This window comes from Oncorhynchus masou, chromosome 28, assembly GCF_036934945.1.
Source record: "Oncorhynchus masou masou isolate Uvic2021 chromosome 28, UVic_Omas_1.1, whole genome shotgun sequence".
NCBI classification, from domain to species: domain Eukaryota; kingdom Metazoa; phylum Chordata; class Actinopteri; order Salmoniformes; family Salmonidae; genus Oncorhynchus; species Oncorhynchus masou.
Genome location: NC_088239.1, coordinates 12,724,412 through 12,867,729, shown reverse-complemented (window position 1 = coordinate 12,867,729; position 143,318 = coordinate 12,724,412). Strand labels below are relative to the sequence as shown.

At 43.4% G+C, this 143,318-nt stretch overlaps 5 protein-coding genes, 2 long non-coding RNA genes and 1 pseudogene across 10 annotated transcripts; 6 read left to right on the top strand and 2 right to left on the bottom strand.

Moving 5' to 3' along the window:
* Positions 1 to 4,867: 4,867 nt before the first annotated feature.
* On the top strand, positions 4,868 to 9,671 carry LOC135517168 (COMM domain-containing protein 3-like). 2 transcript variants are annotated; one of them, XM_064941228.1, is made up of 8 exons: positions 4,868 to 5,035; positions 5,715 to 5,826; positions 6,157 to 6,220; positions 6,337 to 6,371; positions 7,798 to 7,858; positions 7,956 to 8,012; positions 8,100 to 8,162; positions 9,372 to 9,671. In XM_064941228.1, the coding sequence occupies exons 1-8, from the start codon at positions 4,897 to 4,899 to the stop codon at positions 9,429 to 9,431; spliced, it is 591 nt and encodes a 196-aa protein (XP_064797300.1). In that variant the 5' UTR covers positions 4,868 to 4,896; the 3' UTR covers positions 9,432 to 9,671. The 2 variants fall into 2 exon arrangements, with proteins under 2 accessions (XP_064797300.1, XP_064797299.1); XM_064941227.1 differs by having other exon boundaries at positions 8,085 to 8,162.
* An 824-nt stretch (positions 9,672 to 10,495) lies between these two features.
* LOC135517167 (polycomb complex protein BMI-1-A-like) lies at positions 10,496 to 19,708 on the top strand. 3 transcript variants are annotated; one of them, XM_064941226.1, is made up of 10 exons: positions 10,496 to 10,855; positions 14,767 to 14,897; positions 15,234 to 15,330; positions 15,570 to 15,625; positions 15,858 to 15,908; positions 16,243 to 16,351; positions 16,654 to 16,699; positions 17,008 to 17,106; positions 17,355 to 17,435; positions 18,171 to 19,708. In XM_064941226.1, the coding sequence occupies exons 2-10, from the start codon at positions 14,780 to 14,782 to the stop codon at positions 18,498 to 18,500; spliced, it is 987 nt and encodes a 328-aa protein (XP_064797298.1). In that variant the 5' UTR covers positions 10,496 to 10,855; positions 14,767 to 14,779; the 3' UTR covers positions 18,501 to 19,708. The 3 variants fall into 3 exon arrangements, with proteins under 3 accessions (XP_064797298.1, XP_064797295.1, XP_064797296.1); XM_064941223.1 differs by having other exon boundaries at positions 16,243 to 16,420; XM_064941224.1 differs by lacking the exon at positions 10,496 to 10,855 and adding an exon at positions 13,658 to 14,048 and having other exon boundaries at positions 16,243 to 16,420.
* A 4,721-nt stretch (positions 19,709 to 24,429) lies between these two features.
* Positions 24,430 to 43,057, top strand: LOC135518515 (sperm-associated antigen 6-like). Its single transcript, XM_064943686.1, has 11 exons — positions 24,430 to 24,570; positions 24,722 to 24,817; positions 24,968 to 25,134; positions 38,464 to 38,647; positions 39,927 to 40,132; positions 40,362 to 40,535; positions 40,707 to 40,859; positions 41,844 to 42,035; positions 42,206 to 42,322; positions 42,650 to 42,795; positions 42,994 to 43,057. The coding sequence occupies exons 1-11, from the start codon at positions 24,546 to 24,548 to the stop codon at positions 43,055 to 43,057; spliced, it is 1,524 nt and encodes a 507-aa protein (XP_064799758.1). The 5' UTR covers positions 24,430 to 24,545.
* Positions 43,058 to 47,861: 4,804 nt separating this feature from the next.
* LOC135518514 (uncharacterized) lies at positions 47,862 to 48,730 on the top strand. Its single transcript, XR_010452165.1, has 3 exons — positions 47,862 to 47,932; positions 48,344 to 48,489; positions 48,663 to 48,730. It is a non-coding gene; the product is annotated as an uncharacterized LOC135518514 (long non-coding RNA).
* Positions 48,731 to 55,766: 7,036 nt separating this feature from the next.
* Positions 55,767 to 62,484, top strand: LOC135517166 (protein disulfide-isomerase A4-like). The gene is made up of 10 exons (XM_064941222.1): positions 55,767 to 56,057; positions 56,503 to 56,665; positions 56,857 to 57,062; positions 57,280 to 57,418; positions 59,327 to 59,532; positions 59,682 to 59,840; positions 60,019 to 60,170; positions 60,826 to 60,982; positions 61,197 to 61,430; positions 61,668 to 62,484. Exons 1-10 carry the CDS (start codon positions 55,979 to 55,981, stop codon positions 62,081 to 62,083), a joined length of 1,911 nt encoding a protein of 636 aa, XP_064797294.1. The 5' UTR covers positions 55,767 to 55,978; the 3' UTR covers positions 62,084 to 62,484.
* A 9,082-nt stretch (positions 62,485 to 71,566) lies between these two features.
* Positions 71,567 to 74,387, top strand: LOC135517165 (uncharacterized). The gene is made up of 3 exons (XR_010452002.1): positions 71,567 to 71,920; positions 73,829 to 74,134; positions 74,369 to 74,387. It is a non-coding gene; the product is annotated as an uncharacterized LOC135517165 (long non-coding RNA).
* Positions 74,388 to 86,962: 12,575 nt separating this feature from the next.
* On the bottom strand, positions 86,963 to 92,099 carry LOC135517164 (zinc-binding protein A33-like). The gene is made up of 6 exons (XM_064941221.1): positions 91,647 to 92,099; positions 89,161 to 89,256; positions 88,807 to 89,037; positions 88,692 to 88,714; positions 88,488 to 88,606; positions 86,963 to 88,273 (listed from the first exon to the last, which is right to left on the bottom strand). The coding sequence occupies exons 1-6, from the start codon at positions 92,076 to 92,078 to the stop codon at positions 87,738 to 87,740; spliced, it is 1,437 nt and encodes a 478-aa protein (XP_064797293.1). The 5' UTR covers positions 92,079 to 92,099; the 3' UTR covers positions 86,963 to 87,737.
* Positions 92,100 to 132,129: 40,030 nt separating this feature from the next.
* Positions 132,130 to 143,318, bottom strand: part of LOC135516944 (contactin-associated protein-like 2) — a 173,485-nt pseudogene continuing 162,296 nt past the window's right edge.

Sequence of the window (143,318 nt, the reverse complement as noted above, 5' to 3'; positions counted from 1 at the left end):
GCTCCGGTACCGCTTGCCATGCAGTATCAGAGAGAACAGTCTATGACTAGGGTGGCAGGAGTCTTTGGCAAGTTTTAGGTCCTTCCTCTCACACCGCCTGGTTTAGAGGTCCTGGATGGCAGGAACCTTGGCCCCAGTGATGTACTGGGCCGTATGCATTACCCTCTGCAGTGCCTTGTGGACTGAGGCTGAGTAGTTGCCATACCAGGCGGTGATGCAACCAGTCAGGATGCTCTTGATGGTGTAGCTGTAGAACCTTTTGAGAATCTGAGGACCCATGCCAAATCTTTTCCGTCTCCTGAGGGGGAATAGGCATTGTCGTGCCCTCTTCACAACTGTCTTGGTGTGTTTGGACCATGTTAGTTCGTTGGTGATATAGACACCAAGGAACTTGAAGCTCTCAACCTGCTCCACTACAGCGCCGTTGATGAGAATGGGGGTGTGCTCAGCCCTCCTTTTCCTGTAGTCCACGATCATGTCCTTGGTCTTGATCACGTTGAGTGAGAGGTTGTTATCCTGGCACCACACTGCCAGGTCTCTGACCTCCTCCCTATAGGCTGTCTCATCGTTGTCGGTGATCAGGCCTACCACTGTTGTGTTGCGCATGCTCTGGGTACACATCCTGGTAATCCGTCTGGCCGTGACCTGGTGAATGTTCTTAGGGGGCATTGCGGGATTTCTTGGTTAGAATCCTGCTCCTTGGAAGCAGCAGCTATAGATGTATTTCTGTGCTGATTCTAATAATGCATGCCTTATTTGTGTCTACTAAAAATTGGAGGATGACCTGACTTTCTTTGGTCATAACTACCCGTGTTATGGTGTTATGGATGCGTTATATAGGTTGGTAACGTTATAGCTTCAATGCAATGAGAATATGATTAGGGCAGGTCGCCAACCCGGGGGCACGACACGCCCCCTCTCTCTGTCTGTTTCCTCGAGCCTCACAGAATGCGCAGTGCACTCAGAAATTAGAGCTTTGAATCTATCTCATTGTCGAACAAGTATATCTTATTAACAGTGTTTTCTCAACACAAATCACTTTTTGATGATATGTTCTTTGTTACAAATCTCTGTTCTTTCTAACAATCACGTGGCATTAATAGGCCTGACTTGCCTGGTTAAATAAAGGTAAAATTAAAAAAATTAAACAATTAAAATTGGCCTGGCCTGCAACCTCATAATAGTATGTCGTTGGACAGCGTTTTCACTTTTCAGAAGACATTTAAAAAAATAAAATACAAAGGCTCACTGTCACTGATTCTTCGACGTGAGCACATACTTTGAATGATAAGGGCATCTGTGGTCCTTCAATAACACATTTAAAACAGAAAATAACAAGAGGAATTCTCCCATCAAAACTTTTTACTTTAATCCAAAACTCAATTAACAATTATAAGATATTCGCATAAAGACACAATTAATCAATTTGATCATTAACAGTTAATTGACACATCCTTGTGTGTAGGTCGTAATTAAAGGCAATTTATATGAATATAAATAAATCATATTTGATTTATTGTAAAGCCATCCACCAATGTCACATGTCAATTCACATGGGTGACTAAGATTGAAATTTAGACCTATACTTTTAATCAACTCTAAGGATCCTTTGGTGAAAGTATTCCAAGACCATATCTAGTCCAATCTGCAATGAACACGTTTTGAGTTGGTTCAGTCACATGGCATGTATTTGGATTAGAGGTCTAATTGAAATGTAATTGATTTTAATTTATTCACCTATTTACTTAGGCTGCTTAGACTAGTCCTGTTTAGAGCCATTTCAGGCCCAGATGTATGTGTTTAATCTGCGTCCGTGCTCTGCAGTTATTGACAAAACCGACACAGTCTCATATTATTTCAGGCTTTTAAGCGTCACTGGCTCTGTTATTATAGTTACAATTTGCTATACGTCATAATAAAAATAAAACAATACGTATTTGAAAACTAAAATTGAGCTAAGGAAATAAAATATTTAACCTCGTAGGTCCGGCCCCTTGCACGTTTCCACTAGTTGACACTTCCGTTTTTTATTTTTCTAACGCCTGCTTGTACAACCATATCTATTTTATTTTGTACATGTCGTTGAGTTTATAATATGCGGACCCGCAGTGTACAGGCTATTTTTATTCGGCATAATGTGAGTCATTCAACTAAAATATTCGGTGACCCCCCCCCCCCATGGGCTTTTTTTTTAGTTGAAGAATTAATGCGTAAGAAACCATCTACAAAATACTGAATCCATGGAGGCGACGAGATGAGTAGAACTCATTGACGTGAGAAAAACATTTTATATAATATTTTATTTAAACTAATGTAAAATATCTTGACAAATGCAACATGGCCAAACATCAAGATCTCTTTCTCTGTTCCAGACATGTTGAGTGAGGCAGGCCTGTCCAAAGTCTTATGTTTGTTTCCTGAGTAAAACGGTTCAAGTAAATATATTCAAGAGCTTCGTTATACATTCACGATTATTACAGAAAAATACTAACATCATGTTTTGGAAAGCTCTACTTTTAAAAAACCAGACTGAGTTTGACAGTTGGCATCCATGCGTTTTTATATCCTCGCATGGACGCAAAACCGATGGCTGACATCTAGTTATGATACATTCAGATTTAGACAAAACACATTTCATCGTTAAATTACAATGATTTAAAGGAACATTTGAAATGTATTAACTTTTTAACAAGAGTTTCTAAACAGAAGCTTTCGAGTTTGATATTAAGACTTCATGCTTACCTTGATATATAAATCCAATCGATATTGGTTTGTCCAGAAATAGGAAAATTAGAATAGGTTATAAAGGCCTCTTCCGTTTGGGGAATTATCAGTGAAACTATCAGGCAAGATGTCACCGAACAGCTAACAGCTGAAAGTCATATATCAAGTAAAAGGATATGAATGGATTGTTTTGAAATCGTCGCTGTTTGGGTGTGGACAGCATAGCCTACACCCAACAACATTTTTGGGCTATAGGCTATGTTATTCTGGCTGTTTCTAATCATGGGAAATCGGTTTGGCATCAAACGACAGTCAGTGGTTATAATGCAGATTTATGCATATTTTATTATTGACCGTCGGCTATTGACTGTCGGGCCAAATTTAGATTTATCTATGAACTCGCGGATGATTAATGGTCAGCGGAATCCCACGGACAAATGTGGGCTAGTTAGAAAGAGCATAAGGCGCCGGACGGAGCCAGCTAGATGACAAAGTAAAAAAGTAACGAAAGATGTCCAGTGTCAAAAACGTTTTTTTTCTGAGGTGTGTGACGAGCCTCCAGAGACAAAAAATAAAAGGGTTAACTGAGTTAAAAATAAAATAAAGCAATTTCTCATAGCAATCGATTATATTGTCATAAAGAACAAAAATAGCAATTTGCAATATTCAATGTTTAGCTTGACATTTGGATATTGGCAAATATAATGAAGAAAAAAGTTGGGAGCCCTTGCACTGTCTGGGGTGACCCATGAGAGCCAGCCAGATGAGAGGTCATGATCTTTGACCTTTACCAGCTCCAGGTTGCACGCATTGCAAACTAACTTGGTTTATCGTACAGGAGACTGGGTCTCCAACCCGGATCTAGCAACTGTCAAGCCAACACCTTAACCGTTACGTCAAGAGGTCCGAACCTCTTGATGAGGTAGACATCGCTAGATGTTGGGTTAAGGTTGCTACATTTACCCCCCTTCCTTCTGGAGAGCATGTCCCCACATCTCTCAGACTCTCTGATGGCCTCGCGGCTGGCATCCTACTTCTGAGGATAGGTCCGAACCTCTTGATGAGGTCGCTAGGTCTTGGGTTAAGGTCAATACAATATGTTGTGTTTGGGACAAGGTTCTGAATATTGTTATGTTGTCTTTGGGACAAGGTTCTGAATATTGTTATGTTGTCTTTGGGACAAGGTTCTGAATATTGTTATATTGTCTTTGGATCAAGGTTCTGAATATTGTTATGTTGTCTTTGGGACAAGGTTCTGAATATTATGTTGTCTTTGGGAAAAGGTTTGGAATATTGTTTTACTACCAAACTACAATGCAACTGTCTCTTTTTCATGATCTATTCAGATAGTAGGTCTAATTAGTCCAAACATGATGGGCCTTCCGCAGGGGTGAAAAACTGATTTTCATTGAAGGGAAATAATATGCCCTGTCTTGAGAAATGGGCTATAAGGTCCAGACCAAAGTAAAAGTAAGCCCAGGACTAAAGTAAACCCAGGACTAAAGTAAGCCCAGGACTAAAGTAAACCCAGGACTAAAGTAAACCCAGGACTAAAGTAAGCCCAGGACTAAAGTAAGCCCAGGACTAAAGTAAGCCCAGGACTAAAGTAAACCCAGGACTAAAGTAAACCCAGGACTAAAGTAAGCCCAGGACTAAAGTAAGCCCAGGACTAAAGTAAGCCCAGGACTAAAGTAAACCCAGGACTAAAGTAAGCCTAGGACTAAAGTAAGCCTAGGACTAAAGTAAGCCTAGGACTAAAGTAAGCCCAGGACTAAAGTAAGCCTGGGACTAACGTAAACATAAGATTACTTCGTTAGGTTACCCTCCAACTTCTTCTGGGTGCAATGACGTCACGTCGATCAGTTCACCACCTCGAAAAGACCTTTGGAAATGGGGCAACAAAAGATGTAGCGCTCTGTCCTGTAGCCTCACATGGTCAATCATGATTTAGACCTACTCGAGAATAAACTATGCCAATATATTTTTTCTGAATGAAAGATAGGACTACTGTAGCCTAAATGAAACGTAAATAGGTTGTGAAACTATAGATGTTTTCACTTCTGTACACGCAGTGAATGAACGCCGTGTGACTGTCTTATTTTATCGGTTCTGCATGCAGTGTCAGCTGATCGCGTCACGTGATCCGGTGTCGTGGGTCATTCCTCTCTCAAAATGGAGTTGTCTGAGTCCGTGCAGAAAGGGCTGCAGTCTCTAGCAGACGCGACGTTTTTCGACATGAAAACCTTCTCAGTGTTCATAGAAGTGGCTTTTCGCAGTTTGCTATCAGCTCATGCAGATCGTAGTGTTCTCGGTAAGACCGCTCTGCCTTCCCTTTTTCGTGTCGCCGTTTGTTTCTGCTCCTTCCAGAGCTTCCGGTTTATTCCCAGTTTGATTTGAAGGCTAGCATCATCAGCTTGAAAGCTAGCTTTATCAGAAAATCTCAATCTTGGAATATACGATACAGTGTAACACCCATCGATCTGAAACGTATCAAATGTAACAGTGTTCGTATCCTTCATGTTTTAAGTGGTAGCGTAATCGGATACTTTGTAGCTAGTTATGGCCAGGAAATGTGACAATAGGCCTACTGATAAGGCTAGTGAGGGTGCAGGCTTGGCTACCGTTCTAAAATGAGGATTTTAGGTAGAAATCTGGAACCAAAAACGTGCAAATGGCATTACTCCCAATTACGAAATTTTAGATTTTTATGAAGTTGTATGTTTCTAGTTGTAGCCGAAAAGAGTGAATTAATTGGGCTATAGAATTTAGTGTGTGTGTGTGTGTGTGTGTGTGTGCGCTACAGAATGTTGCATGTTGTTAATTTGCATGACCAATTTGATCCCTTTTGGTTAAGTTTAGGTTACTGGATCTGGAGAATATACACTCTAAAGATTAGGCTCACTATAAAACGATACAACAGTTCACAGAGATTAGGATACAGTTATTATAGATGTGATGTATAACTGGTAATTGATTTCCTCTGATCATAGATCAGCCTGAATTTAAACGTCTTGACCAGAAGTTGCTGAAACATTGTCATACTGCTGCCACGACCTGCATACTGGAGGGGGTCAAACAAAATGCTGACAAATCCACTATAAGGTAATGCTTGGTCTGTTCTGTTATATTATTGCAAATGGAGGTTGACCTCTCTGAAGTTGGTGAATAATTAATCTTGACGGTCCCCCAGAGCCTGGGGACAATGTTGGAGGAGAATAGACCTAGACCATATTTTACTGTCCACACAATGTTGAGGGCTTGCCTTTGGCTTGATAAGATGATGCATGACAAAATGTGGAGCACTCTGCCATCGAGATTATTCTACTTCACCGCCTACAAATCAAATCAGCTGGTCTTGATCAGGAAAAAGACAGTGTGAGTTCATTATGATTACTGTATTGATAAAGAATGGAGCTGATTTTGTCATTGCAGTGCGTGCCTGGAGGATGTTGGTTTTGATGCGGAGAGAACAGAAGTTTTCTACACTACGTACCAGGTGATAAGTAACTTTATTATGTTAATAGCATGTTAATACCTTCTCATTGCAAAGAAGTTAATTTTAAATCCATTCCAGATCTCAACCCCAAACTGTCTTTTTTTTGTGTTCTCCAGAAATGTAGAAGTGATCTAGAAACTCTATTGTCAAGGTGAGATGATTGTCTGTATTTCCTCTAGGCCAATTTGAAATGCCATAACAATTGATGACTGGAATTATTGCAGCTGAAGCTTTGAGTGGACAAATCTACTTGATTTAAAAAAAAAAAATAGATTTAAAAATAAAATACTATATTGTCTGTTTGTACAAAAATACTTCTGGGTCACCACAGTACAGATACGTTTGTTCACTGTGGGCCCACATTCTAACACATCTCAGCAATGCAGACACAGTGGTATAGAAAATACTTTATCAGAGTTTGATTTGTGTTCTGTTTCTTATATGGCTCATGGAACATCACTTTAGTGACATGACATCACTTTAGTGATGATGCAGTTTACACTTCATTGACACCCCTGTAGTCCTACAAATGGTATTGATCTCTTCCATTGACATTTTCCAGTAATATTATATATATTTTCCCAGTACACATTCCCATCCCCATTGAAACATCACGTACAGCCTAAAGTAGAGGAGTGGACATTAAAACCATATAGAGGTTTTCATTGGATACAAATGTGTTTGTTTAATGTTTGAGTCATAGAAGTTTTGGGGTTTATTTCAAATGTATTGAACAGTTACATTTAGACACTGTGACATCAGAAAATATATATTCTTCATTTTCATAAACCCAGATGAGTGAACTGAATAAGCTTGATTAGCATCATTGCAATTAATGTGATTATTTTACACAATTTTTAGCTCAATTAAAAATAAAAGTTTATAGCTACTGAGCTGTCAGGACATTGACCATATCGCTTCAATATTTTTATGCTTCACTCTCCTAGAGAGCAGCAAACTAGGCTATGGAACTAGCCTAAATCAGTTCACATTTTATTTGTATGCTTCACTCTCCTAGAGAGCAGTAAACTAGGCTATGGAACTAGCCTAAATCAGTTCACATTTATTTGTCACTTATATTTTCACATGATGCATGATCTCTTGATCGTTTAAGATTATTGAATTGCCATGCAAATGTGACATGACATTTTGGTTCAAACAAATACTTTGAATCGGTTTATTTTCCTTGGAGAAAGTGCAGTTATTTTACGAGGGGTGTTGAAATACGCTGCATTGATATACGCTGCTCTTAAGCGGTAACTAATCAAAACGAGTGGCCCCTTTGTCTTCATCCTGACAAACTTCAGAAATCTGAAAACTGTTTCTCTGGGCCTGTTCCCCATAGGGCTCCAGCAGTGATAAGACGTTTTTGATTTTTACACGTAATATCACTAACACTTGGAATGACTCTGGTTTAAATAAAGTTTTTTTTTCATTTAATAAGGCTACGGTTGAACAGCCTATAGATACATCTCTATTCATGGGATCATGAATGCATGCTCTTTGTCTTGTGAATATAATATTTTAATACTATATGTATCTGGTAGCCTAATTCAGTATTTTGGTTATCGTTTTAGTTTAGGGAGATGCCCACCTCATATCAATGACGTGTCCTGGCGCCTGGAGTACTGTATCAAGGTATTGGTTGGTGATAAAACGGCAATACGATCATATAATAATCGTTTCTAAATCACATCTATATATATATATATCTCCAACTTTGTTTCCATGACAGAACGGGCATGTGCATAAGGTCAACGAGCCGTCCTATCTGATTTCATTAAACGTTGAGGTATGTTCCTTTCCAGAACCCAATGATCTAAAACTGTTTGGTATTTAAACGTGTCATCATAACCTATGTTAGCCTATACTTTTACAGAATGCCAATGATGGAGGATCGTCAGAAGATCTACATTTTACCTGCACGATGGAGCAACTTCAGGTAGCTAATGTGTTGTTGCAGCCTATATGGAATGTGGGTCGATCCATTTAGTGGTTAAGGTCATTTCACAGAAAGGCTGTGATAGTGTTTGACATACAATTCTGAATGTGCTATTGATTTGAATAGACACTATTTTCCAATTCCGCATTGGGCTCCTTTACAGATCTGTAGGCCTATATCATGAGCGTGTAGGTCCACGTGAATGAGCACAAAGACAATCACACGGAGAAAAAAACACGTTTCGTTTGCAGCCTGCAATTCAAATTATTATTACACTTTTTCTTGAATAAGATGTCTTTCAACAATGTGTATATCTACTAAATTTAGCAGAGATGTAAATCTTATCCTACAAAATAGCTGTATTTTAGTCAATGTGTAGTAATCTCATTTCAATATCGTTCTGGAGACGGTTCGATCCATCGGGTTTGACATTTTTTCCCCCTCCAATTTATTCTAAATATGCATATATTTAACAGAAAAACAATGGTGATTTCAGTTCACATTTTTCAGTAATATCTCAAATTGTCGGTTGCCAAATCATCCATTTTCGGTGTGGATATTGATGGAAAGACTAGGCGGTTCAGCTTTTTTTGACAGGGCATGCAGTAGTCTCAGGATTTAAAAGTTTAGCCTAAAAACTTATTCTTATCCTAAAACAAAAAGTCTCAATTGCGGCATGTTCTTTAAACTTTTGCTTAATTGAGTTCGATGTAAGCCAAATCCCTTATATTTTCAATGTCTTCACTGCGACCTGAGGTTGTCTGGTTCAACATGTCAACATCTCATGCTTTGGCTTCTTCACTATATTTTAACCATGTAGCTAAAGCTTCTATCCTTCTATCCAGTTAATCGCATTGAAACAGCCCCATAATGTATTTTGAAGAGTTGGGGAGTTTGTTAATGTTTTCGGAACACTGTTTTGACCCTTTTGGGTGAGGTGAACCTGAACGGTTGCATTCCTTTTTTGTTGACGAACATTGTTATAATAACAAAATCCGTTATGAATTGAAAAGGAATCGACTCCCATCCCGCCAGGATTTAGCAGAACATTTCTTGGTAATCTGATTTACATGGAGTGACTGAGGCAAGGCTATAATTTATATTCAACATAGTTTCTGCAGTCAGCGAGAGAAACCATTAAATGGTTTGTGATTCAAACTCTCCTTCATTCACTGTTTTGTAGAGGACTGACTGTGACTTTGTTTTCAGGATTTGGTGGGAAAGATGAAAGACGCTGCCAAGAGTCTCGAGAAGGCTACGCAGTTGTAAACTTGCGTTGTGCTCGAAGAGCCCTGCAAGAACTGTGGAATCCGGTTTCTCACGTGACCTCTCTTCTCATCTGCTCCACTCTTCTCGCTTCTCAAAGCAATGAAGTTCAGCGATTTCAAGCGGTGTTGATATTATTTGTGTCCGCATTGTATTTTATACTAATTTCTTTCGTAAGTATATATACTGTTGGTTGTCCGTTCTGCAAAGATGTATTGTTATCAATAAATACGTTCAATGAAATGCATGTTTTTTTCTGGGAACTTGCAGGCTGAAGAGGAGAGGAGCCATATGATATTAAAGTAGGTTATATAGTCCAAGGCACATCCTTCATATCATCTCTCGATATGTAGTCTATGTAGAGAACACTTTCTGCCTGATATGAGCTTGTAGGGATTTTTGCCAAATGACAACGAGAGCTGAAGGCGACAGGTATTTGTATCAAACAAATAATCCAAATTGGAGAGAACCAGTTTATAAACTGGTGTCAATGCACTGTGGCAGTCATAATGGCTCGCCAAAGCGAACTGCACAGTTTACGGTTCAGAGCCTCGTCCTATAGCCGAGCTATTGTAGCCTACAATACTTAAAATTCTTAAACATTGGAAGATGCCCCTCTTTTCAGGTCGATCCTAAATTAGAACGCTATGGGGTCATCGGTTATGGAATATAAACACCGTAGCTAAAGATTTCCATCGGCTCTGGTATGGTATGTTGGCAAAGGTATCCAAAGCATTTATGACAAAGACGCATTTTGCCAAGCTCATTATTTTGGAAATAGACGGGGGGAGGCACAGAATAGAAACGGGAGTTGGAAAAACGCACGCTGAATATTGTTTAGAAAACATCGGTGCTGTATTATGTTGTCGCTTTAAGTGCCACTAAAACGTTCAAAGTAAATGACCCAATCAGTCAACATGATGGACTTTTGATAACCTAGATATATTATGTGTGTCATTTTCCAAAGCATCATGAATTGGTGAGCCTTCCGAATACACCGACACAAATTTCCAGGCCACCCTTAAGGAATGATAGCACGTGACCAGAGCGGGGCGGTCGAACTACAAGCCATTTTGGGGACGGTGTCAGTTTCTACGGAGCCACACTGCTGCATTTTTCAAAGAGACGATTTTGGAGGCAAAGTAATCAGGAACGCAAACACACCATTCGGAACGCACAGCCAAAAGTCTGAAATCTTCGACAACGGAGGACACTTTACGCACCTAAAGTGCACAGCAGGAGAAAAATACGAATTTTACGCATCTGAAATGAGCCCAGGGTTGCCTTGCACTCTCCGCAATTGACAGCGTCTGCAGCTCGTTCGTTTCAAGATGGCGGCTGAGCTCGAATTAATTTACTGCTGATCGCCTCCTAACTTTCATTGTCTCTCCGTCTCCAGTCTCGCAGATCGCCAGCCGAGTCTCTAGGTATGTATTATTCGATATATATTCTTACCAACGGACGAATAACGAGTGTGTTTTCGGCGTTTAATTGTGTTTTTCTGCGGGTTTAAATGGGGTTCCAGGAGGTGGTGGATGTGAGGATTTGACGGTGTCTCGCGCTCACGGACGTGGAGCTCTGTCCTGGCACTGCTTTTTAAATTTGGTTCCCTTCACGTGTATGTCTTGGTTTTGTGTTCAATAAACCAGCGCACCACATGACGTAGTATTTCATGTAACGATCTGTTATGCGTGTCCACGGAGAGTGTTTCTGTGACATTTGTTAGATTTCCACAAAGTCTGTGATCTCAATCGAACAGGACGGAGATGGGTGAGGTGTTAACGGCAGCACACGGTTCAATGGTTCTCCTGGTTGGTTTGGTTCCATATACTGTCCCCATTTTATAGAAATATGATCCTTTGGATGTTGGGGACAGATCAGTGTGGTTGCATTACGCCCACGTCGCCAATTGTTGTTTTTATTAACTTAACTTCCCTCTTGATGAACGGTTCCTCAGTAGCCTATATGGTGGAGGGTAAACAATTTCAATTATTAATGAAAATATCGTCACCAACAGTTGTAAAATATGGATTTGAACGTACACACACGCAAGCTGAGTGCATAACGATGTTGACGCCCATGAATCATGCATGAAACCAATTTTAGGATTTTTCTTACGTTGGCTACAAAAGTCCATTGATTGTTTGAGTACAAGGGTCTTGTCAAGTAGCTTACCATCTTGAAATTATCTGTAAAATTCAGATAGGCCTATTTACTATTGAGTTTTACCATCCGTAGCCTCCTTGATGTTGAATCGGGCCTTCATCAGCCAACATGAGTTTAGAGGATGCTTGTTTTTTCCTCTTTTGAAACCAACACTCTGGACGCTTTATGTTAACTCACAGTAGAGCATAACACGTTTTATAAAGTGGGAACGTTCATAATAAATTAACCCTGCAAAGATCTTGCTGGATTGGTTTGATACATGGATCGATGGCGTCTGCTACGTGTATGCCTTGCTTCGTAATAACATAGTTATGATCAGGTTATCAACCTGCACATGCTGAGTGGGAGATGATCTGTCATGTGGAAAGGTGCTGTTTGGTACTGAATATATATATCCTAACGTTGTTTGACAGTTGACAACCTACCAGTAGAGGATTTATGTGGGAGTGAGGTTGCCAACGTCGGTGCTTGTATACTGTTGTTGTGGCTTGATTTATGTTGATACAATGTTTCTGTTTGTGATACTTGTTGAAGTACAACTTTGACGCCCAGGCAAAAAAAATGAGATTTCAAAGTTGACTTATTGATCAATTCTATCAAGTGAGGCCTCGTCTTTCCCAAAGCGAAATTAATATCCGAAAATGGTGACGCAAATCCAGCTGCTGATGAATATAGATTAGGGTTCCATCCAAAAAATGTCGAGAATGGTGCAGGGTATTATATATAGACCAAACTAGTCGGCACTCGAGGACGAGGAGATAGGTGCTATACTGTATTATCTGTATTCATATTGTATTACCAGATAAGAAATAGTGTATATTGTGTTTAGATTATACATGGTTGATGCTCCACTTTTCCTTAATTCTTTTGGGGGGGAGACAAAAACCTGCCTGTCTTACATACCATTTTCAGCCATTCCTTTTATACCTAGAGAGAAATCCAGAGTTGCGCCATGCAACACACAGTTCATGCATGACCCAATGTGCTAGAGTACATACAGTACGCTAGAATGCAATTGGGATCCAATCTTACCAACATTGTTATTGATAATACCGCTGTTTTATGAGTCTCAACTAAAATGTATCTGGAAATACATTTTAGGATACTTTTTCCTCTAGTGCTTTGTTGATGTTTTAGAGTTGTGTCCTGGGTAATATATACATGTGTTGTTCCATAGTGATGCTTGCAGAGGAAGTTACAATAGGCATGTTACTGCGTGGCAGCATTTACTTTACAAAGGCTCTGCTATGACCAGTGCCAGTTGTGCAAACATCAGCTAGTTAATCGATTGATGGCGTTAACAGGCTGTTTGCGTTGCACACGATGCGTGACAGCCACTGTAATGACAGCCACTGTGATGGCAATGCGGGATCCTTCACTGCGTTTCATTCAAATATATGTTTTTAATGACACGAAGAGCTGGGGTATTCCACACCAGTGGAGTCCATATCGGTATTTTTATTCATCTATTTTTCTCAATCTATTTGACATAAGTTGCATCCTTATAAAATGACGAGCCCGGTAGTTTTTCTTTCACCATACACGCAGAATCGTTCCAATTTATATAGCGCGAGTGTGCTGTTACGCATGACCAGCAGTGCCCATGTGACTATGTTTCTTGTTTGTTCGTGAGTTTTATTCCTTGTGCCAGGAAGCCAAAAGCTTCTGCCACACAGAATCAGTCCATTTCCCCCATGTTTTGACTGAAGGCTCAGACGGACGCAGACCCATAGTCGTTAAATTGGCACCGCAGTCACCATGTTGCAGAAAAAAAGCTAGTAGCCTATTAACGCCCCCCAAAAATGTATACAAAACATATTGTGGAACTTATTTAAAAAATGTCCCTCCCTCCAGACAGTGTTTTCGAAAACTTTTCCTACACTACATTGCTGTTACCTGCTGGCTTTTTGAATCTGGCCGTTATATGTCACTTAATTCGTGATCTATGTTGTGTTGGCTGATCAGTGGCGAGGTTTCTCTGGGGCTTCAACTTCATACGGGCAGAGAAAATACTTGGTCAATGTAATCTTAAGGTCGAGCCATGTTGTTATTGCATTGTGCCGCGCGCCCAGGCAGACTGCAGGATGCACACGGAAACGGCACAAGCAACGGAAAATATGTTTATCCAAACTAATGCGTAAGGCATGGGGATACGATTGGCTACCAGGAATTGGGAACCGAATGTAACTTGCGTCCGTGTGGAAATTGTTCCCGGTTGTCGGGAATCGCACTAATATATTCTAGCGAGGCGTTCTTTACAAAATGGCAGCCATAGTGTGGGGACTGACTGTACTCGCTTCGCGAGGGAAGGACTGATATTTATTTTCATAGCCTATTATTCGTCGTCACATTAGCATCAACGCGAGCGGTGATCGGTCTCCGAGCGAAGCAAGTCTCTCGGTATTGGTCACTGGCAAGATGCCAAGTAGTGCAACCTAAGTTGCCATAGAAACGGTAAGAATTTCCATGTGTGGTTACACCTGACACGGAGTGAATTACGGTCTGCCGCATCCTCAAATGTTAAAGGATTCATTGAAGAATATCGTATTCAATATTGCAACTGGCCTGAATGATGTTGTCCATTATCATCGGGTTCCAATAGGCTAATAGAACGTTAGAACCCCTGTGCTTTGGCTCTTCTATACGGAATCGTTAGAATAGACGAGCTGGTGTAGGTTGGCTACGTGAGTCTATACAGCGTTTCTTCGTGTGTAGGATTATATGAGGTCCGTTGAGCGAGGACCGCCGTTCTCCCATATCTATCTATAGAGGAGCGCTGGGATGTACAGTATATATGAACAATCCCAATGAAAGGATGGATTTATGATAACGCAGTGCCCTCAACAAATCCACACGGATCGACTCCCACCAATTGCTACCTATCAATCAAGCTCTAGGTCAGCGTCTCAAAAACGCCCAGCCTCTTCCCAGTTTATTATAGGCTACTATTAGCATAACGTATGGTGTTTTTCTACCAGTAGAACAACAAAACATCCTTCCAAATGGTTTAATGAACGACCGCTTGATCAAGCTGTGAAAGAACTGCAGACCCGATCGATAGGCATTTATTGTTGCCGTCTGTTAAAAAAAAGTATCCTCAATTTATAAAATCTTAATTATAGATATAGGATACCCGTTCGTGTTAGATTGTGACTCTTCCTCTCCCTCGCAGGTCTCTTCCTTCCATGACGATGCATCGAACGACCAGAATTAAGATAACTGAGCTGAACCCCCACCTCATGTGTGTGCTGTGCGGTGGATACTTCATCGATGCCACCACAATTATAGAATGTCTTCATTCATGTGAGTGACACAGGCTGAAAATACAGACACGGGAATTGGACCAGTCATGAAATGATGGTTGTAAATTCACACTATAATTTATTAGTATTTATATTTCACTCTTACTTTCTCTTCTCATGAATGCATTGGTTCTGTACTATTCATGTCAGATTCACTAGATGCAGCAAAGTACAAATCTAAAAAATTAAAACGTGTGTGGCAATGAACAACTCTTCAATCTGAGATCCTAAGTGTCAGTTGCATTATTCATACCATGTTTGAACTGTGGTGCGTTAGTGTAACAGAGTGTTATCCACTGAGAAACGAATCCATCGGTTTTTTAAACTTGTGTTTCAGTCTGCAAGATGTGCATTGTACGCTATCTGGAGACCAGCAAGTATTGTCCCATCTGTGATGTGCCAGTACACAAAACCAAACCTCTGCTCAATATAAGGTAATGCATCACTTTGTTTTTTGGGAAAAACATTTTTATATTTAGCCGTACATTGTTTTGTCACATTTCTGCTGTTTGTTGCTATTATCCACCCAATGCAGTTAGATGTCATCAAAAGGATTGGTCTATTTCCATTAACTTTGGTAGGCTACTTTCTCGACATCTTTCAATTTATTAAAACCTCATAGCATGCAATGAGTTCTGGGTCAATATGACTGAGTATGAACACTCTTTTCAAGGTCTGACAAAACTCTACAAGACATTGTCTACAAGCTGGTCCCTGGTCTCTTCAAAAGTAAGTGAAATCCCTCATATCAGTGATGGCATTGTCTTGTTCTCAGTGATGTCATCTGTATGTATTATCCTGTTTAAAATCGGAGCTGCTGTCTCCCCTTGCTTGTCTCCTGTGGAAAATGGATTAAAACCCATCTACGGACACATGCTGAAATGGGTGCTTTTAAATGGGTGCTTTTAATCCCTATTCAAATAAACATTTGTGACAGAGTTTTTTTTTCCTCTTCCATGAGATGAGATGAAGAGAAGGAGAGACTTTTACGCAGCACACCCTTCTGTAGATGGTGAGTCTATTGGAAAGGTCAGCCAGGGTGCAAGTCCACTGGAGTTGTACCAAGTTAATTAATGTGTGTGTGTATATTTGTATATATATATATATATATATGTGTGTGTGTGTTATTCTCATGAAGTAGTTTTATTTCTAACCAAAACGGTTAAATAGGCTGTATTTATTTCCTGCTCCAGTAAGATTGTCTTGATTTTCGCCTCAAACTTCAATATATTATTAGCTGATATTGACTAGGATTTCTGAGATCTCACTTTCACGGTTTTTAGTTTCTGAGGCAACTCTTGCAACTTGTTGATTTTGTTTGTGTGTGTGTCTGTGTGTGTGTGTAGCGACGACAAGGTCTAATGAAGATCGAGGGGAGGTGGCGGACGAGGACAAGAGAATCATCACAGACGATGAGATCATCAGCCTCTCCATTGAGTTCTTCGACCACAATAAGTACGTCAACAACATGTCTCTTACAGTCAGGCTTTTTGGAAATCATCCCATCTACTTGAAAATGTCTAGGTGAATACTTATGGTTATTATAGTTCAGTGTGCTAAACTGATTAGCTCAGTTGTGTTAGTGTGTCTATTATTTAGTGTCCATGAACGACTTCCTTTCTAGAATACTTTTAATCTTGACTTTGGTTTTAGCAGTGTATTGTCATTTTTTTTTTAAAGTTACATTTCTGACCATGAAGATCTTGAGGTCATTATCAAGATGTTTTTTAACACAAGTGTGCCATTGTTTTTCTCAGGGCTAAAAAGACAAGCGTGGCTGAGGACAAACAGTCTAAAGAACAGGTAGGCTGCCTACTGCTGAAGCTCAGGAGCTTTCCTCTGTCAGATAGTTCTGGATAGTTCTGACACTCTGTTGTTGCACAGAGCCTATTGATTGGTTTCTGATATAGAGTTTTTCTTAAATCTGGGCCTTTAAAGAACTTATCTTCAAATCCAACTGCATGTCTCATGTCTATTTTCTATGATGGAACTGGACATTATTAATACTTTAAAGTAGAAAACAAAATATAGTGTGTAGTGAAGTCTCCCTCAAATCCAATTGTCTTTAGAAACTATCTACATTCTCAGGAAACCTGTGTGTCCTCCTCCAGGTCAATAATAAGAGGTATCTGCAGTGTCCTGCAGCCATGACCATCATGCACCTGAGGAAGTTCCTCCGCAGTAAGATGGACATTCCTTGTACCTATCAGGTAAAGATTTATCCATTTTATTTTTAATTTGTTTGGCTTTTTAAAATAACACAGCCATATCTCTTGCATCACTTTTTTATTTTATTAAAACATTTTTTTTTATAAATAAGATGAATTTAGAAACATTAGTACAAATCACTGCAAGATGATTTGAAAATATATTATATCGGAGGACAATGGAAGTTGAATAGAAAAAAAATACTGCTTAGCCTATTTAATAAAATAATTGTGTAATTTCTACAATATAGGTTGAAGTGATGTATGAAGATGAACCCCTGAAAGATTACTACACATTAATGGACGTAGCCTACATCTACACTTGGAGAAGGGTAAGAAGCACAACATTAAAGGATGTAGCCTACATTTACACTTGGAGAAGGGTAAGAAGCACAACATTAATGGACGTAGCCTACATCTACACTTGGAGAAGGGTAAGAAACACAACATTAAAGGACGTAGCCTACATCTACACTTGGAGAAGGGTAAGAAACACAACATTAAAGGATGTAGCCTACATCTACACTTGGAGAAGGGTAAGAAACATAACATTAAAGGGAACATTTATAAAAACATTTGAAAAAGGTTTTGACTTTGAGCATAAAGTTATTTACAATTTAACAATGGTAATTGTGAACTCACAGGCAAGGAAGTTATGCCAACCTAACCCCCCGCCCCCACACACACACACACACACACACACACACACACACACACACACACACACACACACACAGTTCAGTGGGGACATTTATTATTTAAGAGGTGTATTGAATTCAAATATCAAAGATTTCTTTGCTGTTTGTATTTAAAGGCTATGTACATTTTACCAAGCTGGATGATTTTAGTTTTTTGTAAAATAATTATGTAGACAAATTGTTATTTCAACATTTTGCTCTGTGATATTTACATGGCCTATAGGTCTACAGTGGAATGCATGGAAGTTCACTATTCAATGTTCAAATGATTTATTTCCCGTGAAAGGAAACATTTGAGAATTGCATGAATGCCCTGCAAGCATTAATTTTAGAGACAAATTATGTCTAAAAATTACAAATATTTTTCAGAATGGCCCTTTGCCGTTGAAGTACCGCGTCAGACCGAGCTGTAAGAAGCTGAAGATGAGTCATCCGCAGCAGGAGGGCCAGAACAGCACTGGTCGGTCCGCTGAGAGCGACTCTGCCAGCGACAAAGCCTGCAGCCCTGCCGGCGTCCCCTCCACCTCCTCCTTGCCCAGCCCTGGTACCCCGGTGCCGTCCCCACACTTCCCCCACATCTCCAAACCCGTCAACGGCGCCTCCACCTCGGCCCCTGCCCCTGCCAGACCCTTCCCCTTCGGGAACAAACCGCGGAAGACCTCGCTGAATGGTTCTTCTTTGTCCTCGGGACTGGCCTGAAAACCGGGCCAACAGCCAATGCCAGACCGCTCTGCTAATATCTTCATGCCAATGTCGTTCCATTGTTGTAGACGCTCTCTTTTTGTTATCGTTGTTATAAATATATGATATATGTTTAATGTAGTGGAAGTGAAGCATTTCTATAGGAACATAGCAGGGTGGGACATTAAAGGAAAAATCTACTCTAACAATATTTTTGTATTTTTTTCCGTTAGTACACTTGATTCAATTCAAAAATATTTTGCATGTTTGCAGTCAAGTTTTCAAGATAGGATGTTCAAGAAGTGAATTGTCACTTGCCACATCAACATCATGATGATGTGACATTTTGCTTCTTGAAAATCATATCTAGAAGTTGACTACTGACATGCTAAATAATTTGAGACTATTAACAGTGGAATAGTGATGACAAAAATACATTTTTTTGGTTTTTTTTTGTGGATTTTTCCTTTAAGTTAGTGAAAGGGATGTTGGCCACCGTGAAAATGTTAGACTGGTGGTGAATGGCAAATTAATGACCCCCAAAAGCTGCATTTTATTCCACAGATGTGACTGAAGATGGCCTTTATATTATTTTCTTTAAAGTTTTTTTTTTTCAAATCAGAATGTGTGTTGATCCTATTTTAAGTGTGTATTTCGGCATGATGATGAAACCTTGTAGGCTTTACTAATATTTGAAATGGTTGCCTCTACATTGTTCTTTCGATTGGCTTTTGGAAAGCATTTCACAAAGAAATATTAATCTATATAATGTGTAAACAACTATTGTAGCGTTAGGCCCACGATTTTAGGGGAAAACATACGAAATATCTACGTAAATGTAGCCTGCAATGCTTTTATTAGGCTATACTCAAAATTGGAATCGAATTGCTTATAGCCTCAAACACCCTGAAGCCTTGCAGTCATCAAGCAGTTCAGAAAGTCAACACACACACACACACACACACACACACACACACACACACACACACACACACACACACACACACACACACACACACATGTATATAGCGAAGTATATGCATATTTAATCAGCGATTGTCAAATACTTTGACCTGAACAGCCCCCCCCCTTCATTTCATGCTCGATGACAAATGTTTTGATGTCTCCGGTGTTCTTTGTATCTATCGCTCGATTATATGGACAACTATTGTATTGTTACTGTTGCACAGCATAAAAACATCTGAATAAATCATTTTACACTTAAAGACGCTGGGCTGTTTTTATTTTGGGATATCTGGTGGTGTCTGTATGTGCTTCTGTATTCATTTTTAAAATATCTGTCAAGGGCCTATTTGGACAAATTTCCCTAGATTTTAGTCTCTTTGAATGTTTTCATTTTGGTTTCATTCATGCATTGTTAAGTTAAATATCCGTTGTTTTGTTGTTCAAATAATACGAATTGGCAGACAAAGCAGACCACCAAGGACATTTTGAAAAGATGGACAGATGTCTCTTACTGGCGCAGCACTGATTTAATTGCATTCAAAAGAGACCACTACTCTCAAATATTCAGGTTTTGTTTGTTTTGAATAGGCCCAGAATATCATTGACTAAGATATTTTCCATCGCATTCAATATATGTAGCATAAAAAGGATTATAAAATTAATGGGTGAAAAAAATTGCTGCGAGAAAGTTCCAGGTTTTCAGTGAAGGACACATTTATTTAGGTGCATTTGAAACCGAAGTCATCTTTCTTTGTCAATTGCTTGTCGACCATCATGGAATAGAATATATATTTCAGTATTTGAATTCAAATATGTTCCAATCTTTGTTTGACTTTCATATAATTTAAAGTTTTGCAATATACGATTTTATGTCGAGGTCATTTTCGTTAGCGGCACGGAGGCTATAAGAACGTGGAATTCATTAGACTGACACCGGTGTGTCTTCAAACCAGATTAGTCTATCCCCCAAAATAAACACGTTTTTAGTAGGTTACATGTAACAAAATAAAAGTATTACATTAAAATATAAATATTAAAGAAGTTCAAATTGGATCGTATTTTGCGGATGGAAGAGAGACACAGTTAAAGTTCGGGATCAAGAGGACCAAGTCGTAGTTTACGCAGCCTGTAGTCTGAAGCCGAAATCAAACGACTGTCCTATTCAATCACTTTTTTGATGGGTTTATAGTATTAATAAATGCGAGTCGTTAAGTTTTATATGCCCAGATACATTTATCTCATATTGTTACTGAGCTCGGGGATATTCAGGGGTCTGTCCACAGTTTATTCAGTGGTGAGCTGAAGGCCATGCATGGTATTAGGTTTGGGGGCGTTGATGTGCCTCATGTTGACTCGCAGATGCCATGATGTTACTTAATCTTACAATTCGAGCGATAGACAACTTTTGAGTGTGTGCAGGTTTTTACTTTGTGTAGCCTACATTAGGCGACTGGTGAGTTGTTTTATCTAGCCCATACAGCAGGTCTACTGGCGTGACAGGCAAGTGGAGGGCATTAATAATACATGGTGCACCCAACAACCCTTCACTAGAGGGGCCAAGGTTTCTGGGGAGCTTGTTGCTTTAGCCTTTAAAATGTGACATGGTGGTGATGTGTTAGGATATGTTTTTATTCAAGGCCGTTTGTTTTATGAAATGTACATTACATTTGAATAGTAATCTTGGTTGTGGTTGTGGTGACAGATAATATGGACATTGACATTTTTTAAAGGTACAATGCAGCCGTTTTTACATCATTATCAAATCATTTCTGGGTAACTATAAGTACATGACTGTGATTGTTTTACATTAAATAGGCCAAAAAAGAAACAACAATTGCTTCTAAGCAAAGAAGCAATTTCTCAAGCAAAACATTTTCTAGGACTATCTGGGTGGTGTGAGTGAGGGACATCACTGGAGGAGCCTTGTGAAAGGGATATGTAACCTGAAAACTAGCTGTTATTGGCAGAGATGTTTGAATCTGTCTTTGTTGGTCTATTTAAGTGATAATGACGAGGAGCCGGTGTTTGAATGATATATCTGCACAGGTGTTGTTAGACCCGAGACAAGGTCAATATATCCTCCAATCACCGGCTTCGAGGACAGTATCACTTTTATACAACATGCTCAAATAATGACTGACATATTTTCATTAAAAACGTTATTCAGATTAATTTATTCATACTATTTCTATCCAAGCCGACTGGTCGTTCGTTCTATTGGTTCAGTTGCCAGAGACACCACCCAGTCGTTCAGGCTTTTTGTTCTGTATCTATGGACACAACCCAGTCGTTCAACCTAAATGTTCTATTGCCATACTGGCTGGCAACTTTATTTTCCCTTGCTGGCTAGCTAGCCAACTACGGCTAATTTACAGTCACATCAAGCAGTGCAGCCAGAATAACAGCAAAGTAGCCTCATTTGAATTTGTTTAAGCTGTTATCTAGTGACATTTCTTTGGATACATTCATAAGAATGAGCTAATGATGCCCGACTTCACCTGGCATAGAAAATGTGCTCTCTCGTCAGAACACTGTTGTTCAGAGGAGCTAGCCAACAACACAGCTAACACAATCACTTCAAACTGAAGCAGCAAAGACGACAGGCTAGCTGCATTTTGTTTCGTTTTGCCTGTTTCTATTGACATGTCCATAAAAATTATGATGATTCATGGTTTCGACTGGCTGAGAAAAGCTGCCTGCTTGTCTGTCTCATCCCGACTCCCGACCCTGACACTTTAATTACAATGGGACAGCTGGAGATCGAATTTCAATATTGAAACAATGTTGCAAATGTCAGAGAGACAGACTGCAAGTTTTCTTCCAATCTCCGCTTTTGAAAACACATTGCTAGTCTTAAAGAAATGGGAGATGATGTATAGATGCTTTTTACAGTGGAGATCAAGATTATAAATGGTCTGTCTGGGTTGATGAGACAGTGGATTACACAGAACAGAGTAAATAGGCATTTCAACTTTATTGCTTTAGCCGGTGGAAACTTGTGGAATAGGCACCGGCTGGAATGCGGTTTTAACCAATCAGCGTCCAGGACTAGACCCACCCATTGCACAACAATTTATAACTCAGGCCAAAACTCCACCCATGCAAAACGAGCTGAAATGTCAGGCGGTCTTTTCAAAAAGCTCTTACACTAAAAGGGTATCAGCATTTTCACAATTTCACAGTATTTTTCCAACCTCAAAGTGTGAAAATATAAAACACAGAAAAATCCCGTTTTTGACAGCACAGCCACTTTAAGCACTTTTCATAATTTTCTCTTGGTCATCCACAACGAAAAAAAATATAATGTTCTTTGGCCTCAGATATGTTATCCTGAGGTAAATTATACTTCCCTTCAACCGGCGTCTTCCATCAAATATCATTCCATTTAAATCGGACAAATATTATAGCCTTTTGTACGATGTTTGCAATATGCTTAAATATATAAGCCTATTTTATAAATCTACAGGCCTACATATTGAGCTACTGAATGTAATGTATGTTGTTGTAAGTATAGGCCTAATGACTCAGCTATAGGCATATAGCTATGGTAACTGCAGATTGTCTACTTTGTCAAATAATTAGATACAGACCCTACTTTGAAATTGCCTAAATTGCCACGAGTTAGTTACATCTAATTAGCATCAATGCATTCCATGTAAACACAATGTATCTGTCAAATTTTAAAACAGTGTCTGTGAAGATTGCATAGAAGGGTTTGAGTGCACAATCACAAGATATTTTGCAATTGCCTGCTGCTTTTGTAGTGTTTTGTTTTTATGAATTAATTGTTTGATTGCGGGTCTAATTTTCTAGAACCTCTTTCCCAACTCATTCCTTCTCTGATCAATATTTGGATTTACTGATTTACTCAAAATAAATGTACAGTAATTTAATTTAATTCATGCTGAATTTCCCAAGTGGACATAAATTAGGCCCATTTATTAGCCTAATATTGTTAATTTTTACATTCTGCTGAAATATTTCGTCATGAAACGACTTTGCTTTTTCATCTGTTGTTTTTAATTAAAACATTTCAACATGGCCTACATATATCAAATGTTTTTCATTCCTAGTAGAATAAAATACATTTGAACACGTTTCTAATGTATGGTTTCTCTTGTAGCCGAGAGTATAGAATATTGTCTTCATTAATTTGTCTAATAATATGTGAGAAACTTTGGAGGTGTGGACATTGGTCTGACAGGTCTGAAATAATGTAGGCTTCGCACACCATCAATGTGCTTTAGTGTTCCCCTTATCTTATCTATTATCCATTAAGTTCATTACCATTAGCATAACGCTTAATTTCAGCATAACATATTTTACAAATGTAGCTAGGTCTAATGTTTGATGTAGGTTGCCGCATAGCCTTTTTCTGTCATCATATAGGCCTATAGGCTACGTGTATTTTTATTTTATTTTATAGTCAATCTATCTATGACTGCGTAAATGTATAGCCGGCTTATTTGTTCAATGCAGAAATCAGGGCCACAATGTTGCTCTAAGACCTGATAGGCTATCCCACCACGGTGGCAACATTGTTACAACCGTCTTAGTGTAACCATTCGAATCTTCAAAGTATCGTTCTAATTATGCTGTGATTAGCTTTTTTATGTGCATATGTGCACATGTGAGCTATCACTATGTTGCATCTTTCAACATGTAGAATGAAAGATGTATTCTTGTCTCACTTGGCAATATATTTTTGCGGGAGCGACACCAGAACTGTCATCACTAGCATCTATAGAGTCATTGTTCTATACCCACGAAGTCATAAACCTCTCCCATTTCAACAATTTCTCTTCTTAAAAATGTGATTTTAAACCTAACTCTATCATTAACCCTAACCTTAACCATACGGCTAACTCATTTTTGAGCAGCACGAGCGATGAGAAAGCCCTGTTAATGCTTCCGGTTTGTTGCTACGGCAACGGTAACACGCTAACCAGAACTTGAGGCTGTAAGAGCGAGGCAGATGCTGCACTGTACTGTTTACAGCTGCTGTTTTAGGCAAAACGAACAAGCAACAATATAGTTGTTGCAGTTACATATTCATAAGAAAAGTGGAGTTTATTTTTTTCAATTAAATTTGTAATCATGAGTCAACGACAGGTTTTACAAGGTACGATCATTTGTAGTTGCAATTTTTCAAGACTGTTTTCAAAGCTGTTTTGAATGAACCTCAAGAGTAAAGATAGTGCCTGCAAAACGTAGCTAAAGAACAGCTGACATTTTTTAATACTAATGGATCGTTAATTATTTTTGCCTTTTAGTGTTTGAGCAGTATCAGAAATCAAGGACACAGTTTGTGCAGACTATTGCTGAGCTTGCGACAAGACCGCAAAACATTGAAACGTTACAAAATGCTGGTAAATTGGGACTTGGGTACCCATTTCTGTATATATGTATTTTTTCAAACCAATATTCTATTTCAGCTGACTTTCATTTATGTGCTGATCACAGTTCTATCGATAACTTATAACAAGACAGAATTCCTTTCCTACACGTCCCCCCTCTAGGTGTGATGTCCCTGCTGAGGCCTTTACTGCTAGATGTGGTTCCTACCATCCAGCAGACAGCTGCTCTGGCTCTGGGAAGACTGGCCAGCTACAATGAAGATCTGGCAGAGGCCGTCGTCAAGGGAGACATCCTCCCACAACTCATCTACTCCCTGGCCGAGCAGAACGTATGTCTGTGTGTGTCTGTGTCTGTGTCTGTGAGTGTGTGTGTGTGTGTGTGTGTATACCAACCGTCGTCAAGGGAGACATCTTCCCACAGCTCGTCTACTCTCTGGCAGAGCAGAACGTATGTCTGTGTGTGTCTGTGAGTGTGAAAGTGTGTGTATGTGTGTGTGTGTGTGTGTGTGTGTGTGTGTGTGTGTGTGTATATATATATACACCAACATACACTCCCTCATTCACCCTGCTGAATGGTGTCCCTGACCCTGAGAGTGTGTTGGCATTGTACCCTGGGCAGGGGGCCACTCCAAAGGCTAAAGCACCCTTCACACCACATCAGGGCCTCTCTCTCTCAATCTGCCTTCTCACAGGGGTCTGCATGCATAGTTAATGCTCTGAATGTAAACTCTCGCTTAGAGATTCAATATGTTGAAATCGCTCCGCCATTTTCTGATTGCTAAAATTCCAATAGTTCGCCTAATTTCAGTTTATGTGACAAAACAAGCAATGTGTACAGATAATCATTGTACCATATAAACTCGCTGAGAAATATATTTTCAATAACCACAAGTATTGTATTTTCAGCTGTTTGAAGCTGGAGTGTGAAAGCAGAACTTAAAGCTGCAATCTGTAACTTTTCGGCCGTCCCGACCAAATTCACATAGAAATATGAGTTATAGATCTGTCATTGTTATTGAAAGAAAGTCTAAGAAGTAGTAGATCGGTTCTATGTGCCCTATTTCTATGCATCCGGTTCTTATGTTTAGTTTTTGCATCTTTTACTTTTGGTTTCAGCTTCAAACAGCTGAAAATACAATATATTCGGTTATGGAAAATATGTTTCAATGCGGTTTAGATGGTACAATGATTCTCAACACGATACTTGCTAATTTTGTCACATAATCTGAAATTAAGCGAACTATTCGAATTTTAGCAACCAGGAAATGCCACAGTGATTTCTGCATAGTGCATCTCTAAGAACAAGAAGCATAGAAATAGTGCACATAGAGAAGCTCTATCGCTTCTTAGACCTGCTTTCAATGCGTGACAAATGTACAACTCACATTTCTATGTGAATTTAGTCAGTTCACCCAAAAAGTTACATTTTGCAGCTTTAAAGAGCATCTGCTAAATGTGTATTAAATGTTTTCTCCTTCCATCTGCTAAATGTGTATTAAATGTTTTCTCCTTCCATCTGCATTTGTGTGTATTTAATGTTTTCTCCCTCCACCTGCTGAATGTGTATAAAATGTTTTCTCCCTCCATCTGCTGAATGTGTATAAAATGTTTTCTCCTTCCATCTGCGTGTGTGTGTATTAAATGTTTTCTCCCTCCATCTGCTAAATGTGTATTAAATGTTTTCTCCCTCCATCTGCTAAATGTGTATTAAATGTTTTCTCCTTCCATCTGCATTTGTGTGTATTTAATGTTTTCTCACTCCACCTGCTGAATGTGTATAAAATGTTTTCTCCCTCCATCTGCTGAATGTGTAAAAAATGTTTTCTCCTTCCATCTGCGTGTGTGTGTATTAAATGTTTTCTCCCTCCATCTGCTAAATGTGTATTAAATGTTTCCTCCTTCCATCTGCTAAATGTGTATTAAATGTTTTCTCCTTGCATCTGCGTGTGTGTATTAAATGTTTTCTCCTTCCATCTGCTAAATGTGTATTAAATATTTTCTCCTTCCATCTGTTAAATGTGTATTACATGTTTTCTCCTTCCATCTGCTAAATGTGTATTAAATGTTTTCTCCTTCCATCTGCGTGTGTGTATTAAATGTTTTCTCCTTCGATCTGCTAAATGTGTATTAAATGTTTTCTCCTTCCATCTGTTAAATGTGTATTAAATGTTTTCTCCTTCCATCAGCTAAATGTGTATTAAATGTTTTCTCAGTCCATCCGCTAAATGTGTATTCAATGTTTTCTCAGTCCATTTGCTAAATGTGTATTAAATGTTTTCTCCTTCCATCTGCGTGTGTGTGTATTAAATGTTTTCTCCATCCATCTGCATGTGTGTGTATTACATGTTTTCTCCTTCCATCTGCTAAATGTGTATCAAATGTTTTCTCCTTCCATCTGCGTGTGTGTGTATGAAATGTATTCTCCGTCCATCTGCGTGTGTTTGTAATAAATGTTTTCTCCCTCCATCTGCTAAATGTGTATTAAATGTTTTCTCCTTCCATATGCGTGTGTGTGTATTAAATGTTTTCTTCTTCCATCTGCGTGTGTCTATTAAATGTTTTCTCCTTCCATCTGCGTGTGTGTGTATCAAATGTTTTCTCCTTCCATCGTGTGTGTGTGTATTAAATGTTTTCTCCGTCCATCTGCGTGTGTGAGTATTAAATGTTTTCTTCTTCCATCTGCGTGTGTGTATTAAATGTTTTCTCCTTCCATCTGCGTGTGTGTCTATTAAATGTTTTCTCCTTCCACCTGCGTGTGTGTGTATTAAATGTTTTCTCCTTCCATCTGCTAAATGTGTATTAAATGTTTTCTCCTTCCATCTGCTAAATGTGTATTAAATGTTTTCTCCTTCCATCTGCGTGTGTGTGTATTAAATGTTTCTCCATCCATCTGCGTGTGTGTATTACATGTTTTCCCCTTCCATCTGCTAAATGTGTATTAAATGTTTTCTCCTTCCATCTGCGTGTGTGTGTGTATGAAATGCTTTCTCCTTCCATCTGCGTGTGTATGTATCAAATGTTTTCTCCCTCCATCTGCTAAATGTGTATTAAATGTTTTCTCCTTCCATCTGCGTGTGTGTATTAAATGTTTTCTTCTTCCATCTGCGTGTGTCTATTAAATGTTTTCTCCTTCCATCTGCGTGTGTGTATTAAATGTTTTCTCCTTCCATCGCGTGTATGTGTATTAAATGTTTTATCCTACCATCTGCGTGTGTATTAAATGTTTTATCCTACCATCTGCGTGTGTGTGTATTACATTTTTCTCCTTCCATCTGCTAAATGTTTTTGTTTATTTAACTAGGCAAGTCAGTTAAGAATAAATTCTTATTTTCAATGTGGGCCTCGGAACAGTGGGTTAACTGCCTGTTAAGGGGCAGAACGACAGATTTGTACCTTGTCAGCTCGAGGATTTGAACTTGCAACCTTTCTGTTACTAGTCCACTAGGCTACCCTGCCGCCCCACATCTGCTAAATGTGTATTAAATGTTTTCTCCTTCCATCTGCGTGTGTGTGTATTAAATGTTTTCTCCTTCCATCTGCGTGTGTGTGTATTTAATGTTTTCTCCTTCCATCTGCTAAATGTGTATTAAATGTTTTCTCCTTCCATCTGTTAAATGTGTATTAAATGTTTTATCCTACCATCTGCGTGTGTGTGTATTACATTTTTCTCCTTCCATCTGCTAAATGTGTATTAAATGTTTTCTCCTTCCATCTGTGTGTGTGTGTATTAAATGTTTTCTCCTTCCATCTGCGTGTGTGTGTATTAAATATTTTCTCCTTCCATCTGCGTGTGTGTATTAAATGTTTTCTCCTTCCATCTGTTAAATGTGTATTAAATGTTTTCTCCTTCCATCTGCGTGTGTGTGTATTAAATATTTTCTCCTTCCATCTGCGTGTGTGTATTAAATGTTTTCTCCTTCCATCTGTTAAATGTGTATTAAATGTTTTCTCCTTCCATCTGCGTGTGTGTGTATTAAATGTTTTCTCCTTCCATCTGCTAAATGTGTATTAAATATTTTCTCCTTCCATCTGTTAAATGTGTATTACATGTTTTCTCCTTCCATCTGCTAAATGTGTATTAAATGTTTTCTCCTTCCATCTGCGTGTGTGTATTAAATGTTTTCTCCTTCGATCTGCTAAATGTGTATTAAATGTTTTCTCCTTCCATCTGTTAAATGTGTATTAAATGTTTTCTCCTTCCATCAGCTAAATGTGTATTAAATGTTTTCTCAGTCCATCCGCTAAATGTGTATTCAATGTTTTCTCAGTCCATTTGCTAAATGTGTATTAAATGTTTTCTCCTTCCATCTGCGTGTGTGTATTAAATGTTTTCTCCTTCCATCTGCTATGTGTGTATTAAATGTTTTCTCCTTCCATCTGCTAAATGTGTATCAAATGTTTTCTCCTTCCATCTGCGTGTGTGTGTATGAAATGTATTCTCCGTCCATCTGCGTGTGTTTGTAATAAATGTTTTCTCCCTCCATCTGCTAAATGTGTATTAAATGTTTTCTCCTTCCATATGCGTGTGTGTGTATTAAATGTTTTCTTCTTCCATCTGCGTGTGTCTATTAAATGTTTTCTCCTTCCATCTGCGTGTGTGTGTATCAAATGTTTTCTCCTTCCATCGTGTGTGTGTGTATTAAATGTTTTCTCCGTCCATCTGCGTGTGTGAGTATTAAATGTTTTCTTCTTCCATCTGCGTGTGTGTATTAAATGTTTTCTCCTTCCATCTGCGTGTGTGTCTATTAAATGTTTTCTCCTTCCACCTGCGTGTGTGTGTATTAAATGTTTTCTCCTTCCATCTGCTAAATGTGTATTAAATGTTTTCTCCTTCCATCTGCTAAATGTTTATTAAATGTTTTCTCCTTCCATCTGCATGTGTGTGTATTAAATGTTTCTCCATCCATCTGCGTGTGTGTATTACATGTTTTCCCCTTCCATCTGCTAAATGTGTATTAAATGTTTTCTCCTTCCATCTGCGTGTGTGTGTGTATGAAATGCTTTCTCCTTCCATCTGCGTGTGTATGTATCAAATGTTTTCTCCCTCCATCTGCTAAATGTGTATTAAATGTTTTCTCCTTCCATCTGCGTGTGTGTATTAAATGTTTTCTTCTTCCATCTGCGTGTGTCTATTAAATGTTTTCTCCTTCCATCTGCGTGTGTGTATTAAATGTTTTCTCCTTCCATCGCGTGTATGTGTATTAAATGTTTTATCCTACCATCTGCGTGTGTATTAAATGTTTTATCCTACCATCTGCGTGTGTGTGTATTACATTTTTCTCCTTCCATCTGCTAAATGTTTTTGTTTATTTAACTAGGCAAGTCAATTAAGAATAAATTCTTATTTTCAATGTGGGCCTCGGAACAGTGGGTTAACTGCCTGTTAAGGGGCAGAACGACAGATTTGTACCTTGTCAGCTCGAGGATTTGAACTTGCAACCTTTCTGTTACTAGTCCACTAGGCTACCCTGCCGCCCCACATCTGCTAAATGTGTATTAAATGTTTTCTCCTTCCATCTGCGTGTGTGTGTATTAAATGTTTTCTCCTTCCATCTGCGTGTGTGTGTATTTAATGTTTTCTCCTTCCATCTGCTAAATGTGTATTAAATGTTTTCTCCTTCCATCTGTTAAATGTGTATTAAATGTTTTCTCCTTCCATCTGCGTGTGTGTGTATTAAATGTTTTCTCCTTCCATCTGCTAAATGTGTATTAAATGTTTTCTCCTTCCATCTGTGTGTGTGTGTATTAAATGTTTTCTCCTTCCATCTGCGTGTGTGTGTATTAAATATTTTCTCCTTCCATCTGCGTGTGTGTATTAAATGTTTTCTCCTTCCATCTGTTAAATGTGTATTAAATGTTTTCTCCTTCCATCTGCGTGTGTGTGTATTAAATATTTTCTCCTTCCATCTGCGTGTGTGTATTAAATGTTTTCTCCTTCCATCTGTTAAATGTGTATTAAATGTTTTCTCCTTCCATCTGCGTGTGTGTGTATTAAATGTTTTCTCCTTCCATCTGCTAAATGTGTATTAAATGTTTTCTCCTTCCATCTGCGTGTGTGTGTATTAAATGTTTTCTCCTTCCATCTGCGTGTGTGTGTATTAAATGTTTTCTCCTTCCATCTGCTAAATGTGTATTAAATGTTTTCTCCTTCCATCTGCGTGTGTGTGTATTAAATGTTTTCTCCTTCCATCTGCGTGTGTGTGTATTAAATATTTTCTCCTTCCATCTGCGTGTGTGTATTAAATGTTTTCTCCTTCCACCTGCGTGTGTGTGTATTAAATGTTTTCTCCTTCCATCGGCGTGTGTGTGTATTAAATGTTTTCTCCGTCCATCTGCTAAATGTGTATTAAATGTTTTGTCCTTCCATCTGCGTGTGTGGGTATTAAATGTTTTCTTCTTCCATCAGCGTGTGTGTTTTAAATGTTTTCTACTTCCATCTGTGTGTGTATTACATGTTTTCTCCTTCCATCTGCTAAATGTGTATTAAATATTTTCTCCTTCCATCTGCGTGTGTGTGTATTAAATGTTTTCTCCTTCCATCTGCGTGTGTGTATTAAATGTTTTCTCCTTCCATCTGTGTGTGTGTATTGCATTTTTTCTCCTTCCATCTGCGTGTGTGTGTATTAAATGTTTTCTTCTTCCAGCTGTGTGTGTGTATTAAATGTTTTCTCCTTTCATCTGCGTGTGTGTGTATTGAATGTTTTCTTCGTCCATCTGCGTGTGTGTGTATTAAATGTTTTCTTCTTCCATCTGCGTGTGTGTATTAAATGTTTTTCCTTCCATCTGCTAAATGTGTATTCAATGTTTTCTCAGTCCATCTGTTAAATGTGTATTAAATGTTTTCTCCTTCCATCTGTGTGTATGTGTAGTAAATGTTTTCTCCTTTCATCTGCGTGTATGTGTATTAAATGTTTTCTACTTCCACCTGCGTGTATGTGTATTGAATGTTTTCTCCTTACATCTGCGTGTGTGTGTATTAAATGTTTTCTCCTTCCATCTGCGTGTGTGTGTATTAAATGTTTCTCCTTCCATCTGCTTGTGTGTGTATTAAATGTTTTCTCCTTGCATCTGCGTGTGTGTATTAAATGTTTTCTCCTTCCATCTGCTAAATGTGTATTAAATATTTTCTCCTTCCATCTGTTAAATGTGTATGAAATGTTTTCTCCTTCCATCTGCTAAATGTGTATTAAATGTTTTCTCCTTCCATCTGCGTGTGTGTGTATTAAATGTTTTCTCCTTCCATCTGCGTGTGTGTGTATTAAATGTTTTCTCCTTCCATCTGCTAAATGTGTATTAAATGTTTTCTCCTTCCATCTGCGTGTGTGTGTATTAAATGTTTTCTCCTTCCATCTGCGTGTGTGTGTATTAAATATTTTCTCCTTCCATCTGCGTGTGTGTATTAAATGTTTTCTCCTTCCACCTGCGTGTGTGTGTATTAAATGTTTTCTCCTTCCATCGGCGTGTGTGTGTATTAAATGTTTTCTCCGTCCATCTGCTAAATGTGTATTAAATGTTTTGTCCTTCCATCTGCGTGTGTGGGTATTAAATGTTTTCTTCTTCCATCAGCGTGTGTGTTTTAAATGTTTTCTACTTCCATCTGTGTGTGTATTACATGTTTTCTCCTTCCATCTGTTAAATGTGTATTAAATATTTTCTCCTTCCATCTGCGTGTGTGTGTATTAAATGTTTTCTTCTTCCATCTGCGTGTGTGTATTAAATGTTTTCTCCTTCCATCTGTGTGTGTGTATTGCAGTTTTCTCCTTCCATCTGCGTGTGTGTGTATTAAATGTTTTCTTCTTCCAGCTGTGTGTGTGTATTAAATGTTTTCTCCTTTCATCTGCGTGTGTGTGTATTGAATGTTTTCTTCGTCCATCTGCGTGTGTGTGTATTAAATGTTTTCTTCTTCCATCTGCGTGTGTGTGTATTAAATGTTTTTCCTTCCATCTGCTAAATGTGTATTCAATGTTTTCTCAGTCCATCTGTTTAATGTGTATTAAATGTTTTCTCCTTCCATCTGTGTGTATGTGTAGTAAATGTTTTCTCCTTTCATCTGAGTGTATGTGTATTAAATGTTTTCTACTTCCACCTGCGTGTATGTGTATTAAATGTTTTCTCCTTACATCTGCGTGTGTGTGTATTAAATGTTTTCTCCTTCCATCTGCGTGTGTGTGTATTAAATGTTTCTCCTTCTATCTGCTTGTGTGTGTATTAAATGTTTTCTCCTTGCATCTGCGTGTGTGTATTAAATGTTTTCTCCTTCCATCTGCTAAATGTGTATTAAATATTTTCTCCTTCCATCTGTTAAATGTGTATGAAATGTTTTCTCCTTCCATCTGCTAAATGTGTATTAAATGTTTTCTCCTTCCATCTGCGTGTGTGTGTATTAAATGTTTTCTCCTTCCATCTGCTAAATGTGTATTAAATGTTTTCTCCTTCCATCTGTTAAATGTGTATTAAATGTTTTCTCCTTCCATCAGCTAAATGTGTATTAAATGTTTTCTCAGTCCATCCGCTAAATGTGTATTCAATGTTTTCTCAGTCCATTTGCTAAATGTGTATTAAATGTTTTCTCCTTCCATCTGCGTGTGTGTGTATTAAATGTTTTCTCCATCCATCTGCGTGTGTGTGTATTACATGTTTTCTCCTTCCATCTGCTAAATGTGTATCAAATGTTTTCTCCTTCCATCTGCGTGTGTGTGTATGAAATGTATTCTCCGTCCATCTGCGTGTGTATGTATTAAATGTTTTCTCCCTCCATCTGCTAAATGTGTATTAAATGTTTTCTCCTTCCATCTGCGTGTGTGTGTATTAAATGTTTTCTTCTTCCATCTGCGTGTGTCTATTAAATGTTTTCTCCTTCCATCTGCGTGTGTGTGTATCAAATGTTTTCTCCTTCCATCGTGTGTGTGTGTATTAAAAGTTTTCTCCGTCCATCTGCGTGTGTGAGTATTAAATGTTTTCTTCTTCCATCTGCGTGTGTGTATTAAATGTTTTCTACTTCCATCTGCGTGTGTGTCTATTAAATGTTTTCTCCTTCCACCTGCGTGTGTGTGTATTAAATGTTTTCTCCTTCCATCTGCTAAATGTGTATTCAATGTTTTCTCAGTCCATTTGCTAAATGTGTATTAAATGTTTTCTCCTTCCATCTGCTAAATGTGTATTAAATGTTTTCTCCTTCCATCTGCGTGTGTGTGTATTAAATGTTTCTCCATCCATCTGCGTGTGTGTATTACATGTTTTCCCCTTCCATCTGCTAAATGTGTATTAAATGTTTTCTCCTTCCATCTGCGTGTGTGTGTGTATGAAATGCTTTCTCCTTCCATCTGCGTGTGTATGTATCAAATGTTTTCTCCCACCATCTGCTAAATGTGTATTAAATGTTTTCTCCTTCCATCTGCGTGTGTGTATTAAATGTTTTCTTCTTCCATCTGCGTGTGTCTATTAAATGTTTTCTCCTTCCATCTGCGTGTGTGTGTATTAAATGTTTTCTCCTTCCATCGCGTGTATGTGTATTAAATGTTTTATCCTACCATCTGCGTGTGTATTAAATGTTTTATCCTACCATCTGCGTGTGTGTGTATTACATTTTTCTCCTTCCATCTGCTAAATGTTTTTGTTTATTTAACTAGGCAAGTCAGTTAAGAACAAATTCTTATTTTCAATGTGGGCCTCGGAACAGTGGGTTAACTGCCTGTTAAGGGGCAGAACGACAGATTTGTACCTTGTCAGCTCGAGGATTTGAACTTGCAACCTTTCTGTTACTAGTCCACTAGGCTACCCTGCCGCCCCACATCTGCTAAATGTGTATTAAATGTTTTCTCCTTCCATCTGCGTGTGTGTGTATTAAATGTTTTCTCCTTCCATCTGCGTGTGTGTGTATTTAATGTTTTCTCCTTCCATCTGCTAAATGTGTATTAAATGTTTTCTCCTTCCATCTGTTAATTGTGTATTAAATGTTTTCTCCTTCCATCTGCGTGTGTGTGTATTAAATGTTTTCTCCTACCATCTGCTAAATGTGTATTAAATGTTTTCTCCTTCCATCTGCGTGTGTGTGTATTAAATGTTTTCTCCTTCCATCTGCGTGTGTGTGTATTAAATATTTTCTCCTTCCATCTGCGTGTGTGTATTAAATGTTTTCTCCTTCCATCTGTTAAATGTGTATTAAATGTTTTCTCCTTCCATCTGCGTGTGTGTGTATTAAATATTTTCTCCTTCCATCTGCGTGTGTGTATTAAATGTTTTCTCCTTCCATCTGTTAAATGTGTATTAAATGTTTTCTCCTTCCATCTGCGTGTGTGTGTATTAAATGTTTTCTCCTTCCATCTGCTAAATGTGTATTAAATGTTTTCTCCTTCCATCTGCGTGTGTGTGTATTAAATGTTTTCTCCTTCCATCTGCGTGTGTGTGTATTAAATATTTTCTCCTTCCATCTGCGTGTGTGTATTAAATGTTTTCTCCTTCCACCTGCGTGTGTGTGTATTAAATGTTTTCTCCTTCCATCTGTTAAATGTGTATTAAATGTTTTCTCCTTCCATCTGCGTGTGTATGTATTAAATGTTTTCTCCTTCCATCTGCTAAATGTGTATTAAATGTTTTCTCCTTCCATCTGCGTGTGTGTGTATTAAATGTTTTCTCCTTCCATCTGCGTGTGTGTGTATTAAATATTTTCTCCTTCCATCTGCGTGTGTGTATTAAATGTTTTCTCCTTCCATCTGATAAATGTGTATTAAATGTTTTCTCCTTCCATCTGCGTGTGTGTGTATTAAATATTTTCTCCTTCCATCTGCGTGTGAGTATTAAATGTTTTCTCCTTCCATCTGTTAAATGTGTATTAAATGTTTTCTCCTTCCATCTGCGTGTGTGTGTATTAAATGTTTTCTCCTTCCATCTGCTAAATGTGTATTAAATGTTTTCTCCTTCCATCTGCGTGTGTGTGTATTAAATGTTTTCTCCTTCCATCTGCGTGTGTGTGTATTAAATATTTTCTCCTTCCATCTGCGTGTGTGTATTAAATGTTTTCTCCTTCCACCTGCGTGTGTGTGTATTAAATGTTTTCTCCTTCCATCGGCGTGTGTGTGTATTAAATGTTTTCTCCGTCCATCTGCTAAATGTGTATTAAATGTTTTGTCCTTCCATCTGCGTGTGTGGGTATTAAATGTTTTCTTCTTCCATCAGCGCGTGTGTTTTAAATGTTTTCTACTTCCATCTGTGTGTGTATTACATGTTTTCTCCTTCCATCTGCTAAATGTGTATTAAATATTTTCTCCTTCCATCTGCGTGTGTGTGTATTAAATGTTTTCTTCTTCCATCTGCGTGTGTGTATTAAATGTTTTCTCCTTCCATCTGTGTGTGTGTATTGCATTTTTCTCCTTCCATCTGCGTGTGTGTGTATTAAATGTTTTCTTCTTCCAGCTGTGTGTGTGTATTAAATGTTTTCTCCTTTCATCTGCGTGTGTGTGTATTGAATGTTTTCTTCGTCCATCTGCGTGTGTGTGTATTAAATGTTTTCTTCTTCCATCTGCGTGTGTGTGTATTAAATGTTTTTCCTTCCATCTGCTAAATATGTATTCAATGTTTTCTCAGTCCATCTGTTAAATGTGTATTAAATGTTTTCTCCTTCCATCTGTGTGTATGTGTAGTAAATGTTTTCTCCTTTCATCTGCGTGTATGTGTATTAAATGTTTTCTACTTCCACCTGCGTGTATGTGTATTAAATGTTTTCTCCTTACATCTGCGTGTGTGTGTATTAAATGTTTTCTCCTTCCATCTGCGTGTGTGTGTATTAAATGTTTCTCCTTCCATCTGCTTGTGTGTGTATTAAATGTTTTCTCCTTCCATCTGCGTGTGTGTATTAAATGTTTTCTCCTTCCATCTGTGTGTGTGTCTACTGCATTTTTTCTCCTTCCATCTGCGTGTGTGTGTATTAAATGTTTTATCCTTCCATCTGCGTGTGTGTATTAAATGTTTTTCCTTCCATCTGCGTGTGTGTGTATTAAATGTTTCCTCCTTCCATCTGCGTGTGTGTGTATTAAATGTTTTCTCCTTCCATCTGTGTGTGTGTGTGTATTGCATGTTTTTTCCTTCCATCTGCGCATGTGTATTAAATGTTTTCTCCTTCCATCTGTGTTTGTGTATTGCATTTTTTCTCCTTCCATCTGCGTGTGTGTGTATTAAATGTTTTCTCCTTCCATCTGTGTGTGTGTCTACTGCATTTTTTCTCCTTCCATCTGCGTGTGTGTGTATTGCATGTTTTTTCCTTCCATCTGCGCATGTGTGTTAAATGTTTTCTCCTTCCATCTGTGTGTGTGTATTGCATTTTGTCTCCTTCCATCTGCGTGTGTGTGTATTAAATGTTTTCTCCTTCCGTCTGCGTGTGTGTGTATTAAATGTTTTCTCCTTCCATCTGCGTGTGTGTGTATTAAATGTTTTCTCCTTCCATCTGCGTGTGTGTGTATTAAATGTTTTCTCCTTCCCTCTGCATGTGTGTATTAAATGTTTTCTCCTTCCACCTGCGTGTGTGTGTATTAAATGTTTTCTCCTTCCATCTGCTCTGTGTGTGTATTAAATGTTTTCTCCGTCCATCTGCTAAATGTGTATTAAATGTTTTGTCCTTCCATCTGCGTGTGTGTGTATTAAATGTTTTCTTCTTCCATCTGCGTATGTGTATTAAATGTTTTCTCCTTCCATCTGTGTGTGTGTATTAAATGTTTTCTCCGTCCATCTGCTAAATGTGTATTAAATGTTTTGTCCTTCCATCTGCGTGTGTGTGTATTAAATGTTTTCTTCTTCCATCTGCACATGTGTATTAAATGTTTTCTCCTTCCATCTGCTCTGTGTGTGTATTAAATGTTTTCTCCGTCCATCTGCTAAATGTGTATTAAATGTTTTGTCCTTCCATCTGCGTGTGTGTGTATTAAATGTTTTCTTCTTCCATCTGCGTATGTGTATTAAATGTTTTCTCCTTCCATCTGTGTGTGTGTGTATTGCATTTTTTCTCCTTCCATCTGCGTGTGTGTGTATTACATGTTTTCTCCTTCCATCTGTGTGTGTGTATTAAATGTTTTCTCCTTCCATCTGTGTGTGTGTGTATTAAATGTTTTCTACTTCCATCTGTGTGTATGTGTAGTAAATGTTTTCTCCTTTCATCTGCGTGTATGTGTATTAAATGTTTTCTCCTTCCATCTGCGTGTATGTGTATTAAATGTTTTCTACTTCCATCTGCGTGTATGTGTATTAAATGTTTTCTCCTTCCATCTGCGTGTGTGTGTATTAAATGTTTTCTCCTTCCATCTGTGTGTGTGTGTATTGCATTTTTTCTCCTTCCATCTGTGTGTGTGTGTATTAAATGTTTTCTCCTTCCATCTGCGTGTGTGTGTATTAAATGTTTTTCCTTCCATCTGCGTGTGTGTATTAAATGTTTTCTCCTTCCATCTGCGTGTGTATGTATTAAATGTTTTCTCCTTCCATCTGCGTGTGTGTATTAAATGTTTTTCCTTCCATCTGCTAAATGTGTATTAAATGTTTTCTCAGTCCATCTGTTAAATGTGTATTAAAAGTTTTCTCCTTCCATCTGCTAAATGTGTATTAAATGTTTTCTCAGTCCATCTGCTAAATGTGTATTAAATGTTTTCTCCTTCCATCTGCGTGTGTGTGTGCAGCGTTTCTATAAGAAGGCAGCAGCATTTGTCCTGCGTGCAGTGGCCAAGCACAGCCCTGCTTTGGCCCAGGCCGTGGTGGACTGTGGGGCGCTGGACGCTCTGGTCATCTCTCTGGAGGAGTTTGACCCTGACGTCAAGGAGGCTGCCGCCTGGGCTCTAGGGTACATTGCACGCCACAATGCAAGTAAGGACATAGTATACACATACCAGGGGTTAGAACCGATTCAGGGAACAGAACCAAGAAATGGAAAATAACAACACTTTTCAAGGAAGAGAAACGTAACTGAGAATGAAAGTGATCCATACTGTTCCAGAACAATACCATTAGTTTAAAGGCATGGGAATCAGTTAATAACATTATTTTAAGTTCTAGGCCTTTTTCTCTAGTCCCTCAAAAAACAATGCAACAAAGCACTGATGCAAAGCCTTCACTCTGTCACTCAGAAACGTTTTCCGTACTGATGTTACCATAGACTTCCTTACTGATGTTACCATAGTCTACTGTACTGATGTTACCATAGGCTAACGTACTGATGTTACCATAGGCTAACGTACTGATGTTACCATAGTCTACTGTACTGATGTTACCATAGGCTACTGTACTGATGTTACCATAGGCTACTGTACTGATTTTACCATAGGCTACTGTACTGATGTTACCATAGACTTCTGTACTGATGTTACCATAGACTTCTGGACTGATGTTACCACAGGCTAATGTACTGGCGTTACAATCGTGATTCTGAAGATCAGGAGAGAGATTTTTATTTGCTAGAGAAAAATGTATTAACTTTTCATTGCCAGTTAATATACTATAGGCTTTGTTATCACATTTAATGTTGTATTTATTAACTACAAAAAGGTAAGACGTGTTGTTCATTCTGGTGAAGCTCTGCAAACACAGGCTTGTTATCAAGCTAGCTCAAGCTTGTTAGCTACTGTAGCTAGCTCAAAGGACATTCAAAGTTCCTTCATAGAAGCTGCTCCTCCATAGGTATAATTCTGTGGACCTAATTCAGATAATACATGTCATAACAAGATGTCCAGCACTTCAAGTCTCCTCCTCAACCCTCTCTTGCTCTCTCTCCACCCACAAAATGTCAGTCACATCTTGGGCCATAGGTTACACTCGTCTTTCCGTCGCGCATGTAAACAACTAGCTTACCTGCTCTATCTGCACTGATTGGTGAAGTCATTGAGTGAGCTCAACATTTTTATTTTTGATTTTACAGGTTAAAAAAGGAACAGAAAGGAACAATATAAACCAATACTTTTTCGGGTTCGACCCAATATAGAACTTTATTTTGCTGGTCGGAACAGTTGAACGGAACAAAAAAAATGTTGGTTCTGTTCAGAACGAAACGATTAGAAAATCCTGACACACACATACACACAAGTAACTCGCGTACGGACACACACACACCACACACACACACTAACACCCCTCTATTCTCTGTATGTAGACCTGTCTCAGGAGGTAGTGGATGCGGGGGCCGTTCCTCTGCTGGTGCTGTGTATCCAGGAACCAGAGGTGGCCCTGAAACGCATCGCTGCCTCGGCCCTCAGCGACATCACCAAGCACTCCCCTGAGCTGGCTCAGACTGTGGTCGACACCGGCGCCATCGCACACCTGGCCCAGATGATTCTCAACCCCGACACCAAGCTGAAGGTGAGGCGGCAGGAACGCTGAGACAAAATAAGGCTTCCTTAAGTCTGACAGGTTGACACAGTCATTATGTTGTCAATGTAAACAGACATAGATGAGGTTAGAATATACATTACAGTCCACTCTTAAATCCTGTATGTCACTTTTGTTCTTTCCTCCATCCCTTTCTTCACTTCCTCTCCTTCTCCCCTGTCTTTTTCTCTTCCCCCTCCTCCGCTCTCCTTCCATTCAGAGGCAGGTGTTCTCTGCCCTGAGTCAGATCAGTAAGCACTCAGTGGACCTGGCTGAGATGGTGGTGGAGGCAGAGATCTTCCCTGCTGTCCTGGCCTGCCTCCGAGACCCCGACGAGTATGTCAGGAAGAACGTCACCACGCTGATGAGAGAGATCACCAAACACACACCTGAGGTACACCCACACACACCAAACATCAGAGGTACACAGACACTACACACACCAGACATCAGAACACACACTCATTGACACCAAACACACACTAGGAGTACCAAACTCCCTAACACACTACCAAATTCTCACATGTGCTCCTACCCTCGCCCGAATGTGTGTGTATGTGTACAGCTGTCTCAGATGATTGTGAACACGGGTGGTGTGGCGGCGGTGATTGACTACCTGGGTGATAGCCATGGTAACGTGCGGTTGTCAGGGATCATGATGCTTGGATACGTGGCTGCTCACTCTGAAAACCTTGCCATGGCCGTCATCGTCTCTAAGGTATGTGTGTGCCAGGGTTGTGGCCAATTCAGTATTTCAGAAATTAATTCAATTGAAACAATGAATTTGAATTTAATTTGAATTGGCCACACCCCACAGAAAGCAGAAATGTAATCGAATTTATCTTGAAAATATGTATAATTTAATAAAAGCAATTCAAAGCAATTTAACTGAGATGTGAAACATGAAAGTCTTTTTAATTTGACAAATATTTTATCAAAAGGATATGCCACTCATTAACGCCAAGAATGCATATATATATATATATTAGTTTGATTATAACTCAAAGATGTCAAACAGTGTTTATCTTTGTCATGAGATGTTAGATTGGGAACTCCCTAAAAACACACCACTTCGATACAGCTACGACTGGAAGTTACTTTTTGTAGCAGGATAGGAGAGCATTTCCGCTAACCTTAACTCTTTTCCTAACCTTAACCTAATTCTACTAACCTGCTACGTTAATTCTCCTAACCTGCTACGAAAAAGGCACTTCCGGGCATAGCTGTATCGAAGTTACGTGTTTTAGAGAATCTTGTTAGATTGTTCCTTTCCATACGGCAGTGTTTGATCTAATGCATTCTGGGTAGAATAAAAAAATATGATGATGTTTATAAATTATGGGAATGATGAATTATTATAGACAACCCACAACATGATCTTAGCATATTTAAATACCCCTGTAATTATTTTAAATAGTTTTAGGAGAACTAGCTTTAAAAACGAAATGTTTCAACCTCAGGCTACATGGTAGTTGTGATCATACATGATAAACAAAATAAACATGACTATTGTGATGTGCAAAATAAATAAGCCATTTGAATTGCTTCCGGTGGCGAATTCACAACTCAATTCAGATATGACCCCAATCCTGGTGTGTGCACTGTGCATCGCCTGCAAGCTCTGTGCTCTCTCTTCCTCCCTCTCTCCTTCATAACCTCTCTCCTGTCCTCCCTGCTTGTTGTTGCTCCTCCGGCCCTGTAGGGGGTGCCCCAGCTGGCCATCTGTCTGTCTGAGGAGCCAGAGGAACATATCAAGGCAGCAACAGCGTGGGCGTTTGGCCAGATCGGCCGCCACACCCCGGAGCACGCCAGGGCCGTTGCCACGGCTAACGTCCTGCCCAGCCTGCTGGCTCTCTACATGGACACAGACAGCTCAGAGGACCTGCAGGTCAAGGTAGGGTCATAGGTCAATGTTGTCACAGGTTACCAGAAGCTTGTGTAGTAGACACAGGGTGCTACTGAAGCTCTACACTGAACATTTCTGAGGGTCATAAGAGCAACAAACAATAAACGGACCATAGCGTATCCTGTATCATCCTGAGTCCTGACCCCCCCTCCACCCAGGCTAAGAAGGCTCTTAAGAGCATCCTACCAAAGTGCAACTACCTGCCTGCTCTGGAGCCCCTGCTCTACGAAGCTCCCAGCAACATCCTCAAACACGTTGTCTGCCAGTTCAGCAAGGTGGGGGCGTGTTTATCAACTTTTATTTACATAAGCCTCTTCACACTACTAGGTTTTGCAGAATGGACCCACACGGCCCCGCACTGCCTAATAATGTTTTAGTTCTAAAAATCAGACTGTGTAAATCCAGTCTGACTATTTTGAACCATGTTTGGGAAATTATATTTTCATTAGTTCATTTTAAAAGTGCAATTAAATCCAAGATTAGGCTTGATCTCTGTTCGGAAAACCTAACCGAAGGTTTGATTCAGACAGTACAGGAGGTTCAGACAGTCCAGAAAGTCCAATGCTTTGTAATCCCTATATCCCCTCCCCTCCCCTCCCCAGGTGCTGCCCCATGACAGCAAGGCTCGTCGTCTGTTTGTGACCAGTGGAGGCTTGAAGAAGGTTCAGGAGATTAAGGCTGATCCTGGATCTGTCCTGCAGGAGTACATCAACTCTATCAACAACTGTTACCCTGAGGAGATAGTCAGGTACACACTCACACTCACACTCACACACTCACACTCACACTCACACACACACACACACACACACACACACACACACACACACACACACCATGCAATTGACTAATTTACTGGCTATAACATCAGTTGAATCTAGTGTGTTTCTACTAGCAGACATTCTCTCAGCCCCAAGTGAACCTTTGTTATGTTCTCCTGCTGTAGATACTACTCCCCCGGCTACTCAGAGACTCTGCTGGAGCGGGTAGAGAAGTACCAGCCTGTCTGAGGGTCTGGGGCTCACATCCCCTCCTTACTGACACTGAATGGGATATTATCGTTTTACTGTTTCACCCTCATCCATGAATATGAGAACAGAAGACTCTATAAAAGATGATTTTATTATTGCACTGATTCTGTTGTCTGTCTTTGTATGTGCATTATCATAGCTGAGTTGGCCTATGTGAGCATTTGAAGAGGAATGACAAACTACCTCATTAATTTGCTGAACAAGTCATTTACTAGTACCTTTGAAACATTGTATATGCACCTAGTTTTTCAACCTTTATTTAACTAGGCAAGTCAGTTAAGAACAAATTCTTATTGACAATGACAGCCTAGGAACAGTGGGTTAACTGCTTTGTTCAGGGGCAGAATGACAGATTTGTACCTTGTCAGCTCAGGGATTCAATCTAGCAACCTTTCGGTTACTGGCCCAACGCCCTAACCACTAGACTACCTGTTAATATTCAGAGGGTTTTATATTTAAGCAATAAGGCCAGAGAGGGTGTGGTAAACGGCCAATATACCACGGCTAAAGGCTGTTCTTAACGTGGAGTACCACAAACCCGAGGTGCCTTATTGCTATAATAAACTGTTTACCAACGTAATTAGAACAGTAAAAATAAATGTTTTGTCATAGCCATGGTATATGGTCTGATATACCAAGGCTGTCAGGCAATCAGCATTCAGGGCTCGAACCACCCAGGTTATATTTAAAGGATATATGACGATTTTGGTGATAGAAACCCAATCATCCAGCATGCAGGTATTAAAACAAGAAGGATAGAAATGTAATGTAACAAGCCTAATACCATCCAAAAAATCGTTAAAACAGGTCAGTGAAAAAAAATATTAACCCAATATTAGATACGAACTATGCTGTTTTATTTCCATATTTCCACCTTAAAAGAATGTTTCCTAGAGGGCTAACGATGACCTGTATGTAGATACATCTTCTTCGTTCATAGAAGGTCTTCCGTTCGATGAATTTACGGGATATCATCTTATAACCTTGAAGGTCTAAACAGTTGGATGTTAACAAATTAATTCTGATTATTATTAAGAAATGTACTTTCCATTTTCGATTGTACAGACGGAATGTTGTTGAGAGCTGTCTTTAGGTGTATTTTGTGCGGTTGTTGTAGACTACCGCACAGACCCCTATCAGTTGTAACCAGCACTCTGCTACCCCCTGGCGGCCGCTTTCTCCTCCCAGCTCACATTTCCTTTCTCCAACAGCCGGTCCGCACATGGCGACCCTCCCCTCTTTGTTTACTGGCCCCGGCTTGCTTTAACTAGAGATTGCATTGACGGTAAAAAAATATATACGATTGGTTGTGTGCGAGGGTTTCTAACCACTGTATCAGCCTATGTGACGCTATTGACACATATGGGCGAAGAGCCCTTTATTGAATTGTTTTATTTAACCTTTATTTCAACAAGGCAAGTAAGTTAAGAACAAATTCTTATTTACAATGACGGCCTACCAAAAGGCAAAAGGCCTCCTGCGGGGTCCGGGGCTGGGATTAAAATAAAAAATGAATGAAATAAGAATATAGGTCAAAATACACATCACGACAAGAGAGACAACACAGCACTACATAAAGAGAGACCTAAGACAACAACATAGTATGTTTCATTAGCATATAAACCACAGGACTGGGCATGACCACCAGAATATTTTCCCTTCTTAAAAAAAATAATTCGCTTGGATATAGAATAGAATGAAGAGAGCTCAGCTGTGTTGGATGCCATGTAAATTTGGACAAACACGTGCAGAAATGAAATGGCCCGTGGGGTGCAACAAGGCTGCATAATCAGGAATGGTTTAGAGGTTCACTGTCGTCATGACCCCCAGACAAGAGAGAGAACTCAATGCGAGCTCTCTGGAGCACACGTCAGAATTAATAAAGTATGAACAGCAAAATATTTATTTTTTCTTTTACAATCTCACTAAATAATGTAAGATAATTAATAATATAATATTAATATACAGAACAACTGGAAACAAACTATTTTTGTAATGGGAGTTTTGTTTTTGATAGGCTAATGTTAATTAACATAATGGTCGCATTTTAAATAACATTTATTGGAGAGATTTTTTGTTGTTGCAAAAATAACCAAGGCCCTGATGCACACTGGATTAATTATAATAAAAATAATATATGCCATTTATCCAAAGCATTTACGATCTTCCGTACATAGATTTCACGTATGGGTAATCCCGGGAATTGAACCCACCTTCCTGGCGTTGCAAACAATCTACCAACAGAGGACTACATTCTGCGGGTGAAACGTGGCTCTCGTGTTATTCATGGTCTCTTTTTAGATGTATATGCTGGTTGTCTACTAATTTAGAAATCTGAACTTTTATTTAAGCTACAAAACAAGTCTTTGCATTTCATTATTTTCAAGGGATTTTTGGAACGATTGTTCACATCGAAGGACAATTAGTTTATTATACATTTTGTTCAAACATTCGCTACAGGGCGTGTGAGTACATGTATTCTTGGTTAATTAATGTGTATAATTAGTGCGTGCTATGCAATCTGCTCTGCTCCCGGTTGAAGATAATTTGTTTACTTTTACAACGCGATGCTTTCTCTCTTCCTCTTGAAATGGTTTAGTTTCAGTTTTTCACGGTTGTTTCTCACGCATGGCTTGGTTGAACCTGCTACCGGTCTTCATCGGTTGTTGGTTTGAAAACCCTCCAACCTTTCACTTGATCTACACAGCCTCTGCAATCCTTCATCTCCAGACATCTGTATTTCTTTAACTGCATTCCGTCCGCCTGACTTATTAACCCCATGAAAGCAGAGAGATGGAAAATGCACTTCATTCCGTTTTTGTTAACGGAGCTATCGAAACAATTTCAGGAAAAGGTAGAAGTTTATTAAGACAATTAATAAAAAAAATCCCAACTGAACTGTTGTATAGGCCAGTGTTTCCCAACTCGTACCCCCAACAGTTCACTTTTTTTTACCATTATTTAACTAGGTAAGTCAGTTAAAAGAACAAATTCTTAATTTCTATGATGACCTAGGAACAGTGGGATAACTGCCTTGTTCAGGGCAGAACGAAAGATTTTTACCTTGTCAGCTCAGGGATTTGATTTTACAGCCTTTCAATTACTAGTCCAATGCTCTAGCCACCTGCCTCTAACCCCTAGCCTACCCGCCTCCAACCTTCAGCCTACCCGCCCCCAACCCCCAGCCTACCCGCCCCCAACCCCCAGCCTACCCGCCCCCAACCCCCAGCCTACCCGCCCCCAACCCCCATCCTACCCGCCCCCAACCCCCAGCCTACCCGCCCCCAACCCCCAGCCTACCCGCCCCCAACCCCCAGCCTACCCGCCCCCAACCCCCAGCCTACCCGCCCCCAACCCTCAGCCTACCCGCCTCTAACCCCCAGCCTACCCGCCCCCAACCCTCAGCCTACCCGCCTCTAACCCTCAGCCTACCCGCCCCCAACCCTCAGCCTACCCGCCCCCAACCCCCAGCCTACCCGCCCCCAACCCCCAGCCTACCCGCCCCCAACCCTCAGCCTACCCGCCTCTAACCCCCAGCCTACCCGCCCCCAACCCTCAGCCTACCCGCCTCCAACCCTCAGCCTACCCGCCCCAACCCCCAGCCTACCCGCCCCCAACCCCCAGCCTACCCGCCCCCAACCCCCAGCCTACCCGCCCCCAACCCCCAGCCTACCCGCCTCTAACCCCTAGCCTACCCGCCCCCAACCCCCAGCCTACCCGCCCCCAACCCTCAGCCTACCCGCCTCCAACCCCCAGCCTACCCGCCTCCAACCCCCAGCCTACCCGCCTCCAACCCCCAGTCTACCCGCCTCCAACCCCCAGCCTACCCGCCTCCAACCCCCAGCCTACCCGCCCCCAACCCTCAGCCTACCCGCCTCTAACCCCCAGCCTACCCGCCTCTAACCCCCAGCCTACCCGCCTCTAACCCCCAGCCTACCCGCCTCTAACCCCCAGCCTACCCGCCTCTAACCCCCAGCCTACCTGCCTCTAACCCCCAGCCTACCCGCCGCCCCCCACATTCTCCTTATAGCCCTGGATAAACAACTCATTCAACTCTGAGGGCTTTCTGATTAGTTGATTCTGGGGTGCTTGTCCACGGTTACAATAGGAATGTGTACTGTTGTTGGTACTTGAGGACCAGGGTTGGGAACCCCTTGTATATAGAGGCTATAATTCATATACATTACAGGTTACTACACAGGGGAAAAGTAGCTTCATTAATTCAAATAGATCATTTATTATTAACTGTGTTTTTCTAAACTGAACTGTCAACCTATGAGTGACCAGTTGTTACAGGCCTTGGTTGTTTTAAATTACATCAGTTTATGTAAAACATGTTAGTATAATTGACTAGGTTACGCAACTGCTTAAATTAAAGTAAGCCAATTTTATCAAACACAATGTTATGTGGTTTATTCTACAGCGTCACAGGTGTAACATCAACAGCAGTTCTGCCAGTGGTCTGTCAAAAGCCCCGGATGGTCGAGGCGTCGTTACCTGCTTACAGGACTGTCTGGATTGCCGGGAGTCGACCCTTCTTTTTAAATCACCACAGAAAATTAAACAATTTTTTTATGTTTTTATTCAAAACCCTCTCTTACCTTAACCCCAACTGTATACTGTTTGATATAAATATAACAAATACTAAGAGGATTTGACCCCATGACAAAACGTGTAGAATTGTATGAAATAAGCTTTAAACCTGTAAAATGTTCTCTGCACCTGCAAGAGGGGTGTGAACAGTTTGTGTCATGAACAGTGCTTGTGCCCATAGAAATAGATGGGGCGTGAGATGTTTCCAAATGCTGGAAGTGGGGCCTGAGTGAAAGAGTTTGGGAACCCCTGCTCTAATGAGTAAGATTTGTATTACATTATGTCAATTTACCCAGGAGTTTACAGGTGTTGGATCTTAATTTGACCTGTATTGGCACATTAAAATAATCCTGCAGCAACAACATTTGAATGTTTAGTCCATAATGTTGCTTGATCGGTGGTAAGAGTATTAGCTGGACAAAAGTAGGTTACATGAAAAGTACAGTACTCTTAATATAGCTGTCTGTTAGTGCACGTTCTCAGTGAATTTATGTAAAACACGAAGCTCATCTGCATTCTCAGCAACAAAATAGTGATCAAATTAAGATCCTACATCTGTAGATGCATTTTCTCCTATTTTTACATACTGTAGAAAATAATTGAGTAGACTGCTGGGTATGTTAATTCAAACATCTCTCATACCTGCTGTACGTGTACTGTATCTGTCTGCAGGTGTTGTGCCTCTGTGTGTCTGCCGTGTGGAGATGGGAAGGACCTCTTGGCTGTGTACAGAACTCTGGGGCCTTACATCTGTAACATCAGCCTGGCTGTGCTGACTGACACATTGCATGCTGGGCTTTCCTCCTGGAGGTTTCTGGGTACCTAGCAGCTCCTTCCACTCAGCCAACAGATTAGTTAAACTTTATATCCAGCCACCATTTACCTGGTTTTATAGAAGTAAGAGTGTAAAATGGTAATTATCTACAGTATTAATAACCTCATAATTGACTGATTGATTGATGTGGTGATTGGACTGTTGTGTGGTTCTCAGGGATACAAGGCCTGGGAGGAGAGAACCTATCATCCATGGACGTTCAGTTCAGTGGGAGGGGCCATGAAGGTCAAAAATCACACAGTGTCATCGTCCAGGACGACATCTTTTTGATTGGACAGTGCAAAACCCAGGGCCGTAAAGATATACTCAAATATTTACAAAAATGTGAGGGGTGTACTCACTTTTATGATATACTGAAATCATGTGACAGATCATCTGACACATACTGCACACAGGTGGACTTGAACTAATTATGTGACTTCTGAAGGTAGTTGGTTGCACCAGATCTTATTTAAGGGCTTCATAGCAAAGGGGGGAACACATATGCACCCACCACTTTTCAGTTGTTTATTTTTTTAAACATTTTTTGAAGCAAGTTATATTTTTCATATCACTTCACCAATTTAGACTATTTTGTGTTTGTCCACTACATGACATCCAAATAAATATCCACTTAAGTTACAGGTTGTAATGCAACAAAATAGGAAAAATGCCAAGGGGGTGAATACTTTTGCAAGGCACTGTGTCTGGTCATGGTCAAAGCCTTCAACCCAGTCAGCTGGGCTGGCCTCCACACACACCTCCTGGTCCAAGATCTCTCAATGACCGGTCGACCGTCCGAACGCAGTGTCGTTCACCATCACAACAGGGTCGAACATGTCTGTGGTGGTCTTAGCGAACGTATTCGTGCTGTACCCGGAACCCCAGCTACACCGCAGAGGAGAAGGTGACCGTTGGTTTGTTGTTTGTCCGTACTGTGTCTGCTGAGGTTGTGGTCAGAGATGAGAACCTGGTGTCCTCTGAGAACAGGACTGTGAACGTGTGTGTCACTGTTAGGATATAGACAAACACACTAGCCAGAATACACTTCTACACTCCATCCCCCAGGGGGCAGCAGCAACTTTGTCCAAGTGCTGAGCCTGGTTGATGAGCACATCAGGTGCTGCCAATTAAGGTGATGGTCAGTCAGAGTTCCAGCTTGGAGAGCTGCTGGTTTGTTTGTTTTTGAGTCTAGTTTGGGCTTTTTGTATTTTTCCTTTTTGTACATATTTATTTCGTCACCATCTGAACCAACAATAATCTGCTTGGACTGGCTGACCAAGAGGTCAAGAGAGAAAGAGCTGGCAATGGACCAAGGAAAGGTTGCTGTCTCCCTGGGCACGTGTACATGTTCAACACCTTAGCACTGATTTCTCACATAGATGCATCTTAAATCTGGTTACAGACCAGTTAACTAGTCCTATGACTCCTAGACTTAGTGACTTCAACAATATTAGCAGGCTAGTTATTGGTTTCACAACACCAGCTGGTCAGAGACACCAGTGATCACTCACGGTCACTATGGATATAACTCTACCACCGGTCACTGGGCCGAGCCTAGCTCTCAGTACCAAGGTCAATGGTAAGGAATATGTAATTCTCATGTGCTTTAGCCTAGTCTGATTCAACCGAATATGTCTAGGTTTTTGTGAATGTTGAAAGCCTTTAAATTGTAGCATGTGCCTGAACAGAAGGACGATGCTAACTGCCAAGATGGGCAGAGTAACAATACAAAGTTGATTATGTGGCTTTCACCCTCTACTGATACCTGTGTTCTTGATTGCAGTCCAACAAAACCTGTATTTCAACATAGTCATTTTATTAGGTTGTAGAGGGACCTCTCTCAAGCACAGTCTAATAACATGTACCTCGCTCCTCCTCACTCCTGAACAAAGCAAATGTTCAACCCTCTCTCTCTCTCTCTCTTACCCTCTCTCTCTCTTCTCTCTCTACCCCCTCTCTCTCACCCTCTCTCTCCCCTCCTCTCCCTGTCTCCCCCTTCTCTCGCTCCCCCTCTTTCACTCTCTCTGTCCCTCTCCCCCTCTCTCTCTCTCCCCCTCTCTGTTCTTTCTCTCTCCCCCTCTGCCTCTCACCCTCTAGCTCTGTCTCTCCCCCTCTTTCTCTCTCTCTCTCACACACACACTCTCTCTCTCCCCCTCCTTCTATCTAGGAGGGTGTCAGTGTATTGTTACCAGGCCAAGGGAACTCAGTGAACTGCCCCCAGAACCATCAGGTACACCTGAACTCTCGACCTGGTCAACTCCTCCAGTAAGGTGGATGCAGACGATAAGACATTGATCGCTCACCAAGCTGACTACAGCTCAGGATAGATCCATAGACCAATCCTCGTGTTGTGTAGATCCAGCTATGTGTATAATAAGAAATCAATTCCAAATGAATGGGAGAGATACAAGATCTTCGGCTCCTAGTGTTATACAGTAGTATGTTAGGATGCTCTCGATGGTGCAGCTGTAGAACGTTTTGAGGATCTGAGGACCCATGACAAATCTTTTCTGTCTCTTGAGGGGGGAAATGTGTTGTCGTGCCCTCTTCACAACTGTCTTGGTGTGTTTGGACCATGATAGTTTGTTGGTGATGTGGACACCAAGGAACTTGAAACTCTCGACCCGCTCCACTTCAGCCCGGTTGATGTGAATGTGGGCATGTTTGGCCCTCCTTTTCCTGTAGTCCACAATTAACTCCTTTGTCTTTCTCACATTGAGGGAGAGGTTGTTGTCCTGGGACCACACTGTCAAGTCTCTGACCTCCTCTCTACAGGCTGTCTCATCATTGTCGGTGATCAGGCCTACCACTGTTGCCTCGTCAGAAAAATTAATGGTGGTGTTGGAGGCGTTCTTGGCCACACAGTCGTGGGTGAACAGGGAGTACAGGGGGGGACTAAGCACGCACCTCTGAGGGGCCCCGTGTTGAGGATCAGAGTGACAGATGTGTTGCTGCCTACCCTTACCACCTGGGGGCTGCCCATCAGGAAGTCCAGGATCTATTTGCAGAGGGAGGTGTTTAGTCCAAGGGTCCTTGGCTTAGTAATGCGCTTTGTGGGCACTGATGTTGAATGCTGAGCTGTAGTCAATAAACAGCATTCTCACATAGGTGTTCCTTTTGTCCAAGTGGGAAAGGCAGTTTTGAGTGCAATTGAGAGAGCTTCATCTGTGGATCTATTGGGGTGGTATGTGAATTGGAGAGGGTCTGGGGATCCTGGGTAATGGTGTTGATTTGAGCCATGACCAGCCATTCAAAGCACTTCATGGCTACCGACGTGAGTGCTACGGTGCGGTAATCATTTAGGCAGGTTACCTTCGCTTTCTTGGGCAAAATATAATAAGAAACCTTAGGTGCTGATTTAAGGCCGGTAGCAACCACTTCATAATGTCTGGTCAGAACAAGAATGAGGCAGAAAGGAAAGGGGAGAATGAAAACTTAGGCTATGGTGCTGCTATAGTATGAATGACATGGCTGTATAAGATTGCACAGGTAATATATAACAGCAAGGGCTATACACTACAGCAGGCATAAGGCCAAGTCACATGGCAATAGACTAAACAGCCTGTTGGACATCAACTCACGAAACACAGGCAAATGTGCTCAAATAAAAATTACAGTAATGTTGAAATGTATACAGAATATTATTACAATGAGCATGAGGGATATACAGTGGGGCAAAAAAGTATTTAGTCAGCCACCAATTGTGCAAGTTCTCCACCTTAAAAAGATGAGAGGCCTGTAATTTTCATCATAGGTACACTTCAACTATGACAGACAAAATGAGAAAAAAAAATCCAGAATATCACATTGTAGGATTTATTTGCATATTATGGTGGAAAATAAGTGTTTGGTCAATAACAAAAGTTTCTCAAAATACCCTTTGTTGGCAATGACAGAGGTCAAATGTTTTCTGTAAGTCTTCACAAGGTTTTCACACACTGTTGCTGGTATTTTGGCCCATTACAAACATGCAGATCTCCTCTAGAGCAGTGATGTTTTGGGGCTGTTGCTGGGCAACACAGACTTTCAACTCCCTCCAAAGATTTTCTATGGGGTTGAGATCTGGAGACTGGCTAGGCCACTCCAGGACCTTGAAATGCTCCTTACGAAGCCACTCCTTCGTTGCCCGGGCGGTGTGTTTGGGATCATTGTCATTCTGAAAGACCCAGCCACGTTTCATCTTCAATGCCCTTGCTGATGGAAGGAGGTTTCACTCAAAATCTCACGATACATGGGCCCATTCATTCTTTCCTTTACACGGATCAGTCGTCCTGGTCCCTTTGCAGAAAAACAGCCCCAAAGCATGATGTTTCCACCCCCATGCTTCACAGTAGGTATGGTGTTCTTTGGATGCAACTCAGCATTCTTTGTCCTCCAAACACGACAAGTTGAGTTTTTACCAAAAAGTTGTATTTTGGTTTCATCTGACCATATGACATTCTCCCAATCTTCTTCTGGATCATCCAAATGCTCTCTAGCAAACTTCAGACGGGCCTGGACATGTACTGGCTTAAGCATGTCTGGCACTGCAGGATTTGATTGACTGGCGGGCTAGTGTGTTACTGATGGTAGGCTTTGTTACTTTGGTCCCAGCTCTCTGCAGGTCATTCACTAGGTCTCCCCGTGTGGTCCTGGGATTTTTGCTCACCGTTCTTGTGATCATTTTGACCCCACGGGGTGAGATATTGCGTGGAGCCCCAGATCGAGGGAGATTATCAGTGGTCTTGTATGTCTTCCATTTCCTAATAATTGCTCCCACAGTTGATTTCTTCAAACCAAGCTGCTTACCTATTGCAGATTCAGTCTTCCCAGCCTGGTGCAGGTCTACAATTTTATTTCTGATGTCCTTTGACAGCTCTTTGGTCTTGGCCATAGTGGAGTTTGGAGTGTGACTGTTTGAGGTTGTGGACAGGTGTCTTTTATACTGATAATAAGTTCAAACAGGTGCCATTAATACAGGTAACGAGTGGAGGACAGAGGAGCCTCTTAAAGAAGAAATTACAGGTCTGTGAGAGCCAAATCTCACTTGTTTGTTAGGTGACCAAATACTTATTTTCCACCATAATTTGAAAATAAATTCATTAAAAATCCTACAATGTGATTTTCTGGATTTTTTTCTCTAATTTTTTCTGTCATAATTGAAGTGTACCTATGATGAAAATTACTTGCCTCTCTCATATTTTTAAGTGGGAGAACTTGCACAATTGGTGGCTGACTAAATACTTTTTTGCCCCAGTGTATCAATGATGTCACTCTTGCTGCTGGTGATTCTCTGATCCACCTCTACGCAGACGATGCCATTCTGTATACATCTGGCCCTTCTTTGGACGCTGTGCTAACAAACCTCCAAACGAGCTTCAATGCCATACAACACTCCTTCCGTGGCCTCCAACTGCTTTTAAATGCAAGTAAAACTAAGTGCATGCTCCTCAACCGATTGCTGCCCGCGCCCTCCCGCCCGAATAGCATCACTACTCTGGGAATTTCTGACTTAGAATATGTAGACAACTATAAATACCTAGGTGTCTGGTTAGACTGTAAACTCTCCTTCCAGATTCACATTAAGCATCTCCAATCCAAAATTAAATATTGAATCAGCTTCGTATTTCGCAACAAAGCCTCCTTCACTCATGCTGCCAAACATACCCCCGTAAAGCTGACCATCCTCCTGATCCTTGACTTCGGCGACGTCACTGACAAAAAGGTAAATAATAGGCCTATAGCAAATGCAGCATATTGCATTAATTTTTCACATGTAAATAGCACTGTTCAGTAGTGCTCAAAGCATGCCATTCCATGAGCGCAGAATTTATTTTCACCTTGAATCAATGAGCCCAATCAGTCCTCCATGACAACAAAATCATAAACAAGTAGGGCTGGCTAATCAGTCCTTAGTTTTGGGGTTATGCTCAGGTAAAACAATTTGGCTAATCTATACTTCCATATTTCCAAGTCCTATTCTTGAAGATCAAGGGGTATAACATATATTGGAATGACTGGAAGTCTGATAGTGTCACACCCTACCCATAGAGAGGCTTTTATTCTGTCTTTTGGTTAGGCCAGTGTGTGAATAGGGTGGGCATTCTATGTTCATTTCCTATGTTTTGTATTTCTTTGTTGTTTGGTCGGGTGTGGTTCTCAATCAGAGGTTCTCAATCGTTGTCTCTGATTGAGAACTATACTTAGGTAGCTTTTTCCCACTGGGTTTTTGTGGGTAGTTGCTTTCTGTTTTTGTGTCTGCACCAGACAGAACTGTTTTGGTTGTTCTCTCTGTTGTTTTGCTATTCGTTGTTTTGCTATTCAGTGTCTTGCTATTCGTTGTTTTGCTATTCAGTGTCTTGCTATTCGTTGTTTTGCTATTCGTTGTTTTGCTATTCGTTGTTTTGCTATTCAGTGTTTAACTAATAACGGATGAACACGTACCACGCTGCACCTTGGTCCTCACCTTCTTCCACCAACAGCCTTTACAGATAGACGTAAGGATATAATTGAATCGTATTATTATATGTAGTGGAAAGCGATGGGTTAGAAGAAGCCTACTACATAACCAACCCATAACGTAAAATGTAACATCCATATATGGCCAGCTATATAAACTTTAACATTGATTTATCCTGCAATAGATGTCGTTCAATTTGTAACATGCATTTTTCGCTTCTTCTCATGACGCTTAAGTGGAAAGTAATCTAAAAGTAACAATGTAATCAGATTTTATTTGGGTAATCCAAAATATAATATGTAGTTTTGGTAATCCAAAAATTACATTACTGATTACAATTTTGGACAGGTAACTGTAACGGATTACATAATAAAGTAACCTACCCAAGCCTACTATTCAAGAGGGACATTTGTTGTATGTTCAAATACTCTGTGTGGAGTGAATCAGGCTTAATTATGAGTATTCTGTAGGTTACTGTATATTTACACAAAAATTTAAACAAATGTTCCCTGGTTATAAAAGATGTTCAAACGGCTCAAATAAATGGTGTGCAGGTTAAGGTGAGGGGGGAACTCTGGAATAATGAAAACAGGGCTCGCTAATGTTTACACGACAGTTACATTGTTGAAATCTAGAGACAGACGTCCTTGACATCAAAAGTACGCGTTAAACTTTTGCTTGTTCTATGTTCACTGTTGAAAATACAGTAGACCATTCAGTCATTACAACATTACAACAACTGGTTGACTATCCAATGGCTCTCTCGAACGTCCTGGATCCAGGAATTAAGTGGCGGTACGCAATTGGAGGAAAGCCGATGATGACAGCCAATTAGAATGTGGCAAGTCAGTGTATTCGCCTGATTTCCGAAGTCTTTAGCTAGAATCCACAAACCAAAGATCAGTTTGTAACCCCACTTCAGGATTAAAAAAATATCTACAGAGATTTCTATTAATACACCATTTTGGTGACTTTCATCAGCTAACGTTACTAGTTAAAAAGGAGAAGTCTCACTCGTTGCACGGATAGCATTCCATTGGAAAAGCGGACAATGAGAAAGATAGCGCTGCTACTGATTGTGGGACTTGGCGTTGTCCACTTTGCCACTGTCATCCGATGTGAAGCTGATGGTAAGTAGCTAGCTGGCTACTTTGGGATGAATTAAATTAGCCAGGAATGTTTACTAAGCTAGTTAGGTAGTTGGCGTCTCCTCTAATTATAACAGCCAGACAGCTCTTATTAACTAGCGAGCTAGTTGGCTGGCTAGCTAGCTGCTAACTTGACTGCTGGCTAGTTTATTTTTTATGTTGTGCGTACGTGCGTGTATTCTGTTATGTTGTAGCGTGTATTCTGTTTTGTTGTAGCGTGTATTCTGTTTTGTTGTAGCGTGTATTCTGTTTTGTTGTAGCGTGTATTCTGTTTATGTTGTAGCGTGTATTCTGTTTTGTTGTAGCGTGTATTCTGTTTATGTTGTAGCGTGGTTTTGTTACAATGCAATCCCAACTTTGTTGTCCAGTCAGACTATCGTTGCTACACGTTGTTTATTTCACCGTTTTGTTTTCCATGGTGTTGCAGATGTCGAGGAGGAGGAGGAGGGTGGTGATGATAATGATGAAGAGGATAAAGATGACGTAACAGAGGTGAAGGATGAGAACGGAGTGTTGGTCTTGAACGACGACAACTTCGACATGTTCATGGAGGGGAAGGACACCGTGCTGGTTGAGTTCTATGCACCATGGTAAGTTTGCATAAAGGGATAGTTAAGAAAGTCAATATTTGGCAGTCATTGGAGACGTGTCCATCCGCTTTCGTCTATTGTGCAATTCCTGGTAGCCGAACTTTAATCTCAAATATGCATGGGATATTTGCACAATTTTTTGTTAATATTCCATCAATTGACACATCTAATCAGTTTTCTTCCCCTCCCAGGTGTGGTCACTGTAAGCAGTTTGCTTCAGAGTATGAGAAGATTGCCCTGACTCTGAAGGAGAATGACCCCCCTATCCCTGTGGCCAAGGTGGACGCGACCAAGTCCACTTCCTTAGGGAGCAGGTTCCAGGTGTCTGGATATCCCACCTTCAAGATCATGAAGAAGGGGGAGCCTGTGGAGTATGATGGCGCCAGGAATGAGCAGGGTGAGATGTCTACTAAGGAGACTGATCCAGTCACTACCTGAGTCTCTTTTTCAGCCTTTGACAACTCTACATTGTCTGCTTGTTTAGCTAAAGCAGGAACAGACTATTAAACAGGCTACTATAATGTTGTAACTGTGGTTTGTCTTGTGGCTCGAGTGGTTTGTAACCCACTTTCAGTTTCACCACAGTAACATTAGTAACTGTGGTTGTGTTTAAGACATTGTGGCTCGAGTGATGGAAGTGGCCCAGCTGGACTGGAAGCCCCCCCCAGAGGCCACCCTGGTGCTGACCAAGGACAACTTTGACGAGGTGGTCAACAGCGCTGACATCATCCTGGTGGAGTTCTATGCCCCATGGTCAGTCAGTCCCCCACAATGTTTGGGATGCATCACAATAGTCTAGAGTCACATCCTCATCTCCTCTGCGTCACCTGCACTGAGTTAGAAAACACAAAGGCCATAATAGATTGAATTTCATATCTGGTGAAGGAGCGGAGGAGATGAAGTTGAAACAATTTTACTGTGAAGCTTCATGAATGTTATTCTTGCCTTCTGAAGCTTCATAGTGCTGTTATAACCTTCCCTCCCATATTTCACTATTCTAATATGACATTTTTGCAGATATTTGGATAGTTGATACCCCCCAAAAAAGTTGCTCTTGGGTCAAATGTCGGTACCACAACAGCTGACAGTGTGCGTCTGATGTTCCCTATGATGGAACTGATTTTGTTTCAAGAACTTTTCTGTTGAGTGTTTTGCATTGACCTGTGTCATGTCTTGTGGAATCTCCCGAAGGTGCTCGCCTGTTATCACTAGGCTATTGAAAGGGGGGAAATAAAATACAGAGTTACCATTGTCAGGGCTGGCTGCTCTTTGAAAATAAAATGCCCTTTCATGTAAAACGCAACACGAGTTATTCATGTACTTAAAAATAAAATAATGACTTTGTACATCCTCAGAACTGTAGGCTAGTACTTGGGATGTACACAGTTAACCGTTAATCGGTTAGCTGCTGCATTTTGACTGGTCAAGCTTATCGGAAACCTGCTTTTGTAAGCCCAGTCATTACGCAACAAATAACGATTATATTTAGAATTGTGTTAACTTTGGTGGCCACTATTTAAAAATAAGCTAATTTTATTTCTCAACTCGTAAGGCGCCTCCCATTCGGCTGCAAAGACTATAGCCTGCCTACCGTTGACTATCAATGCTTCACCCACCACTGCAATGTCGGCTTCAGGCAGTATAATTGTTTTAAACCTGAATGTTTCACTTTACTTTAAATAATGAGACGTCCTACCTTGCTTCAAATAAGACTTGTGAAAATCCATCTGTAGAAACGTGAAGATAATTTTATAAAGACCTCCTGATGCCATGAACCAGCATTTCTTTCCAGTTCTATTGGTTTTCATATCCACTTTCTTTCGTGGTCCAGAAGCCAAAGGCACAATTCTAATCATGTTAGCAAACCATCATAGTTGTTGCTATTAGATTCCCCTTCTTTCTAAGTTTCTAACAGAGATTTTCATCTCTGTTACATATGGACCTGCTTGCCTTCGGTTCTCTGTTTTAGAACGGTGTGTTCCGCTAATTGTATTTGGGCAAATGTTTGAAAATGACTTATTAGCTGTTTCTTTACAGGAGTTGCATGTTCTATAATAGGCTTTATCCTTGTCACTGTGAGACGATAGGCTTGCTATTGTTGCATGTTTCCGCTAACCTCTTAATGACAAATGTCTGGTCCTTGTAAGCATGCATAGTATCGAAAAAGCAAAGTGTGAGGTTTTCACTTTTGACAAAATCAGTCCAATGCTTTTCTATGTGCTTATTTTGGTCTTGAGCTTGTCACCTGCCTTCCCGCCCTGGGATGACTCCCATTGTTAGGGCAGAAACATAAGCATCTCACTATACAGATCTCTGATAGTATTTTCTGTTGGTCACATCATTTGAATGTTTGGAAAAAAAATGTAACCAGTTAATATGGGTCAGTTAGTCGGCAGAAAGATTGACATACATTTACATCCCTGGCTAGTACATTTACAGTGCACAACAAATCTTTAAAAGTGATTACTAATGTCCGTTTGGGTATAATTTAACCTTTTAACAAGGCAAGTCAATTATGCACAAATTCTTATTTACAATGATGGCCTACCCGAGCCAAACCTGGACGACACTGGGCCAATTGTGCGCCGCCCTATGGGACTCCCAATAACGGCCGGATGTGATACAGCCTATTTGAATAACCACGCCCGATCCCTACTCCAGGTGTGGCCACTGTAAGCAGCTGGCTCCAGAGTATGAGAAGGCAGCCAAGGCCCTGAGCCAGCGCTCTCCTCCCATCTCCCTGGCCAAGGTAGATGCCACCCAGGAGAATGACATCGCCAACCGCTTCGGGGTGTCTGGGTACCCCACCCTCAAGATCTTCAGGAAGGGGAAGGCCTTCGACTACAACGGACCCAGAGAGAAGATTGGTATGTCCACACTTCAGACTGTTTCAGTCACGACCCCATGACTAAATGTATCTGCTAACATTATGGATTTTAGGACGCGTCCCTTGTTAATGATATTGCCGACGGTACAAACTATTGTGTGTGTGTGTGTGTGTGTGTGCTCTCTGTAGGTATCGTTGACTATATGAGTGAGCAGGCGGGGTCACCCTCCAAGCAGGTGCAGACGGTGAAACAGGTGCAGGAGTTAATCAAAGATGGTGATGATGCTGTCATAGTGGGCGTGTTCTCCTCAGAGCAGGATATGACCTATGACCTCTACCTAGAGGCATGTGAGTGCTCAATCATTTACATTGACTTTGAGAATGTATTTGTCAGTGTTCATGATACATAGAATATTGCATATGATGTGTAGTGTACAGAGGATATATGTAATCCATACCCCTGTCCTCCCAGTGCAGCATTCTAATGGAGATAGTCGTTGTTTCCCCCTCTTTTCTTTCCTCCCAGGCAACATTCTTAGAGAGGACTTCAAGTTCCTCCACACCTTCAGTTCAGACGTGGCCAAGCTCCTCAAGGCTTCCCCCGGCCAGGTCGTCATGGTGCATCCTGAGAAGTTCAGGTCCAAATACGAGAGAGACTCCTATACACTCACCATCAAAGTAAGTCTGCCAACTGGTGTGTGTTTACGTGCGTTACACTAGTCAGCTTCTTACACTCTCGGTGAAAGTAAGCTTTGTGATGGGGGGGGGGGGTCTATACAGTTACAAATCGCAATACTATTTTGGGAAATATTAAATCGATACTTTGACTTCCAACTTCCAAATATCGATTTGTAAAAAAATGACATTATAAATGTTTTGCTAGGTAGTTAGCTAGCGCTAGACGGCTTTATCTGCGCCAAAGCATTTTTCATCCTAAAGCTTGGGATCCATCATTTTTAATAGTGAGCCACCATGTTTAGCACTTATTTACATGAGTGATCAAAACTCGTTTTTTCATGCTCTGTTGTCTCTCTGCAGCCGATATGGTGAGCAATATATGTACAACATCAAATCGCAATAAAATCACAATATCGAATCACAATACATATAGTGAAACATACCAAATTGGCATCTAAGTATCTTTATGATATAGTATTGTGAGGTCATAGCAATTCCCAGCCTGATTCACTGGATGGATGCCATTTATTCAGATCACTGCAACATGCAGGAATATCTGAATCTAGCAGAATTCAATGAAGCATGCTTTCCTAACCCAAATAGAATTCTGCAATTATTAATGTATAATGTTCTGTCTCCCCCCCCCCCCCCCCAGGACTCCACAGAGATGTCGGAGGTGCAGGACTTCTTTAAGAAACACATCCTGCCACTGGTGGGTCACAGGAAACAAAGCAATGACGCTAAACGTTACACCAAGAGACCACTGGTTGTCGTTTACTACGGAGTGGACTTCAGCTTTGACTACAGGAAAGGTGTCCTCAACCCCTTATTTCCAATATTATGTGAATATTGTGGATCTTCTCAAAATATTAAGCTACGTAGCTTCCATAATACTTTGTTAGGCAGAAGGGCTAGAACAAAATACTGCACTTCCAGTAGATCTCCCCGACCGGGGTTTGGACAACCTTGGCTTAGTTCATTGGAGCCTTTAGCTCAGGTCTGATTACCCCCCCCCCTCTGTTCCAGCGACCCAGTTCTGGAGGAGCAAGGTTTTGGAGGTGGCCAAGGATTTCCCAGAATACACCTTTGCCATCGCTGACGAGGAGGACTACTCAGACGAGTTGAAGAGCTTGGGGCTCAGTGACAGCGGGGAGGAAGTCAACGTGGGGATCCTGGGAGATGGCGGCAAGAAGTTTGCCATGGAGCCTGAGGAGTTTGACTCTGAGGTGCTGAGGGACTTCATCATGGCCTTCAAGAAAGGTGAGCTTGACAGCAATTGCCAATTGAAAGTATGTCAGAGGACTTTACACCACATGTTGTATTGAGTTACAGATTAACCTGAGTTGAATGCCTTGTCTGCTGTCAGCCAAACATCAATATGTGACAGGTCTTCATGGTCCTATTGAGTTAACAGGGTTGACCCAGAATTGCCAAGATTGTGTAATAGACTATACATTAGTGGTCAGCATGTCTGATCTTGTCTGTCCCTTTCTACAGGTAAACTGAAGCCCATCGTCAAATCTCAGCCAGTGCCCAAGAACAACCAAGGCCCTGTGACGGTAGTGGTTGGGAAAACTTTTGACGACATCGTGATGGATATCAAGAAAGACGTTCTGATAGAGTTCTACGCCCCGTGGTGTGGCCACTGTAAGAAGCTGGAACCCGACTACACAGCCCTGGGGAAGAAATACAAGAGTGAGAAGAACCTGGTCATTGCCAAAATGGACGCCACTGCCAACGATGTGCCTCATGACAGCTACAAAACGGAGGGCTTCCCCACTATCTACTTTGCGCCTAGCAACAGCAAGCAGAGCCCAATCAAATTTGAGGGCGGAGACAGAACCATAGAAGGATTTAGTAAGTTCTTGGAACAGCACGCCACAAAGTTATCACAGAGCAGAGATGAACTTTGAGAATCGCTCTTGAGTACCTAAACTCGCAACTGTGCAGAGTATGCAGTCCCAGGTGCCCTGGGGGAGCCGAGGGCAGAGACTGTCAAACTCAAATGAACCCCCCCTACACCCTAGCCACTTATGCATAGACCTGAGAGGGTTGGATCAGAGAGCAAGATGGAGCTACCACCATATTGTTTTAGATGTATTCAACCTTCTCAGATCTCCTCTAGGGCCTAGTGTTTAGGACCTAGGGGAAGTGCCTGGTGGTTAGGGCCTAGGAGTTAGTGTCCCCAAAGAGGGCTATTAGTGAGTTGCTGTGATCCACAGATTCAGCTTATGTTTTTTTCCATGTCCAAAAGCATGTAAGCACTGTGTTCCAGATTTCTAAGTCTTTCTAAATAAAATGTTGTGAAAACTGATGTGGTGTTAGTTGTGTATACAGTTATGTACTGATTGGTAGCTGCATAATTCCTCTTCCCAGCTCCTTTGAGCTGTTCCCTTACGAAAAAAGATTGCAGTCATAGTGCAATTTAACTGCAGTACAATATTCTAACTGCACTATGCTGCATCCAAAAGAACACATTTTTACTACAGTAATATTGTAGTCAAACTCATTGGAGGTTCCTCGGGAGGACTATCATCCTTAGTGAATTTCATAAATTATAATTTTTAGTTAACTATACCAAATTATTGTAGGGTAGCACCCTGGTGTAGCCGGAGGACTGCTAGGTTCCGTCCTGAGTTCATGGACTTCAAGACAAAACCTAGGAGGTGCATGCTTCTCACCCTCTTCAATAGACTTACACAGTAATTATGACAGCTTCCGGAGGACGTCCTCCAACCTATCACAGCTCTTGCAGCGTGAACTGACATGTTGTCTACCCAATCAAAGGATCAGAGAATTAGTCTAGTACTGAAAGCATACACTACAGATAGCTAGCACTGCAGTGCATAAAATGTGGTGAATAGTTGACTCCAAGAGAAAGGAAATAGTGTAACAGTTCTGAACAAAATTTCTTAAATGAGAAATGGTGTCTTTTTTTTCAGTGTCACTTACTTAGCATCTGCAGCTAGCTAGTTTAGCTTACTGAAACACCCTGCTCAGAGGGATGCTATGTTAGTGAGCTGGCTATGATTATCCAACACAACACAAACTCTTCCAAGTAAAGGTAAGCTTTTGGTTTTACTAATTTATTGACAATGGGGCCTGCCAGTGTAACTGCTTAATGACGACACTAACGTTACTGCATGATTAGCGGGTGTACTAACGGGTTAGTTCTATTAGCTATGACGTTACTTCAGCAAATATGGTGACAACGATGTAGGCTGTTTAGTGGTTTGGCTTGTTCAAGGTTTTTTCGCAAGGTCACATAGAGCTGATGTGTTGTGCATTGGAGTCCACAAGTGAAAGGAAGAGGTGAAAGGAACGCATAAAGTAGATGCAAGAAGGAATACAACGTGGCTGCTATGAAACTGGACTGTGTTTACGTGTGATCAGAGGTGTATTCATTCTGCTGATTCTGTTAAACATTTGCTTAAACAGAAGCAAATGGGGATAAACCTACATGAATTTGTCCAATAAACTCTTGCTTGCAACTGTTGGACTAATCATTAGTCCAACTAATGAAACATTTCTAAGAAACTAGCACCCTGGTACACAGAAAATACCCGAGCTCTGAAGCAAGCTTCCAGAAAATTGGAACGGAAATGGTGCCACATCAAACTGGAAGTCTTCCGACTAGCTTGGAAAGACAGTGCCGTGCGGTACCGAAGAGCCCTTACTGCTACTCGATCATCCTATTTTTCTAACTTAATTGAGGAAAATAAGAACAATCCGAAATTCCTTTTTGATACTGTCGCAAAGCTAACTAAAAAGCAGCATTCCCCAAGAGAGGATGACTTTCACTTTAGCAGTGATAAATTCATGAACTTCTTTGAGGAAAAGATCATGATTATTAGAAAGCAAATTACGGACTCCTCTTTAAATCTGCGTATTCCTTCAAAGGTCAGTTGTCCTGAGTCTGCACAACTCTACCAGGACCTAGGATCAAGAGAGACGCTCAAGTGTTTTAGTACTATATCTCTTGACACAATGATGAAAATAATCATGGCCTCTAAACCTTCAAGCTGCATACTGGACCCTATTCCAACTAAACTACTGAAAGAGCTGCTTCCTGTGCTTGGCCCTCCTATGTTGAACATAATAAACGGCTCTCTATCCACCGGATGTGTACCAAACTCACTAAAAGTGGCAGTAATAAAGCCTCTCTTGAAATGCCAAACCTTGACCCAGAAAATAGTTTTTTATATCGGCCCATATTGAATCTTCTATTCCTCTCAAAAGTTTTAGAAAAGGCTGTTGCGCAGAAACTCACTGCCTTCCTGAAGACGAACAATGTATACGAATTGCTTCAGTCTGGTTTTAGACCCCATCATAGCACTGAGACGGCACTTGTGAAGGTGGTAAATTACATTTTAATGGCATTGGACCGAGGCTCTGCATCTGTCCTCGTGCTTCTAGACCTTAGTGCTGCTTTTGATACCATCGATCACCACATTCTTTTGGAGAGATTGGAAACCCAAATTGGTCTACACGGACAAGTTCTGGCCTGGTTTAGATCTTATCTGTCGGAAAGATATCAGTTTGTCTCTGTGAATGGTTTGTCCTCTGACAAATCAACTGTAAATTTCAGTGTTCCTCAAGGTTCCGTTTTAGGACCACTATTGTTTTCACTATATATTCTACCTCTTGGGGATGTCATTCGAAAACATAATGTTAACTTTCACTGCTATGCGGATGACACACAGCTGTACATTTCAATGAAACATGGTGAAGCCCCAAAATTGCCCTCTCTAGAAGGATGTGTTTCAGACATAAGGAAGTGGATGGCTGCAAACTTTCTACTTTTAAACTCGGAAAAAACAGAGATGCTTGTTCTAGGTCACAAGAAACAAAGAGATCTTCTGTTGAATCTGACAATTAATCTTAATGGTTGTACAGTCGTCTAAAATAAAACTGTGAATGACCTCGGCGTTACTCTGGACCCTGATCTCTCTTTTGAAGAACATATCAAGACCATAACAAGGACAGCTTTTTTCCATGTACGTAACATTGCAAAAATATGAAATCTTCTGTCCAAAAATGATGCAGAAAAATTAATCCATGCTTTTGTCACTTCTAGGTTAGACTTCTGCAATGCTCTACTTTCCGGCTACCCGGATAAAGCACTAAATAAACTACAGTTAGTGCTAAATATGGCTGCTAGAATCCTGACTAGAACCAAAAAATGTGATCATATTACTCCAGTGCTGGCCTCTCTACACTGGCATCCTGTCAAAGCAAGGGCTGATTTCAAGGTTTTACTGCTAACCTACAAAGCATTACATGGGCTTGCTCCTACCGATCTCTCTGATTTGGTCCTGCCGTACATACCTACACGTACGCTACGGTCACAAGACGCAGGCCTCCTAATTGTCCCTAGAATTTCTAAGCAAACAGCTGGAGGCAGGGCTTTCTCCTATAGAGCTCTATTTTTATGGAACGGTCTGCCTACCCATGTCAGAGACGCAAACTCAGTCTCAGCCTTTAAGTCCTTACTGAAGACTCATCTCTTCAGTGGATCATATGATTGAGTGTAGTCTGGCCCAGGAGTGGGAAGGTGAACGGAAAGGCTCTGGAACAACGAACCACCCTTGCTGTCTCTGCCTGGCCGGTTCCCCTCTTTCCACTGGGATTCTCTGCCTCTAACCCTATTACTGGGGCTCTCTCATACTGTCCCTGGAGGGGGTGCGTCACCTGAGTGGGTTGATTCACTGATGTGGTCATCCTGTCTGGGTTGGCGCCCCCCTCTTGGGTTGTGCCGTGGCGGAGATCTTTGTGGGCTATACTCAGCCTTGTCTCAGGATGGTAAATTGTTGGTTGAAGATATCCCTCTCGTGGTGTGGGGGCTGTGCTTTGGCAAAGTGGGTGGGGTTATATCCTTCCTGTTTGGCCCTGTCCGGGGGTGTCCTCGGATGGGGCCACAGTGTCTCCTGACCCCTCCTGTCTCAGCCTCCAGTATTTATGCTGCAGTAGTTTGTGTCGCGGGCTAGGGTCAGTTTGTTATATCTGGAGTACTTCTCCTGTCCTATTCGGTGTCCTGTGTGAATCTAAGTGTGCGTTCTCTAATTCTCTCTTTCTTTCTCTCTCGGAGGACCTGAGCCCTAGGACCATGCCCCAGGACTACCTGACATGATGACTCCTTGCTGTCCCCAGTCCACCTGGCCGTGCTGCTGCTCCAGTTTCAACTGTTCTGCCTTATTATTATTTGACCATGCTGGTCATTTATGAACATTTGAACATCTTGGCCATGTTCTGTTATAATCTCCACCCGGCACAGCCAGAAGAGGACTGGCCACCCCACATAGCCTGGTTTCTTCCTAGGTTTTGGCCTTTCTAGGGAGTTTGTCCTAGCTACCGTGCTTCTACACCTGCATTGCTTGCTGTTTGGGGTTTTCAGCTGGGTTTCTGTACAGCACTTTGAGATAACAGCAGATGTACGAAGGGCTATATAAGTAAATTTGATTTGATTACACCCACTGTCAGCTAGATGCAGGCAATAGTGTGCAAGGCTGTATTGAATGTCACTGTCCATGTCACATCGAATTTGTCTTTCGACATGTGTGCACTTACGTTGTAAACTTTCATTCATAGTCTAGGTTGTAGCAACATCATGATGGGTATAGGGAAGATTTGAGTATCATGTAGTAGCCTAAACCTATTGCTGTTATATTTAACTGGGTGAATGGAATATGAATGACAGTCATCCAATATGCTGAAATAGAAATAAGGCCATGTTTAAAAACAAAAAAACCCGTCCTCATCTGAAACGGCGCTGACTGCCACTGACTATTTCATTCATGTTGTAGAGCGTGTCCCTCTGCAATTACTGCCTCCAAAATAACAGTCAACTACAGTTATGGCACTTTCAAAACTGCAATATATATGTTTGAAAGGGTCATTAAAACTCTGCCCTTTGTGAAATAGTTACAATCTTTCTGATTGTGTTGTAATTGTTAAGTCATTTTGTGAATTTTCTCTTGAGTGAAAATGTTCCCAGTTCAATAACTCCATGTGCGTCTCTTTATGTGGATGGCTGTCTGATCTCGTCTGATGTATTACACCTCCACCCTGGATTTAGCTTGGTAGCATAACTGACTGTGTCAGCTGGTCGAGATGGCTTGTTCTCAGAGGAGGGTAATTTTAGCTTGTTTGTATAGCTAAATAAACGAAAATAAAAGCTAGGTTTTAGCCAAAGTATAAACAACTATTTCACATTTCCAATAGTTACTTTGACATTATTTAAATGTTATTTCGATAACCTGCGCTAGCTATCTACCATTCCGTACATCACGTGATACGCTAACAACACTAACTTGTTTCAACAACTAGCTACGATGGTTTATAACTTTACCCTCCGTCTCTCACATTACCCAAAGCCAACAGAACCGTAGTAACCTCTGCTGGAGCAATCCTTGAATAGAAAGTACATAACAGAACTGCTAAGAAATGCAATGCTAATTTGTGGTAAAGCCAAATCAACTATCAACACTTCTACCAAAGAGTTATTTTTATAACTAACCCATGGTACTGCAATAAAACCAAAATCATCAATTTTTTGCTGTTAGTTGAGGGACCTCTACTGTCGTAATGTGGCACTGAAGACTACTGGAGTGCGAGTGTCTTCTACAACACAGTATATTGTAGTGACCTGGCCAGATCGTAAAGGAACAATTGTCCAGACAGTTAACTGAGTTTACGACTATTCCACTCCAGCCATTACCACGAGCCCGTCCTCCCCAATTAAGGTGCCGCCAACCTCCTGTGATGCTGACCAACATAAAGCAATATATTCTGCATATTTCCAACCACTTAGGGCACCCGTGTCAAACTCATTCCACAGAGGGCAGAGTGTCTGCAGGTTTTTGCTTCACACTTGTCCTTGATTGATGAATTAAGGTCAGTAATTAGTAAGGAACTCCCCTCAACTGGTTGTCTAGGTCTTAATTGAAAGGGGAAAAAACAAACAAAAAACAGACACGGGAAAAATCTGAATGTATTTTTTAAATATTATATTAATAAAATAATATTTTTTTCCCCCTAAAAATAGTGCACTGGGCGTTTACTAGTATTAGCGGCCTGATATAGATGTATGTAGCTCAGGGGAAAAAAAATCAGCATCTCTGCTTTGGCGTAAAAGGTAGTTGTATAAAGTTGAGCTGACAGCCGTTTTTATTTTTATTTTATTTTTATTGTGAATGAATAAGCCTTTTCATACTTTATTTGTATTTATTTTATTTATTTCACCTTTATTTAACCAGGTAGGCAAGTTGAGAACAAGTTCACATTTACAATTGCAACCTGGCCAAGATAAAGCAAAGCAGTTCGTCATATACAACAACACAGAGTTACACATGGAGTAAAACAAATATACAGTAGAAAAATAAGTCTATATACAATGTGCGCAAGTGAGGTGAGATAAGGGAGGTAAAGGCAAAAAAAGGCCATGGTGGTGAAGTAAATACAATATAGCAAGTAAAACACTGGAATGGTTGATTTGCAGTGGAAGAACGTGCAAAGTAGAGATAGAAATAATGGGGTGCAAAGGAGCAAAATAAATAAGTAGGGAAAGAGGTAGTTGTTTGGGCTAAATTATAGATGGGCTATGTACAGGTGCAGTAATCTGTGAGCTGCTCTGACAGCTGGTGCTTAAAGCTAGTGAGGGAGATAAGTGTTTCCAGTTTCAGAGATGTTTGTAGTTTGTTCCAGTCATTGGCAGCAGAGAACTGGAAGGAGAGGCAGCCAAAGGAAGAATTGGTTTTGGGGGTGACCAGAGAGATATACCTGCTGGAGCGCGTGCTACAGGTGGGTGCTGCTATGGTGACCAGCGAGATGAGATAAGGGGGGACTTTACCTAGCAGGGTCTTGTAAATGACCTGGAGCCAGTGGGTTTGGCGACGAGTATGAAGCGAGGGCCAGCCAACGAGAGCGTACAGGTCACAGTGGTGGGTAGTATATGGGGCTTTGGTGAAAAAATGGATGGCACTGTGATTTATATGTCCATATATAATTTTAAATCTGTTTTAGGAACATCTACCCCAAATATTTCACCTTCTTTATTACTTTACCAAACATATCATGACATCAGTGATAGTCAAGATCTGTTAAATTTGTCAATGTCTCAATCAACATTTGGGCCATTTAGACAGTGTGTGTCCCTTCTATAGACAAGGGGAGAAGGGCTATGCAAAGGGCTCGTGTTTGTCGTCCTGAGCATATGCAATGTATGCCTCGGACGTAATGACATCTTTACTTATTTTAGGTTTAATGAAGTGTGTAGGTAGCATTCTTTATTGCAGAGTAATGAAAGTTGTGTATTTAGAACCACCTGCTCATGTCAAATTCAGCGTTTGCTTTGCCATGTCTGTGCCTTGAAGCAGTCAAGCTGGATATATGTTTTTCTAAGGACTTTTATGCAATGTTGCAGTGAAGTGATATAACTGGGTGTAATGATGCAGCCGACCACCAGAGGGAGGCAAATACATGTTTATTCGACAGAGGACGTTGACATGGTCCTAGGAAAGTCTGGATGGCTGTCTTATAAAATGGTGGGAAATCAATAAAATAAGTAATGTAGACATACATATATTTTAAAGTAATTATAGTGCCTGATTTCAGGGACTGTCACCTTAATAAGAGGTTTTAATAATTAAAAACAGTATCTTGCAGGATGTAATTGTTGTAATTGTAAGCGTTGTTGCTCTGTCCCTTTCTCTGCAATTTGTTATTCTAATGGAATCTCGAAAGAACAACCATGTCCTCAAACAGTTACATCAAAAGGTGCAAAGTTTATGGTCAAAGACACCAAACATCCACATCATATTAAATATTTTTCTAACATGGAAAACATGGAAAACAACCACTTTTTGAGCAGTATTAATTTACTATCCTTACAAATTACTTAATGTAAATGTACATTACTGTATTGTACATAGGCTTGTCATCTAGTTTAGTACCTGTAGACTTTCCATCACCATGAAGAAAAACAATACAGTAATTGAGACATCAAATGGTTTGTGATAATGTGATGTTGCTAAGTTGGTAAAGCTTAGCGCTTGCAATGCTAGGGTTGTCGATTTCCATGGGGAAATTGTAAGTTCGATTCCCACGGGGACCCACCCACCCACCCCTGGGGACCCACCCACCCACGCCTGACAATGGATTTGACAATGTGATTGGTTGACGATATGACGCTGGCTTGTTTTGTTGTTGTTGTATATTAGTGGTGTGAATTTGTTGATAAAGTGAGGGACATGATTGTTTGGTTGTAGGATGCGGGACAAAATGCGGCTGTCCCGCACAATTCGGGACATGCGGTCACCTATAAGGACAGGGAAGCTAATGAATGTGTGTATAACTTGATCATCATGGCAAAATATTTCATTCACAAATGTTTTTTTTTTTTACAAACTACTGTTTATTGTCTTAAATGAGGAAAAGTGATTATATACACCTTTGAAATTGGTTAAATCCAAATAAGCCCTTGATCTCATATCAAGAGCTAGGAACTCAAGCATCCCGCTACACCTGCAATAACATCTACTAAATATGTGTGACAAATAAAATTATTCCTGAATAGACCACCCTGTGATTTGTTTTATGACATTTGTTAGATTTTTTTTTTTACACGTGTTCTGTCTATTGAAATACATGTTATTTATATATGTGAATTATGCCTGTTTGATTTTTGAAAATGTCTGAATAAAAAAAAACATCCGCTTGTTCCGGACTCGGCAGAGGCTACTCCTTAGTATACCTTAGTGGGCTACTCTCCTTGTAAGCTTCCCAGTCTGGCGGGAAATTATGACCGGAGGATGTTTTTACCAGTCTAGTTCGCAGCCGTCAGTGCAGATAGAGGAACGGGGATGAGGAGAGGAAGTGAATTCAGACTGTTGCGACTACACTCTACAATTGCAAGGTTTACAGGCCGTGGCCAAAATAGAAATACAGCGTATATTTACGATATAAACGGTTGTCTACATTATAAAACACATCAACCGTTGAGTAAATTGCTTTGATTTGTGTATAACGGTTTAGCTACCAATATTTAGGCTACTCATGTCTACTGAAATTATACATGGCTAATTGTCTCAATGATGATTAAATATGGTATTATTACCTGAATCTATTGGGGAGTCGTAACTGTAAATAGTTGCACGTAAACACCTCGCATATACACATTTGTATCATTGAAAACACAATGCTATAAAAGAAAACCGAGAGAACAAAAGGAACTTGTATACATGTCCCCCAATCCGGGCCCCCCAACGTAGCGCTGTCTATTATTGACCAGCTCCCGGATTCAATCAGACTTATCGTGATGCTTCGCAGTGAGAAGCCTGAATACCCGCTGCTGTGATTGGCCCATATGTTTGGCGCGCGTTGACGCTACTGTGGTTGAATTGGGCGGCGAATGGTGAGCCAGGTCGTTAAGCGGAAAAACATTGCAATTGTGAAAAACTGTTCAATAAAATTGTAAATTTACAATAAATCCGTGTTATTTCCACTGGGAAGTGCAGACCAAAGAGAAGCGCCCGGTTTTGTGTAGCGAGCCGGTGTTGTTGTTTCGCTAGCTAGGAGCTGGAAGTCGACTCCGCGGATGCGCGATGTCAGTTTATCACCACCAGCCGCTTCTCTCTCTGCTAACGAGCAAGCCAACAAAACAGTAGTAATTCCGATCAACGAAAGATTATTTCTCGGTGTGTGTCCAGTTGATCCCGAGTCACTACATTGAATGAGGACCGACTCCTCTGCAGGTAGGATACGCTGTCAAAATATACAATTATTTCCTCATTGAAAAACAAATAATACTAAAAACAAGTCACAACGTTAGTTTCCTCCGTCTTGGTCGCTAGTTTGCTTGCTGGCCAACCAGCTCGGTAGGGAAGGATACGACTGTTCGTTGACACCTCTCTGGACTTGCCTGATCTCGCAGTTATCAGACATAAAGCAAAACGGTTAGCCAGCCAATGTGTAAATATGATAGTTGTGCCAATTAACTCGGGTGTTTTTGTCTGCTGTAGATGAGTTTTCCTTCAATGTTTCCGCATTGACTCATGCCTGGCAACGTTTAACTTTATTGAACTTTGTAGCCATTCAAGCCTTAAGGTTACTCAGTTTCCGTCATGTCAAAGCATACATTCACAAGAATCAGAATTATTTGGTAGGATGGGTTGAAATACACTTAGCTAGCTTCATATGAATTGGCAAGTTTGCTTGATACTAGCTACGTTGAACATTACTGTTAGCTACAATTCTGTCAAATTGTCACATTTGACATGACAGCGATTGATTTGGTGATGGCAATGACATCAAAGCGGATTGATGAACAAAAAACCCCCCAACTCGAGACAGTTGAGAGGGTTTTGACTCGATGTTAACTACGACCGGAAGTTACTTTTTCGTAGCAGGTTAGGAGAATTTACGCAGCGGGTTACTAGTATGAGATTTAGTGGTCGTGCATTAGTGTAGTACAGCATTACCTTATACGATTGTTAATTGTACCCTCCGTCTTCGTCTTAATATTGAGACCCTCATCGAACATCTGAACGTGTTTGTATCGAACTGTTAAACACCGAAAGATTCGAGTAGCGCCGCAGCCCAGCGGCTTAAAAAGTTTGACCTATAGCCTAAAGGTCGCCTGTTCGAATCTGGACCTGGTGTTTGGGAAATTGATCTGTCAACTGTAGGGCTGCTGGGTTCACTTCCTCCTCACAACAATCCCCGTTGCTCTCCATCCAGGGGTGCTGCACTGCAGCTAGACCCTGTGTTCCTCTCAACCGCATGTCTGTATGAGGTGTGCTGTCTGTGTTGAGAAATGACAGCAGAATACGTTGTTCGTGTTTCCTGTAACTATGGTTAAAGTGATATTGTGTAAATGTACTGCGAGTCATTCTCTGCTTAGAGAATCCCTAGACATCAGTATCCAGTGTGGCGCCTGGTGTGTGATGACAGGTTTCCATGGCAGCCTGTAGAGTGTATGTGTCCTCAAGGAAGAATACCTGATTGGATTAGACCAGGCCCAACCAGGCTGGTCAGATATGACAATGTCAGGGCAGATAAACAAAAGGAGAGACTAGTTCCTCTACCCAGAGCAAAAGGCAGTATTCTTTCTAGTAGTGTGTCATCAGTACGTGGTTTTGACCAATCAGACAGCAGTCTTGAAGCAGACACTTGATTTCTGCAGCTTGTGAATTTGGGCCATCTTCAACATCCATTTCTCCAGGACTTCTCTACTAAAGTAATGTTATTATCGAGGCTGCTGTACTGTGTTTGGCACTGAGCCTGTGATGGAAGCCAAAGACTGATTTTGTGATTTCTGTTTTACCCCAAGTGAAGGCACAATAAATCTTTTGAATGTGAATTAGAGACATGAAACAAGAAGTTAGTTTGGGGTGTTTCCCCAACTTTGAACTGGCCTGGCGTTGAATTTCTCAGTGCATCTGTAGAACAGGTGTAGAGAGATGGGAATGGAAACTAGAATGACTGTTCATGACTCTGGAAATAGACTCTGCCCCTTATCAACATGTACAATGACAAACAATGGTGTCCAAAGTTCTGTTGTGTTAAAAAAATAAGAATGAAAATCTCAGCCCTTAATGCGGAAGCATAGGTCTTTGCCTTTTCTCCTGTACTGTGCATGATTGTAAAGGCCTGTGTTCCAGGCTGACCATGGTGCTGACAGGGAAGCGGTCTGTGAAGGGACCAGTGTGTTGGGGGAGGAGGGTCAAGCGTGAGTATATGAGGCTACGCTACAGACGGGCCGACGAGGTCAAGACACACACACACAGACACAGACACACACAGAGAGAGAGGTTTCTGACAGTACGTTTTCTCCTCAGAGTATGTTTAACTCTAACCGTCATAGGATCTTGGAGCGTACAGACATCCTGAATACTGAGTGGAAGTCCAGGAGGATCCAGCCCCTTCACATCATGACATCTGTTAGCTCCTTACGAGGGACCAGAGAGGTCAGCGTGCACTTCACACACGCACCAAGCCAACGATATTGTAAATCCATGTTTTACATGCTAACAGATGTCCATTTTTTAAACATCCGTTTATTGTTTTTCACCATGTTTCACCTTTTATAGTTCTTCACCAGTGTGATGTGTCTGAGTTCTCTAATGTGTATATTGTCTCCTACAGTGCACGGTGGTCAGTGGTTTCTCTGAGTTCTCTAATGTGTATATTGTCTCCTACAGTGCACGGTGGACAGTGGTTTCTCTGAGTTCTCTAATGTGTATATTGTCTCCTACAGTGCACGGTGGACAGTGGTTTCTCTGAGTTCTCTGTGTATATTGTCTCCTACAGTGCACGGTGGACAGTGGTTTCTCTGAGTTCTCTGTGTATATTGTCTCCTACAGTGCACGGTGGACAGTGGTTTCTCTGAGTTCTCTGTGTATATTGTCTCCTACAGTGCACGGTGGACAGTGGTTTCTCTGAGTTCTCTGTGTATATTGTCTCCTACAGTGCACGGTGGACAGTGGTTTCTCTGAGTTCTCTGTGTATATTGTCTCCTACAGTGCACGGTGGACAGTGGTTTCTCTGAGTTCTCTAATGTGTATATTGTCTCCTACAGTGCACGGTGGACAGTGGTTTCTCTGTGTATATTGTCTCCTACAGTGCACGGTGGACAGTGGTTTCTCTGAGTTCTCTGTGTATATTGTCTCCTACAGTGCACGGTGGACAGTGGTTTCTCTGAGTTCTCTAATGTGTATATTGTCTCCTACAGTGCACGGTGGACAGTGGTTTCTCTGAGTTCTCTAATGTGTATATTGTCTCCTACAGTGCACGGTGGACAGTGGTTTCTCTGTGTATATTGTCTCCTACAGTGCACATGGGACAGTGGTTTCTCTGAGTTCTCTAATGTGTATATTGTCTCCTACAGTGCACGGTGGACAGTGGTTTCTCTGAGTTCTCTAATGTGTATATTGTCTCCTACAGTGCACATGGGACAGTGGTTTCTCTGAGTTCTCTAATGTGTATATTGTCTCCTACAGTGCACATGGGACAGTGGTTTCTCTGAGTTCTCTAATGTGTATATTGTCTCCTACAGTGCACGGTGGACAGTGGTTTCTCTGAGTTCTCTAATGTGTATATTGTCTCCTACAGTGCACGGTGGACAGTGGTTTCTCTGAGTTCTCTAATGTGTATATTGTCTCCTACAGTGCACGGTGGACAGTGGTTTCTCTGAGTTCTCTAATGTGTATATTGTCTCCTACAGTGCACGGTGGACAGTGGTTTCTCTGAGTTCTCTAATGTGTATATTGTCTCCTACAGTGCACGGTGGACAGTGGTTTCTCTGAGTTCTCTAATGTGTATATTGTCTCCTACAGTGCACGGTGGACAGTGGTTTCTCTGAGTTCTCTGTGTATATTGTCTCCTACAGTGCACGGTGGACAGTGGTTTCTCTGAGTTCTCTGTGTATATTGTCTCCTACAGTGCACATGGGACAGTGGTTTCTCTGAGTTCTCTGTGTATATTGTCTCCTACAGTGCACATGGGACAGTGGTTTCTCTGAGTTCTCTGTGTATATTGTCTCCTACAGTGCACGGTGGACAGTGGTTTCTCTGAGTTCTCTGTGTATATTGTCTCCTACAGTGCACGGTGGACAGTGGTTTCTCTGAGTTCTCTGTGTATATTGTCTCCTACAGTGCACATGGGACAGTGGTTTCTCTGAGTTCTCTAATGTGTATATTGTCTCCTACAGTGCACGGTGGACAGTGGTTTCTCTGAGTTCTCCAAACAGGTGATCCCTCTGAAGACGCTCAGCGCTGTAGCCTCTGTACCTGTCATGTACTCCTGGTCCCCGCTACAGCAGAACTTCATGGTTAACACGCTGCTACAGCAGAACTTCATGGTTAACACGCTGCTACAGCAGAACTTCATGGTAAACACACTGCTACAGCAGAACTTCATGGTAAACACGCTGCTACAGCAGAACTTCATGGTAAACACGCTGCTACAGCAGAACTTCATGGTAAACACGCTGCTACAGCAGAACTTCATGGTAAACACGCTGCTACAGCAGAACTTCATGGTAAACACGCTGCTACAGCAGAACTTCATGGTAAACACGCTGCTACAGCAGAACTTCATGGTAAACACGCTGCTACAGCAGAACTTCATGGTAAACACGCTGCTACAGCAGAACTTCATGGTAAACACGCTGCTACAGCAGAACTTCATGGTAAACACGCTGCTACAGCAGAACTTCATGGTAAACACGCTGCTACAGCAGAACTTCATGGTAAACACGCTGCTACAGCAGAACTTCATGGTAAACACGCTGCTACAGCAGAACTTCATGGTAAACACGCTGCTACAGCAGAACTTCATGGTAAACACGCTGCTACAGCAGAACTTCATGGTAAACACGCTGCTACAGCAGAACTTCATGGTAAACACGCTGCTACAGCAGAACTTCATGGTAAACACGCTGCTACAGCAGAACTTCATGGTAAACACGCTGCTACAGCAGAACTTCATGGTAAACACGCTGCTACAGCAGAACTTCATGGTAAACACGCTGCTACAGCAGAACTTCATGGTAAAACATAAAAACACACAAACTGTTCCATACTAAGCTTGTTCTGACACGTGCACTGGAACTGTAGTTATCCAATCTGATGTAGTAGTCTAGCCCTGACTTGATGATAGTGATTTCTTAAACTTTAATGGAGTTGTTCAGACACACCTGGCCTACTGACACACCTGGCCTACTGACACGCTACTTCTACCTACAAGGTAGGCCAGGTGTATGTCAGAAGAATCTCTCTCCTCTCTCTGTCTCTCTCTGATAATCTCCCAAGACGAGGCTGATCGCAGAGTGAAGGTCTATGACAAATACACGTGTAGCTTCTTGTTCAACCTCAACAATGGTAACACACACAAAAGTATTGAAATAACGTTTTTGTTAAGTGGGAGGGCAAGCTAACCCTTTCCTCAGACTTTGTAGTGGATGCTACTAGGAAGGGAAACAAGATTAGTTTCGCCAACCATTCCGTCCATCCCAACTGCTATGCAAAAGGTCAGACAGCCCCTAAAACACTTTGATGAGATGATTGTGTGAATGTTTCCCCAGGGGTCAAGATGAGAAAGTATCCTACAGCCCTGTTTAAACCACCAATGTACATCAGCTGATCCAGCCAGTCTGGTGTATATAACTTAATACACAGGCAGATGGGACCAACAGACGTAACACTCTGATGCAGCGTTTGACTGATAAGACCTCTGTGTTGCGCTGTCTCCTCTCTCTGCAGTGATGATGGTGAATGGGGACCACAGGATAGGGATCTTCGCTAAGAGAAGCATCCAGACTGGAGAAGAGCTCTTCTTTGACTACCGGTCAGTATATCAGGGTTACTGACCAGCCAGTCTGCTGCCTAGCGGCCGGGTCAACAGCGTTACTGACCAGCCAGTCTGCGGCCGGGTCAACAGCGTTACTGACCAGCCAGTCTGCGGCCGGGTCAACAGCGTTACTGACCAGCCAGTCTGCGGCCTAGCGGCCGGGTCAACAGGGTTACTGACCAGCCAGTCTGCGGCCGGGTCAACAGCGTTACTGACCAGCCAGTCTGCGGCCGGGTCAACAGCGTTACTGACCAGCCAGTCTGCGGCCCAGCGGCCGGGTCAACAGGGTTACTGACCAGCCAGTCTGCGGCCGGGTCAACAGCGTTACTGACCAGCCAGTCTGCGGCCTAGCGGCCGGGTCAACAGCGTTACTGACCAGCCAGTCTGCGGCCTAGCGGCCGGGTCAACAGCGTTACTGACCAGCCAGTCTGCGGCCGGGTCAACAGCGTTACTGACCAGCCAGTCTGCGGCCTAGCGGCCGGGTCAACAGCGTTACTGACCAGCCAGTCTGCGGCCTAGCGGCCGGGTCAACAGCGTTACTGACCAGCCAGTCTGCGGCCGGGTCAACAGCGTTACTGACCAGCCAGTCTGCGGCCTAGCGGCCGGGTCAACAGCGTTACTGACCAGCCAGTCTGCGGCCTAGCGGCCGGGTCGTCAGCGTTACTGACCAGCCAGTCTGCGGCCTAGCGGCCGGGTCAACAGCGTTACTGACCAGCCAGTCTGCGGCCTAGCGGCCGGGTCAACAGCGTTACTGACCAGCCAGTCTGCGGCCGGGTCAACAGCGTTACTGACCAGCCAGTCTGCGGCCGGGTCAACAGCGTTACTGACCAGCCAGTCTGCGGCCGGGTCAACAGCGTTACTGACCAGCCAGTCTGCGGCCGGGTCAACAGCGTTACTGACCAGCCAGTCTGCGGCCGGGTCAACAGCGTTACTGACCAGCCAGTCTGCAGCCTAGCGGCCGGGTCAACAGCGTTACTGACCAGCCAGTCTGCAGCCTAGCGGCCGGGTCAACAGCGTTACTGACTAGCCAGTCTGCGGCCTAGCGGCCGGGTCAACAGCGTTACTGACCAGCCAGTCTGCTGCCGGGTCAACGGCATTACTGACCAGCCAGTCTGCGGCCTAGCGGCCGGGTCAACAGCGTTACTGACCAGCCAGTCTGCTGCCGGGTCAACAGGGTTACTGACCAGCCAGTCTGCAGCCTAGCGGCCGGGTCAACAGCATTACTGACCAGCCAGTCTGCAGCCTAGCGGCCGGGTCAACAGCGTTACTGACCAGCCAGTCTGCAGCCTAGCGGCCGGGTCAACAGCGTTACTGACCAGCCAGTCTGCAGCCTAGCGGCCGGGTCAACTAGGATCGTATTAATCAGCACGTGTCCATGTGAATACTCTGAGGAGGGTGTCGATTTCCTTCCCCATTTGGTCTCAATGACAAACTCTTAATTAAGGTACATTTAGACCTCTTGACTTTTTCCACATTTTGTTACGTTAGCCTTATTTTAAAAGCGATTAAATGTTTTTTTCGCCCCATCAATCTACACACAATACTAAATAATGACAAATCAAAAACAGGTTTTTTGAAACGTTTGCAAATGTATTAAAAGCAAAAAATTATCTAATTTACATGTATTCAGATCTTTTTCTCAGTACTTTGTTGAAACACCTTTGGCAGCGATTACAGCCTGGAGTCTTCTTGGGTATGACGCTACAACCTTGGCACAGCTGTATTTGGGGAGTTTCTCCCATTCTTCTCTGCAGATCCTTTCATGCTCTCAGGTGGGATGGGGAGCGTCACGGCACAGCTATTTTCAGGTCTCTCCAGAGATGTTTGATCAGGTTCAAGTCCAGGCTCTGGCTGGGCCACTCAAGGACATTCAGAGACTTGTCCTGAAGCTACTCCTGCGTTGTCTTGGATGTGTGCTGATGGTCATTATCCTGTTGGAAGGTGAACCTTCGCCCCAGTCTGAGGTCCTGAGTGCTCTGGAGCAGGTTTTCATCATGGATCTCTCTCTGTACTTTGCTCCGTTCATCTTTCCCTCGATCCTGACTAGTCTCCTAGTCCCTTCCGCTGAAAAACATCCCCACAGCATGATGCTGCCACCACCATGTTTCACTGTAGAAATGGTGCCAGGTTTCCTCCAAATGTGTTTCTTGGCATTCAGGCCAAAGAGTTCAATCTTGGATTCATCAGAGAATCTTGTTTCACATGGGCTGAGTCTAGGTGCTTTTTCAAATCAAATCAAATTTATTTATATAGCCCTTCGTACATCAGCTGATATCTCAAAGTGCTGTACAGAGACCCAGCCTAAAACCCCAAACAGCAGCACGGTCAGGTGGACTGGGGACAGCAAGGAGTCATCATGTCAGGTAGTCCTGGGTCATGGTCCTAGGGCTCAGGTCCTCCGAGAGGGAGAAAGAAAGAGAGAATTAGAGAGAGCATATGTGGGGTGGCCAGTCCTCTCCTGGCTTTGGCAAACTCAAAGTGAGCTGTCATGTGACTTACTGAGGAGTGGCTTCCGTCTGGCCACTCTACCACAAATGCCTGTTTGAAGTGCTGCAGAGATGGTTTCTTTTCTGGAACGTTCTCCCATCTCCACAGATGAGCTCTGTCAAAGTGACCATCGGGTTCTTGGTCACCTCCCTGACCAAGGCCCTTCTTCCGCAATTGGCTCAGTTTGGCAGGAAGGCCAGCTCTAGGAAGAGTCATGGTCGTTCTAAACTTCTTCCATTTAAGAATGATGGAGGCCACTATGTTTTTGGGGACCTTCAATGCTGCAGACATTTTCTGGTCAACTTCCCTTGATCTGTGCTTTGACACAATCCTTTTTTTAAATGTTTTTTATTTTATTTTTAACACTTGCAGGAATTTCTAGACCTGTTTTTGCTGTGGCATTATGGATGGATGGATGGGGTGTGTGTGTGTGTGTGTGTGTGTGTTGATTGATGAGGGGAAAAAAAGTAATTTGAATCAATTTAAGAATGAGGCTGTAATGTGGAAAAAGTCAAGGGGTCTGTTTCAACTGGAAACCGACAGTGCAGTCGGGTCTCTGTCGCAGCGACATCATGAACATTCTGTCGTCCGACGTCATACGTGTCATCGTTATGAAGAAGTGTAAACACAAAACGACAGACTCTGCATGACTTCAGCCGCCTGGTGTTCCAAATAGCATACTTGCTCTATTTCAGGGGTATTCATCTCTTACCCTACAAGGTCCGGAAACTTCTGGGTTTCTGTTCTACCTGATAATTGTGCACACCTGGTCTCCTAGGTGGAAATCAGTCCCTTTTATTAGTGGTCCAGAGTTGAGTTTAAAGTCCTTTTGAACTCTAATAATCCCATCAGTTTAAAATTAAATTACATTAATGTCAATTTAGCAAGCCAGGCAACTAAAAGCAACTTTTTAAACAATGTTTTGGTTCGTTGTTAGCTCGTTAATGACCCGAGGTATAGCTGACAGTTGGGCAGGCATTCCTGTACGGCAGGTTTGTCAAGCGACAAAAGCCCATAGCAAGGTTAATTTCAACACCCAGAGCTCAAAATGCCCTTTCAATGCCAGGATTTTAGTTTTTTTTTGTTGATTAAAAAGTACAAGTTGCTGTTTCGCCCAATAAGTATTCTAACATGTGAGAGAGTTGATCAGTGATGGTGTGTGAATACGAGTTTTAATCTAAATGTATTATCTATTTTTTTTTATTAATTGAGGAACATAAACACATTATTTACAAGGGAATGGCGAGCTGACAGAAAACAGCTTACGGTTGTGACTAAAAGCAGTTAATGCTACTGGACTATTTTAGACCTCCAGCACAGTCTCTGCACAGATGGATTTGGTCTTGTTCCTGTAGCAGCCCAGTAACCATGACAATGAATGTTGCGACAGTCGCGGAGACATTCACTCTTTTCATGCCTGTGAGACAAGGAAACTGACCGTCTTCAGACAGTCCTCCCTGATTACAAATGAAGTGTTTGTAACCATCAACACTTGTCGTATTCTAATTGTCTACTGACATGACGTTAGAGTAACTGTAAACTAACTTTTATACGTACGCGTACACTCACACAATTTGTGGTTGGTTTGACATCTCTAGCTAACTGCTCATGTTTCTCTCTCAGGTACAGTCAGGCTGATGCTCTGAAGTACGTCGGCATCGAGCGGGAGTCAGAGATACCATGATCCTCTCTTCTACCTCTGGATCAACACAAAGGCTGTACACACACACACACACACACACACACTCTTCAGGAAACGCAAATGACTCTTTGTCGGAATCCTGGGATGCTTCAAGAATTCTGGAAAGTCTCTTTTTTTCACTTTGAATAATTTTTCTCCCAACAAATCTTCCAGTTTTCTGGGATTTGTGAGCCTCTTGGTAACTATGGTCACTAGAACGTCCTTTCTGTTTACAGCTAACAAACATTAACAGGTGTAAATAAATCCACTGACTGGTTCTCTTTAGTTCTGTGATACTTTTTTAATACTTCAGGTCAATCCAAATGAATGCACACATTATTGACTTTGAAACCACAACTTTTACTAGATCTTTTAGATCTTTTACTGGGACCCAAAATCATTTTTTTCCCCGGGCCTGGCATTAGCCCCTGACCACCAGCTAGACTAAATGAGGATTCAAAAGATCTCCGTGGCTGGTCATTTCCCCACTCCCTTAGCCAGTGTTCAAACCTTGGTCTCAGACCCCACAGACACACACTGGAGTGCCAGAACACTGTTTTGAGTCTATAGACTGATATTGGAGGTCAAATCAAATTTTATTGGTCACATGCACATGGTTATCAGATGTTAATGGTCACATACACATGGTTAGCAGATGTTAATGGTCACATACACATGGTTAGCAGATGTTAATGGTCACATACACATGGTTAGCAGATGTTAATGGTCACATACACATGGTTAGCAGATGTTAATGGTCACATACACATGGTTAGCAGATGTTAATGGTAAACATGCACATGGTTAGCAGATGTTATTGGTCACATACACATGGTCACATGCAGATGTTAATGGTCACATGCACATGGTTAGCAGATGTTATTGGTCACATACACATGGTTAACAGATGTTAATGGTCACATGCACATGGTTCGCAGATGTTAATACGAGTGTAGCGAAATGCTTGTGCTTCTAGTTCCCGACAGTGCAGTAATATCTAACAAGTAATCTAACAATTCCCAACAACTACCTTATACATACATCTAAAGGGATGGAATAAGAATATGTACATATAAATATTTGGATGAGAAATCAAAATACTGCATAGTTTCCTAAGGACTCGAGACGACCATCTCTGTCGGCGCCATCTGAGCTTGGTGACAGTGAAAGGATGAGTGTGTAGTTCTGTGACTACATCTGGTTTATTCCGAAAATCATCTATCTGTTTTCACTTGTTTCAATGTTTTGATAATGATGATGATAATGACCACCTGAGGGACGCTTTGATGTGGTCTCTGTTCCACTCCTCCCAGTGTCTCCTCTCTGACTGGGGCTTCTCCATTCCTCTCCTCCCAGTGTCTCCTCTCTGACTGGGGTTTCTCCATTCCTCTCCTCCCAGTGTCTCCTCTCTGACTGGGGCTTCTCCATTCCTCTCCTCCCAGTGTCTCCTCTCTGACTGGGGTTTCTCCATTCCTCTCCTCCCAGTGTCTCCTCTCTGACAGGGGCTTCTCCATTCCTCTCCTCCCAGTGTCTCCTCTCTGACAGGGGCTTCTCCATTCCTCTCCTCCCAGTGTCTCCTCTCTGACTGGGGTTTCTCCATTCCTCTCCTCCCAGTGTCTCCTCTCTGACTGGGGCTTCTCCATTCCTCTCCTCCCAGTGTCTCCTCTCTGACAGGGGCTTCTCCATTCCTCTCCTCCCAGTGTCTCCTCTCTGACAGGGGCTTCTCCATTCCTCTCCTCCCAGTTTCTCCTCTCTGACAGGGGTTTCTCCATTCCTCTCCTCCCAGTGTCTCCTCTCTGACTGGGGCTTCTCCATTCCTCTCCTCCCAGTGTCTCCTCTCTGACAGGGGCTTCTCCAAGTTGCCAGACAGCTGGGCATTATCACTTTTAAATGGATAACCAACATATTCAAATAATGATTGACATTTTGATTAATTTATTCATAATATTTCATCCTTCCACAAGATATAGTCCCGACACAAATCTAGGGTTGCTACCCGAGCCAGCTTATCTTTTCTATTGGTTCGAATGCCAGTCATTCAGTCATTTTATTCTGTATCCATGGACGCGACCCAGTCGTTTGTTCTAAATGTTCCATTGCCATACTGGCTGGCAACGTTCTTCTCCCTTGCTTGCTAGCTAGCCAACTACATACAACTAACTTACAGTCATGTTAAACGTCAAAAATAATATATACGACTGGGTCGCTTCCGTAAATACAGAACAAAAAAGACTGATGGACTGGTGTCGCGCCTCTGGCAACCGAACCAATAGAACGAACGATAAGCTGGCTCGGGTAGCAACCCTAGATTTGGGTCAGGACTATATCTTGTGGAAGGATGAAATATTATGAATAAATGAATTAAAATGAAGTTTTTAATGAAAATATGTCAATCATTTGAATATGTTTTTAACCCATTGTATAAAAATAATGCCCTAGAAGCCGGTGTTTGGAGGATATATTGGCACGGTTTGCCAGCCATGGACTTCCTCTCGGGCCTAACTACACCCGTGCCAATATATCCTCCAAAACACCAGCTTATCTGGCGTTATCACTTAAGTGTGTTACCTTGATGACAGGGACCCTGAGTTTGTGGTCCTCCTCGATGTTCTTGTGTGTCGTCTCCAGTTCAGTCTTCATAGGAACGTTAATGTTCACACGCCGCTTCTTACTGGAGATAAGAACAACACATAGGATTACATCTTACATCCATGCTTTGACAGACAGCAAGAGAAAGCTAGATGGAGGGAGAGAGAGAGCAGTTGACAGGCAGAGGAAGAGAGGATAGAAGATAAATGGATTAGATAAATGGAGGGAGAAATAAATAAATATGGAGGGAGGGAGAGAAGGAGCTAAAGGCAGACAGTGGTTTGAACCCCCCTCAAGCTTCTCAGAGTAGGAGTACTGTTTGCCGTTAAAGTCCAGAGCCCTCTAGTTGACCATCATAATACAACACAGAAGAAAGAATCCTGGTTGAATTTGGATTTGAACAAGATCTGCAAAACCTAAATTCAACCTCAGGGACTGTTCACAGTCAGTACCATACAACTATCATATCAGGGGTGATTTAATAAACAACGAAAATACTTGTCATATATTTACACCACAGAATTATCAGTAGAACTCAGTTTATTATTTTTTAAATACTTTTTACCCCAGTTGGTACTTACAGTCTTGTCCTATCGCTGCAACTCCTGTATGGATTCGAGAGAGGCGAAGGTCGAGAGCCGTGCGTCCTCCAAAACACGACCCTGCCGAGCCGCACTGCTTCTTGACACGGAAGCCAGACGCACCAACGTGTTGGAGGAAACACCGTACAGCTGGCGACCAATGTCAGCGTGCATGCACCTGTCCCGCCACAAGGAGTCGCTAGAGGGCGATGGGATGAGGACATCCCGGCTGGCCAAGCCCTCCCATAACCCGGACGACGTTGGGCCAATTGTGCGCCGCCTCATGGGTCTACCGGGCCCAGCTGGTTGCAACACAGCTTGGGATCAAACACGGGTCTGTAGTGACAACCTCTAGCACTGCGATGCAGTGCCTTAGACCACTGCGCCACTCGGGAGAACAAACAGTTTTGATCCGTGTGTTACCAGTCAGCTGTCATGCAGTGTACATGTCCTCTGTGTTGTACTCTGGTAGTATAGCCATCTGGAAGTTAGACACCTGCAGTGTACCTGGAATACAGATATACACTGAGTGTATAAAACATTAAGAACACCTGCTCTTTCCATGACATAGACTGACCAGGTGAAAGCTATGGTCCCTCATTGATGTCACTTGTTAAATCCGCTTTAAATCAGCGTAGAAGAAGGGTAGGAGACAGGTTAAAGACATGGATATTGTATGTGCCATTCAGAGGGTGAATGGGAAAGACAAAATATTGAAGTGCCTTTGAACAGGGTATGATGGTAGGTGCCAGGCGCACCGGTTTGAGTGTGTCAAACATTGCAACGCTGCTGGGTTTTTCACACAACAGTTTCCCGTGTGTATCAAGCATTGGAGTCAACATGGGTCAGTATGCCTGCAGAGCGCTTTGGACACCTTCTAGAGTCCATGCCCTGACAAATTGAGGCTGTTGTGAGGGCAGAAGGTTGTGCACACCTGCACAGAATAAAAATATTCCAAAACACACATCCTGTTTGCAACAATACTGCCAAAACATTTGGCAAAGAAATGAACTTTTTGTCCTGAATACAAAGCGTTAGGTTTGGGGCAAATCTAACACAACACATAAGTTTATACTTTCAAGTATGGTGGTGGCTGCATCATGTTATGGGTATGCTTGTAATCGTTAAGGAATGGGAAGTTTTTCAGGATACAAAACAAATGGAATGGAGCTAACCACAGGCAACATCCTAGAGGAAAACCTGGTTCAGTCTGCTTTCCACCAGACACTGGGAGATGAATGCACCTTTCAACAGGACAATAACTTAAAACACAAGGCCAAATATACACTGGAGTTGCTTGCCAAGAATACAGTGAATGTTTCTAAGTAGCCTAGTTACAGTTTTGACTTATCAGCTTGAAAATCTATGGCTGTCTACCAATGAACAGATGCTGTGGCTACATAACAGGTTGACAGGATCCCTGAAGATGTCATAGCAAAAGGACAGCAGGGATCTTTTCTCCCTTGGGAGACACGATCTGGAAGCCATTTTCTCTCACGGTCACACTCCTTCCTCCAGAATGGCTTCTGGAGGCAACGGGTCACTTCCAAGACTCACCCCTGGTTCGTTAGCAGGACCTGAAAGTCACGGTTTAGGTGGAATATTATTTTGTTCTGTTTTAACTCTGAATCTGGCTGTTTATAATGAGATGAAGTCTTGTTTTGAATACTTTTTTAGATGGAAATAATCACCTGTACCTGAGAGAGCTGAGTTTTCCAGTATATTACCGGATGACAATGTGAATGAGGGGTTGAACTTTCAGTCAACTAGAACCCTGCACATTGTGGTACTGTTCTCCTCAGTGTTCTAAACCAGGGCTGCTCAATTCTGGTCCTGGAGGGCCCAAACGCTTCTGTTTTGGGTTTCTACCAGGTAGAATAGTGCTCACCTGGTGTCCAGGTCGAAGTTAGTCCCTTAATAGAAGGAAAGGATGAAAACCAGAAGTGTTCTTGCCCTCCAGGACCGACATCGAACTGCCCTGTTCTGAACCTAGCCAGGTCCCAGATCTGTGTGTTCTTGTCAACTCTGTTGTCAAGTCATTGGTATGACAGCACACAAACAGCCTGGCACTCAGGCCGTTCTTAAATCTCACACGGAGAAAATTCACATTTTTTGTCCAATTTTATTATAGAGAATAACTGGTAATAACAAGACATACAACAGGCCGTACAAATCATTTACAATACACAGGGCGGATAGAATACCTCAGGTTTAGTTTGACAGATCCTTCTCTCTGACAGTCGGCCTGCTCTGCTGAGGTTCAAAGCCTACAGGACTGGTCAGGTTGTCTCCTAACAGGTCAAACCACCTGGAGCTGTGCAACTGCCAGGACACTTCATACATACCTAGTCCTCACTGACCAGGCATCGGTCAGCTCACCTGCCTACAGTATGAACACTCTGTACCCGTCCCAGGTAACAGCACCAAGTACCTGGGTTGGTTGTTCTAAACCCCTCTCTGAGACAACCCCACCACTAGATTGCATTATGTTTCATGGTTCTTTGAGCCAGATGGGAATCATTATCCTTATTATTATTATAACGCTCTGTCTGGCATCCTCCAGAACAGAAGCCTCTACTGGCTAAGCTTCCCAAATAATGTTACAATGAATATACAGTTAAGTGTGACTGACTGTCAAGTAGATTTTTAAGATGAGCAGAAACATCACATGAAGGGGAAGGGCAATGGTAGTGCACTGTGACGAGGGTGATCAAGAAAAAGGGCACCATTACCTTTAACATTCTATACATTTCACTGTCAAACAACCATTTTATGTTCATTGTAAAATAAAATTGAGTTGATTTGTAAGATTCTTTTTGACCTATAAACATGCATTGACAGACGTATGATAATCAATAGATGCTGTTGCACTAGACAGAGATTCTAACTATGCTGTACTTTTACAGAGGTCTTTGCTGGTACGATTCTCAGAGGGGAGAGCTTGCAGTAACTACCCAAGTATGGAAAGACTCTCTCAGTGAAAGTGTGTGCAACAGTGTGTAAACATGTGTTCTCATCAGGGTCAGAGAATGACAGCGCTCCTCTGTCCCAGTCCAGCTGAACTCTGATCCTCTTGGGTTTCTTTGCCACAGGGAGGACACTGGTTGATTCTGGTGGGGAAAATGCTCCGTATTTACCTTTGAAGTGCCAGAATCTCCAGTGTCCAGTATTAACTGCTCCCTTCCTCTGGACAGACTTTTCCATCACACCCAGTGACCAGAATGTATTGTTCCCAACCTCAACGTCCCAGCTGTGTGTCCCGGAGTTAAATCCCTCAGAACCCAAGACCCATGCATAGTAATCAAACCTCTCTGGGTTGTCAGGGAACTGCTGTTTCTCATTTGTGCATTCCACAATGGTCAGATTCTCAGATAGGACGAGACCTAGGTGGGCAGTGTTAGGGTCCAGAGTGACAGGACCTGAGTGCAAAGAGCAGATTTACTAGATTAGAACGGTGGGTGATTTCTGGTTGATGCTGTTTAAAAATATATATATTTTTGGATGCCTGGAAGAACAAGTCAAATTTATAATAGTTGTGTACCACTGTCAATGATACTGGTTATTTGTACTGCACAGTTGACGGTCAGGCAGATAAATGCATTTTAGTATCATCATAAATTGATATTTATTTACTGTATTGCACAATCCCTTGCATTTTCTCCCAGACTCTGAACTGCAGGTTTCCCAGGTGTTTGGCCACGTCTATCAGCGACCCTGAGACCAGCTGTGGATCCGGCAGTGTGCACTGGGTTCTGGAAGAACATTCAGGAGTCAGTGTTGCTGTAGGGTTGGATTCAGAACCACAGAACAGAGAGAGACAGCAGACAGATGACTTACCTTCTCACTATGGCCTTGTAGTTCTACAGAACAAAATAATAGATTGAGTCAGTCAATCAATATTAACCAGTCAATCGATAAACATACCCTAAAATTTAGAGAGAGCAGTGCTGACCTTCAGGAATGAGATGTCTTCAGCTCTCAGCTCCTCCTCTAAGGCTCTGATTATGTCTGAAAGTGATGATATCTCTCTGCTCATCTCCTCAATCTTCTCCTTCATCACCTGACTCCTCTGCTCCTCTTCCTCCCTCAGAACAGCTATCCTCACCTCCTCTTCCTCTCGTAGAAACTGGTGGAGCTTCTGAAAATCTTTTTTAATCACCATCTCTGTGTGCTGGGCCTTGTTCTGGACACAAGAGATAACAAAGGCATTACATTATTTAAATGTTCATTTTCACAGTTTATCCACAAAATACTTTTGAGTACAATCCATACAATTCTATGTTCTCTTACAACTCAGCATCCTCACCTTAATGTGTTTTACTGTTTGGTCACAGATTTGTTTAACTTTATTAAAGACCTCCAGCTTCTCCTGTAAGGGCTTCAGGAACGTCTGGAGTTCCTCCTGGAAAGAGACATTGTTTTATTGAAGAGAATTTGTACTTTGTTGTTTCATTACAGAGTTGATCGACATGGAGGGGAAGGTGAATGGACTGTTCCTCTCTGTGTACAAGCCAGGGTATGTGAGTATAGTAGTTAGGTGTCACGTGGTGAGTATAGTAGTTAGGTATCACGCCATATGTGTGTGGTTAGATGTTTGTACTCTTCAATCCAGATCTGTTTTTTACAGGAATTAGGAAATTATTTCAAATCAAATTTATAAATAAAGCCCTTCGTACATCAGCTGATATCTCAAAGTGCTGTACAGAAACCCAGCCTAAAACCCCAAACAGCAAGCAATGCAGGTGTAGAAGCACGGGGGCTAGGAAAAACTTTAGATAGGCCAAAAATGTGGCCCCATCTGAGGACACCCCCGGACAGGGCCAAACAGGAAGGATATAACCCCACCTACTTTGCCAAAGCACAGCCCCCACACCACAAGATGGATATCTTCAACCAACAATTTACCATCCTGAGACAAGGCTGAGTATAGCCCACAAAGATCTCCGCCACGGCACAACCCAAGGGGGGACGCCAACCCAGACAGGATGACCACATCAGTGAATCAACCTACTCAGGTGACGCACCCCCTCCAGGGATGGTATGAGAGAGCCCCAGTAAGCTCAGCCCCTGTAATAGGGTTAGAGGCAGAGAATCCCAGTGGAAAGAGGGGAACCGGCCAGGCAGAGACAGCAAGGGCGGTTCGTTGTTCCAGAGCCTTTCCGTTCACCTTCCCACTCCTGGGCCAGACTACACTCAATCATATGTCCCACTGAAGATATGAGTCTTCAGTAAGGACTTAAAGGTTGAGACCGAGTTTGCGTCTCTGACATGGGCAGGCAGACCGTTCCATAAAAATGGAGCTCCATAGGAGAAAGCCCTGCCTCCAGCTGTTTGCTTAGAAATTCTAGGGACAATTAGGAGGCCTGCGTCTTGTGACCGTAGCACAACCCAAGAGGGGGGGTGAATACCAAATACTTATTTTCCACCATAATTTGCAAATAAATTCATTAAAAATCCTACAATATGATTTTCTGGATTTTTTTCCCTCATTTTGTCTGTCATAGTTGAAGTGTACCTATGATGAAAATTACAGGCCTCTCATCTTTTAAAGTGGGAGAACTTGCACAATTGGTGGCTGACTAAATACTTCTTTGCCCCACTGTAGATTTCATGACTAGAAGCTCAAAAGACGAAAACGACTTTTTTTTTTGTAAATTGAAATTTGCTATGGTAAATGTTAGCGACACCTCCGCCTTTGCGGGATGCACGGGGGATATGTTCACTAGTGTAGCCAGGAGGTGAGGCCTCATTTAACACAGTAAATTCATCAGGCTTAAGCCATGTTTCAGTCAGGCCAATCACATCAAGATTATGATCAGTGGTTAGTTCATTGACTATAATTGCCTTTGAAGTAAGGGATCTAACATTAAAAAAGTAGCCCTATTTTTACCTTGAGCCAGCACCATCTTCAGATTCGCCTTAACGTCGGTAGCCCTGCCCCCTGGTAAACAGTGTATGATCGCTGGATGATTCGTTTTAAGTCTAATACTGCGGGTAATGGAGTCGCCAATGACTAGAGTTTTCAATTTGTCAGAGCTAATGGTGGGAAGCTTCGGTGTCTCAGACCCCGTAACGGGAGGAGTAGAGACCAGAGAAGACTCGGCCTCTGACTCGCTGCTTAATGGGGAAAACCGGTTGAAAGTTTCTTTCGGCTGAATGAGCGACACCGGTTGAGCGTTCCTACAGCATTTCCTTCCAGAAACCGTGAGAAAGTTGTCCGGCTGCGGGGACCGTGCGATGGGACTTATACTAACGTTACTATCTGTACTTACTGGTGGCACAGACGCTGTTTCATCCTTTCCTACACTGAAATGACCCTTGCCTAACGATTGCGTCTGAAGCTGGGCTTGTTGCACAGCTATCCTCGCCGTAAGGCGATCGTTCTCCTGTATATTATGAGTACAGCGACTGCAATTAGAAGGCATCATGTTAATGTTACTACTTAGCTTCGGCTGTTGGAGGTCCTGACGAACCGTGTCCAGATAAAGCGTCCGGAGTGAAAAAGTTGAGGGAAAAAACAAAAATATAAACGGTAATTAAAAAGTGAAAACCGTAAAGTTGTCAGGTAGCAAAATAGGTTGGCAACAAAACGCACAACAACACGTAAAAAAGTCTGCAAGTTGTGACCGGAAAGGAATATTGAGAAAAATACTTGGAAAATATAGATTTGACATTGTTTTCACACACGGAAGTACCGCCATAAAAACAACACATTGATAGTAACTGTATATTATATTTGATAAATGATCGATATGTACTGTATTTTAAATTCACCTGTTTATGCTACTTTACCTTTTGATACTGTGCAGTTTCATCTATGGGGCAGCAGTTGTGGTTTTTATGTTTTCTGGAGGCCTGACACACAACACAGATGGGCTGTTTATCATCCAGACAGAAGAGCTTGAGTTTCTCGTTGTGCAGATTGCAGTGCTCCTCAGACTCCCCTGAATTTCTCCGCCTCCTCTCCTGTAAGAAGGCCTCACACAGATTCTTTAAAACTAGGTTACAGGGAGGATTGCCTTTTGATTTGCTTCTCTTCCTGCACACTGGACATTCCCGAGATCGCCTCTGTTTCCAGTATTCCTGCAGACAGGCTTTACAGACGCTGTGGCTACACGACAAGACCACAGGATCTTTGAAGATCTCATGGCAAAAAGGACAGGAGAGATCCTCCTCAGGAGAAGCTGATCTGGAAGCCATTCTGTTTTTGAGACACTCCCTCATCTGGAATGATTTAGAGAAATCTCAATTTCATACTCCTCGCATCTTCTCTCCTTGCCTTCTTCTCAAAACCCATTGGAGGAGAAAGTCAGAGGGGCGGGACCTCTGGCTTTCTCATCCAATGGGTGTTGAGAAGGAGGCAAGGAGGGAGGATACACGGAGTATGAAATTGAGATTCACCCTCTGCCAAGTACCAAAGTTAACTTTCAAGGCTTTAGAAAGGAAACTGTGATTCAGCCAGCAGCCGCTTGAGGTCAGTGTTTGGCTAGTAATCCTTGCTGTGTAAAGACAGTCTAGTCACTGGGAGGAACTGAGCTTGTTCCCTTTATTCCAAAGGGGTGGGGCTTTCTGAGACCAGGAAACCTTTTTGGCATGGCAGTGCATGCGTTCTTATTATACCTCAGTAAGCACGCATAGAGAAATCAGGAGCATAGGGACAAGAGGGAGTGGCTAAGAGGTAGGGCTAGACTGTCTGAGAGACAAAGCTACCCTCACCACACTGTCCCTTCTCTGCCAACAGCTGAACATGAGGAAAAAGGAAGCAATTTTGCAAGCAGCTCAAGGACAAGCTCACAATTTCAGTCAATGTTTATCACTATTTATTACTATTTGCAGACTATTGGCAATCAAGGCCTTTATAAACCAATTATCTGTAGGCCCATACAAAATAATAATATGCCTATGCAATTTAACCTTTATTTAACTAAGCAAGTCAGTTAAGAACAAATTCTTATTTTCAATGACGGCCTACCCTGGTCAAACCCTAACCCAGACGACACTGGGCCAATTGTGCGCCGCCCTACGGGACTCCCAATCACAGCCAAATATGATACAGCCTGGATTTGAACAAGGGACTATAGTAAACCCTCTAGTACTGAGATGCTGTGCCTCAGACAGCTGCCCCACTCAGGAGCGGTTAGGAACCTTGGGTAGGGACTAATCAGTGATGTAATGAGTATGCAACCCAAACCATAGTAATATGAATCTCCCCGTAGCTGCAGCAGGCAGAGGAGATGTAACATGACTGGGCATTTCCACTGTTACAGAGGCCTTGAAGGGTAACATCCTCAGAGGGTGGAGTTTACAGCAATTGTCTGAAAAAACTATCAGTGAAAGTGTGTGTGAATGTCTGTATGTGCTGTTATGAGGGTCAGAGAAGGACAGCTTTCCTTTGATCCTCCTTATATGCTACTGTCAGGTATACTGTCAGGTACTGTGTCTACTGTCAGGTATACTGTCAGGTACTGTGTCTACTGTCAGGTCTACTGTCAGGTCTACTGTCAGGTACTGTGTCTACTGTCAGGTCTACTGTCAGGTACTGTGTCTACTGTCAGGTATACTGTCAGGTACTGTGTCTACTGTCAGGTCTACTGTCAGGTCTACTGTCAGGTACTGTGTCTACTGTGTCTACTGTCAGGTACCGTGTCTACTGGCAGGTCTACTGTCAGGTACTGTGTCTACTGTCAGGTCTACTGTCAGGTACTGTGTCTACTGTCAGGTCTACTGTCAGGTCTACTGTCAGGTACTGTGTCTACTGTCAGGTCTACTGTCAGGTACTGTGTCTACTGTCAGGTATACTGTCAGGTACTGTGTCTACTGGCAGGTCTACTGTCAGGTACTGTGTCTACTGTCAGGTCTACTGTCAGGTACCGTGTCTACTGTCAGGTCTACTGTCAGGTACCGTGTCTACTGGCAGGTCTACTGTCAGGTACTGTGTCTACTGTCAGGTCTACTGTCAGGTACCGTGTCTACTGTCAGGTCTACTGTCAGGTACTGTGTCTACTGTCAGGTCTACTGTCAGGTCTACTGTCAGGTCTACTGTCAGGTACTGTGTCTACTGTCAGGTCTACTGTCAGGTACTGTGTCTACTGTCAGGTCTACTGTCAGGTCTACTGTCAGGTACTGTGTCTACTGTCAGGTCCACTGTCAGGTCTACTGTCAGGTCTACTGTCAGGTCCACTGTCAGGTCTACTGTCAGGTACTGTGTCTACTGTCAGGTCTACTGTCAGGTACTGTGTCTACTGTCAGGTCCACTGTCAGGTCTACTGTCAGGTCTACTGTCAGGTCCACTGTCAGGTCTACTGTCAGGTACTGTGTCTACTGTCAGGTCTACTGTCAGGTACTGTGTCTACTGTCAGGTCCACTGTAAGGTACTGTGTCTACTGTCAGGTCTACTGTCAGGTACCGTGTCTACTGTCAGGTACTGAGTCTACTGTCAGGTCTACTGTCAGGTCTACTGTCAGGTACTGTGTCTACTGTCAGGTACTGAGTCTACTGTCAGGTCTACTGTCAGGTCTACTGTCAGGTACCGTGTCTACTGTCAGGTACTGAGTCTACTGTCAGGTCTACTGTCAGGTACTGTGTCTACTGTCAGGTCTACTGTCAGGTACCGTGTCTACTGTCAGGTACTGAGTCTACTGTCAGGTCTACTGTCAGGTCTACTGTCAGGTACCGTGTCTACTGTCAGGTACTGAGTCTACTGTCAGGTCTACTGTCAGATACTGTGTCTACTGTCAGGTCCACTGTCAGGTACTGTGTCTACTGTCAGGTCTACTGTCAGGTACCGTGTCTACTGTCAGGCATACTGTCAGGTACTGTGTCTACTGTCAGGTCTACTGTCAGGTACCGTGTCTACTGTCAGGTCTACTGTCAGGTACCGTGTCTACTGTCAGGTCTACTGTCAGGTCCACTGTCAGGTCTACTGTCAGGTCTACTGTCAGGTCTACTGTCAGGTCTACTGTCAGGTACCGTGTCTACTGTCAGGTCCACTGTCAGGTCTACTGTCAGGTCTACTGTCAGGTACCGTGTCTACTGTCAGGTCTACTGTCAGGTACCGTGTCTACTGTCAGGTCTACTGTCAGGTACTGTGTCTACTGTCAGGTACCGTGTCTACTGTCAGGTCTACTGTCAGGTCTACTGTCAGGTACCGTGTCTACTGTCAGGTATACTGTCAGGTCTACTGTCAGGTACCGTGTCTACTGTCAGGTATACTGTCAGGTCTACTGTCAGGTCTACTGTCAGGTACCGCGTCTACTGTCAGGTCTACTGGCAGGTCTACTGTCAGGTCTACTGTCAGGTCTACTGTCAGGTCTACTGGCAGGTACTGTGTCTACTGTCAGGTCTACTGTCAGGTCTACTGTCAGGTCTACTGTCAGGTCTACTGGCAGGTACTGTGTCTACTGTCAGGTCTACTGTCAGGTCTACTGTCAGGTCTACTGTCAGGTACTGTGTCTACTGGCAGGTCAACTGTCAGGTCTACTGTCAGGTACTGTGTCTACTTTCAGGTCTACTGTCAGGTACTGAGTCAACTGTCAGGTACTGTGTCTACTGTCAGGTACTGTTTCTACTGTCAGGTACTGTGTCTACTGTCAGGTCTACTGTCAGGTACTGCGTCTACTGTCAGGTCTACTGTCAGGTACTGTGTCTACTGTCAGGTCTACTGTCAGGTACCGTGTCTACTGGCAGGTCTACTGTCAGGTACTGTGTCTACTGTCAGGTCTACTGTCAGGTACCGTGTCTACTGTCAGGTCTACTGTCAGGTACTGTGTCTACTGTCAGGTCTACTGTCATGTACTGTGTCTACTGTCAGGTCTACTGTCAGGTACCGTGTCTACTGTCAGGTCTACTGTCAGGTACTGTGTCTACTGTCAGGTCTACTGTCAGGTTTACTGTCAGGTACTGTGTCTACTGTCAGGTCTACTGTCAGGTCTACTGTCAGGTCTACTGTCAGGTACTGTGTCTACTGTCAGGTCTACTGTCAGGTCTACTGTCAGGTACTGTGTCTACTGTCAGGTCCACTGTCAGGTCTACTGTCAGGTCTACTGTCAGGTCCACTGTCAGGTCTACTGTCAGGTACTGTGTCTACTGTCAGGTCTACTGTCAGGTACTGTGTCTACTGTCAGGTCCACTGTCAGGTCTACTGTCAGGTCTACTGTCAGGTCCACTGTCAGGTCTACTGTCAGGTACTGTGTCTACTGTCAGGTCTACTGTCAGGTACTGTGTCTACTGTCAGGTCCACTGTCAGGTACTGTGTCTACTGTCAGGTCTACTGTCAGGTACTGTGTCTACTGTCAGGTCTACTGTCAGGTCTACTGTCAGGTCTACTGTCAGGTACTGTGTCTACTGTCAGGTCTACTGTCAGGTCTACTGTCAGGTACTGTGTCTACTGTCAGGTCCACTGTCAGGTCTACTGTCAGGTCTACTGTCAGGTCCACTGTCAGGTCTACTGTCAGGTACTGTGTCTACTGTCAGGTCTACTGTCAGGTACTTTGTCTACTGTCAGGTCCACTGTCAGGTCTACTGTCAGGTCTACTGTCAGGTACTGTGTCTACTGTCAGGTCCACTGTCAGGTCTACTGTCAGGTACTGTGTCTACTGTCAGGTCTACTGGCAGGTACTGTGTCTACTGTCAGGTCTACTGTCAGGTACTGCGTCTACTGTCAGGTCTACTGTCAGGTCTACTGTCAGGTCTACTGTCAGGTACTGTGTCTACTGTGTCTACTGTCAGGTACTGCGTCTACTGTCAGGTACTGTGTCTACTGTCAAGTACTGCGTCTACTGTCAGGTCTACTGTCAGGTACTGAGTCTACTGTCAGGTACTGAGTCTACTGTCAGGTCTACTGTCAGGTACTGTGTCTACTGTCAGGTCTACTGTCAGGTACTGAGTCTACTGTCAGGTCTACTGTGTCTACTGTCAGGTACTGCGTCTACTGTCAGGTACTGTGTCTACTGTCAGGTACTGTGTCTACTGTCAGGTACTGTGTCTACTGTCAGGTCTACTGTCAAGTACTGCGTCTACTGTCAGGTCTACTGTCAGGTCTACTGTCAGGTCTACTGTGTCTACTGTCAGGTACTGCGTCTACTGTCAGGTACTGTGTCTACTGTCAGGTACTGTGTCTACTGTCAGGTACTGTGTCTACTGTCAGGTCTACTGTCAGGCACTGAGTCTACTGTCAGGTACTGAGTCTACTGTCAGGTACTGTGTCTACTGTCAGGTCTACTGTCAGGTACTGAGTCTACTGTCAGGTACTGAGTCTACTGTCAGGTCTACTGTCAGGTCTACTGTCAGGTACTGTGTCTACTGTCAGGTACTGTGTCTACTGTCAGGTCTACTGTCAGGTCTACTGTCAGGTACTGAGTCTACTGTCAGGTACTGTGTCTACTGTCAGGTACTGTGTCTACTGTCAGGTACTGTGTCTACTGTCAGGTCTACTGTCAGGTACCGTGTCTACTGTCAGGTCTACTGTCAGGTACCGTGTCTACTGTCAGGTCTACTGTCAGGTCCACTGTCAGGTCTACTGTCAGGTCTACTGTCAGGTCTACTGTCAGGTACCGTGTCTACTGTCAGGTCCACTGTCAGGTCTACTGTCAGGTCTACTGTCAGGTACCGTGTCTACTGTCAGGTCTACTGTCAGGTACCGTGTATACTGTCAGGTCTACTGTCAGGTACTGTGTCTACTGTCAGGTACCGTGTCTACTGTCAGGTCTACTGTCAGGTACCGTGTCTACTGTCAGGTCTACTGTCAGGTACTGTGTCTACTGTCAGGTACCGTGTCTACTGTCAGGTCTACTGTCAGGTACCGTGTCTACTGTCAGGTATACTGTCAGGTCTACTGTCAGGTACCGTGTCTACTGTCAGGTATACTGTCAGGTCTACTGTCAGGTCCACTGTCAGGTACCGCGTCTACTGTCAGGTCTACTGGCAGGTCTACTGTCAGGTCTACTGTCAGGTCTACTGTCAGGTCTACTGGCAGGTACTGTGTCTACTGTCAGGTCTACTGTCAGGTCTACTGTCAGGTCTACTGGCAGGTACTTTGTCTACTGTCAGGTCTACTGTCAGGTCTACTGTCAGGTCTACTGTCAGGTACTGTGTCTACTGTCAGGTCCACTGTCAGGTCTACTGTCAGGTACTGTGTCTACTGTCAGGTCTACTGGCAGGTACTGTGTCTACTGTCAGGTCTACTGTCAGGTACTGCGTCTACTGTCAGGTCTACTGTCAGGTCTACTGTCAGGTCTACTGTCAGGTACTGTGTCTACTGTGTCTACTGTCAGGTACTGCGTCTACTGTCAGGTACTGTGTCTACTGTCAAGTACTGCGTCTACTGTCAGGTCTACTGTCAGGTACTGAGTCTACTGTCAGGTACTGAGTCTACTGTCAGGTCTACTGTCAGGTACTGTGTCTACTGTCAGGTCTACTGTCAGGTACTGAGTCTACTGTCAGGTCTACTGTGTCTACTGTCAGGTACTGCGTCTACTGTCAGGTACTGTGTCTACTGTCAGGTACTGTGTCTACTGTCAGGTACTGTGTCTACTGTCAGGTCTACTGTCAAGTACTGCGTCTACTGTCAGGTCTACTGTCAGGTCTACTGTCAGGTCTACTGTGTCTACTGTCAGGTACTGCGTCTACTGTCAGGTACTGTGTCTACTGTCAGGTACTGTGTCTACTGTCAGGTACTGTGTCTACTGTCAGGTCTACTGTCAGGCACTGAGTCTACTGTCAGGTACTGAGTCTACTGTCAGGTACTGTGTCTACTGTCAGGTCTACTGTCAGGTACTGAGTCTACTGTCAGGTACTGAGTCTACTGTCAGGTCTACTGTCAGGTCTACTGTCAGGTACTGTGTCTACTGTCAGGTACTGTGTCTACTGTCAGGTCTACTGTCAGGTCTACTGTCAGGTACTGAGTCTACTGTCAGGTACTGTGTCTACTGTCAGGTACTGTGTCTACTGTCAGGTACTGTGTCTACTGTCAGGTACCGTGTCTACTGTCAGGTACTGTCAGGTCAACTGTCAGTACCATGTTTACTGTCAGGTCTACTGTGTCTACTGTCAGGTATACTGTCAGGTACTGTGTCTACTGTCAGGTACTGTGTCTACTGTCAGGTCTACTGGCAGGTACTGTGTCTACTGTCAGGTCTACTGTCAGGTACCGTGTCTACTGTCAGGTCTACTGTCAGTACCATGTTTACTGTCAGGTCTACTGTCAGGTATACTGTGTCTACTGTCAGGTACTATGTCTACTGTCAGGTACCGTGTCTACTGTCAGGTACTGTGTCTACTGTCAGGTCTACTGTCAGGTACTGTGTCTACTGTCAGGTCTACTGTCAGGTACTGTGTCTACTGTCAGGTCTACTGTCAGGTACTGTGTCTACTGTCAGGTACTGTGTCTACTGTCAGGTCTACTGTCAGGTACTGTGTCTACTGTCAGGTCTACTGTCAGGTACTGTGTCTACTGTCAGGTACTGTGTCTACTGTCAGGTCTACTGTCAGGTACTGTGTCTACTGTCAGGTACTGTGTCTACTGTCAGGTACTGTGTCTACTGTCAGGTCTACTGGCAGGTACTGTGTCTACTGTCAGGTCTACTGGCAGGTACCATGTCTACTGTCAGGTCAACTGTCAGGTACTGTGTCTACTGTCAGGTACTGTGTCTACTGTCAGGTACTGTGTCTACTGTCAGGTCTACTGGCAGGTACTGTGTCTACTGTCAGGTACCGTGTCTACTGTCAGGTCTACTGTCAGGTACTGTGTCTACTGTCAGGTACTGTGTCTACTGTCAGGTCTACTGTCAGGTACCACGTCTACTGTCAGGTCTACTGTCAGGTACTGTGTCTACTGTCAGGTACTGTGTCTACTGTCAGGTACTGTGTCTACTGTCAGGTACTGTGTCTACTGTCAGGTACTGTGTCTACTGTCAGGTGCTGTGTCTACTGTCAGGTCTACTGTCAGGTACTGTGTCTACTGTCAGGTACTGTGTCTACTGTCAGTTACTGTGTCTACTGTCAGGTGCTGTGTCTACTGTCAGGTACTGTGTCTACTGTCAGTTACTGTGTCTACTGTCAGGTGCTGTGTCTACTGTCAGGTACTGTGTCTACTGTCAGTTACTGTGTCTACTGTCAGGTGCTGTGTCTACTGTCAGGTACTGTGTCTACTGTCAGGTCTACTGTCAGGTCTACTGTCATGTACTGTGCCTACTGTCAGTTACTGTGTCTACTGTCAGGTACTGAGTCTACTCTCAGGTCTACTTTGTCTACTGTCAGGTACTGTGTCTACTGTCAGGTACTGTGTCTACTGTCAGGTCCACTGGCAGGTCAACTGTCAGGTCTACTGTCAGGTACTGTGTCTACTTTCAGGTCTACTGTCAGGTACTGAGTCTACTGTCAGGTACTGTGTCTACTGTCAGGTACTGTTTCTACTGTCAGGTACTGTGTCTACTGTCAGGTCTACTGTCAGGTACTGCGTCTACTGTCAGGTCTACTGTCAGGTACTGTGTCTACTGTCAGGTACTGTGTCTACTGTCAGGTACTGTGTCTACTGTCAGGTCTACTGTCAGGTACTGTGTCTACTGTCAGGTCTACTGTCAGGTACTGTGTCTACTGTCAGGTCTACTGTCAGGTACTGTGTCTACTGTCAGGTCTACTGTCAGGTACTGTGTCTACTGTCAGGTCTACTGTCAGGTACTGTGTCTACTGTCAGGTACTGAGTCTACTGTCAGGTACTGTGTCTACTGTCAGGTACTGTGTCTACTGTCAGGTACTGTGTCTACTGTCAGGTCTACTGGCAGGTACTGTGTCTACTGTCAGGTCTACTGGCAGGTACCATGTCTACTGTCAGGTCAACTGTCAGGTACTGTGTCTACTGTCAGGTACTGTGTCTACTGTCAGGTCTACTGGCAGGTACTGTGTCTACTGTCAGGTACCGTGTCTACTGTCAGGTCTACTGTCAGGTACTGTGTCTACTGTCAGGTACTGTGTCTACTGTCAGGTACTGGGTCTACTGTCAGGTCTACTGTCAGGTACTGTGTCTACTGTCAGGTACCGCGTCTACTGTCAGGTCTACTGTCAGGTACTGTGTCTACTGTCAGGTCTACTGTCAGGTCAACTGTCAGGTACCGTGTCTACTGTCAGGTACTGTGTCTACTGTCAGGTACTGTGTCTACTGTCAGGTACTGTGTCTACTGTCAGTTACTGTGTCTACTGTCAGGTGCTGTGTCTACTGTCAGGTCTACTGTCAGGTCTACTGTCAGTTACTGTGTCTACTGTCAGGTGCTGTGTCTACTGTCAGGTACTGTGTCTACTGTCAGTTACTGTGTCTACTGTCAGGTGCTGTGTCTACTGTCAGGTACTGTGTCTACTGTCAGGTCCACTGTCAGGTCAACTGTCAGGTACTGTGTCTACTGTCAGGTCTACTGTCATGTACTGTGCCTACTGTCAGTTACTGTGTCTACTGTCAGGTACTGAGTCTACTGTCAGGTACTGAGTCTACTGTCAGGTCTACTTTGTCTACTGTCAGGTACTGTGTCTACTGTCAGGTCTACTGTGTCTACTGTCAGGTACTGTGTCTACTGTCAGGTCTACTGTGTCTACTGTCAGGTCTACTGTGTCTACTGTCAGGTACTGTGTCTACTGTCAGGTCCACTGGCAGGTCAACTGTCAGGTCTACTGGCAGTTCAACTGTCAGGTCTACTGTCAGGTCTACTGTGTCTACTGTCAGGTACTGTGTCTACTGTCAGGTCTACTGTGTCTACTGTCAGGTCTACTGTGTCTACTGTCAGGTACTGTGTCTACTGTCAGGTCTACTGTGTCTACTGTCAGGTACTGTGTCTACTGTCAGGTCCACTGGCAGGTCAACTGTCAGGTCTACTGGCAGGTCAACTGTCAGGTCTACTGTCAGGTACTGCGTCTACTGTCAGGTCTACTGTCAGGTACTGTGTCTACTGTCAGGTATACTGTGTCTACTGTCAGGTCTACTGTCAGGTACTGTGTCTACTGTCAGGTACTGTGTCTACTGTCAGGTCTACTGTCAGGTACTGTGTCTACTGTCAGGTCTACTGTCAGGTACTGTGTCTACTGTCAGGTCTACTGTCAGGTACTGTGTCTACTGTCAGGTACTGTGTCTACTGTCAGGTCTACTGTCAGGTACTGTGTCTACTGTCAGGTCTACTGTCAGGTACTGTGTCTACTGTCAGGTCTACTGTCTGTTACTGTGTCTACTGTCAGGTCTACTGTCAGGTACTGTGTCTACTGTCAGGTACTGAGTCTACTGTCAGGTCTACTGTCAGGTACTGTGTCTACTGTCAGGTATACTGTGTCTACTGTCAGGTCTACTGTCAGGTACTGTGTCGACTGTCAGGTCTACTGTCAGGTACTGTGTCTACTGTCAGGTACTGTGTCTACTGTCAGGTATACTGTGTCTACTGTCAGGTCTACTGTCAGGTACTGTGTCGACTGTCAGGTCTACTGTCAGGTACCGTGTCTACTGTCAGATCTACTGTCAGGTACTGTGTCTACTGTCAGGTACTGAGTCTACTGTCAGGTCTACTGTCAGGTCTACTGTCAGGTACTGTGTCTACTGTCAGGTATACTGTGTCTACTGTCAGGTCTACTGTCAGGTACTGTGTCTACTGTCAGGTACTGTGTCTACTGTCAGGTACTGTGTCTACTGTCAGGTCTACTGTCAGGTACTTTGTCTACTGTCAGGGCTACTGTCAGGTACTGTGTCTACTGTCAGGTCTACTGTCATGTACTGTGTCTACTGTCAGGTCTACTGTCAGGTACCGTGTCTACTGTCAGGTCTACTGTCAGGTACTGTGTCTACTGTCAGGTCTACTGTCAGGTACTGTGTCTACTGTCAGGTCTACTGTCATGTACTGTGTCTACTGTCAGGTCTACTGTCAGGTACTGTGTCTACTGTCAGGTCTACTGTCAGGTCTACTGTCAGGTACCGTGTCTACTGTCAGGTCTACTGTCAGGTACTGTGTCTACTGTCAGGTCTACTGTCAGGTACTGTGTCTACTGTCAGGTCTACTGTCAGGTACTGTGTCTACTGTCAGGTCTACTGTCATGTACTGTGTCTACTGTCAGGTCTACTGTCAGGTACTGTGTCTACTGTCAGGTACTGTGTCTACTGTCAGGTACTGTGTCTACTGTCAGGTACTGTGTCTACTGTCAGGTCTACTGTCAGGTACTGTGTCTACTGTCAGGTCTACTGTCAGGTACTGTGTCTACTGTCAGGTCTACTGTCAGGTACTGTGTCTACTGTCAGGTCTACTGTCATGTACTGTGTCTACTGTCAGGTCTACTGTCAGGTACTGTGTCTACTGTCAGGTACTGTGTCTACTGTCAGGTACTGTGTCTACTGTCAGGTCTACTGTCATGTACTGTGTCTACTGTCAGGTCAACTGTCAGGCACCGTGTCTACTGTCAGGTACTGTGTCTACTGTCAGGTACTGTGTCTACTGTCAGGTCTACTGTCAGGTACTGTGTCTACTGTCAGGTCTACTGTCAGGTACTGTGTCTACTGTCAGGTCTACTGTCAGGTACTGTGTCTACTGTCAGGTCTACTGTCATGTACTGTGTCTACTGTCAGGTCTACTGTCAGGTACTGTGTCTACTGTCAGGTACTGTGTCTACTGTCAGGTACTGTGTCTACTGTCAGGTCTACTGTCAGGTACTGTGTCTACTGTCAGGTACCGTGTCTACTGTCAGGTACTGTGTCTACTGTCAGGTACTGTGTCTACTGTCAGTTACTGTGTCTACTGTCAGGTACTGTGTCTACTGTCAGGTCTACTGTCAGGTCTACTGTAAGGTCTACTGTCAGTTACTGTGTCTACTGTCAGGTCAACTGTCAGTTACTGTGTCTACTGTCAGGTACCGTGTCTACTGTCAGGTACTGTGTCTACTGTCAGGTACTGTGTCTACTGTCAGGTATTGTGTCTACTGTCAGGTACTGTGTCTACTGTCAGTTACTGAGTCTACTGTCAGGTACTGTGTCTACTGTCAGGTACTGTGTCTACTGTCAGGTCTACTGTCAGGTGCTGTGTCTACTGTCAGGTCTTCTGTGAGGTCTACTGTCAGGTACTGTGTCTACGGTCAGGTATACTGTCAGGTACCGTGTCTACTGTCAGGTCTACTGTCAGGTACTGTGTCTACTGTCAGGTATACTGTCAGGTCAACTGTCAGGTACTGTGTCTACTGTCAGGTCTACTGTCAGGTACTGTGTCTACTGTCAGGTCTACTGTCAGGTACTGTGTCTACTGTCAGGTACTGAGTCTACTGTCAGGTACCGTGTCTACTGTCAGGTACTGTGTCTACTGTCAGGTCTACTGTCAGGTACTGTGTCTACTGTCAGGTACTGTGTCTACTGTCAGGTACTGTGTCTACTGTCAGGTCTACTGGCAGGTACTGTGTCTACTGTCAGGTCTACTGGCAGGTACCATGTCTACTGTCAGGTCAACTGTCAGGTACTCTGTCTACTGTCAGGTACTGTGTCTACTGTCAGGTACTGTGTCTACTGTCAGGTCTACTGGCAGGTACTGTGTCTACTGTCAGGTACCGTGTCTACTGTCAGGTCTACTGTCAGGTACTGTGTCTACTGTCAGGTACTGTGTCTACTGTCAGGTCTACTGTCAGGTACCACGTCTACTGTCAGGTCTACTGTCAGGTACTGTGTCTACTGTCAGGTACTGTGTCTACTGTCAGGTACTGTGTCTACTGTCAGGTACTGTGTCTACTGTCAGGTACTGTGTCTACTGTCAGGTGCTGTGTCTACTGTCAGGTCTACTGTCAGGTACTGTGTCTACTGTCAGGTACTGTGTCTACTGTCAGTTACTGTGTCTACTGTCAGGTGCTGTGTCTACTGTCAGGTACTGTGTCTACTGTCAGTTACTGTGTCTACTGTCAGGTGCTGTGTCTACTGTCAGGTACTGTGTCTACTGTCAGTTACTGTGTCTACTGTCAGGTGCTGTGTCTACTGTCAGGTACTGTGTCTACTGTCAGGTCTACTGTCAGGTCTACTGTCATGTACTGTGCCTACTGTCAGTTACTGTGTCTACTGTCAGGTACTGAGTCTACTGTCAGGTCTACTTTGTCTACTGTCAGGTACTGTGTCTACTGTCAGGTACTGTGTCTACTGTCAGGTCCACTGGCAGGTCAACTGTCAGGTCTACTGTCAGGTACTGTGTCTACTTTCAGGTCTACTGTCAGGTACTGAGTCTACTGTCAGGTACTGTGTCTACTGTCAGGTACTGTTTCTACTGTCAGGTACTGTGTCTACTGTCAGGTCTACTGTCAGGTACTGCGTCTACTGTCAGGTCTACTGTCAGGTACTGTGTCTACTGTCAGGTACTGTGTCTACTGTCAGGTACTGTGTCTACTGTCAGGTCTACTGTCAGGTACTGTGTCTACTGTCAGGTCTACTGTCAGGTACTGTGTCTACTGTCAGGTCTACTGTCAGGTACTGTGTCTACTGTCAGGTCTACTGTCAAGTACTGTGTCTACTGTCAGGTCTACTGTCAGGTACTGTGTCTACTGTCAGGTACTGAGTCTACTGTCAGGTACTGTGTCTACTGTCAGGTACTGTGTCTACTGTCAGGTACTGTGTCTACTGTCAGGTCTACTGGCAGGTACTGTGTCTACTGTCAGGTCTACTGGCAGGTACCATGTCTACTGTCAGGTCAACTGTCAGGTACTGTGTCTACTGTCAGGTACTGTGTCTACTGTCAGGTCTACTGGCAGGTACTGTGTCTACTGTCAGGTACTGTGTCTACTGTCAGGTCTACTGGCAGGTACTGTGTCTACTGTCAGGTACTGTGTCTACTGTCAGGTACTGGGTCTACTGTCAGGTCTACTGTCAGGTACTGTGTCTACTGTCAGGTACCGCGTCTACTGTCAGGTCTACTGTCAGGTACTGTGTCTACTGTCAGGTCTACTGTCAGGTCAACTGTCAGGTACCGTGTCTACTGTCAGGTACTGTGTCTACTGTCAGGTACTGTGTCTACTGTCAGGTACTGTGTCTACTGTCAGTTACTGTGTCTACTGTCAGGTGCTGTGTCTACTGTCAGGTCTACTGTCAGGTCTACTGTCAGTTACTGTGTCTACTGTCAGGTGCTGTGTCTACTGTCAGGTACTGTGTCTACTGTCAGTTACTGTGTCTACTGTCAGGTGCTGTGTCTACTGTCAGGTACTGTGTCTACTGTCAGGTCCACTGTCAGGTCAACTGTCAGGTACTGTGTCTACTGTCAGGTCTACTGTCATGTACTGTGCCTACTGTCAGTTACTGTGTCTACTGTCAGGTACTGAGTCTACTGTCAGGTACTGAGTCTACTGTCAGGTCTACTTTGTCTACTGTCAGGTACTGTGTCTACTGTCAGGTCTACTGTGTCTACTGTCAGGTACTGTGTCTACTGTCAGGTCTACTGTGTCTACTGTCAGGTCTACTGTGTCTACTGTCAGGTACTGTGTCTACTGTCAGGTCCACTGGCAGGTCAACTGTCAGGTCTACTGGCAGGTCAACTGTCAGGTCTACTGTCAGGTCTACTGTGTCTACTGTCAGGTACTGTGTCTACTGTCAGGTCTACTGTGTCTACTGTCAGGTCTACTGTGTCTACTGTCAGGTACTGTGTCTACTGTCAGGTCTACTGAGTCTACTGTCAGGTACTGTGTCTACTGTCAGGTCTACTGTGTCTACTGTCAGGTACTGTGTCTACTGTCAGGTCCACTGGCAGGTCAACTGTCAGGTCTACTGGCAGGTCAACTGTCAGGTCTACTGTCAGGTACTGCGTCTACTGTCAGGTCTACTGTCAGGTACTGTGTCTACTGTCAGGTATACTGTGTCTACTGTCAGGTCTACTGTCAGGTACTGTGTCTACTGTCAGGTACTGTGTCTACTGTCAGGTCTACTGTCAGGTACTGTGTCTACTGTCAGGTCTACTGTCAGGTACTGTGTCTACTGTCAGGTCTACTGTCAGGTACTGTGTCTACTGTCAGGTACTGTGTCTACTGTCAGGTCTACTGTCAGGTACTGTGTCTACTGTCAGGTCTACTGTCAGGTACTGTGTCTACTGTCAGGTACTGAGTCTACTGTCAGGTACTGTGTCTACTGTCAGGTCTACTGTCTGTTACTGTGTCTACTGTCAGGTCTACTGTCAGGTACTGTGTCTACTGTCAGGTACTGAGTCTACTGTCAGGTCTACTGTCAGGTACTGTGTCTACTGTCAGGTATACTGTGTCTACTGTCAGGTCTACTGTCAGGTACTGTGTCGACTGTCAGGTCTACTGTCAGGTACTGTGTCTACTGTCAGGTACTGTGTCTACTGTCAGGTATACTGTGTCTACTGTCAGGTCTACTGTCAGGTACTGTGTCGACTGTCAGGTCTACTGTCAGGTACCGTGTCTACTGTCAGATCTACTGTCAGGTACTGTGTCTACTGTCAGGTACTGAGTCTACTGTCAGGTCTACTGTCAGGTCTACTGTCAGGTACTGTGTCTACTGTCAGGTATACTGTGTCTACTGTCAGGTCTACTGTCAGGTACTGTGTCTACTGTCAGGTACTGTGTCTACTGTCAGGTACTGTGTCTACTGTCAGGTCTACTGTCAGGTACTTTGTCTACTGTCAGGGCTACTGTCAGGTACTGTGTCTACTGTCAGGTCTACTGTCATGTACTGTGTCTACTGTCAGGTCTACTGTCAGGTACCGTGTCTACTGTCAGGTCTACTGTCAGGTACTGTGTCTACTGTCAGGTCTACTGTCAGGTACTGTGTCTACTGTCAGGTCTACTGTCATGTACTGTGTCTACTGTCAGGTCTACTGTCAGGTACTGTGTCTACTGTCAGGTCTACTGTCAGGTCTACTGTCAGGTACCGTGTCTACTGTCAGGTCTACTGTCAGGTACTGTGTCTACTGTCAGGTCTACTGTCAGGTACTGTGTCTACTGTCAGGTCTACTGTCAGGTACTGTGTCTACTGTCAGGTCTACTGTCATGTACTGTGTCTACTGTCAGGTCTACTGTCAGGTACTGTGTCTACTGTCAGGTACTGTGTCTACTGTCAGGTACTGTGTCTACTGTCAGGTACTGTGTCTACTGTCAGGTCTACTGTCAGGTACTGTGTCTACTGTCAGGTCTACTGTCAGGTACTGTGTCTACTGTCAGGTCTACTGTCAGGTACTGTGTCTACTGTCAGGTCTACTGTCATGTACTGTGTCTACTGTCAGGTCTACTGTCAGGTACTGTGTCTACTGTCAGGTACTGTGTCTACTGTCAGGTACTGTGTCTACTGTCAGGTCTACTGTCATGTACTGTGTCTACTGTCAGGTCAACTGTCAGGCACCGTGTCTACTGTCAGGTACTGTGTCTACTGTCAGGTACTGTGTCTACTGTCAGGTCTACTGTCAGGTACTGTGTCTACTGTCAGGTCTACTGTCAGGTACTGTGTCTACTGTCAGGTCTACTGTCAGGTACTGTGTCTACTGTCAGGTCTACTGTCATGTACTGTGTCTACTGTCAGGTCTACTGTCAGGTACTGTGTCTACTGTCAGGTACTGTGTCTACTGTCAGGTACTGTGTCTACTGTCAGGTCTACTGTCAGGTACTGTGTCTACTGTCAGGTACCGTGTCTACTGTCAGGTACTGTGTCTACTGTCAGGTACTGTGTCTACTGTCAGTTACTGTGTCTACTGTCAGGTACTGTGTCTACTGTCAGGTCTACTGTCAGGTCTACTGTAAGGTCTACTGTCAGTTACTGTGTCTACTGTCAGGTCAACTGTCAGTTACTGTGTCTACTGTCAGGTACCGTGTCTACTGTCAGGTACTGTGTCTACTGTCAGGTACTGTGTCTACTGTCAGGTATTGTGTCTACTGTCAGGTACTGTGTCTACTGTCAGTTACTGAGTCTACTGTCAGGTACTGTGTCTACTGTCAGGTACTGTGTCTACTGTCAGGTCTACTGTCAGGTGCTGTGTCTACTGTCAGGTCTTCTGTGAGGTCTACTGTCAGGTACTGTGTCTACTGTCAGGTATACTGTCAGGTACCGTGTCTACTGTCAGGTCTACTGTCAGGTACTGTGTCTACTGTCAGGTATACTGTCAGGTCAACTGTCAGGTACTGTGTCTACTGTCAGGTCTACTGTCAGGTACTGTGTCTACTGTCAGGTCTACTGTCAGGTCTACTGTCAGGTACTGTGTCTACTGTCAGGTACTGAGTCTACTGTCAGGTACCGTGTCTACTGTCAGGTACTGTGTCTACTGTCAGGTACTGTGTCTATTGTCAGGTATAATGTCAGGTACTGTGTCTACTGTCAGTTACTGTGTCTACTGTCAGGTACTGTGTCTACTGTCAGGTCTACTGTCAGGTCTACTGTAAGGTCTACTGTCAGGTACTGTGTCTACTGTCAGGTCAACTGTCAGGTTCTGTGTCTACTGTCAGGTACTGTGTCTACTGTCAGGTACTGTGTCTACTGTCAGGTCTACTGTCAGGCACTGAGTCTACTGTCAGGTACTGTGTCTACTGTCAGGTACTGTGTCTACTGTCAGGTACTGTGTCTACTGTCAGGTACTGTGTCTACTGTCAGGTCTACTGTCAGGTACTGTGTCTACTGTCAGGTCAACTGTCAGGTCTACTGTCAGGTCTACTGCTAGGTCAATGGTCAGGTCAAGGGCTCTGGTAGAGACTGCTGTGTACCGTCCCAAAATAATTGACCAATATAAAAATGATACAACATCAAATAAATTATCTTTCGTCTCTCTGTGTTTCATAATTTTCCTTCAATTCACAATAGTCTGAATGTATCTCACATGAGAAAGCCTCCGAGTGAAACAGCACCCCTCTGTCTCTAAGTGTAGGCCATCGATCTGATGATGTCTGCTCCAAACCACTATGACATTGTTGCTGCCCGTAGCGTTGAAGGCAAGGGAAGCCAGCGAGCATCTGGCCTCTCTTGACTAAACTGAGTGAGCTCTACTGTGAATGGTCCTGGCACACAAAAAAAAAGTGTCAAGGGAAACCAGCTTGGATTTGGCCTCACTCCTATCAAATCCCATTGAGAGCATATGTCATTGACAGAAAAAACTTGAATTGTTGCATCTTGTTGTGTTGTTGTCCTCTGCTGGCTAGCTAGCTAAAATTGGCCCTTTCCTAAGTTAGCCATGGATGGAGGTAGGGATTTGGACTTGTGGTTTTACTTAATTCTCCGTACTGGCCAATGATTATAAACTACATTTACATTTACATTTAAGTCATTTGGCAGACGCTCTTATCCAGAGCGACTTACAAATTGGTGAATTCACCTTATGACATCCAGTGGAACAGACACTTTACAATAGTGCATCTAAACCATTAATTCATACATTGTTGTGCCCCTGGCCTGAGAGGATGGAAGTTCGATATGTAGCTAGATGTAGACGGCTAATGTTAACTAGCTACTGTTGCCCATGAAGGGAAGTTAGGCTAGTGAGCAAGCATTATAGCCAGGTAGCCTAGGACAACAACAAATAAAAGAGTGTACTACTGTATGACAGAGTGATAGACCGTTTCATCAACATGAAAGAGAGGAGGACGGCATTGGAGTTTCTCTACAAGTAGGGTGAGTCAACATGGTGTACTCTTTGCACGAATGCACACAGATATCAGAACCATGGACAGCCACATCATATTTAGCTTACGTTGATTGGACTAAATTGTTTTTGGTATATTTGAGTTGTCACTGTATTAGACTAAGCAGAGGTGATTTGATGATGTTGAAATGATGCTGGAATAGTGGAGGCAGCTCCTGTAACTCTCTGTGGTTCTAAATCAATAGTTGTTCAGTGGTCTGAAAATGTTGGAAACATTAGCTTGCTTGACCATGCTGTAGGTCATGTAACTGTCTGTTACATTCAATATGCTTTGTGGACTTCATTAGACAGAGGTCACTGTCCGGTTTTGTGATGAAACAAAGGTGTGGTTTAATTTATTCTGCCACTGTGTCTTCTGTCTCGGCCTTTAGACCTACATATCACGGTGTCAAGACATATGAACTAACAGTTTATAGAGCAAACAACACAATTTTCACAACATATAGGTTGTAATATGGCGTTTTGGGGTAGGGGCTTCCCAAGGGATTTTACCCAGGGACCGCTCCTAACTGCTTCCTTCCTCTGGACCGACTCTTGTATAACACCCAGTGACCATCCATAACTGTCCCCTACCTCAACATCCAAGTGGTGAGTCCCTGAGTTAAAGCCCTCAGTCCAGGAGCCAAACATATCTATTAAACCTCTGTGTTGACAGGAAGCTGCTCTTCACTGCATCTCACATTCATCAGATCCCACAATGAGACGCGGGTGGGCGGTGTTCGGGTCCAGAATCACAGGAGATGAACAGAGAAAACAGAGATTAGACACAATACAAATATCTGTGATTTTAGACTATACTGGTTCCCTCTATACTGTATTGCAATATTTATATTTAATCAAAGTAAAATGTGATTGATTGATTGAATTAATACTCATTGTATTTCACATCCCCCTCTATCTTCTCCCAGACTGTGTACTGCAGGTTGCCCAGGTGTTTGCAGTGGTGGAAAAAGCACCCAATTGTCATACTTAAGTAAAGGTAAAGACTACTTAAGTAAAAGTGAAATACTACTTAAGTAAAATACTACTTAAGTAAAAGTAAAATACTACTTGAGTAAAAGTAAATACTACTTAAGTAAAAGTAAAATATTACTTGAGTAAAAGTAAATACTACTTAAGTTAAAGTGAAATACTTCTTAAGTAAAAGTAAATTCTACTTAAGTAAAAGTGAAATACTACTTGAGTAAAAGTAATTACTACTTGAGTAAAAGTGAAATACTTCTTAAGTAAAAGTAAATACTACTTAAGTAAAAGTGAAATACTACTTAAGTAAAAGTAAAATACTACTTGAGTAAAAGTAAATACTACTTAAGTAAAAGTAAAATACTACTTGAGTAAAAGTAAATACTACTTAAGTAAGAGTAAAATACTACTTAAGTAAAAGTAAAATACTACTTGAGTAAAAGTAAATACTACTTAAGTAAAAGTGAAATACTACTTAAGTAAAAGTAAAATAATACTTGAGTAAAAGTAAATACTACTTAAGTAAAAGTGAAATACTTCTTAAGTAAAAGTAAATACTACTTAAGTAAAAGTAAAATACTACTTAATTAAGTTAAAGTAAAATTTGAGTAAAAGTCTGAAAGTATTTGCTGAAGCATACCAGACTGCACCATTTTCTTGTTTTATTGTATTTACAGATAGCCAGGACACACTTAAACACTCAGACATCATTTACAAACTGTCACGGTTCATGAATCCACTGCCTCCGTCTCTCTCTCTCTCTCTCTCTCTCTCTCTCTCTCTCTCTCTCTCTCTCTCTCTCTCTCTCTCTCTCTCTCTCTCTCTCTCTCTCCAGTGTTTGTGTGGGCGTGGTTTCCCAATCTCGGCCTGATTGTCTGCGCCAGCTGGAACCACTTATCTTCCCTTTATATGTTCTGTTACCAGTGTTTCTTGTTGTCAGATCGTTGTTTCTTCTCTGAGGTTGTGTCGTGTGTCCGTGCTCTTCTCTTGTGTGGATTATCTGCTGTGCTCCTTCCTACTCATCTGGACACACTCCCTGGTTTTCCCAGCACGTTATGATCGGAAGATGCGCCCGAGTTCCTGGGTCGGATTCCTTCTGAGTACAGTCTGTCTGTCATGTTGCTGCTGTGAACTACATTCATTAAAACCATCGTTGCTTGCATCTTGCATCCGCCTCTGTGTTGTAACAGAACGATCTGACCAGACCATGGATGCAGCGAGTTCAACGAGTCTGACCGAATTCCTTTCCCGCAGTATCACGAGAATGGATCAACAAGAGGAGAACATCTCCAGCACAGGTCGTGCAGTACAAGCCCTTTCGACGCAGGTATCCCAGCTGACCCAACAATTGCAACATCTGAGGGGTTCCGCTGCGTCACCTACACCGGCAGTTCAACCCGCTCCGCCAGAGCCGGATTCCCAGCTAGAGCCACGGCTACCGACACCAGAGGGTTATTCAGGTGATCCTGACTATTGCAGAGCCTTTCTTACGAGATGTTCCATGCATTTCTCGTTGCAGCCACGGACTTTCAACTGTGAACAGTCTAAGGTAGCATTCGTACTCACACTGCTATCAGGCAAAGCGTCTCTCTGGGGAACGGCGGTGTGGGCGAACCAGGACCCATGCTGCACCTCTTTCCAGACACTCTCCGAGGAGATGAGAAGGGTCTTCGATCGGGCCGTGGCGGGTAGGGAGACGGCCAGACTACTCGCTGACCTTCGCCAAGGAGACCATTCAGTATCGGAATACTCCATCCAATTCCGCACTCTGGCCGCTGAGTGTCAGTGGAACGAGGAGGCGCAGTGGGACATGTTCCTGCATGGGCTGGAGGACCGGATCCAGAAGGAGATTTATGTTCTGGACCTTCCCAGGAGTTTAAATGGACTAGTGGAACTAGCCCTGAGGGTCGACGCTCGTCTGAGTCGTATTGGCCGCCGAGCATGCCCTAACAGACCGTATAACGACACGGAGGGCTGGCATGCCAGCGTCGGGAACACGGCCAGTTCAGCCTCCGCTCACGAACCCATGCAGCTGGGGAGAGCTCGCCTCTCCCGGGAAGAGAGGGAGAGGCGGAGATCCCAAGGACTCTGTCTCTACTGTGGTAGAGCGGGCCACTTTATCCACTCCTGCCCGGTAAAAGATCAGGCCCGGTAGTAAACATGAGGCTACTATCGGGTGGTGTCACCACAGAGAAGACCTCATCATCTACTCTCCTCCCGGTAAGACTAAGATGGGCCACCCACACGCACGACACCCAAGCCTTACTGGACTCAGGAGCAGAGGGCAATTTCATGGACTTCAGGCTCGCTCACAAACTCCAGATCCCTATCACCTCACTCACGCACAAGATATCCGTCAACGCTCTCAATGGTCAAGAACTCCCCAACATTTCTCACACCACTGAACCTATCACACTCATCACTTCTGGCAATCACACTGAGACACTATCATTCCTACTCATGGACTCACCCCTTGCACCATTAGTTCTCGGCCACCCTTGGCTCACCCAACACAACCCCAGAGTTGACTGGGGTCATAACTCTATATCCATGTGGAGTAACAAGTGTCTTGAGTCCTGTTTAGTGTCTGCTTGTTCGTCTGTGTCTGATTATGTGTTTCTAGAGGAGGCAGTGGATTTGTCTAACGTGCCCGTTGAATACCTCGACCTGAAGGAGGTGTTCAGTAAGTCCCGTGCTGCTTCCCTTCCTCCGCATCGTCCCTATGACTGTGCAATAGAATTATTGCCAGGTGAGTCTCCGCCTAAAGGCAAGTTATATTCACTTTCTGTTCCTGAGAGGGAGGCTATGGAGAGATACATCTCTGGTTCTCTGGCATCTAAATTCATTCGTCCTTCCTCTTCTCCAGCGGGGCGGGGTTCTTCTTTGTGGGGAAGAAGGACGGATCTCTGCGTCCTTGCATTGATTACCGTGGGTTGAATAACATCACAGTGAAGAATACCTATCCCTTACCGTTGATGTCCTCCGCCTTTGAAAGGTTACAGGGAGCATCCGTGTTCACTAAGTTGGATTTACGTAATGCATATCATTTGGTTCGCATAAGGAGGGGGACGAATGGAAGACCGCGTTTAACACCCCCAGAGGGCACTTCGAATATTTGGTCATGCCTTTTGGGCTATCCAACTCCCCAGCGGTTTTCCAGGCACTCGTCAATGACGTGCTGAGAGATATGATTGATCAGTTCATATATGTTTACCTGGATGACATACTGATTTTTTCTTCTTCTCTCCAGGAACACGCTCAACACGTCAGACGAGTGCTTCAGAGGTTGCTGGAGAATGGACTTTTTGTCAAGGCGGAGAAATGCATTTTTCATGCACAATCCGTTCCTTTCCTAGGTTACATCGTCTCGACTGAAGGTATTCGCATGGATCCCGACAAGGTTAAGGCTGTGGTGGATTGGCCAAGCCCAGATTCCCGTAAGGCCCTACAGAGGTTTCTGGGATTCGCCAATTTCTACCGGCGTTTCGTTCGCAACTTTAGCCAGATAGTCGCTCCTCTTACCGCCTTAACCTCTCCCAGAGTGACGTTCAGGTGGTCCGATACAGCCGAGGCTGCATTCGCCAAACTCAAGAGCCGCTTTGTTTCGGCTCCTATCCTCATAGCTCCCGATCCCTCGCGTCAGTTCGTGGTGGAGGTGGACGCTTCAGAGGTGGGGGTAGGTGCGGTACTTTCCCAACGTTCCTCTTCTGACGACAAGATGCACCCTTGCGCGTTCCTTTCCCATCGGTTATCACCTGCGGAACGCAACTACGACATTGGCAACAGAGAGTTGTTGGCAGTGAAGTTAGCACTGGAGGAGTGGCGCCATTGGTTAGAGGGTTCGGGGTACCTTTTATAGTTTGGACCGATCACAAGAATTTGGAGTATATCAGAACCGCCAAGCGACTCAACTCCAGGCAGGCGCGGTGGGCACTCTTTTCGGACGTTTTGACTTCTCTCTCTCGTATCGCCCGGGTTCCAAGAATGTCAAACCCGATTCCCTTTCTCGCATTTTTGACCATTCCGAACGCCCATCCACTCCCGAGTGCATCCTACCCGGGACCCTAGTGGTCTCCACACTCACATGGGAGGTTGAATCGAGGGTCAAAACGGCCTTAGAGGGGGTCACGCCTCCGCCCGGTTGCCCGCCTAATCGGTTGTTTGTGCCGGAGGGGTGTCGGTCCGATGTTATTCGGTGGGGGCACTGCTCCAACGTAGCGTGTCATCCAGGAGTCAGCCGCACTAGCTTTTTGGTTAAGCAACGCTTTTGGTGGCCATTGATGGCTCGTGACATTCACAGTTTTGTCTTGGCCTGCTCGGTTTGTGCCACTGGGAAGACTTCTAATCGACCCCCAGATGGGTTACTCCAACCGCTGTCGGTCCCTTCGAGACCCTGGTCCCACATCGCGCTAGATTTTGTTACCGGCCTCCCGCCCTCCCAGGGCAAGACGGTTGTTTTGACCGTGGTGGAACGGTTCTCGAAGGCGGCTCATTTTATTCCCTTGCCTAAATTACCATCTGCCAAGGAGACAGCGGTAACTGTCGTGGATCACGTCTTTCGCTTACATGGCCTGCCGATGGACGTAGTTTCTGACCGGGGCCCCAATTTGTGTCCAAGTTTTGGCAAGAGTTTTGTAGGTTACTGGGAGCGAGTGTCAGCCTGTCTTCAGGGTTTCATCCCCAGAGCAACGGTCAAACGGAGAGGGCCAACCAAGATTTGGAGAGAGTGTTGCGATGTTTGGTTTCTAAGAATCCCTCTTCCTGGAGTCAACAACTCTCTATGGTTGAGTACGCTCACAATTCGTTGCCAGTGGCAGCCACGGGTCTCTCTCCGTTTGAGTGTAGTTTAGGTTACCAGCCACCTATCTTTCCCAGTACGGAGTCCGAGGTCACTGTTCCCTCCGCTCACGCTTTCATCCAGAGGTGCCGTCACGCATGGAGCAGAGCCCGTGAGACTCTTCTCCGGGTGGGGGCGCGCACCAAGGCTAAGGCCGATCGCCACCGGTCGAAGCCTCCGGTATACGTCGTTGGCCAAAGAGTGTGGCTTTCTACTAAGAACATTCCACTCCGATCCGTTTCAAACAAGCTTGCCCCCAAATTTATCGGCCCGTTCAGAGTCACCAGGATCATTAGTCCGGTGGCGGTCCGGCTCAAGCTTCCTCCGGCGTATAGGAGAATTCATCCTACCTTTCATGTGTCTAAAATAAAACCTGTGTTTCAGGCACGCATTAACCCGCCGGTCCCGGTTCCCCCGCCGCCACGACTTGTTGATGGGGAGACCACCTTTTCTGTCAATCGTATTTTGGACTCTAGAAGGAGGGGACGCGGATTCCAGTACCTGGTGGACTGGGAGGGTTACGGCCCGGAGGAGAGAAGTTGGGTACCTGCTAGGGACATTCTGGATCACTCCCTTATCGATGATTTCAATCGACAGGTAAATTCGCCTGGGAACGCCAAGAGGCGTTCCTAGGGGGGGGGGTATTGTCACGGTTCATGAATCCACTGCCTCCGTCTCTCTCTCTCTCTCTCTCTCTCTCTCTCTCTCTCTCTCTCTCTCTCCAGTGTTTGTGTGGGCGTGGTTTCCCAATCTCGGCCTGATTGTCTGCGCCAGCTGGAACCACTTATCTTCCCTTTATATGTTCTGTTACCAGTGTTTCTTGTTGTCAGATCGTTGTTTCTTCTCTGAGGTTGTGTCGTGTGTCCGTGCTCTTCTCTTGTGTGGATTATCTGCTGTGCTCCTTCCTACTCATCTGGACACACTCCCCTGGTTTTCCCAGCACGTTATGATCGGAAGATGCGCCCGAGTTCCTGGGTCGGATTCCTTCTGAGTACAGTCTGTCTGTCATGTTGCTGCTGTGAACTACATTCATTAAAACCATCGTTGCTTGCATCTTGCATCCGCCTCTGTGTTGTAACACAAACAAAGCATTTGTGTTTAGTGAGTCCACCAGATCAGAGTCAGTAGGTATGACCAGGGATGTTCTCTGTGTGAATTTGACTTTTTTCCTGTCCTGCTAAGCCTTTGAAATATAACGAGTACTTTTGGGTGCCAGGGCAAATGTATGGAGTAAAAAGTACATTATTTTAGTTAGGAATGTAGTCAGACCACCTGCAGGATCGCAAAACAATCGGATGCATCCGGTTTTCAAGGGAAATGGAAAGAGAGCCTGTGACACCACTTCCTCTTTTGGATGTTAACAAGGCGACACTCCATCCTAACTCCTCCACATTTACTGGATTGGTTCTACAGTGCAGAAGAGAACCTCTAGTTTTTTTTGTATCTTCGACGCCTGCTACATTTGGTTCGGTTCAGAGTGAAAGAGAAGAGAAGAGAGAGAGGAGGAGGGTCACTTAACTTTCCCTCAAGGCCTTAAAGTAATTACCAGGCTGATTACAGCTGCAGTGAACCGTTCATGTAAGCTCGGGGGATCAGGCAGCTCAGAGGCTATTAAAGTTCTGCAGAGGAACAAAAGGCCATATTAATTGTATTTAACAATCAAACAATCAATAACAATCTGTCAATCAATAAAAACCGACAAATCATGTGAATTTAGGTTAACACTCCCTTTCAAGGGTCCTTATTACTGTGTAATCACATGTGAATTTAGGTTAACACTCCCTTTCAAGGGTCCTTATTACTGTGTAAGCACATGTGAATTTAGGTTAACACTTCCTGTCAAGGGTCCTTATTACTGTGCAATCACATGTGAATTTAGGTTAACACTCCCTTTTAAGGGTCCTTATTACTGTGTAATCACATGTGAATTTAGGTTTACACTTCCTTTCAAGGGTCCTTATTACTGTGCAATCACATGTGAATTTAGGTTAACACTTCCTGTCAAGGGTCCTTATTACTGTGTAATCACATGTGAATTTAGGTTAACACTCCCTTTTAAGGGTCCTTATTACTGTGTAATCACATGTGAATTTAGGTTAACACTCCCTTTCAAGGGTCCTTATTACTGTGTAATCACATGTGAATTTAGGTTAACACTCCCTTTTAAGGGTCCTTATTACTGTGTAATCACATGTGAATTTAGGTTAACACTCCCTTTTAAGGGTCCTTATTACTGTGTAATCACATGTGAATTTAGGTTAACACTCCCTTTCAAGGGTCCTTATTACTGTGTAATCACATGTGAATTTAGGTTAACACTCCCTTTTAAGGGTCCTTATTACTGTGTAATCACATGTGAATTTAGGTTAACACTCCCTTTCAAGGGTCCTTATTACTGTGTAATCACATGTGAATTTAGGTTTACACTCCCTTTCAAGGGTCCTTATTACTGTGTAATCACATGTGAATTTCGGTTTACACTCCCTTTCAAGGGTCCTCATTACTGTGTAATCACATGTGAATTTAGGTTTACACTCCCTTTCAAGGGTCCTTATTACTGTGTAATCACATGTGAATTTAGATTTACACTCCCTTTCAAGGGTCCTTATTACTGTGTAATCACATGTGAATTTAGGTTAACACTCCCTTTTAAGGGTCCTTATTACTGTGTAATCACATGTGAATTTAGGTTAACACTCCCTTTTAAGGGTCCTTATTACTGTGTAATCACATGTGAATTTAGGTTAACACTCCCTTTCAAGGGTCCTTATTACTGTGTAATCACATGTGAATTTAGGTTAACACTCCCTTTTAAGGGTCCTTATTACTGTGTAATCACATGTGAATTTAGGTTAACACTCCCTTTCAAGGGTCCTTATTACTGTGTAATCACATGTGAATTTAGGTTTACACTCCCTTTCAAGGGTCCTTATTACTGTGTAATCACATGTGAATTTCGGTTTACACTCCCTTTCAAGGGTCCTCATTACTGTGTAATCACATGTGAATTTAGGTTTACACTCCCTTTCAAGGGTCCTTATTACTGTGTAATCACATGTGAATTTAGATTTACACTCCCTTTCAAGGGTCCTTATTACTGTGTAATCACATGTGAATTCAGGTTAACACTCCCTTTCAAGGGTCCTTATTACTGTGTAATCACATGTGAATTTAGGTTAACACTCCCTTTCAAGGGTCCTTATTACTGTGTAATCACATGTGCATTTAGGTTATCACTCCCTTTCAAGGGTCCTTATTACTGTGTAATCACATGTGCATTTAGGTTTACACTTCCTTTCAAGGGTCCTTATTACGGTGTAATCACATGTGAATTTAGGTTAACACTTCCTGTCAAGGGTCCTTATTACTGTGTAATCACATTTGTAAATACACTGTATCAAGTATTGTAGTTACAGTAACTGTAACAATTCATATTTTACAATGTACTAACAACACGTACCTGGTTGTAAGTGTGGTCTGTAACTACAGAAGTGTAACAACGAATGCTTGCTACAAATGGGCAGGTTTCCACTAAATTCCCCAACTTAGTGTTTTGCTTCTTCTCAGCTGCATCCAATTAATTAACAACTGTGACAAAGTTTGGGATCTCTTGTGGATGCGCTGGGTTTCTGAGAGATTATACTCTATGTTCAATAGGCTCTAAGTACTTTAACCATGAATGTGCACCTTTCAAAATATATCTCCAGTCAACATTGTTGCAAGCACTTTCCCCCAAAATAATGCATACCACCTGGGTTAACTTCAGTTAAAACTGATTTAAATTGCCTTAAAGTCCCCGGCAACAAAGAGCGCCGCCTCTGGATGAGCATTTTCTTGTTTGCTTATCAAATCAAATCAAATCAAATTTATTTATATAGCCCTTCGTACATCAGCTGATATCTCAAAGTGCTGTACAGAAACCCAGCCTAAAACCCCAAACAGCAAGCAATGCAGGTGTAGAAGCACGGTGGTTAGGAAAAACTCCCTAGAAAGGCCAAAACCTAGGAAGAATGGCCTTCCACAGCTCATTGAGTGCGGTCTTAGTGCATCAGTTTGTGGTGGTAAATAGTCGGCTACGAAGAATATAGATGAAAACTCTCTTGGTAGATTCTTGACGGTCTACAGCTTATCATGAGATACTCTACCTCGGGCGAGCAAAACCTAGAGACTTTCTTAGATATCGTGCACCAGCTGTTGTTTACAAATATACAGTACATAGACCGTCACCCCGTGTCTTACCAGAGGCTGCTATTCTATCCTGCCGATACAGTGTTTAACCCGCCATCTGTATGTTACTCATGCCGTCGTTCAGCCACGACTTGCAGAAACATTAGATTATTACAGTTTTTAAATGTCCCTTTGGTAGGATATATGTGCTTGTAGTTCGTCCACTTTATTATCCAGCGATTGTACGTTGGCCAATAGTACCGATGGCAGAGGAAGATTAGCCACTCATCACCAGATCCTTACAAGGCACCCCGATGTCCTTCCTCGATATCTTTTTCTCCTGCGAATGACAGGCATGAGGGCCTGTTCGGGTGTCTGGAGTAAATCCCTCTCATTAAAGAAAAATTATTCATCCAGTTCAAGGTGAGAAAACGCTGTTCTGATATCCAGAAGCTCTTTTTGGTCATAAGAGATGGTAGCAGCAACATTATGTACAAAATAAGTTACAAACAATGCGAAAAAACTATTTGACATACAGTGAATGGTACTAGTAAATGGTAGTAAGAGGCCACAACTAGGTCTATAGGTGGTAACAACACTGTATCTCTGATCTCCCTCCTCTGATCCTGTGATTCTGGACCCCAACACTGGGTCTCTGATCTCCCTCCTGTGATCCTGTGATTCTGGACCCCAACACTGCCTTCACCAGTCTCATCCTGTCTGAGAACCTGACCAGTGTCATATACAATAAAGAGAGACAGCAGCTTCCTGACAACCCAGAGAGGTTTAATTACTATAAAATGGTCTTGGGCTTTAACTCAGGGACACAGCTGGGACGTTGAGGTAGGGGACAGTAACAACTAGAGCCTGGGTGTGATAGTCTGCCCAGAAGAAGGAAAGAAGAGACGGTATGGATGGCACCTCCATGGTACATGCAAGGCACTTTCCCCACCAAGACCTCTCACTCTCCTCACGGTAGCACAGAGGATCAGAACGCAGCTGCTTTCTATACATGGCTACAAACTTCTCTCCTTGTGTATCTTAACAGGGAAGACCTCTGTAACAGTAGAACAAAGCCGTGAGAGACACTCTAGTGAGGTACTTTAGTGAGGTGAATATCGTTGAAGCAAAGATTATCTTTGAAAACAAGTTGAGAAACAATCATACCACTGGTTGGTATTTAATGTTTCACAAAAATTGTTCAATATTTGCTTGAGTTTCTTGAATGTAAATAAATCATATTTGTTGATTAATGGGACATTACACTATTACTTACTATCCTAGTTAGTTTCTGTGACGATATCTCTCTGCTCATCTCCTCAATATTCTCCTTCATCACTTTCTTGGGTCAATTCTCTTGGGTCACTATAACTATATCTATTTTGCCAATTGGATTGTCCCCTCTACCACACGGAACCCCACTAATCTACCGACGGAAACGCACGAGGTGGCTAAAAACAGACCTCCATCCTCTGCTAGCTTGCTACCGATGGCCCTGGTAGCTGTCTGAATCGCCGTGACCCCAACCAACCTCACTACTCACTGGACCCTTATGTTCACACGGCTAAGCATACCTCTCCTTAATGTCAAAATGCCTTGTCCATTGCTGTTCTGGTTAGTGTTTATTGGCTTATTTCACTGTAGAGCCTCTAGCCTTGCTCATTATACCTTATCCAACCTTTCAGTTCCACCACCCACACATGCAATGACATCACCTGGTTTCAATGATGTTTCTAGAGACAATATCTCTCTCATCATCACTCAATATCTAGGTTTACCTCCACTGTATTCACATCCTACCATACCTTTGTCTGTACATTATACCTTGAAGCTATTTTATTGCCCCCAGAAACCTCCTTTTACTCTCTGTTCCGGACATTCTAGACGACCAATTCTCATAGCTTTTAGCCGTCCCCTTATCCTACTCCTCCTCTGTTCCTCTGGTGATGTAGAGGTTAATCCAGGCCCTGCAGTGCCTAGCTCCACTCCTATTCCCCAGGCGCTCTCTTTTGATGACTTCTGTAACCTTAATAGCATTGGCTTCATGCATGTTAACATTAGAAGCCTCCTCCCTAAGTTTGTTTTATTCACTGCTTTAGCACACTCTGCCAACCTGGATGTTCTAGCTGTGTCTGAATCCTGGCTTAGGAAGACCACCAAAAATTCAGAAATCTCCATCCCTAACTACAACATTTTCAGACAAGATAGAACGGCCAAAGGGGCGGTGTTGCAATCTACTGCAAAGATAGCCTGCAGAGTTCTGTCCTACTATCCAGGTCTGTACCCAAACAATTTGAACTTCTACTTTTAAAAATCCACCTCTCTAAAAACATCCACCTCTCTCACTGTTGCCGCCTGCTATAGACCACCCTCTGCCCCCAGCTGTGCTCTGGACACCATATGTGAACTGATTGCCCCCCATCTATCTTCAGAGCTCGTGCTGCTAGGCGACCTAAACTGGAACATGCTTAACACCCCAGCCATCCTACAATCTAAGCTTGATTTCCTCAATCTCACCCAAATTATCAATGAACCTACCAGGTACCAGCCCAAAGCCGTAAACACGGGCACCCTCATAGATATCATCCTAACCAACTTGTCCTCTAAATACACCTCTGCTGTCTTCAACCAAGATCTCAGTGATCACTGCCTTATTGCCTGCATCCGTAATGGGTCAGCGGTCAAACGACCTCCACTCATCACTGTCTGCATTAGCATCGAACATCCCCCGTGATATGCAACTTTTCAGGGAAGCTAGAAACCAATATACACAGGCAGTTAGAAAAGCCAAGGCTAGCAGACATTTGCTTCCTGCAACACAAACTCAAAAAAGTTATTGGACACTGTAAAGTCTATGGAGAATAGGAACACCTCCTCCCAGCTGCCCACTGCACTGAGGGTAGGAATCACTGTCACCACCGATAAATCCACTATAATTGAGAATTTGAATGAGTGTCACGCCCTGACCTTAGAGAGCCTTTTTATGTGTCTATTTGGTTTGGTCAGGGTGTGATTTGGGTGGGCATTCTATGTTCTTATTTCTATGTTTTGTGTTTCTACGTTTTGGCCGGGTATGGTTCTCAATCAGGGACAGTTGCCTTTTTCCCTTTTGTTATTGTGGGAAGTTATCTTTGTTAGTGGCACTATAGCCCTCGTAAGCTTCACGGTCGTTTTGTTGTTTCTTGTTTTTGTTGGCAACATTATAATTAAATAAATGTACGCTCACGACCCTGCGCTTTGGTCCACTTCTTCAGACGATCGTGACAGAACTTCCCACCACCAAAGGACCAAGCAGCGTGGCTAGGAGGAGCAGGGATCCTGGGCCTGGGAGAAGAGAGAGGTTATGGCAGGGGATAAGACCCTGCCATGGAAACAGGCGGAAGTAGCGAGGGAGGAACGATAACGATACCAGGAGTCACGGCAACGAAGGAGGCACGAGAGGCAGCCCCCCAAATGTTTTTGGGAGGGGCACACGGGGAGATTGGCGGAGTCAAGTTATAGACCTGAGGCAACTCCCCGTGCTTACCGTGGGGAGTGTGGTACTGGTCAGGCACTGTGTTATGCGGTGGAGCGCACAGTGTCTCCAATGCGCGTTCACAGCCCGGTGCGCTATATCCCAGCTCACCTCATCGGCCGGGCTAGAGTGGGCTTCCAGCCAGGATGGATGGTGCCGGTCCAGCACTCCTGGCCTCCAGTGTGTCTCTACGGCCCAGGATATCCTGCGCCGGATCTGCGCACTGTGTCTCCGGTGCGTCTCCACAGCCCAGTACGTCCTGTGCCAGCACCCCGCAGTTGCCAGGCTAGGGTGAGCGTCCAGCCAGGATGGGTTGTGCCAGCTTTGTGCTCCAGACCTCGGGTGCGGCTCCACGGCCCAGTATATCCTGCGCATGCTCCACACACCAGGCCTCCAGTGTGTCTCTCCATCCCGGTGAGTCCTGTGCCTACTCCACGGACCAGGCCTCCTGTGTGTCTCCCCAGCCTAGTGAATCCTGTACCTGCTCCACGGACCAGGCCTCCTGTGTCTCCCCAGCCTGGTGAGTCCTGTGCTGCACAAACGAAGCCTCCAGTGGTGATCCATGGCACGATGCCTCCAGTGATGATCCATGGCATGAAGCCTCCAGTGATGATCCATGGCACGAAGCCTCCAGTGATGATCCATGGCACGTAGCCTCCAGTGATGATCCATGGCACGTAGCCTCCAGTGATGATCCATGGCACGAAGCCTCCAGGTGATGATCCATGGCACAAAGCCTCCAGCGACGGTCTCCAGTCTGGAGCCTCCAGCGACGGTCCCCAGTCCGGAGCCTCCAGCGACGGTCCCCAATCCGGGGCCTGCAGCGAGGGTCCCCAGTCCGGAGCCCTCAACGAGGGTCCCCAGTCTGGGGCAGTGACGATCGTGAAAATAAGCATTTCTCTACTGCTGGCCATGCTTTCCACCTGGCTACCCCTACCCCGGTCAACAGCACTGCACCCCCCGAAGCAACTCGCCCAAGCCTTCCCCATTTCTCCTTCTCCCAAATCCAGTCAGCTGATGTTCTGAAAGAGCTGCAAAATCTGGACCCCTACAAATCAGCCGGGCTAGACAATCTGGACCCTTTCTTTCTAAAATTGATCTGCCGAAATTGGACCCCTACTACTAGCCCGTTCAACCTTTCTTTCGTGTCGTCTGAGATTCGCAAAGATTGGTAAGCAGCTGCGGTCAACCCCCTCTTCAAAGGGGGGGACATTCTTGACCCAAACTGCTACAGACCTATATCTATCCTACCCTGCCTTTCTAAGGTCTTCGAAAACCAAGTCAACAAACAGATTACCAACCATTACGAATCCCACCATACCTTCTCCGCTATGCAATCTGGTTTCAGAGCTGGTCATGGGTGCACATCAGCCACGCTCAAGGTCCTAAACAATTTCTTAACCGCCATCGAAAAGAAACAATACTGTGCAGCCAAGGCTTTCGACTCTGTCAATCACCACATCATCATCGGCAGACTCAATAGCCTTGGTTTCTCAAATGATTGCCTCTCCTGGTTCACCAACTACTTCTCTGATAGAGTTCAGTGTGTCAAATCGGAGGGCCTGTTATCTGGGCCTCTGGCAGTCTCTATGGGGATGCCACAGGATTCAATTCTTGGACCGACTGTCTTCTCTGCATACATCAATGATGTCGCTCTTGCTGCTGGTGAGTCTCTGATCCACCTCTACAGAGACGACACCAATCTGTATACTTCTGGCCCTTCTTTGGACAATCTGTTAACAACCCTACAGATAAGCTTCAATGCCATGCAACTCTCCTTCCGTGGCCTCCAATTGCTCTTAAATACAAGTAAAACTAAATGCATGCTCTTCAACCGATCGCTGCCTGCACCTGCCTGCCTGTCCAACATCACTACTCTGGACGGTTCTGACTTATGTGGACAACTACAAATACCTGGGTGTCTGGTTAGACTGTAAACTCTCCTTCCAGACTCACATCAAACATCTCCAATCCAAAGTTAAATCTAGAATTGGCTTTCTATTTCGCAACAAAACATCCTTCACTCATGCTGCCAAAAATACCCTCGTAAAACTCACCACCCTACCGATCCTTGACTTCGGCGATGTCATTTACAAAATAGCCTCCAATACCAATACCCCCCTTATCTCAACTCGTTGGTCACCCTTGCAGCACCGACCTGTAGCACGCGCTCCAGCAGGTATATCTCTCTGGTCATCCTAAAAACCAATTCTTCCTTTGGCCGCCTCTCTTTCCAGTTCTCTGCTGCCAATTACTGGAACGAACTACAAAATGTCTGAAACTGGAAACACTTATCTCCCTCACTAGCTTTAAGCACCAGCAGTCAGAGCAGCTCACAGATTACTGCACCTGTACATAGCCCATCTATAATTTAGCCCAAACAACTACTTCTCCCCCTACTGTATTTAATTATTTTGCTCCTTTGCACCCCATTATTTCTATCTCTACTTTGCACATTCTTCCACTGCAAATCTACCATTCCAGTGTTTTATTTGCTATATTGCACTTCGCCACCATGGCCTTTTTTTTGCCTTTACCTCCCTTATCTCACCACATTGTATATACAGTGGGAGAACAAGTATTTGATACACTGCCGATTTTGCAGGTTTTCCTACTTACAAAGCATGTAGAGGTCTGTAATTTTTATCATAGGTACACTTCAACTGTGAGAGACGGAATCTAAAACAAAAATCCAGAAAATCACCTTGTATGATTTTTAAGTAATTCATTTGCATTTTATTGCATGACATAAGTATTTGATACATCAGAAAAGCAGAACCTAATATTTGGTACAGAAACCTTTGTTTGCGATTATAGAGGTCATACGTTTCCTGTAGTTCTTGACCAGGTTTGCACACACTGCAGCAGGGATTTTGGACCACTCCTCCATACAGACCTTCTCCTGATCCTTCAGGTTTCGGGGCTGTCGCTGGGCAATACGGACTTTCAGCTCCCTCCAAAGATTTTCTATTGGGTTCAGGTCTGGAGACTGGCTAGGCCACTCCAGGACCTTGAGATGCTTCTTACGGAGCCACTCCTTAGTTGCCCTGGCTGTATGTTTCAGGTCGTTGTCATGCTGGAAGACCCAGCCACGACCCATCTTCAATGCTCTTACCGAGGGAAGGAGGATGTTGGCCAAGATCTCGCGATACATGGCCCCATCCACCCTCCCCTCAATACGGTGCAGTCGTCCTGTCCCCTTTGCAGAAAAGCATCCCCGAAGAATGATGTTTCCACCTCCATGCTTCACAGTTGGGATGGTGTTCTTGGGGTTGTACTCATCCTTCTTCTTCCTCCAAAAACGGCGAGTGGAGTTTAGACCAAAAAGCTCTATTTTTGTCTCATCAGACCACATGGTGCTCCTTCCATTCCTCCTCTGGATCATCCAGATGGTCATTGGAAAACTTCAGACGGGCCTGGACATGCGCTGGCTTGAGCAGGGGGACCTTGCGTGCGCTGCAGGATTTTAATCCATGATGGCGTACTGTGTTACTAATGGTTTTCTTTGAGACTGTGGTTCCAGCTCTCTTCAGGTCATTGACCAGGTCCTGTCGAGTAGTTCTGGGCTGATCCCTCACCTTCCTCATGATCATTGATGCCCCACGAGGTGAGATCTTGCATGGAGCCCCAAACCGAGGGTGATTGACCGTCATCTTGAACTTCTTCCATTTTCTAATAATTGCGACAACAGTTGTTGCCTTCTCACCAAGCTGCTTGCCTATTGTCCTGTAGCCCATCCCAGCCTTGTGCAGGTCTACAATTTTATCCCTGATGTCCTTACACATCTCCCTGGTCTTGGCCATTGTAGAGAGTTTGGAGTCTGTTTGATTGAGTGTGTGGACAGGTGTCTTTTATACAGGTAACGAGTTCAAACAGGTCTGTGAGAGCCGGAATTCTTACTGGTTGGTAGGTGATCAAATACTTATGTCATGCAATAAGATGCTAATTAATTACTTAAAAATCATAGAATGTGATTTTCTGGATTTTTGTTTTAGATTCCGTCTCTCACAGTTGAAGTGTAGCTATGATACAAATTACAGACTTCTACATGCTTTGTAAGTAGGAAAACCTGCAAAATCGGCAGTGTATCAAATACTTGTTCTCCCCACTGTATATGTATTTTTCTACTGTATTATTGATTGTATGTTTGTTTTACTCCATGTGTAACTCTGTGTCGTTGTATGTGTCAAACTGCTTTGCATTATCTTGGCCAGGTCGCAATTGTAAATGGTAACTTGTTCTCAACTTGCCTACCTGGTTAAATAAAGGTGAAATAAATTGTAAAAAAATAAAATCATCTGACTTTTATGATCCTCCTCCTCCCTCAGAGCAGCGATCATCACCTCCTCTTCTTCCCTCAGAGCAGCTATCATCACCTCCTCTTCTTCCCTCAGAGCAGCTATCATCACCTCCTCCTCCCCCCTCAGAGCAGCTATCATCACCTCCTCTTCTTCCCTCAGAGCAGCTATCATCACCTCCCCTTCTTCCCTCAGAGCAGCTATCATCACCTCCTCTTCTTCCCTCGGAGCAGCTATCATCACCTCCTCCTCCCCCCTCAGAGCAGCTATCATCACCTCCTCTTCTTCCCTCAGAGCAGCTATCATCACCTCCTCTTCTTCCCTCAGAGCAGCTATCAGCACATCCTCTTCTTCCCTCAGAGCAGCTATCATCACCTCCTCCTCCCCCCTCAGAGCAGCTATCATCACCCCCCCCACTCAGAGCAGCTATCATCACCTCCTCTTCCCCCCTCAGAGCAGCTATCATCACCTCCTCCCCCCCATCAGAGCAGCTATCACCTCCTCTTCCCCCCTCAGAGCAGCTATTATCACCTCCTCCTCCCCCCTCAGAGCAGCTATCATCACCTCCTCCTCCCCCCTCAGAGCAGCTATCATCACCTCCTCTTCTTCCCTCAGAGCAGCTATCATCACCTCCCCCTCCTCCCTCAGAGCAGCTATCATCACCTCCTCTTCTTCCCTCAGAGCAGCTATCATCACCTCCTCCTCCCCCCTCAGAGCAGCTATCATCACCTCCTCCTCCCCCCTCAGAGCAGCTATCATCACCTCCTCCCCCCCCTCAGAGCAGCTATCATCACCCCCCCTCAGAGCCGCTATCATCACCTCCTCCTCCCCCCTCCGAGCAGCTATCATCACCTCCTTCTCCCACATCAGAGCAGCTATCACCTCCTCCTCCCCCTCAGAGCAGCTATTATCACCTCCTCCTCCCCCCTCAGAGCAGCTATCATCACCTCCTCCTCCCCCCTCAGAGCAGCTATCATCACCTCCTCTTCTTCCCTCAGAGCAGCTATCATCACCTCCTCTTCTTCCCTCAGAGCAGCTATCATCACCTCCCCTTCCTTCCCTCAGAGCAGCTATCATCACCTCCTCTTCTTCCCTCAGAGCAGCTATCTTGGCCTCCTCTTCCTCCCTCAGAGCAGCTATCTTGGCCTCCGCTTCCTTCCTCAGTGCAGCTATCCTGGCCTCCTCTTCCTTCCTCAGAACAGCTATCCTAGTCTCATCTTCCTCTCTCAGAACAGCTATCCTAGTCTCATCTTCCTCTCTCAGAACAGCTATCCTAGTCTCATCTTCCTCTCTCAGAACAGCTATCCTGGCCTCCTCTTCCTCTCTCAGAACAGCTATCCTAGCCTCCTCTTCCTCCCTCAGAACAGCTATACTGGCCTCCTCTTCCACCCTCGGGGTAGCTATCTTGGCCTCCTCTTCCTCCCTCAGTGCAGCTATCTTGGCCTCCTCTTCCTCCCTCAGTGCAGCTATACTGGCCTCCTCTTCCTCCCTCAGTGCAGCTATCTTGGCCTCCTCTTCCTCCCTCAGTGCAGCTATACTGGCCTCCTCTTCATCCCTTGGTGCAGCTATCTTGGCCTCCTCTTCCTCCCTCAGTGCAGCTATCTTGGCCTCCTCTTCCTCCCTCAGTGCAGCTATCTTGGCCTCCTCTTCCTCCATCAGAGCACCTATACTGGCCTCCTCTTTCTCTCTCAGAACAGCTATCCTAGCCTCCTTTTCCTCCCTAGGTGCAGCTATACTGGCCTCCTCTTCCTCCCTAGGTGCAGCTATCTTGGCCTCCTCTTCCTCCCTCAGTGCAGCTATCCTGGCCTCCTCTTCCGCTTCTACATATAAACGGTTGAAGTTTATCAAACTCATATTTAATCAGCCTAAATCATATGATCTGCATAGCAAAAAAAAGGTAGTTTAACCAAGCTTCTCCTCCAATGAGAGGATGATTCATTGAAGGAAGTCTATATAGTGTATTTATAAACAACTCACAGTTGAAGTTGTTATTTCTATGTGTCTTTGAGACTTATCCTCCAGCCAGAAAAGGCTGACATTCTCACAGTGCAGACTGCAGAGCACCTCAGACCCTGTTGATGGACCTCTTGGGGTTCTTTCCTGTAAGAAGGCCTCACACTGGTTCTTTGGAGCCAAGTTAGGAGAAGCATCCTTCAAGGGATTTATCTTGCAAACCGGACAGTCCTGCAGCCAGGTTCACTTTTTTCACCCCCCCCCTCTCTCCGGTCTCTCACCCCCCTCTTTCCATCCCTCCATTCCACTCTTTTCTCTACCACCCTCTCTCTCTCTCTCTCTCAACCCCCTCTTTCCACCCCTCTATTACACTCTTTTTCTCTACCACCCCCTCTCTCTCTCTCTCTCTCTCTCTCTCTCTCTCTCTCTCTCACCATTCTGTTCTCTCTCACAACCACACATACCCAATATGTTCCATCACTGACAAGCCCCACTCCCCAGGTGAATACACTGTAGCCCTGGGTGCAAACACTGTCTTTATTGAAATGTAGAGCTGAAAGCAGGACTCAGGTGACTGACAGTAGCCTGGTGGCTAGATGTGGCATGACAACAAACCCAGGAACAGACATGTTTATTGGTGACATGCTGATTGCCTTGTCTTGGGGCTTTTCATTTCCATCTTCCTGTGTGTGTGTCCTTTAGTATGGAACCTTCTGAGACGACATACAGACGTTTCACAACAAACCACGGCGGCCAATTTTACAAAACATTAGAGAAAATAAAAAGTATAGAAAAAATGAACCATTACAACAAGCAACAAAAAATGGCAGTCATGACATCACATTGTAACCGGGTAATGCCAGTATGAAGTAAACATTTGTAAAGCCTGATAGACATGATAAATACATTTGAATATAAACAATATTTACATGTTTAAAAAAAGAAAGAAAGGAAATAAGTTGCAATTTACTGTCTCTAACACCATGGGTCTGGTCTAACACCATGGGTCTATCTCTAACACCATGGGTCTGTCTCTAACACCATGGGTCTGGTCTAACACCATGGGTCTGGTCTAACACCATGGGTCTGGTCTAACACCATGGGTCTGTCTCTAACACCATGGGTCTGGTCTAACACCATGGGTCTGGTCTAACACCATGGGTCTGTGTCTAACACCATGGGTCTGTCTCTAACACCATGGGTCTGTCTCTAACACCATGGGTCTGTCTCTAACAGCATGGGTTTGGTTCTAACACCATGGGTCTGGTTCTAACACCATGGGTCTGGTTCTAACACCATGGGTCTGGTTCTAACACCATGGGTCTGGCTCTAACACCATGGGTCTGGTTCTATCACCATGGGTCTGGCTCTAACACCATGGGTCTGGCTCTAACACCATGGGTCTGTCTCTAATAGCATGGGTTTGGTTCTAACACCATGGGTCTGGCTCTATCACCATGGGTCTGGCTCTAACACCATGGGTCTGGTTCTAACACCATGGGTCTGGCTCTAACACCATGGGTTTGGTTCTAACACCATGGGTCTGGCTCTAACACCATGGGTCTGGTTCTAACACCATGGGTCTGGCTCTAACACCATGGGTTTGGTTCTAACACCATGGGTCTGGCTCTAACACCATGGGTCTGGCTCTAACACCATGGGTCTGGCTCTAACACCATGGGTTTGGTTCTAACACCATGGGTCTGGCTCTAACACCATGGGTCTGGTTCTAACACCATGGGTCTGGTTCTAACACCATGGTGTTGTGTTGCTGTGTTGTGTTGCAAAGAGGAAGGCTAAAAGGCAGACTCCTGAAGGCACAGTTGGTTAAACCATTCAACACGGTAGAACCAAGCCTCAACCATTCACCCTTGACCCCCAAAGACTTGTCCTATGGAACATAGGTTACACCCCCCCCCCCCCCCGTATGCCACCGACCCCATCTACACACACAAATACAGCACTCTCAACATCCAATGAGACAAACTCTCAGCATTACAAGTATCAAGATCAATCTCATCGATCAATCAATCAAATTTGTGAAATAAACATGAGAAGCTACACTGAGTGTATTAAACATTAGGACCACCTGCTCTTTCCATGACATAGACTGACCAGGTGAATCCAGGTGGAAGCTATGATCCCTTATTGATGTCACTTGTTAAATCCACTTCAATCAGTGTAGATGAAGCGGAGGAGACAGGATAAAGAAGGATTTTTAAGCCTTGAGACAATTGAGACATGGATTGTGTGTGTGCCATTCAGAGGGTGAATGGGCAAGACAAACTATTTAAGTGCCTTTGAACAGGGTATGTTAGTAGGTGCCATGCGTTTTGGTTTGAATGTGCCAAGAACTGCAACGCTGCTGGGTTTTTCACACTCAACAGTTTCCTGTGTGTATCAAGAATGGTCCACCACCCAAAGGACATCCAGCGAACTTGACACAACTGTGGGAAGCATTAGAGTCAACATGGGCCAGCATTCCTGTGGAATGCTTTCGACACCTTGTAGAGTCCATGCCCTGACTAAATTAGGCTGTTCTGAGAGCAAAAGGTGGTACAACCCAATATTAGGTAGGTGTTCTTAATTTTTTTGGCCTTCAGTGTTTCTGGAAACTGAAAATACACTGAAAGTTCAAGAGCTCACTTGTTCTCAGAGGAAGGACAGAAAGCAAACTGCCATGCAGTGTGTAGCTATGGTTCTGCCATGTTTTCCCATCATGCATTGAGACATTCCTCTCCAACCATTGATGAGAAGGTCTTCTTGTGGATACAATCTAATGTCATAATTAAATTAAAGTAAACTTCTTTCATTTGTGGATATGTGCTATGCTTAGAAATATTATTTGAAATGTTGTGTAAATGTCTTTGTACCAATGTCTCTGAATAAACATATATTAACAAAGAAATTAAATATATTTATAAATAACACATATTTACAGCAGGACTTTTGGCATCCATGTTTCTCTGGTTACACCTCTTGGAGTGGTGTGAGAAATACTGTTGGAGTGTATATGGATCATGGACATGTAAACATGATCAACAGAAATGCCAAACTTGTAAACAGATGATTTGGCATAATCTTTCAGATCTCAGTTGAAAAAACAAACAAGTCTTTGCTAGCATATGTTCCATTATTATTATACAGAGGTCAAATACATAGGTCAAATACTTGAGCTGTGCTTGATTTAGTTTGCCTGGTACATTGGAGACAATAGAATAGTCCTAAAGGTGCAAAATCCAAGCTAAATCAAGTGCACTTCTAAAAACCTAAAGTGTTTGAATGTATTTGATCCAGATCTGCTGTTATATAACTATTCTGTATTCAAAGGACTCGTGGAAACTCCTGAACACAATACAAAGAAAGACTATGTACAGATTTAGTCTCTCAACTCTCAACGCAACCTTCCAATAAACTGTCTCGTCTTTCTTCTGCAGTTCATCGGATTTCTGTACACCCTCTTTCACCCACTCCCAATCCCTCCTCCATTCAGTAGACGTCTCCATCCATCTCTCCTGTCAACAGATGAATATCCCACTCTCCAATCCTCATCTGTTTCTCAATTAGATGAACCACTCTTTCTTTGATTCCTCTATAGTTTCCGGGTTGGTTTCGGCGCAGATGATGGTGGTGTCTGCTGATTCGCCACTGGCTGGCTCCACCCCTTTCGATTCATTGGTGTGGTATGAGCCCTTGTGACGGAACATGTAGCGAATCAGGAACACCAGCGTGCACAGGACGGTGAAGATCACCACGGCAATGATACCTGGGGGCAGATATAAATAAGTAGATTTAGAAATAGTTTGAAAATAATGGATATTGATAGAATGTATATTGATAGATATTGACAGAATGTATATTGATAGAATGTATATTAATAGAATGGATATTGATAGATATTGACAGAATGGATATTGATAGAATGTATATTAATAGAATGGATATTGATAGATATTGACAGAATGGATATTGATAGAATGTATATTAATAGAATTGATATTGATAGATATTGACAGAATGGATATTGATAGATATTGACAGAATGGATATTGATAGAATGTATATTGATAGATATTGACAGAATGGATATTGATAGAATGTATATTAATAGAATGGATATTGATAGAATGTATATTGATAGATATTGACAGAATGGATATTGATAGAATGTATATTAATATAATGTATATTGATAGATATTGACAGAATGGATATTGATAGAATGTATATTGATAGATATTGACAGAATGGATATTGATAGAATGTATATTAATAGAATGTATATTGATAGATATTGACAGAATGGATATTGATAGATATTGACAGAATGGATATTGATAGATATTGACAGAATGGATATTGATATTATGTATATTGATAGATATTGACAGAATGTATATTGATAGAATGTATATTAATAGAATGGATATTGATAGATATTGATAGACATTGGTAGTCATTGCCGTGTCAAACCGGGAGTCTCTATGGGGGTGCCACAGGGCTCAATTCTCGGGCCGACTCTTTTCTCTGTATATATCAATGATGTTGCTCTTGCTGCTGGTGAGTCTCTGATCCACCTCTACACAGATGACACCATTCTGTATACTTCTGGCCCTTCTTTGGACACTGTGCTAACAAACCTCCAAACTCGCTTCAACGCCATACAACACGCCTTCCGTGGCCTCCAACTGCTTTTAAATGCTAGTAAAACTAAGTGCATGCTCTTCAACCGATTGCTGCCTGCACCCTCCCGTCCGACTAGCATCACTACTCTGGACGGTTCTGAATTAGAATATGTGGACAACCACAAATACCTAGGTGTCTGGTTAGACTGTAAACTCTCCTTCCAGACTCACATTAAGCATCTCCAATCCAAAACGAAATCTAGAATCGGCTTCCTATTTCGCAACAAAGCCCACTTCACGCATGCTGCCAAACATACCCTCGTAAAACTGACTATCCTACCGATCCTCGACTTCGGCAATGTAATTTACAAAATATCCTCCAACACCCTACTCAGCAAACTAGATTTAGTCTATCACAGTGCCATCTGTTTAATCTCAAAAGCCCCATATACTACCCACCACTGCGACCTCTATGCTCTCGTCGGCTGGCACTCACTAAATATCCGTCGCCAGACCCACTGGCTCCAGGTCATCTATAAGTCTTTGCTAGGTAAAGCTCTGCCTTATCTCAGCTCACTGGTCACCATAGCCACACCCACCCGTAGCACGCGCTCCAGCAGGTATATCTCACCGGTCACCCCCAAAGCCAACACTTCCTTTGGCCGCCTTTCCTTCCAGTTCTCTGCTGCCAATGACTGGAATAAATTGTAAAAATCTCTGAATCTGGAGTCTTATATCTCCCTCTCTAACTGTCAGAACAGCTTACCAATCACTGTACATGTACACAGCCAGTCTGTAAATAGCACACCTCATCCCCATATTGTTACTTGCTCTTTTGCACCCCAGTATCTCTACTTGCACATCATCATCTGCACATATATCACTCCAGTATTAATGCTAAATTGTAATTATTTCGCCTCTATGGCCTATTTATTGCCCACCTCCCTACTTTTCTACATTTCCACACACTGTACATAGATCTTTCTATTTTTCTTTTCTATTGTGTTATTGACTGTACGTTTGTTTATATGTAACTCTGTTGTTGTTTTTGTCGCACTGCTTTGCTTTATCTTGGCCAGGTCGCAGTTGTAAATGAGAATTTGTTCTCAACTGGCCTACCTGGTTAAATAAAGGTGAAATAAAAAAAATAAAAAAATAAAAATGGATATTGATAGATATTGATAGAACGGATATTGATAGATATTGATAGAATGTATATCGATAGAATGTATATTGATAGATATTGACAGAATGTATATTGATAGATATTATTAGAATGTATATTGATAGATATTGATAGAATGTATATTGATAGATATTCATATAATGTATATTGATAGATATTGATAGAATGTATATTGATAGATATTGACATAATGTATATTGATAGATATTGACAGAATGTTAAAGTTGGAGCAAAATGTTACTGAAGCAAATACACGATTTGTTGACATCGTGTAGGCCCATGGGAAACACATCTGGAGACAACTGAATATCAGTAGATCAAGATGACATTTGGACCTGGCAGAGGGTCATGTCTCTGTGGAACATGGCAGTTTAGGATAAGAGAAGACTGAATAGGGGCCCTACTGGACATACCTCCTATAATGGCTGAGTTCCTGTTGACTCCATCTGGGATCACTCGCTCCTCGTTGAATGGGAACTCTGCACCTAGAGACACAGATATTTACTTTCAGCTATACCCCCCCCCCACACACACACACCATTCAACTGTAAACACACTACAGTGCGATGAATCAACACCAGGCCAAGCTGTCTCGTCTCCCACTAATAGGCTTTTATCCCTCCTGATGTACAGATCTGTCAGCTCTGTCAGGTAGACGAGTGAAGAGAGGGAGAGAAGAGAGTTGGTGGGTGGATGAGAGATTGTTATGACAGACAAGCATTAAGCTAATGAGAGAGAGAGAGACAGAGAGAGAGAGAGGGGGGGGGAGAGAGAGAGAGAGGGGGGGACAGAGAGAGAGAGAGGAGCGTGTTATGACAGATGGGAGGTAAGCTAATGAGAGCGAGAGAGAGAGAGAGAGAGAGAGAGAGAGAGAGAGAGAGAGAGAGAGAGAGACAGGGGGAGACAGAGAGAGAGAGGGGGAGAGAGAGAGAGAGAGAGAGAGAGGGGGAGACAGAGAGAGAGAGAGAGGGAGCGTGTTATGACAGATGGGAGGTAAGCTAATAAGAGCGAGAGAGAGAGAGAGAGAGAGAGAGAGAGGGGGAGACAGAGAGAGAGAGACAGAGAGATAGAGGGGGGAGACAGAGAGAGAGAGAGAGAGAGAGAGGGGGAGACAGAGAGAAAGACAGAGAGAGAGTGAGAGAGAGGGAGTGTGTTATGACAGATGGGAGGTAAGCTAATGAGAACGAGAGAGAGAGGGGGAGACAGAGAGACAGACAGAGAGGCAGACAGAGAGAGAGAGGTTCAGAGCCCAGTACAGGGAAAACTTGTGAGGGGCGACAGACATCTGGAGAAAGGAGACAGGAGAGTGAGAGGAGAGACAGAGAGGAAGAGGAAATAGAGAGGCTGACATATCTGCCCTGTCAGCTGACTGTGCATTTTCCTTGTGGCTCCTGGATCAATAGATGTTACTGACCAGAGACAGAGACAACCATCCCACTGGAGCAAAAGACTACAGCATCCCAAATATGAGAATGTGTGTGTGGTGTGTGTACCTGCATTTCCTGCAAAAATGTCTGTGTGTGTGTATCGTACCTGAGTCCAGGCGCCAAGGATCGGTGACAGCAGACATTGGTGGGATGGTGAGAGGTGATGCTCCACAGTTAGATTCTACCAGTTTACCCCGGTAGGACACTGGCACAGACTGTCTGTCTGTTGGTCTGTCTGTTATAGGGTTTCTTAGGGCAGTCTTCAGGGGTGCGACTCCGTTGAACTGGACACGTGACAGACAGCCTACGAACCCTGGAGTGTTATAACGCTCTATAAGCACTGGGTCTATCACTCCGGTCTCTGAGAGAGAGAGAGAGAGAGAGAGAGAGAGAGAGAGAGAGAGAGAGAGAGAGAGAGAGAGAGAGAGGCGTGGGGGCAGACAGAGGTTTGAGTTTTAACAAGATTTTATTATACAATACAACACTTCAAGGAAGCACACAGCCTCAATAGTCCAAAAAAGCATAGAAGGCCTAGAAAAGGAGGAGAGGATGGAAATATACATAATCAGCATAAATCATTATTCCAGGAAACCAACTAAAGCAGAGTGAGCCACAGCACTCTCCTCTTACCAGCTCTTAGATACCTGCATCAGCAGACTTATAGGGAAATCATTATGACATCATCACCATGAGATGCCACACACACACAGGTTTTTAAAATCAATTGACTATTTTTCCCCCCTGCTAGAGAGGGACGGAAAGAGAGAGAGAGAGAGATAGAGACAGAGACAGAGACAGAGATATAAAGAGAGAGAGAGAGAGAGACAGAGAGAGAGAGACACAGAGAGAGAGAGAGAGAGAGAGAGAGGATAAAGAAACCCACATTTTGACATTGACCTCTAATGGAAGCATAATGTGATATACATTCTGTCTCTAAATAACATATATAGGGGAGATGTTTCATTTCCCTCCATGATGACTAACCATGCCCTAGACCTGAAGATAACTATTAGCTCAGTGGGCTGACTCAGTATTGAGTTGTGTAGCCCTCCTGGGTTTGATACCCGGACGGTGAAGTAATGCATTCAGCCTGGATGTCTATGTATCTCTCTGTCCCTTAAAGATAGTCTGTATCCTTTCTTCTTATTGCTTCATCTCTATCTTTTATCTGTCGTATCTGTTTGGCCTGACAGTCAACTCCAGCAGGTTACAGTGCACTGGGCTTCAGCATATGTACATGTGTAGGATGTTAATTTGATCACCACGTTTGTTCACTTGTAGTGTATTCAAGGTTTAAAAAGTGTAACATGTCAGACTCCATTTGTTCTATCAGAAAATGTATCAATCGCTACAAAAATTGTCCATGAATTATAATTAACAGAATAATTCACATTTTCTGTTAATGCAACATTATTTTCCTGCTGTGAGAAACTGTCACAATTAACATTCTACACCTGTGCATACTGTAGGGCCCTTTATCATGGTCACACAGCTGGACCAGGAAAAACGCTGGACCCAAGTTAGAGCTTCTAGAATAGGTCAGGAGTTTTTCTTGGTCAAGTCGTGTAGTCAGGGAAAACTCAGGGCCTAATAATATCCACAAACGCTATCTCTCTCTCCTTTTGCCTTTTCTCACATATTCCTTTTCCTCGGTCTCCTTGTTTTCTGTGCTTGTTTTGGTTTCATACAGTGCGTTTGGAGAGTATTCAGACCCCTTGACTTTTTCCATATTTATTTTACATTACAGCCTCATTGATAAAATCTAAATTTCCCCACAACATTCTATACACAATAACCCATAATGACGAAGCAAAAACAGGTTTTTAGATTTCTTTTGCAAATGTATGAAAATATATATATCAAAAATACCTTATTTACATAAGTATTGTCATGTTCGTTGTATTGATGAGACCAAGGCGCAGCGTGATATGAATACATCATTATTTTAATAAAGAAAGAACACTACACATAGACAATAACCCACAAAACCAAAATGGAAAATGGCAACCTAAATAGGATCCCCAATCAGAGACAACGATAAACAGCTGTCTCTGATTGGGAACCAATTCAGGCCACCATAGACCTACATTACCTAGACATACAAAACCCCCATAGATATACAAAAACCATAGACAGGACAAAAACACACATACCCACCCTCGTCACACCCTGACCTGACCAAAATAATACATAAAACATAGATAACTAAGATCAGGGCGTGACAAATATTCAGACCCTTTGCTATGAGACTCGAAATCGAGCTCAGGTGCATCCTGTTTCTATTGATCATCCTTGAGATGTTTCTACAACCTGATTCAAGAGTCAATTGATTGGACATGATTTGGAAAGGCACACACCTGTCTATATAAGTTCCCACAGTTGACTGTGCATGTCAGAACAAAAACCAAGCCACGAGGTAGATGGAATTGTCCGTAGAGCTCAGAGACAGGATTGTGTCGAGGCACAGATCTGGGGAAGGGTACCAAAACATTTCTGCAGCTTTGAAAGTCCCCAAGAACACAGTGGCCTCCATCATTCTTAAATGGAAGAAGTTTGGAACCACCAAGACTCTTCCTAGAGCTGGCTGCCTGGCCAAACTGAGCAATCAGGGGAGAAGGGCCTTGATGTGGTGACCAAGAACCCGATGGTCACTCTGACAGAGCTCCAGAGTTGGGAGATGGGAGAACCTTCCAGAAAGACAACCATCTCTGCAGCACTCCACCAATCAGGCCTTTATGGTAGTGGCCAGACGGAAGCCACTCCTCAGTAAAAGGCACATGACAGCTTGGAGTTTGCCAAAAGGCACATAAAGGACTCTCAGAACAGGAGAAACAACATTCTCTGGTCTGATGAAACCAAGATTGAACTCTTTGGCCTGAACGCCAAGCCTCATGTCTGGAGGATACCTGGCACCATCCCTACGGTGAAACATGGTGGTGGCAGCATCATGCTGTGTTCATGGGATGTTTTTCAGCGGTAGGGACTGGGAGACTAGTCAGGATCGAGGGAAAGATGAAGGGAGAAAAGTACAGAGAGATCCTTGATGAAAACCTGCTCCAGAGCGCTCAGGACCTCAGACTGGGGCAAAGGTTCACCTTCCAACATGCCAACCCCTAGCACACAGCCAAGACAACGCAGGAGTGGCTTCGGGATATTTTTCTTAATGTCCTTGAGTGGCCCAGTCAGAGCCCGGACTTGAACCTGATCGAACATCTCTGGAGACCTGAAAATAGCTGTGGAGGGACAGTCCCCATCCAACCAGACAGAGCTTGAGAGGATCTGCAGAGAGGAATGGGAGAAACTCCACAAATACAGGTGTGCCAAGCTTGTAGCAACATACCCAAGAAGACGCGAGGCTGTAATCGCTGCCAAAGGTGCTTCAACAAAGTACTGAGTAAAGGGTCTGAATACTTACGTAAATGTGATATTTCTATTTTTCATACATTTGCTAAAAATTCCAAAAACCTGTTTCTGTTTTGTCATTATGGGGTATTGTGAGTAGGTTGATGAGGGAAACATATAATTGAAACCATTTTAGAATAAGGCTGTAATGTAACAAAATGTGGAAAAAGTCTGAATGCACTGTATTTAAAATATTATGTTGTTATGGACTGGCCTGTAGAGAGTAGAAAGCTGTAGAGAGCTCAGAGTGTTTTGGACTGGCCTGTAGAGAGTAGAAAGCTGTAGGGAGCTCAGAGTGTTTTGGACTGGCCCGTAGAGAGTAGAAAGCTGTAGAGAGCTCAGAGTGTTTTGGATTGGCCTGTAGAGAGTAGAAAGCTGTAGAGAGCTCAGAGTGTTTTGGACTGGCCCGTAGAGAGCTCAGAGTGTTTTGGACTGGCCCGTAAAGAGATGTAGAGAGTTCTGAGTGTTTTGGACTGGCCTGTAGAGAGCTCTGATTGTTTTGGACAGGCCTGTAGAGAGCTCTAAGTGTTTTGGACGGGCCTGTAGAGAGCTCTAAGTGTTTTGGACTGGCCTGTAGAGAGATGTAGAGAGTTCTGAGTGTTTTGGACTGGCTTGTAGAGAGCTCTGAGTGTTTGGACTGGCCTGTAGAGAGATGTAGAGAGCTCTGAGTGTTTGGACTGGCCTGTAGAGAGTAGAAAGCTGTAGAGAGCTCAGAGTGTTTTGGACTGGCCTGTAGAGAGTAGAAAGCTGTAGAGAGCTCAGAGTGTTTTGGACTGGCCTGTAGAGAGTAGAAAGCTGTAGGGAGCTCAGAGTGTTTTGGACTGGCCCGTAGAGAGTAGAAAGCTGTAGAGAGCTCAGAGTGTTTTGGATTGGCCTGTAGAGAGTAGAAAGCTGTAGAGAGCTCAGAGTGTTTTGGACTGGCCCGTAGAGAGCTCAGAGTGTTTTGGACTGGCCCGTAAAGAGATGTAGAGAGTTCTGAGTGTTTTGGACTGGCCTGTAGAGAGCTCTGATTGTTTTGGACAGGCCTGTAGAGAGCTCTAAGTGTTTTGGACGGGCCTGTAGAGAGCTCTAAGTGTTTTGGACTGGCCTGTAGAGAGATGTAGAGAGTTCTGAGTGTTTTGGACTGGCTTGTAGAGAGCTCTGAGTGTTTGGACTGGCCTGTAGAGAGATGTAGAGAGCTCTGAGTGTTTGGACTGGCCTGTAGAGAGCTCTAAGTGTTTTGGACTGGCCTGTAGAGAGATGTAGAGAGTTTTGAGTGTTTTGGACTGGCCTGTAGAGAGTAGAGAGATCAGAGTGTTTTGGACTGGTCTGTAGAGAGCTGTAGAGAGTTCTGGGTGTTTTGGACTGGCCTATAGAGAGCTGTAGGGAGTTTTGAGTGTTCTGGACTGGCCTGTAGAGAGCTGTAGAGAGTTTTGAGTGTTTGGATGGCCTGTAGAGAGCTGTAGAGAGTTCTGAGTGTTTTGGACTGGCTTGTAGAGAGTTCTGAGTGTTTGGACTGGCCTGTAGAGAGATGTAGAGTGTTCTGAGTGTTTTGGACTGGGAGGTAGAGAGTATAGAGTTCTGAGTGTTTTGGACTGGCCTGTAGAGAGTAGAGAGCTATGAGTGTTTTGAAATGCAATAAACAGTTACATTATTGTCTTTCCCTCCTCCTGTCTCTCACCTGTCTCTCTTCTGTCTCTCTCCTGTCTCTCCTCTCTCTCCTGTCTCCCTCCTCTCTCTCCTGTCTCCCTCCTCTCTCTCCTGTCTCTCTCATCTCTCTCCTGTCTCTCTCCTGTCTCTCCTGTCTCTCTCCTCTCTCTCCTGTCTCTCTCCTGTCTCTCCTGTCTCTCTCCTCTCTCTCCTGTCTCTCTCCTGTCTCTCCTGTCTCTCCTGTCTCTCTCCTGTCTTTCCTGTCTCTCTCCTGTCTCTCCTCTCTTTCCTATCTCCGGTCTCTCTCCTGTCTCTCACCTGTCTCTCACCTGTCTCTCCTGTCTCTCTCCTCTCTCTTCTGTCTCTCTCCTGTCTCTCCTCTCTCTCCTGTCTCCCTCATCTCTCTCCTGTCTCCCTCCTCTCTCTCCTGTCTCTCTCATCTCTCTCCTGTCTCTCCTGTCTCTCTCCTCTCTCTCCTGTCTCTCTCCTGTCTCTCCTCTCTCTCCTGTCTCTTGTCTCTCCCCTCTCTCTCTCCTCTCTCTCCTGTCTCTCATCTCTCTCCTGTCTCCCTCCTCTCTCTCCTGTCTCTCTCATCTCTCTCCTGTCTCTCCATCTCTATTTTCCCTCCTTTTCTCACACTCTCAAGTTTTGCCATGAGCTATCATGTGTTGCCATGGTAACCCTGTTTGATCCTTTCACCCTTTCTGTTCTCTTGTCGCCCCTCCATTTATGATCTTCTCTCATCCCCCCTTCTCCCCTCTCACTGTCCCTCTCACCCCCCCTTCTCCCCTCTCACTGTCCCTCTCATCCCCCTTCTCCCCTCTCACTGTCCCTCTCATCCCCCCTTCTCCCCTCTCAC

Excerpts from the sequence above, each read along its gene's own strand:
- LOC135517168 (XM_064941227.1), top strand. The coding sequence starts at position 4,897 with ATGGAGTTGTCTGAGTCCGTGCAGAAAGGGCTGCAGTCTCTAGCAGAC. Across the intron at positions 7,859-7,955 it reads GCCTGGAGTACTGTATCAAG|AACGGGCATGTGCATAAGGT; the intron begins GTATTGGTTGGT and ends TTTCCATGACAG. Across the intron at positions 8,163-9,371 it reads GCACGATGGAGCAACTTCAG|GATTTGGTGGGAAAGATGAA; the intron begins GTAGCTAATGTG and ends CTTTGTTTTCAG.
- LOC135517164 (XM_064941221.1), bottom strand. The coding sequence starts at position 92,078 with ATGAGGGAGTGTCTCAAAAACAGAATGGCTTCCAGATCAGCTTCTCCT. Across the intron at positions 89,038-89,160 it reads AAACAGTAAAACACATTAAG|AACAAGGCCCAGCACACAGA; the intron begins GTGAGGATGCTG and ends TCTTGTGTCCAG. Across the intron at positions 88,715-88,806 it reads AAGACATCTCATTCCTGAAG|AACTACAAGGCCATAGTGAG; the intron begins GTCAGCACTGCT and ends TTTGTTCTGTAG.
- LOC135518515 (XM_064943686.1), top strand. The coding sequence starts at position 24,546 with ATGAGTCAACGACAGGTTTTACAAG. Across the intron at positions 24,818-24,967 it reads TGAAACGTTACAAAATGCTG|GTGTGATGTCCCTGCTGAGG; the intron begins GTAAATTGGGAC and ends TCCCCCCTCTAG. Across the intron at positions 40,536-40,706 it reads TCACCAAACACACACCTGAG|CTGTCTCAGATGATTGTGAA; the intron begins GTACACCCACAC and ends GTATGTGTACAG.
- LOC135517166 (XM_064941222.1), top strand. The coding sequence starts at position 55,979 with ATGAGAAAGATAGCGCTGCTACTGATTGTGGGACTTGGCGTTGTCCAC. Across the intron at positions 56,666-56,856 it reads GTTGAGTTCTATGCACCATG|GTGTGGTCACTGTAAGCAGT; the intron begins GTAAGTTTGCAT and ends TTCCCCTCCCAG. Across the intron at positions 60,983-61,196 it reads CAGCTTTGACTACAGGAAAG|CGACCCAGTTCTGGAGGAGC; the intron begins GTGTCCTCAACC and ends CCTCTGTTCCAG.
- LOC135517167 (XM_064941223.1), top strand. The coding sequence starts at position 14,780 with ATGACGATGCATCGAACGACCAGAATTAAGATAACTGAGCTGAACCCC. Across the intron at positions 14,898-15,233 it reads TATAGAATGTCTTCATTCAT|TCTGCAAGATGTGCATTGTA; the intron begins GTGAGTGACACA and ends CTTGTGTTTCAG. Across the intron at positions 15,909-16,242 it reads AGCACACCCTTCTGTAGATG|CGACGACAAGGTCTAATGAA; the intron begins GTGAGTCTATTG and ends GTGTGTGTGTAG.